This window comes from Prunus dulcis, chromosome 1 (assembly GCF_902201215.1).
Source record: "Prunus dulcis chromosome 1, ALMONDv2, whole genome shotgun sequence".
NCBI classification, from domain to species: Eukaryota; Viridiplantae; Streptophyta; class Magnoliopsida; order Rosales; family Rosaceae; genus Prunus; species Prunus dulcis.
This window is the reverse complement of record NC_047650.1, coordinates 37,471,242-37,577,724: the sequence shown is the minus strand read 5'-3', so window position 1 is coordinate 37,577,724 and position 106,483 is coordinate 37,471,242. Positions and strand designations below refer to the sequence as shown.

At 36.4% G+C, this 106,483-nt stretch overlaps 20 protein-coding genes, 1 long non-coding RNA gene and 1 other non-coding gene across 34 annotated transcripts; 10 read left to right on the top strand and 12 right to left on the bottom strand.

Moving 5' to 3' along the window:
* Window positions 1–5,666: 5,666 nt before the first annotated feature.
* Window positions 5,667–8,775, bottom strand: LOC117613941 (esterase-like). Its single transcript, XM_034342565.1, has 5 exons — window positions 8,441–8,775; window positions 7,669–7,878; window positions 7,406–7,575; window positions 6,541–6,802; window positions 5,667–6,274 (listed from the first exon to the last, which is right to left on the bottom strand). The coding sequence occupies exons 1-5, from the start codon at window positions 8,700–8,702 to the stop codon at window positions 6,012–6,014; spliced, it is 1,167 nt and encodes a 388-aa protein (XP_034198456.1). The 5' UTR covers window positions 8,703–8,775; the 3' UTR covers window positions 5,667–6,011.
* A 2,536-nt stretch (window positions 8,776–11,311) lies between these two features.
* LOC117613940 (esterase-like) lies at window positions 11,312–13,842 on the bottom strand. Its single transcript, XM_034342564.1, has 5 exons — window positions 13,363–13,842; window positions 12,785–12,997; window positions 12,527–12,696; window positions 12,132–12,393; window positions 11,312–11,900 (listed from the first exon to the last, which is right to left on the bottom strand). The coding sequence occupies exons 1-5, from the start codon at window positions 13,625–13,627 to the stop codon at window positions 11,635–11,637; spliced, it is 1,176 nt and encodes a 391-aa protein (XP_034198455.1). The 5' UTR covers window positions 13,628–13,842; the 3' UTR covers window positions 11,312–11,634.
* Window positions 13,843–14,370: 528 nt separating this feature from the next.
* Window positions 14,371–16,211, bottom strand: LOC117612488 (uncharacterized protein At4g08330, chloroplastic). 2 transcript variants are annotated; one of them, XM_034341181.1, is made up of 3 exons: window positions 15,757–16,171; window positions 14,814–15,040; window positions 14,380–14,710 (listed from the first exon to the last, which is right to left on the bottom strand). In XM_034341181.1, exons 1-3 carry the CDS (start codon window positions 15,846–15,848, stop codon window positions 14,619–14,621), a joined length of 411 nt encoding a protein of 136 aa, XP_034197072.1. In that variant the 5' UTR covers window positions 15,849–16,171; the 3' UTR covers window positions 14,380–14,618. The 2 variants fall into 2 exon arrangements, with proteins under 2 accessions (XP_034197067.1, XP_034197072.1); XM_034341176.1 differs by having other exon boundaries at window positions 14,371–15,040; window positions 15,757–16,211.
* Window positions 16,212–18,212: 2,001 nt separating this feature from the next.
* LOC117636943 (photosystem II 22 kDa protein, chloroplastic) lies at window positions 18,213–20,317 on the bottom strand. The gene is made up of 4 exons (XM_034371676.1): window positions 19,930–20,317; window positions 19,695–19,808; window positions 18,765–19,008; window positions 18,213–18,563 (listed from the first exon to the last, which is right to left on the bottom strand). Exons 1-4 carry the CDS (start codon window positions 20,161–20,163, stop codon window positions 18,316–18,318), a joined length of 840 nt encoding a protein of 279 aa, XP_034227567.1. The 5' UTR covers window positions 20,164–20,317; the 3' UTR covers window positions 18,213–18,315.
* A 4,231-nt stretch (window positions 20,318–24,548) lies between these two features.
* Window positions 24,549–27,835, top strand: LOC117619229 (LEAF RUST 10 DISEASE-RESISTANCE LOCUS RECEPTOR-LIKE PROTEIN KINASE-like 2.5). Its single transcript, XM_034349136.1, has 3 exons — window positions 24,549–25,738; window positions 26,266–26,289; window positions 26,392–27,835. The coding sequence occupies exons 1-3, from the start codon at window positions 24,634–24,636 to the stop codon at window positions 27,525–27,527; spliced, it is 2,265 nt and encodes a 754-aa protein (XP_034205027.1). The 5' UTR covers window positions 24,549–24,633; the 3' UTR covers window positions 27,528–27,835.
* Window positions 27,836–28,820: 985 nt separating this feature from the next.
* LOC117619440 (FBD-associated F-box protein At5g38590-like) lies at window positions 28,821–30,652 on the top strand. Its single transcript, XM_034349402.1, has 3 exons — window positions 28,821–29,762; window positions 29,865–30,011; window positions 30,211–30,652. The coding sequence occupies exons 1-3, from the start codon at window positions 28,821–28,823 to the stop codon at window positions 30,517–30,519; spliced, it is 1,398 nt and encodes a 465-aa protein (XP_034205293.1). The 3' UTR covers window positions 30,520–30,652.
* Window positions 30,653–30,881: 229 nt separating this feature from the next.
* On the bottom strand, window positions 30,882–34,439 carry LOC117625024 (PHD finger protein MALE MEIOCYTE DEATH 1-like). Its single transcript, XM_034356590.1, has 2 exons — window positions 33,542–34,439; window positions 30,882–32,184 (listed from the first exon to the last, which is right to left on the bottom strand). Exon 1 carries the CDS (start codon window positions 34,375–34,377, stop codon window positions 33,553–33,555), a length of 825 nt encoding a protein of 274 aa, XP_034212481.1. The 5' UTR covers window positions 34,378–34,439; the 3' UTR covers window positions 30,882–32,184; window positions 33,542–33,552.
* A 7,869-nt stretch (window positions 34,440–42,308) lies between these two features.
* Window positions 42,309–45,093, top strand: LOC117624989 (F-box/FBD/LRR-repeat protein At5g56420-like). The gene is made up of 4 exons (XM_034356545.1): window positions 42,309–42,407; window positions 43,056–44,065; window positions 44,160–44,306; window positions 44,448–45,093. Exons 2-4 carry the CDS (start codon window positions 43,121–43,123, stop codon window positions 44,754–44,756), a joined length of 1,401 nt encoding a protein of 466 aa, XP_034212436.1. The 5' UTR covers window positions 42,309–42,407; window positions 43,056–43,120; the 3' UTR covers window positions 44,757–45,093.
* A 2,556-nt stretch (window positions 45,094–47,649) lies between these two features.
* LOC117625036 lies at window positions 47,650–50,778 on the top strand. The gene is made up of 4 exons (XM_034356602.1): window positions 47,650–47,728; window positions 49,689–49,833; window positions 49,921–50,067; window positions 50,267–50,778. The coding sequence occupies exons 2-4, from the start codon at window positions 49,819–49,821 to the stop codon at window positions 50,573–50,575; spliced, it is 471 nt and encodes a 156-aa protein (XP_034212493.1). The 5' UTR covers window positions 47,650–47,728; window positions 49,689–49,818; the 3' UTR covers window positions 50,576–50,778.
* A 2,774-nt stretch (window positions 50,779–53,552) lies between these two features.
* LOC117625001 (FBD-associated F-box protein At5g38590-like) lies at window positions 53,553–60,032 on the top strand. Of its 6 annotated transcripts, none has more exons than XR_004585400.1 (7): window positions 53,553–54,020; window positions 54,664–55,670; window positions 55,767–55,913; window positions 56,056–56,616; window positions 56,936–56,999; window positions 59,241–59,387; window positions 59,526–60,032. XR_004585400.1 is itself a non-coding variant. In XM_034356569.1 (3 exons), exons 1-3 carry the CDS (start codon window positions 54,729–54,731, stop codon window positions 59,832–59,834), a joined length of 1,398 nt encoding a protein of 465 aa, XP_034212460.1. In that variant the 5' UTR covers window positions 54,664–54,728; the 3' UTR covers window positions 59,835–60,032. The 6 variants fall into 6 exon arrangements, 2 of the variants coding, with proteins under 2 accessions (XP_034212460.1, XP_034212447.1); XR_004585403.1 differs by lacking the exon at window positions 54,664–55,670 and adding an exon at window positions 54,210–54,345; XR_004585402.1 differs by lacking the exon at window positions 54,664–55,670 and having other exon boundaries at window positions 53,557–54,020.
* Window positions 60,033–60,597: 565 nt separating this feature from the next.
* LOC117624948 (filament-like plant protein) lies at window positions 60,598–65,837 on the top strand. 7 transcript variants are annotated; one of them, XM_034356520.1, is made up of 6 exons: window positions 60,598–60,884; window positions 61,442–61,517; window positions 61,870–62,027; window positions 63,178–63,370; window positions 63,714–65,125; window positions 65,253–65,837. In XM_034356520.1, exons 3-6 carry the CDS (start codon window positions 61,920–61,922, stop codon window positions 65,649–65,651), a joined length of 2,112 nt encoding a protein of 703 aa, XP_034212411.1. In that variant the 5' UTR covers window positions 60,598–60,884; window positions 61,442–61,517; window positions 61,870–61,919; the 3' UTR covers window positions 65,652–65,837. The 7 variants fall into 7 exon arrangements, with proteins under 7 accessions (XP_034212411.1, XP_034212377.1, XP_034212401.1 ...); XM_034356486.1 differs by having other exon boundaries at window positions 63,175–63,370; XM_034356494.1 differs by lacking the exon at window positions 60,598–60,884 and adding an exon at window positions 60,910–61,105 and having other exon boundaries at window positions 63,175–63,370.
* A 678-nt stretch (window positions 65,838–66,515) lies between these two features.
* Window positions 66,516–66,587, top strand: TRNAQ-UUG. Its single transcript has one exon. It is a non-coding gene; the product is annotated as a tRNA-Gln (tRNA).
* An 81-nt stretch (window positions 66,588–66,668) lies between these two features.
* LOC117614087 (TLC domain-containing protein 2) lies at window positions 66,669–68,980 on the bottom strand. Its single transcript, XM_034342775.1, has 3 exons — window positions 68,498–68,980; window positions 67,371–67,648; window positions 66,669–67,186 (listed from the first exon to the last, which is right to left on the bottom strand). The coding sequence occupies exons 1-3, from the start codon at window positions 68,742–68,744 to the stop codon at window positions 66,875–66,877; spliced, it is 837 nt and encodes a 278-aa protein (XP_034198666.1). The 5' UTR covers window positions 68,745–68,980; the 3' UTR covers window positions 66,669–66,874.
* A 1,098-nt stretch (window positions 68,981–70,078) lies between these two features.
* LOC117638843 (chlorophyllide a oxygenase, chloroplastic) lies at window positions 70,079–73,934 on the top strand. Its single transcript, XM_034373998.1, has 9 exons — window positions 70,079–70,219; window positions 70,641–70,874; window positions 71,092–71,196; window positions 71,373–71,648; window positions 72,061–72,208; window positions 72,343–72,527; window positions 72,626–72,738; window positions 72,914–73,208; window positions 73,338–73,934. Exons 1-9 carry the CDS (start codon window positions 70,118–70,120, stop codon window positions 73,506–73,508), a joined length of 1,629 nt encoding a protein of 542 aa, XP_034229889.1. The 5' UTR covers window positions 70,079–70,117; the 3' UTR covers window positions 73,509–73,934.
* A 110-nt stretch (window positions 73,935–74,044) lies between these two features.
* On the bottom strand, window positions 74,045–74,716 carry LOC117638850. Its single transcript, XM_034374009.1, has one exon. The coding sequence runs from the start codon at window positions 74,504–74,506 to the stop codon at window positions 74,171–74,173; it is 336 nt and encodes a 111-aa protein (XP_034229900.1). The 5' UTR covers window positions 74,507–74,716; the 3' UTR covers window positions 74,045–74,170.
* Window positions 74,717–75,187: 471 nt separating this feature from the next.
* Window positions 75,188–77,626, bottom strand: LOC117615042. The gene is made up of 4 exons (XR_004583944.1): window positions 76,838–77,626; window positions 76,595–76,742; window positions 76,219–76,301; window positions 75,188–75,644 (listed from the first exon to the last, which is right to left on the bottom strand). It is a non-coding gene; the product is annotated as an uncharacterized LOC117615042 (long non-coding RNA).
* A 1,118-nt stretch (window positions 77,627–78,744) lies between these two features.
* Window positions 78,745–81,816, bottom strand: LOC117616465 (BTB/POZ domain-containing protein At1g21780-like). Its single transcript, XM_034345793.1, has 4 exons — window positions 81,541–81,816; window positions 81,291–81,436; window positions 79,816–79,931; window positions 78,745–79,532 (listed from the first exon to the last, which is right to left on the bottom strand). The coding sequence occupies exons 1-4, from the start codon at window positions 81,651–81,653 to the stop codon at window positions 78,927–78,929; spliced, it is 981 nt and encodes a 326-aa protein (XP_034201684.1). The 5' UTR covers window positions 81,654–81,816; the 3' UTR covers window positions 78,745–78,926.
* A 1,849-nt stretch (window positions 81,817–83,665) lies between these two features.
* On the bottom strand, window positions 83,666–86,133 carry LOC117638144 (BTB/POZ domain-containing protein At1g21780-like). The gene is made up of 4 exons (XM_034373255.1): window positions 85,729–86,133; window positions 85,471–85,616; window positions 84,932–85,047; window positions 83,666–84,597 (listed from the first exon to the last, which is right to left on the bottom strand). The coding sequence occupies exons 1-4, from the start codon at window positions 85,839–85,841 to the stop codon at window positions 83,992–83,994; spliced, it is 981 nt and encodes a 326-aa protein (XP_034229146.1). The 5' UTR covers window positions 85,842–86,133; the 3' UTR covers window positions 83,666–83,991.
* Window positions 86,134–87,760: 1,627 nt separating this feature from the next.
* Window positions 87,761–89,727, top strand: LOC117621361 (V-type proton ATPase 16 kDa proteolipid subunit). The gene is made up of 3 exons (XM_034351796.1): window positions 87,761–88,014; window positions 88,103–88,388; window positions 89,356–89,727. Exons 1-3 carry the CDS (start codon window positions 87,933–87,935, stop codon window positions 89,486–89,488), a joined length of 501 nt encoding a protein of 166 aa, XP_034207687.1. The 5' UTR covers window positions 87,761–87,932; the 3' UTR covers window positions 89,489–89,727.
* A 554-nt stretch (window positions 89,728–90,281) lies between these two features.
* LOC117621371 (acetyltransferase At1g77540) lies at window positions 90,282–91,685 on the top strand. Its single transcript, XM_034351808.1, has 2 exons — window positions 90,282–91,033; window positions 91,462–91,685. Exons 1-2 carry the CDS (start codon window positions 90,773–90,775, stop codon window positions 91,537–91,539), a joined length of 339 nt encoding a protein of 112 aa, XP_034207699.1. The 5' UTR covers window positions 90,282–90,772; the 3' UTR covers window positions 91,540–91,685.
* Window positions 91,686–91,795: 110 nt separating this feature from the next.
* On the bottom strand, window positions 91,796–96,263 carry LOC117621354 (F-box protein 7). The gene is made up of 11 exons (XM_034351783.1): window positions 96,081–96,263; window positions 95,596–95,682; window positions 95,287–95,399; window positions 94,736–94,852; window positions 94,550–94,646; window positions 94,325–94,398; window positions 93,322–93,375; window positions 93,121–93,222; window positions 92,886–92,944; window positions 92,252–92,462; window positions 91,796–92,078 (listed from the first exon to the last, which is right to left on the bottom strand). Exons 1-11 carry the CDS (start codon window positions 96,088–96,090, stop codon window positions 92,019–92,021), a joined length of 984 nt encoding a protein of 327 aa, XP_034207674.1. The 5' UTR covers window positions 96,091–96,263; the 3' UTR covers window positions 91,796–92,018.
* A 441-nt stretch (window positions 96,264–96,704) lies between these two features.
* LOC117615943 (caffeic acid 3-O-methyltransferase-like) lies at window positions 96,705–99,433 on the bottom strand. The gene is made up of 4 exons (XM_034345124.1): window positions 98,907–99,433; window positions 98,073–98,383; window positions 97,861–97,925; window positions 96,705–97,402 (listed from the first exon to the last, which is right to left on the bottom strand). The coding sequence occupies exons 1-4, from the start codon at window positions 99,353–99,355 to the stop codon at window positions 97,094–97,096; spliced, it is 1,134 nt and encodes a 377-aa protein (XP_034201015.1). The 5' UTR covers window positions 99,356–99,433; the 3' UTR covers window positions 96,705–97,093.
* Window positions 99,434–106,483: the final 7,050 nt, after the last annotated feature.

Genomic DNA, 106,483 nt, shown 5'->3' with positions numbered 1-106,483 from the left:
TAAGAGAGAAACAGAGGTTTAATAGTAATTCTAGGAGACTCCATGGTGGAGAAAGCAAGTACCAGAAAAATGTTGCAGAAGAGAGGTGGAATCCAAGAGTATGTTTGTTGTATATATCTAAAAGAAATAAAATATTAATAAAATAATAATAATATCTGAAAGAAATAAAAATAATTAATTCGCTCTCTCTCTCCCTCGCAAAACACAAGGGAAGCAAAACCTAGCACGAAATCAGCTAGGAAGAAAAGCCCTCCACAAATATGGGGGAGATAACTCAGTTTAGTCGAATGGTGGGATGACACTAGGAAGAAAGAAGGAAGAAAGGAGGCAAAGTGGCCTCCCCAACAACCCAACCCCACTAAAAAAAAAATACACCTTTTTTTTCATGTGAAACACTAAATCGAAGTAATGTTCTATGAGAAGTATTGACCTCAAAAATAAGAAGAAGAAAAATCAATGAAATTTTAATTAAAAACCAAATACTGGAACCTTTATTTGTTATGGGATTCGAAATGACTACCTAAATGGCTCATGGGACCTGACCTGCAGTTACAAAGGTATCACACCACACGAAGTAGTTTCCACCTGCATGCTTGTGTTTGCAGTACTTGATGATTGATTAATTTATGGGTTAGTCCAAACTCCTGTGATATGCTTGTTTCAAAGGAAGGGGTGGATCGGAAAAAACTCCAGTTGAAATTTTATCAAAAACAATCTTGGCAGCTGCATCAGAATAATAAATCCTATCCCAGTTCACTTTAACATAAGGACGTATGCATGAGTCAGCAAATATTTGTCTTCCATTAACTGTAACTGTTCTTCCACATTCAACAGTTCTACCGTTATAGTTGTACTTGCCACCAAAGCCACAACAAGCAACAAGTGAAAAATTTATGATTCTGAGGTAGAACGATAGTAGTGGACTCAACGAATGCATAGGTTGGCCACGCCCCATTTCTAGTCGACACTAATAAACACTAATATTGGTACTGGTTGTTCGTCAACTCCAGTCTAAATATCTATTATCTATAAAATAAATTGCTACAATTTTTATACATGTAGACATAGAATTAAAATTGTTTCTGAATTTTGGGCTAAAATAATCAAAATACCCCTACATGTGAAAATTACCAAAATGCCCTTGTAGATATTAAAATAATAATAATAATAAAATAATAATAATAATAAAATAATAATAAAAATAAAGAAGAGAAGAATTTGAAACGTGAAGGGCAACAGCCCACTCTTCCTCCCATTCTTTCCTCCTTGCCTCAAACTTTCAAATCCACCAGTATGAAAAGAAGAAGAAGAAGGTGGAGTTTATTACTATTACATCCATGGGAGAATTAAGAAAACAAAATGTGAGAGGTAGAAAAGAAAATGGTGGAGTGTTGAAGCAATTGGAAGGATGAAAGGTGGGACTCTTGTTTTAAGTTCATTTTCAATTCTTGTGATTTTGTGTAATTAATTGTTTGAGTAGATTTATAGTTGTAACTGAGTTAGAGACTAATTTATGAACCTTTTGAGGCATAATTTATGAAGCTTGCAGGGATGTACTCTAAATGAATCTGTTTCCTACAAAAAGTACAAACTAATCGGTCGGGATCAACACCGCCTTCTACTGACATTGCACCGCTTCAGATACAGTCATATGCAAAGACAACCACCCAACCCGCGAACACCGCGAAGCCAAATATGGCCTCATGGCTGAAGACTCAGACAAATGGAGGAGGTTGCACACATTGTGGCAATCCGAAACATAGTTGAGAAACTTGTTCCAAGTTGAATGATTATCCAAAATGGTGGGATGAACTCAAAGTCCAAAGGAACGATAAGCTACAAGTAGTGGTTCGAGTTGTGCCACCCTTGTAACTGCCGAAACCCAGTTATCTTTTGTTCCTCGGGTAGGATCTTCTAGTGCATCGACACTTGATGATGGTTCTACAATCCTCAGTGACTCATGTAACTGTGATTATGTTTTCCATACTTATGATAAGAATGATTCTACTGGCTTGATAATTATTTCGGGCACAACTGACCGTATAACGTTTGATCCCAATGATTTTCTAAGTATCACCCAACCTGGATGGATGAGTATTGTTAATGCAAATGGAGTTACTTATCCTGGGGCATGAGCGAGCACTCTTCTCCTTTCAGTTTCTTTCTCACTGTCTAATACATGGGTTACAATCAATGTATGAGACAATAAAAGATTGCCTCTCTTGACATTTACAATTGAGGTAAAATGTGTATATATATACACAACAGACTATATAGAAAATCCTAGGACAAGGACCCTTGAGGATGACTCAGCAGATAAGAACAAAGAATATGCTTGTGCTTGTGTTGAATATGCCTTTGTGACCATTCGAGCACAGCAGCTGTTGAGAGTGTTTGTCCCACATTGAAATGTTAAGGGACCTAGCCTAGGTTTATAAGGAGTTGGGCTACTCCCCCCATTGCCTATTGGTTTTGGGGTGGAACCTCAACTTCCTTCATGGTATCAGAGCGGGTTAGCCCACGTGTGAAAGCCCAACGGCCACACGTGCTCCACGTCACCCAATATATGTTGTCCACGTGTTAGGCTTGAAAATTCGCCACACGTGCGGGGGCGTGTGAGAATGTGAAGGTAAAGAGTCCCACATTGGAAAGTTAAGAAACCTAGCAAAGGCTTATAAGGAGTTGGGTCACTCCCCCCATTGCCAATTGGTTTTGGGGTGGAACCTCAACTTCCTTCATGGTATCAGAGCAAGGCTTCACGTGTTTGGCCCAACGGCCACACGTGCTCCCACGTCACCCAATATGTGTTGTCCACGTGTTAGGCTTGAAAGTTCGCCACATGTGCGGGGGCGTGTTGAGAGTGTTTGTCCCACATTGAAATGTTAAGGGACCTAGCCTAGGTTTATAAGGAGTTGGGCTACTCCCCCCATTGCCTATTGGTTTTGGGGTGAAACCTCAACTTCCTTCAGCAGCTGTCATAGCATGGGTGTGTTAACCATTTTCTGGTTTTTGCTGGGTGTGATGATCATTTTGATCAACCATAGAGTTATGGCTAATATATACAACAGCTCCTCACAATGGACCATATGGTGAGAGTTAGTCAAATGCAGCAGTCTCTTATGTGGTTCTTGTTTTTGCACTAAAAAAAAGTCAGCAGTAGTTACTTTCTTTTTTGGTGAGTAAAGCCTATAGTAACGCTGCAATTACGAATTTAGCTTTATTGTCAAATTCAAATCCCTCCACCCACAAGTTGAGTCATAGTTAATATGATCAAGTAATTTCAGATTACCACGGTCCATGTTGGTGTGAGTTGTCCAGATTTCTCATATTGATTGTAATTTGTTTCTTTTTCTAATTTTGATTTTCTACGTACTCAAAATAGAATTACGAGCTACATCTTGATGTAATACTCTGAAATTCAAGGTGGATTTCCATATTTCAGTAAAATTAATATTCTTGTGAAGGATGATTATTAGTATTTTATCAAATGATTTTGTATTGAGACTACTGGATTAAGTGTGTTTGATTTCAAGTTGGACAAAAATTCCCTTATGTAACATTTTGTGAATTTTTCAAAATAAGTATAAGAAATTGGATTGAAAAAATTATGATTCTGAGGTAGGACAATAGTAGTCGACTCAACGAACGTGCAAGAAATCTTTTTTGACGTTTGGGAAAAATGACAAAAATATCCTCCATGTAAAAATTACCAAAATGCCCTTATAGGCTTTTTTATTATTATTTTTAAAGAGAAAGAAGAGAAGAATCTGAAACGCGGAGGGCAACAACCCACTCTTCCACCCAGAAGAAGAAGAAGAAGACGACGACTTGGAAATAAAGGAGGTGGAGTTTATTACTATTACATCGATGAGAGAATTAAGAAAGCAAATGTGATACGTACGTAGAAAAGAAAATTGTGGAAGAAGAAGAAGAGAAGACTTGGAAATAAGGGAGATGGAGTTTATTACTATTACATCAATGAGAAAATTAAGAAAGAAAATGTGAGACGTAGAAAAGAAAATGGTAGAAGAAGAAGAAGAGAAGACTTGGAAATAAGGGAGATGGAATTTATTATTATTACATCAATGAGAGAATTAAGAAAGCAAATGTCAGACGTAGAAAAGAAAATGGTGAAGTGTTGAAGTAATTGGAAGGATGAAAAGTGGGACTCTTGTTCTAAGTTCATTCTATCAAGTGTTGAAGCAATTAGAGAATGATTTATGAACTTTTTGAGGCATAAGAAAATCAAAAGAAGAATTTTGAAATCAAGATTTTCAAATTTTGGTTTAAGGAGTCCATTATAGATGCTCTAAGAGCATCCACAATGGGCTCCCTAAACCACATCCGTATACAAATTTTAGGGAGGAATTGAAAAAATACAACTCCAGCCATGCTGCCTATCCACCTCCTAAAATAAGGAGACCTCTAGGAGCTCCTAAATCTGAAGAGAGAGAAAGGACTCATAGTAGCTCCCTATAATTTAATGCTGCTTTATTTAATGAGTATTTCAAACCTTTAGTTAATGCTAATTATTTTTTATATTATTTTTTAATGAAGATTGACCAATTAGAAAAGAATTATAGCATTTATGACTCCCTAAACTAGAGAGCAAGATTGGAGTTTAAATTTTGTAGAGAGCTCCTAAAATAACTTTTATATGTTTTTAGCTCAAATTTAACTGAAAAATAGAGAGTATGACTGTTGATGCTCTAAGACTTTAAGTTCCCAACGTGAGATTCACACTCTCAACGCATACTTTTTGTTAACCAAATTCTACCCAAAATGTTGAATATATTAATTCATATTAATTATGAGACTCTACCCACGTGGATGAAGGTGGAAAAATTCAACCAATTGAGCTATACTCCACTGACTTTATTAGATATTCCAAATTACTACCTAAAATGGCTCAAGGGACCGGCAGCTACAAGGTGCAACACAATTATTCCAATACAAAATAATTTCCACCCGCATGCCTCTGTCTGTACGTATTTAATTTTTGATTTATTTAATTATTAGGCCAAATTCTTGTGACATGCTTGTTTCAAAGCAAGGGGTGGATGAGAAAATGCTCCAGTTGAAATTTTATCATAAATAAATTTGGCATCGGCCTCAGTATAATGAATGCCATCCCAATTCACTCTCACCGAAGGATCTTTGCATGAGCCAACAAATATTTGGCTTCCATTGATTAAAAGCGATAGTAATTTTATTTATAACACAGAAAAAAGTACAGAGTAGTCGTAATGCCAAATATGAGTATAACATCTCCAGTGACCAAACACAAAAATAAATTGGTTTGATCTGGAGAGATTGGAGTTTAAATTGTATAGAGAGCTCCTAAAATAATAACATTTATGCTTTTAGCTAAAATTTAACCAAAAAAAATAGAGAGTATGATTGTGGATGCTCTAAGACTTTAAGTTCCCGACATAAAATTCACACTTTCAACACATAATGCTTTTTGTTCACCAAATTCTACCCAGAATGTCGAATATATTAAATCATATTAATTATGAGACTTTATCGAATCAGTTTGCATTGTTAGTTGAAATTGGGATTAAACACACTAAACCAAAGTAATATTTGAATTCGAAGAGAAGTATTGAACCTCATAAATAAGAGAAAGAAAAATGACAACTAAAAATTGAATGTTCAACAAAAGATGGTATATAAATGTTGTATAACTAGCATTGCTCTTTTATTAAAAACCAAGTATAGGAGCCTTTATTTTTTATGGTGTACTTTTTTTAGTGCAAGTAATTCGGGAGGGGCGGGAAGGCGGGTTTACATAAATATTCATTGGGTGTTTTGGGGTTTCGAACCTCTACCCACATGAGTGAAAGTAAAAGAGTTCAAGCAACTGAGTTATACCCCAAAGACTTTATTGGGTATTCTAAATTACTACCTAGATGGCTCAAGGGACCTCCAACACAATTATTCTAATACAAAATAATTTCCACCTGCATGCATCTGTCTGTACGTATTTAATTTTTTGGTTTATTTAATTATTAGGGCAAACTCTTGTGACATGCTTGTTTCAAAGCAAGGGGTGGATCAGAAAATGCTCCAGTTGAAATTTTATCAGAAATAAACTTGGCAGCTGCCTCAGTATAATGAATGCCATCCCAATTCACTTTCACCGAAGGATCTTTGCATGAGCCAACAAATATTTGCCTTCCATTAACTCTAGCTGTTCCTCCACATTCAGAACTACTGTTATAGTTGTACTTGCCACCATACCCACAACAAGCAACAAGTGGGAGCTCAAACCCTGAAACATTTGCAACCAATTTAATATAGAGTGAAAATAGATTTCATTCATGGAATTTCTTTGTATATGCTTTCCGTTTTAATAATGCTTAAGAGATCACATTTTTAAATCACATTAGTGAATTACATTATGTGACGGGTGATATACTTATCAGTCCAATGAAATCATTTGAAATTACGTATGTAAGCAAAAACAAAAAAACAAAAAAAAAACTGCAAACTTTATACAGGTATGTTTTGTGAATATCATAAGTTTGAGTGGCTTACCATATTTTTGGGGTTCCTTGAAAAGAGAGTATTTAACTGAATAGACGTCCACATAAGTAATTGCAGCCAAAGGTAGATCTTTCCTAAGTTGAACTGTGGCTTCCTTCAGCTTCTGGTTAAAATGCTGAGCTACTTCATTATATGACTTTGCACAGCCAGCCTCATCCGTTTGAGCTGGGAAATTGGCTAAGATATAAGGGAGACAGCCAATTGGCCCAGTGTTGTGGATCCAAAATGATCTCGCTCCCAAATCATATATTTTCTACATCATCACAATAATCACCACATTAACATCATAATTCACCAAAAGTTAAAAAAAGCAGCGAGCTGAAAAATTAAAATATATTCTCTTATTAGACAGTCTAACATGTTATTTGAAGGGAGATTCACTATTTATACATAATATAGGGATCCAAATTATATTTAAAAAAACTCACATGAAATGGAATTTAGAAACACACCCAAAGCTCATTCAAAACATAACAAAGAGACTTCGAACTTTCTATAAATTACAAAACTGCCATCAATTTCTTAAAACAAGCCGAACTCCAAAACTTCATTAAAAAAACCCAAAACATTCAATAGGATATTAAAGTAATTTAATAATTAAAATTGAAGTTAATAGGGTCAACTGTCAATTTTTTTATTTTTTATAGTGTATTTATAAAAATTAAATGGTGTAAAGTTTATCTATATCACGAATGTTAAGAATTAATATATAACTAAATATTTGAACGTATAATAATAGAGACACGACCAATTGTTGAACATAGGATCTTAAAATATAATTGATACAATGAGTTGGGCCCCCATTGACCAAGACTCTCAGCTGAACCACAACTTTATCACCTGGAAGATTAATTACCTTAATATTTGCCGAGAACCCACTGATTATATCAGGAACCGATGCATTGACCTCTTGAACAGTCAAGTTGCCAAAGAACCCCTCTCCTAGGTCATTCTGTCCAATGTCAAATGTGTATAAAGCTTTGGAGAAATACTCCTCCTTGGGCATCAAACTTGCAAATATTCCCCCTATATACAAATTAAACAAAGCTCCAGTCACAAAGTTTTTTGGCTTGAAAATAATTTGCTGTCCTAATAAGTAATAAATAATTAAATTTTTACCTCGATGCCTAATGAGTTGTGATCTGGATTTTAGTTGCATGAACTGCACGTACTGAATATTGAGGTAGAAGGGACTAAATCCACCAGCTGGAAAAATTTGATCTGGCAATCTGATGGTGGAAGCTGCAGTGGCAAAATTTGCACCATACGAGAAGTTGGTCCCAAGGGAATCCAGATATGCGCTTAGAAAGGGGTGACCAAGATTCTTTGCTGAACCACAAGTTTTATTAGACAAGAATTTTGGAAAAAGAAAAGAAAACCGCATAACAACGAAATGCATGTTGAAAAAGAAAAGAACTTATCATTTAGTACGAAGTACTTATGCAAATAGAGGTATTATGCCAACACATGTCCATATTACGGGAAGGGCTTTATTTTTTTATTTTTTTTTATTTTTTTACAAATTATATTAAGAGAGGGGAATTTTATCACACAGCGTCAAGTATCATGATGTTTGAACCTAAAATACTCTGCAAGTCAAGTCACTATATGTTTCTCTTCATCCAATATTATTTGATATATATAAAACTTACTGCCCAAAATTATCAAGAAAAATGAGTGTCCAGAAAGCTTATTGGGTCTACCATGCACTTTGGGTCTTTGTGTACGGCGTTTGAAAACAATTTGGAAAACAAAAGCAATTTTTCCACCATTTATACATGTTTGAATTGTCAGCCATAAGAATAAGATAAGAATTAATTTAAAAGCATATCCTATTAATACCTTTTCCTAAATAAATATTAACACAAAAGCAAAAACCAAAAATGCATACCAAGAAAATCGATTATGAGCCTGCCATCTGAGAATCTTCCAACCGGCATATGAAAATAGGTCTCCCCATAAGGTGGCGTTGGTGGCGAAAGGGACGCAGCAAATCCACCAGTATCTGAATTTGAATCTCCAAAGTTAAAGATGGCTGGAAACTCACAGTCTTCCAAAGCCAAGGTAGGGCTCAAAGTGGTGATATGCCACAAAAGCATATAAGAGCAAAATAGAGAAACGATAGCTTTGATAGGAATTCTAGGAGACTCCATAGTGGAGAAAGCAAATATATACCACAAAGATGTTGCAGATGAGAAGTAATAAATTATCCAAGAGTATGTTCCTTTTATAGTGCAAGGAAAAGGTGGAATTTTCAACTGCATTTGTAGAAAGCCAGAAATGCTAAGTTGCGTAAGTTTTCAACCATCTAGAAATCTAGCTATGCCTTGGCCTACCTGGAAAAGCTGTGCGTTTTTCAAATGTAATTAATGTCTGTAAGATGCAATTTGTAAGATATGACATCAAGAGATGTCATCTATGTAACTCCCTCCTCTATACAACAGCTCCTCACAATAGACCATATGGTGAGAGTTAGTCAAATGGCCTCTTATAGTCAAAGGTTCTTGTTGTTGCACAAAAAAGAAGTCAGCAAATCCCTCCAACCCCAAGTTGTCATAGTTATCTTCTTTTCTGGTGAGTGATAGTAACCCTGCAATTACGAAGTTAGCTTTATTGTCGAACTCAAATCTCTCCAACCCCAAGTTGTCATAGTTAATATGATCACGTATCCATGTTGACGTGAGTTGACCAGATTTACCAGATTTCCTATATTGATTGTAATTTGTTTCCTTTTTGACAAGTTATAGCTTGATGTAATACCCCGAAAATTCAAGGTGGATTTTCATATTTCAGTGAAAAGTTAATATTATGGTGTAGAATGATTATGGGTATTTTATCAAGCGACTTTGGATTGAGACTAATATCGTGCAGAGCCGATTCCAGGATGTGACAATTTGGTATCAAAGTCACTCTTCCTTGTGGTGCGAGTGTGCCGATAAGAACGTCGGGCCCCTAAGGGAGGTTGATTGTAACATCCCACATCGACCAACGGAAAGGGAGTGATGTGCCTTATATGTACATGTCCGCCTCCATCTAGCACGAGACCTTTTGGGAGCTCACTAGCTTCGAAGTCATGAGAACTCTGAAGTTAAGCGAGTCGGGGCTAGAACAATCACAAGAGTGGTGACCCACTGGGAATTTGCTCGTGAGTTCCGAGAAACAAAATCGTGAGGGCAGAGAGGGGGCCCAAAGCGAACAATATCGTACTACTGCAGAGCCGATCCCGGGATGTGACAATCTTCCTCTTGAATCATATATTTTCTACATCATAAACATTGACATTATAATTCAATAAACTTAAAAAAGAGCGAGCTGAAAAATGTAAAATATTTCAATATTTGCTGAGAACCCACTGATTATATCAGGAACCGATGCATTGACTTCTTGAACAATCAAGTTACCAAAGATCCCTTCTCCAAGGTCATTCTGGCCAATGTCAAATGTGTATAAAGCTTTGGAGAAATACTTCTACACATCAAACTTGCAAATATGCCCCCTATATACAAATTGAACAAAGCTCCAGTCACAAAGTTCTGGCTTGAAAATAATGTGTCATGCTAATAATTAATAGGCTTTTATCACAAATAGTTCATGAGATTTACAAAATAGTCACAAATTGTCCTTAAGATTTTTTTTTTGTGATACTAATAATCCTTAACGTTACCTTTTACACATCAAATTGGTCTATGTTGTTAGAAATTTTTTTAAGTGGTTGATGTGAAAGATAAGTGGAACTCATATGTCCAATGACATCATGACACATGAATAAATGTATTTTTTTTTAAAGTTTAAAATTGAAAATCTATAAATAATATATACATGCGGTAGTTTCTACACAAGAATTACTCCATCTGTGAAGACTTTCTTCCGGTAATAAAACTTTCACCTTCACACTAATGTCCAGAGTTAGAATAACTCCTACATAAAAGAAAAAAATGTTCAGATTGATTTTGAATTTGGTCCATTTGTGTACATTCAATTGATCATTGTTGTTTATATTTTTATAGAGAGAACTCTTAATGACTATAATCGAGTAATCTCAATTGACACGGTGGTTGTTACAAGTGAAATTGTTATTTAAGTGTGAAAGGGGTAAAAACTTTAAACCAACTAGATAGATCAAAGGGAATAACAATCAAACAAACCAAGCTACAACATGACTAGTCAACAATTAGTTATAGAACATGAGGTGGCAATAACGCGTGAACTAAACGATGACTAGTCTAGTCACATGACTAGTCAACAACTAGTTATAGAACATCAGGTGAAAACACCGTGAACTAAACGATGATTAGTCTAGTCATCTACAGTGAAAACACCGATACCATGTTAAATTCAGAGAGATGGGTCAACGGCCCACTACTAACAATACTGATATTGTCTCTAACTTAACCACCTACAAAGCCCAATAAATGTGGGGTTTTATCACAAAAGGCTTTGGTATCATTAGTAATATAACCATTCATTATATTTTGTATTTTATTTAGTCAAGTTGTCAAGGAAAGCTAAAAATATATCTAATCAAAAAACCTAACAATTGTGTTTATGGCTCCAGAATTCTTAACATAATACTTTGACAAATTAAGTAAATATGTAAATCCACCAAGTTTGGCACCTCATCTACATATTTTGCTCATTGTTACATTATTATAAACCCAAAAAGAAGGAGAAAAAAAAAGGAAAAAAAATAGGCTCGTCCTATTTGTGTTTAATGTCCAAAGGCATGAACAAGGTTAGTGGTAATAAGTTCACAAATTAGATAAAATGTAGCAGATTAAGAGCCCGGAAATGCTAATGTTCTGACAAACTTTGCTCAATCATTCAAACCACTCCAAAATTCCACACCATATTCCTTCACTGCTAAACAAACCTTTATATATACAAGTAATTTTCTAAATAAATGGATGAACACAAAACCCCAATTTGTACTTGTTACTCATCCATATTCAATAAAATACTATCGCTTTTCTCTCAAAAAGTAATGTTATCAAGAGAAGTATTGATGACCTCAAAAATAAGAGAAAGAAACATCATGTGGGACCTGCAGTTACAAAGGTACCACACAATTATTGATTAATGTATGAGTTATTCCAAACTCCTATGACATGCTTGCTTCAAAGGAAGGGGTGGATCGGAAAATGCTCCAGTTGAAATTTTATCAAAAATAATCTTGGCAGCTGCATCAGTATAATGAATCCCATCCCAGTTCACTTTAACATAAGGACGTTTGCATGAGTCAGCAAATATTTGTCTTCCATTAACTGTAACTGTTCTTCCACATTCAACAGTTTTACTGTTAAAGTTGTACTTGCCACCAGTGCCACAACAAGAAACAAGTGGTTGCTCAAACCCTGAAACATTTCCAAGCAATTAATACAAAGTGAAAATAAATTTCATTCACCGAATTTCTCCATGTATGCTTTTCTTTTAAATAATACTTAAAAGATCATATTTTTTAAGCCGCATTATGTGACAGGTGTTATGTATACTTGATAAGTCCAACAAAGTCATTTGAAATTATGTGACAGGTTACAACTTTTTGCCGGTGTATTTTGTGAATATCATAAGGTTGAGTGGCTTACCATATTTTTGGGGTTCCTTGTAAAGAGAGTATTTGACTGAATATATGTCTACATAGGTTATAGCAGCCAAAGGTAGATCCTTCCTAAGTTGAACTGTGGCCTCCTTCAGCTTGTGGTTAAAATACTGAGCTACTTCATTGTATAACTTTGCACAGCCAACCTCATCCTTTTGAGCTGGAAAATTAACTAAGATGTAAGGGATACACCCAATTGGCCCAGTGTTGTGGATCCAAAATGATCTCCCTCCCGAATCATATATTTTCTACATCATAAACATTAAGATTATAATTAAGTAAAGTGAAAAACGAGCGAATTGAAAAATAGAAAATATTTCATTATTAAACAGTCTGACATGTTATATTAATTCAATATTTTTTCACCGGAAGATTAATTACCTTAATATTTGCTGAGAACATACTGACTATATTAGGAACAGATGCATTGACTTCTTGAACAGTCAAATTACCAAAAAACCCTTCTGGAAGGTCATTCTGGCCAATGTCAAATGTGTATAAGGCTTTGGCAAAATACTTCTTCTTGGGCATCAAACTTGCAAATATTCCCCCTACATACATATTGAACAAAGCTCCAGTCACAAAGTTTTGTCACCCTAATAATTAAATAATTATAGAGCTTTTTAGTTTTTGTTTTACCTCGATGCCTTATGAGTTGTGATCTGGATTTTAGTTGCAAGAACTGCGAGCATTGAATATTGAGGGTGAAGGGACTAAATCCTCCAGGAGCTGGTATAATGGGATCTGGCAATCTGATGGTGGAAGATGCAGTGGCAAAATTTGCACCATGCGAGAAGTTGGTCCCAATTGAATCCAGATATGCGCTTAGAAAGGGGTGACCAAGACTCTTGGCTAAACCACAAGTTTTATCAGACAACAATTTAAAGAAAAAAAAAAAAAGAAAAAAAAGAAAAGCATGTTGCAAGTTTGCAACCAATGTGGGAAATAATTGGGATGATTTTAAGTCTGATTTTTCCCTTAAAAATTTGGTCATGGATATAGAGAGTTTTTAAGTACTTTGGCCAAAAAATTTGATCGATTTAGGTCGACCATCAAGTCATGACATTTGACAAACATGTGTAAAGATCATATCGCAAATTGTGATTCACAATCGCACGTAAGTGGGAATGGTTGTTTACAGAGAATGAGAGCCAAACATATACAGAAGAACAAAGATGATATACATTTTCCTTAAATAAAAAGAAAAATATACATACCAAGAAAATCGATTATGAGCCTGCCATCTGAGAATCTTCCCGCTGGCGTATGAAAATGGGTTTTCCCAGAGGGTGGTGGTGGTCGATAAATGGCCGCAGCCATTCCACCAGTATCTGAATTTGAGTCTCCAAAGTTAAAGATTGCTGGAAAGTGACAGTCTTCCAAAGCCAAGGCAGGGCTCGAAGTGGTGATATAATGTGACAAAAGCATATAAGAGCAAAATAGAGAAATGATAACTTTGACAGTAATTCTGGGAGACTCCATGGTGGAGAAAAAGAAAATACCAAAAAGATGTGATGTTGCAGATGAGAATTAAGGAAATCCAAGAGTATGTTTGTTTTTATGTAGTGCAAGGAAGGTGGAATTTTCGTTTGTATTTGCAGAAAGGCAAATGCCAAAGGACATATTTCAGCATTTTATGCGTGGGTTGCATTGTCCAACCTAGAAAAGAAGAATTTAATCTGGGTTTCAAATGTTAAATAATGTCTATAAGATGAAACTGTAAAATGTGACATCAAGAGTATATATATGCATGAGAGAAGTTGTGGTGTAGGGACCGCCGCATACAATGGCGACTCAAGGGGAACTCCCTGCATTTGAGCCTCGTGTGAGAGTTTGTTGTATGCGGCAGCCTCTACGCAAGAATCACTCCATCTTTGGTCGGTTTGTATTTTTTTGGTTGATTTGTGCACATTAAATTGTGTAATATTTTTTATTTATTCAGCGAACTCTTATATATGATCGAGTAATTTCAGACTCTCAAAGCGGTTGTTACAAGTGTGTCCATGGCTCCAGATTTCCTAACATAATACTACGACAAATTTAAGCAAATCTGTAAATCCACCAAGTTTGGCACCTCACCAACCTACTTTTCTCATTGGTACATTTTAAACCCGAAACAGAAAAGAAGATCAATTCAGGCTCTTCCCATGTGTGTTTAATTGCCAAAGACATGAACAAGGTTATGGTAATAGTTCAGAAATTAGATAAAATCTGACATATTAAGGGGCCAGCAATGATATCTTCTAACAAACTTCGCTTAATCATTCAAAGCACTTCAAAAATTCCACACCATAATTCCTCCAATGCAGAACAAACTTTTTTATATACAAGTAATTTTCTAAATAAATATAGTAAAACACAAAACTGCAATCCAATCAATACAGAGAACAACCTCATACATAGGAGTGTTGCAGAAGCAAATGTTCGGCGGCTCTTGCTGCAGGTGCTTCTTTAGCATGAAGGAAAATACAAACTAGGCCTGCTCAGATATGTCAACCGAAAATCGGAGTGCCGCATTCTTCAGAATTTGAAGGCTGCAAAGATCGAATTCTAACATCATATTTTCTGCATTTCGAAAGTTCACGGCCTGAGGATGAATCCGATCCATCTAATACTAGTGGGAAAGAAGATGAAGTATAATCATCATAAGCATTTCCTATATGTTTACCACACTTGCGACAAAGCAGTTTAGTTCTCCGGCTGAACAAACCCCAAGACCGCTTAGAGAAATGGGGTTTACATTGAAGTTCATCAACCTGCGTAAATCTGCTGTCATCGATGTGAAAGAATGATATAATCCCTCGCTTTATAGATTTCCCATACTTGTTAGAGCCAATGGTAGAAGTGTTCCGGTTGTTGGAGCTTAGGTTTAGCTCATAGCCACAAGATCCACAGCTGCATGAGAAAAACCATTTATGTAACATGCTCTATAAATCCATCCAAAATGAAGCCAACTAAATTGAAAATGACCCATAGAGCTCGGATAGTAGAAGCTAGTTTAAAACATCTATATTCCTGTAACATTTAAAACAAAATTTTTGCTACTCTCGGCATTTCTGAGTTATTGAATTTGATCATGAACAACGTGGTCTTAGAACTCTGTTTTGGCTTGCAGTAGGCTGAGGCTAGTGGCATAGTGCTCTACCTCTATAACAAAACTTCAAGTACTGAAACTGATGATAAATATTTGCATCCCACTCTTTCCTACAAGATGCAGTCTCAAGGAACTGTAATTTATTTGTCAACCACAGCAAGAAAGAAAGTCAATTTAGATTTACCCTTTTCTTCCAATCAATACCATTTTCGGGAATTTTGATGATGACCCTTTTCGTAGATCTCAAAAGATTTTCTCATTTGTTTAATCAATTAATCCTAAAAAAGGGTCTCTGGGCCCAAACACTCATCAAGCACAAATACATCCTACAGATTCTTTCATTTTTCTCATTCTCTTATTATCAAGTAAAAATTAATGACAATTAAATCCACACCCAGATATCAAAGATTCAATCTTTATCTTCATATAATCAAATTAATTACAAAAACGGAAAAACCCCATTTTTATATAAGCAAGTCTGATTTCAGAGAGAGTCAGAGAGAGAGAGAGATTGAACCTGTAATTGACATCTGCGCGAGAAGAAGAAGATAGGGAAGGATGGTAAGCTCCATTTAGGTAACTGCCTCTCAATACATTCGATTTCTCCATCCTAGACGCTGAAATCAACGGCTACGATGGTGACGGTGACGGTGACTTTTCTGAAAATTGGACCTTTTTGTTTGGAAATTACAGTTGTGGGAACAGAGAGCGACGGAGGTGGATAAGAAGTAGTTGGTGACGAACGTGCCCCGCCTGATTCGGGTGAGTTAATTAACCGCCAATAGTAGCAGTTTGAGCTCGGATTGAATCCAATACGACGCAGTTTTGAAGACTAAAAAGATGTCGCAGAGAAGACGAAGACGAAGAAGAGGTAGAGGAGAGAAGAAAGCTGAGAGGAAGCAATTACAAAGTAAATATATTCCGCTTGCTATTCTCTCTCTCCATGAATAATTTTTATTTGTGCTGACGTGGAGCACAACGGCAACGAGGAGCTTCTTTTTTATTAAGTATTATTTATTTATTTATTTATTTATTTTAAAATCTAGGATAATCTAGTCACAAAAGAATATGAACAGTGGATTTTTGCCAGAAGATCATGAGAAACGACATTAATTAAATTGAAATGTCAAATAGATTTGTGTAATTTACGTTATGCTTGTCCTTATTTTAAGTCTTGGATGTGGAATTTTTGTGTGTGTTTGGCTGTCATCCCTTTTTGTAAAGGCTCGATGACTATGATAACCAAATGCTTTGATAATGAATTTGCCTTTTTCCAACTTTTTTTTAATCCCAAAATTCATTGCCATTGGACTACCTCAATAAAGAGAAAAGAATCAAAGAGTAGATCAAGTTATGAGTTATCATTTCAGTGTAAATATAAACATATAAATAAACTAAAATTAGCTAGAGTAATGATCTCATTTTTTTGTAGACCATGTTTGGTGATCGAGGTTGGATTGAATTATGAGGTAGAATTAGATTGCATTGGATTGTATAGAATTGAATTAAAAATGATAACACTAATCCAATGATACGTTTGGTACTACACATGATTACGAGGTCGAATTAATTGAAATGTGTTATTACAGGGCTTAGTAGGTTATCCTATTCAATTATATAATTCAATTTATCAAATGAAAGACAAAAGAAAAGTCATAAACAATTAAAGGTTACTAGCCTCTTCACATGCACTTTTTATCTTAATCACGATTTTTTAAATTTATTTTATATTGGTATATGATTTTTTCTTGCTCACGCATCATAAAGAGAAACTGTGTGACACTAGACTAAGGCCAAGGCATAACTTTATAACAACAGAGATTATGTGTCCACATAAATGAGAAAGTGATAAGAAACTTCAACTTAATAAATAAAAATAATAATATGGCTCAAATTAAAAAAAGGCAATGATGATCAAGGGTAGATGAATATGCAAAATTCTTATTAATATGTGTTTGTGGGTGTACAGTCACTCAAAGAACGTGACATATCTGAATCAAAATAATAAAAATGAAAATAAAGAAAGAAAGAATAATAATTTTATGAGGGTTTACTATATCTAAAATATACACAACTTAAATCTTGGTATCTGCATTTTTGATGAGGCCCCAAATTGAGTTGGTCTTTGGTGGATGATTTGTTAGGGGTGTCTAGACCCCACTTGATTTGTGTTGGCTAGTTTGTTTTGTGTGTTTGGGGTTCCCCCCCAGTTCAACAAAAAATATATATATATACACAACTATATGATGTGAACAATTGCAATGAACATAAAATTGCCGCCTGTCCTTAACGGTATGTTGAGAGAAAATATATATCTTTTTATCTTGAATTAATTAATTTTTCTAATATTATCAGAGATTATTTATGAATTATTGAGATATTGGTGAGAATTAAATAGTTAAGAGTGTTGGAGTTTGAGTGAGAAAAGCTAGTCCAGATAAAGGGAGTTTGAATGAGAATTAAATAGTTAAGATTGTTAGGTATATTTGGCCAAATATTTCTTTTGTGATTGTCGTTTTTAATGCATCATATGGGAGTTTTTATTTAAGATAAATTAATATGGAATTTTTTACAATATTAATTAAATGATGTTAAAGAATGCATTTCTTTTCACACTTCCAAATTTAGGCCGTTACCACTGTCACAATTTTTTTTTTTTGGGTACATACGATTGAGTTTGCTTCAAATTTCTCTTCCTTTTTTTTTTTTTTTTCTTTTTTTTGGTGTTCTTTTTTCATTTTCTTTTCTTTTGGTAGCCATTGTAAGTTCCATGTGATGGAGAAAAAATGCGTTTCACAAATAGGCTCTTTCTAACATGACATTTTATATAAAAACTCTTAGCGCGACTATTTGGTGAATAAATCATCAACTAGCAGTTGTCATTTTCTAATTAATTCTTAGTATGTTGGACTTGAAGTGTTTTTCATATCATAAAATGTCATGTTAGAATATGTCTATTTGTGAAAAGCTATAAACTAAATTAAAAAAATTCATGACATGAAAATTAGAGAAGGAAGAGAGAGTATTATCTCATACATGATTGAAATAAGTTGTTTTTTGTGAGCTTCACAAGCCTCTATTCTTCCTCACCCTCATCTGTGACAAATTTACCAGTCCCAGGATTCAAAGCAGCAATGAAGAAGAAGACAACATTGAGCAACACAAGCGGTTCAATTTCATTAATGGGGACCCCAGTCTCAATGTTTAACTGTGCTAGAGCTCCCTTCCCTGTGATGATTTCTCCTATTAGAGAGAATGCAAATCCCAATTGTGCCAATCTTCCTACAAATAGCTCATTTGCCTTTGTGAATCCAAATAGAGGACCTATATATATAAGACAACAAAAATTCATTAGTAAGATGTTCTCTTGTCAAACATGTTATGTTCTAAAAATGTCAATATGAGTCATTGATTAGAGTTTTGTATGAACTTGTGTTCGAACTTGACATTTTGACAACATATGTAACACGTCACAAAAGCCATTACTCTAGTTTGAACATTAATGTAGAGTTGCAAAGTGGTTACCTCCTTCCTTGAGACCTAAGGCTGATCTAAATCCTTTGCCTGGAGGGATGACTGCCCTTTCAATTCCAGCGGGCGGGTCATCAACGAAGCTACCACGGTCACCTAGGGCTCCAATGGCTCCAAGCAGGGTAAAAAGGATGAAGAAGAGAAGGAGAGGTTCGGCTTCATAGATCGGAACTCCAGTTTCAAGATTCAGTTGTGCAAGAATTCCTTTCCCTGTAACTGCTTCTCCCAACAATGATGCCTGCAATGTTTGCAAATAAAGGCTCATAACAAAAGATGAAAAAAAGAAGGTAAAATTTCAAGCTTCTTCTAATTCTTATCACATTATTTTGTATGTGTATGTTATTTAAAAAGCTTATTTATGATGTGAAATCACTTTTAGTTTTTTTTTTTTTGGGACCTTGTCTTAAGCTTTCGGCCATTCATGCCAATTATGCCCCTGCCAGGCAAATTGTTGTGAATATGTTTCACTCAAAGAACGTTTGAACAAATTTTTATTTTTTTTTTCATTCAATGAATTTTAGGTTGTCCCGTGTATATATGTACTACTCTGTTTTTTCATAATAATGTAATTAGTGTTTTATGTGTATGTGATAAATTCTTAGCAGAAATATGCAATTTTTGAAAGTAAATTTATTTAAGTACAGCCCACAATCCACATTCCAAAAACAACATTTAGGTATTTTTAGAGCCCACAGCTCACCCAATTTTGAAATTTTAGCTCATTTAAAATTAAAGATTGAACAAGACATCTCAAACCAGTGAGTCGGAGATTTTGAACCTAAACCGGCCTCTAAAAAAAATTGTGCAGAAGTTGTCTCAACTTTATATTAGCAATAAAATTATGAAAAAATAGAAAATTATTTATAAATGACAAAGAAGACTAGAAACAGAACAAAGACAGCAAGAAGAAGAAGATTGTCTCACAGCAAAGCCAATCATGGCAACCCGACCCACAAAGAGCTCATTCTGCTTTGTGAAACCAATGCCTCCAGAGGTTCCAAAGATACCATCTTCAACCTTCGGCTTCGGCGGTGGTGCCTGCTCAATTTAGTAAAAACAAAAAACGAAACCAAATCAAACAAATGTAGATAAGTTATGTCTTGGTTACAAACAAAAACAAAGCACTATGAGAAATATTTATAATTAAAAAAATGAAAACCTTCTTGACAGGGGCTTTGGTTTTTGACTTGAAGAGCGCGACGACGGTAGGAATGGCAGGAGATGATGAGGAGGCAAAGGAAGAGGATGAAGGAAGTGGTCTGAACACAAGTTGAGAGAAAGACTTGGGCCTAAGTCTTTGCACTTGTAATTGAAGTAAAGGGTCTGAGGACTTCAAATCCACCACATGGCTTGAAGACACACTGCTAGACATGAGCAACATTGTTTGAGCCATGGCTTTTTTTCTTGGGTTTAAATTGATTTTGTTGAGAAGCTTATCTTTGCTGCTCACAGTCCTTTTTTAAGGAGGGAGAGTGATGGAGGTGTGTGTGAGAGAGCTTGTAGTTCTAACATTCAATCATAAGAGATGTGGATATGGTGTGCGAGTAATTTGATGGGCAATTAGAGTGCCCACGTCTGTGTACTTTGTGATGCTGATAATGTTGGAGCCTACCTCTGTATGGCTTCAACAAATTGCATAATAACACTCAAATTGACACATGTAACCTTTCAACAGGTTCAATTGAGAGGCTTCAAAACCTTCAACAACACAGCATAACAACAGAATATTCAATGCAACTGTTGCAAGTGTAGGCCTGTTACAACCTTTGTTTTAAGTTATCACAATTCGACACTTATACATAAATAACTTAAAACAAACCAAAAGAAAAGTTATGTCCTAGATTAAACTAGTGTAGAGTTTTTATGGCTCTCCAACATGACTTAAGCTTTGTGTAATAAAATATAGTCCATTCTAGTCAGGACAGGATATGGTAGTCCGTTGTAAGTTTTATGTGACTCGAACATAAATTATAATAATATAAATTTTTTATTTTCTCAATAAATTTTACGTGAAATGCTAGAGTTGGAGGAAGGGGGCACGGCCGACTGGAATTGAGGTCAGCTTAGGGGAGATGATTTGATTAAACCTAAACAAGGTTAATTAATCGGGTTGTCTCCTTTATGCATGAAATGAATCTACAACCAAGATGCATATGGGGATATTTACAAAAACATACATGCCATCACTTGGAACTTTGTGTAGGGTCACATTCAAACCTCAGTGTATGAGTAAGTCCACACAAGTGTTGGAGATGTAAACCTCACGCGCACACTCACTAGAATGCCTGCAAAAAGACAAGTTGGGTACAAAAAGTATCTAAAGCAGACAGATCTTGTTTGAACACATCGATGAACAAGCATCCTTGATATTTCAGGGTTTTTGTTGGCACAATATAAACCGCAGTAATCTTTGCGCAATTTTTATTTTTCTCAAAGAAAAAAAAAAAGACATGTATGTACAAAATCAATAGAAGAGCATCTACCCAAAATTATGCAAGCCCAGTTGAGCACCTTTTTTTTTTTTTTTTCTGGGAAAGTTTTGCATTTGGGCTATCATTTCGTATGGTTGTTCATTTGGGCCTGGTAATGAAAAAAATTTCTTTTTTTTTTTCTTTTTTTGTTGATTATATCGGAATGAATCAAATATAGACTTATCTTAATTCTACTAACCCACCTTAATTTTCTTTTAAAGCTTAGATCTTCTCATTTCCTAATTCACATCACTTCTATTCAATTAACTCCAACAATAGCATACGTGCAAGCCTTTAAAGACCTTCTTTAAGACCTGGAAAAAAGGAAAAAAAAAGACCACCTTTAACATAACCATTAAACCCACTAACTTACTTTAATACTTGCTCATAAATAAATAAAACTCTTCATTCACCCCACAATGCATTTACTTATTTAATACGAGAATGGTAAAATACTATATATAAAAAACCTAATAACTCATGGAAACTTGTGAAAATTTCTTGAATATGTAATAATTATGCAGATTTGGTTTAGATCTAGAATTCAACATACACCCGGTGACTTGGGCATCTTCAACAGCATATTCAATAATTTTGAAAAACTAAAATAGGTGAGCAACATCATCAAAACTCTCTCCAACAAACTTGTCAAACTCAGTACAAAAAATGCAACTATTTATCTCTCTTCAAAACTAACAAGTTGACTTTGGCTCTTCAAAACATTTAATTTTACTTTAGAAGAACAAAACCTACATCGAAAATTCTATCACATCTACACTTTTTTTTCTTCATATAATAAATATATAGACTTTCTTTACATGTTTTCATATTTTTTTCTATATAACTGTGCATTAATTAAATTAAAGAGTTTGTTGAGACACAAATTATTAAAATATCAATTAAATCTTTTCAAATTTTCACATACGTCAACAAACTTTAATACGAAGATTTTAGTTTGCTACTATACTTGGAGATGCTCTAATTAATTTGCTCAATTTTTTGGTTCAATATAGAAATGGGGCTGCAGTCTGCATTAACACATGAAGACCAACATAACATAACATTGAGTTGAGAGTGAGCGCTAATTACTTGGGTCTTATATTTGGTGCCCTAATTACGCTTGGGTCTTCTTTAACATAATCATTAAACCAACCCATTTTCTTTTAATTTAAATATATAAAGTAAAAGGCAGAGAATGGTAAAACATTCAAAAAATCAAAAAATATATACCCTTGATTAACCAAGTGCTAAAGGACTACAAATTAATATAATAAGGGTAAAATGGTAAAACATTAAGTTGACTGACAATCAATACCAAAAAGGCTTGGCATAGTAATAAAACAAATAAACCGGTCTTTTATGAAAGAGCTAGAATTTTTGTGTAGAGTTTGTTGATGAAAAGTTGTGTGCCTTTGGCCATGAAGTATGTCCTCCTCTTATATAAGTGTAAGCCTATATAAAAGAAGTAATCTCTTGATTAGATCATGGTCAGAATCGGATCACAATCAATTAAAACCAAATACCTAATTGATTGTCTTCACCGCCAAACCGAGAATATCCACTTGATTTAGGTAATTATCAATTGAATAATAATTTCTTTATATTAGTCATTTGAGTGACTCAGATATTCAATAATACTAAAGCCGAAGCCCGAAGCCCTGACTTGGCCCAATATGACTCCAATATTAATTATGTAAAAAGGAGGCACACAGTTTCTCCTAACATGACCCGCAAAGGAGTCTTTCAAAATTAATGGAGATTGGGCCATAAATCTGTTAACATAATTTTTAATTGAGTTCTGTCTAATATTAAGGTCATAAATCTGTCACTTAAAAGAAGTCTTTCAAAATCCTAACATGACCCACAAAGGAAATTGGCAGAACTCAATTAAAAATTAAGCTATATTAGAAAAAACACACACACACACAAAAAGAGAAGAAAAAAGTCGATACAATGATAAGGACACTGCTTCCCTCCTTTCCCAGAATGAGGCATTCTTATTTCCTATGAATTACAGTGTTACACATATTCAAAACTAATTTATCAAAAACACTCTGAAAGAAATCTCTACACACATGCCACATTATAATTAGCATGAAAGTAGGAGTTCATGTTTCCACGAAAGGAGTATTTTCCCAATGATAATGGAGATTGGGCTATGCTTTACCTTTGTTAACGGACGAATTTGTACATAATGGATTAAGGCATTATCACACACATAACACAAGTGTTTGAGTGGTTCACCCATAATGGGGCTACATCCACTCTAATCTATAGCTTTGTATTTGTATTTGAATGTGAAGATTACATTAATATGAGAGAGACATAGGGGGAGATGCTTGAGAGCTCTAGTAGAAGAGCAATAGAGAGCTTGGGAGAGCTTTGGATAGCTCTTGGAGAAGTGGAGACTGGCAGTTGATGGTCCTTTTGCTTTGAGGTGGTTAGCTCCTTTTTGTAGTCTAAGAGCATCTACAAACATGCTCCCTATTTTTTAGTTAAAATTTAGCTAAAAACACACAAAAATTATTTTAGGAGCACTATATAAAATTTGAACTCCAATCATACTCCCTAGTTTATAGGGTCATAAATACTATGGTTATTTTATAATTCAATACAATTGGTTCATCTCTATAAAAAAATATTTAGCACTAATTAAGAGTTTAAACTATGCATAAAACATAGCAGCATTAAATTATAGGGAGTCGCTAGGAGTCCTTTCTCTCTCCTTAGATTTAGGAGCTCTAGAGGTCTCCTTATTTTATGAGGTAGATAAGGAACATGGTTGGTGTTGTATTTTTCCAATTCTTCTTTAAAATTTATTTAAAGAGATGATTTAAGGAGCCAATTATAAGTAATGCATGGGTATCCTTGATTTAAGGCTTTTGCATTGCGATATGGAGAAAGCAGGTGAGAGGTATGGCTCCCTACTTCTTGATTGGTGGCATATGATATATGCCTAACATGGGTATGCCTTGATTGGTGGGATTTGCTTAATAAATGGGGAGGTGAAGTCAATGGTGTCAACAACCTTGGAGCTTTTTGTACCTCCTTGGGATGAACCTCAGGTCTTCATCTCCTTCTCAGCTTTGCGGTGGGAAGGGAAGGTCAAAAAAGTAGACCATCCTTCGCTCCCATATAATATAGCCAACCAAATTTGCGTGTAGACTAATTTGCGTGGACTCTGGTGAAGACCAGCCTTTCCTTCTGATACTTTTGGAATTTGGTTGGCCATTGTTGGCTTTTAACATCATCATCACTCGTTTTTTCGACCTCAAATTTATTGCTCATGGCTAATTATTCTAACTCAAACTCAAATAATAAGTAGAAAAATTAAAGTAGCAGCAAAAATTAGCAACTCTGAAACTGGAAGGAAAGCAAAGTAGCTAGCCAACATGGCCGCCTCCTCAAAGCAACAAAGCACTCCCAAAATGGCAAGTTTAGTGTTGATGTTTGTTTATCTTTTGTTCATCTCCCTTCCTCACCCATCAATGGCCCTATCCTCCTGCAACGGCGCATGCGCAACCCACGACGACTGTGCTGGTCAGCTCATATGCATCAACCGTAAGTGCAACGACCACCCTGATCTCAACGATTTCAGCCAAGGCGGGGACGGCAGAGGAGCAGACAAGTGTGACGAGCAATACCATCTAAACATTCATGAGCGGGCCGTGGCACTTTCCATGGATAGGATGAACTGCAGCGAAGCTATTAACTGCGGTGGCATCGGAGGCATCTCGTACCCCTTTTGGGGAGTAAACCGAGCTAATTACTGTGGTCTGCCCGGGTTCGAGGTCCAATGCCACAACAATGTCCCCGTGATCAACATGTCGAATATCAACTATAGAATTCTTAAAACCAACTCCAGTAGGGTTCCTCCGTCTGTTACAGTTGCTAGGCAAGACTATTGGAAAACTATTTGTCCTCCTACTTTTGTTAATACCAGCATCAACTTCTCTCTGTTTAATTACACTTCCTCTGGGTTTACAAACCTGACCTTTTACTACGGGTGCAATACAAGTACAAGTAACACTACTTCTACTTCCCAAGTTTGCAGCAGTGGAAACAAAATTTCATATGTGACACCACTCTTTCTGTCTAATTATACTTCCTCTGCGTTAACAAAGGGGTCCGTTTCCCAGTGCAATAGCACAACAACTAGTTCCCAAATTAGCTGTACAGCCAGCGCTAATGTGACTGTCACACCAAGTCCCCCAGCTGATACAGTTGCTCCCGTCGCCTGTAAAAATCAGGTCATTGTTCCGGTTTCTAGAACAGCTGCTGTGGCTCTAAAGGCCAACCGGACAGCTATCCAAGACGCGGTAGATGGGGGCTTTGAATTGGAATTGAAAGTCGGTACTGATATATGCAACACTTGCGTGGAATCAGGAGGGATGTGCGGCACTACTTCTGGTAGGTTCAATTGCTTTTGCCAGGATCGGGCCTATGCAACCAAATGTAATACAACAACTACTTCAAATCAACCACCCAGACCAAAAGGTAGTATGTCTGTCCTTTGTCATTTTTCTTATAAATTACAGACTATTAGGAAGAAGATGTTATAAGTCTTTTATGTCATTTGTTAGAATTTAGGAGTTGTGTGAGTGATGCTCTGTCTGATACCATAGTTGGAAGACTACGGAGTCCATGTTAAAGTAGGAAGAGTTCATGGTAATTAGAGCCAACTATCTGCAGAAACAGAAAATAGAAACTGCTGAACCTCACAGATATACAAGGTTAAACCCTTATGAGTGTTCATGGTCATTTTGATCCTCGGTACATGCATCAAATTGGAAGTCTTGATGGTGCCAGTCAACATTTTATGGACTTCAACACTCTGCCGTAATATATGCTACAAGTAGCCTAAGAAGAATACACCTACCTTTGTTGACTTTGATAATTCAATGAAACATCACAAAATACTTGAGTTTGTAAACTTTGTAGTCTTGGCGTCATAACTGGATATTGAAGAAGAATATGATATATCATCCGAAGAAATCTTATGATTTAACCTTTTTTCTGTGCAGGTTCAAAGGCTAAATATGAAATAGGTGCGTATATATGATAAATATATATCAAGTACCACAAGTTTCAATCTTTGCTTTCTTTCACATATCAATAAAATGCATAACTTGAAGAATTGTTCAATATAGGCATTCCGGCTGGTGTTTCGGGGATCCTCATAATCATTGCTTGTATTGTATGCATATCAAGGAAAAGAATATTGGGTTTCTTCAAGAAAGATATAGTGGATGAGTTTGATGTTGAGGAATTTATAAGGAACTATGAATGCCTTGCTCCAAAACGGTATAGTTATGCAAATGTCAAGAAAATGACAGACAATTTCAAAGATAAAATAGGTAAAGGTGGATTTGGAACCGTGTACAAAGGCAGGCTGCCGGATGGCCTTGTCGTGGCGGTGAAAGTCCTAAGCGAGACCAAGGGTAATGCAGAAGACTTTATTAATGAAGTTGCTAGCATTGGTAGAACCTCCCATGTCAACATTGTCACTCTTTCTGGATTCTGTTATGAGAGGAGGGACAAAAGAGCTTTGATATATGAATTCATGCATAATGGATCTCTAGATAATTTCATACATAAACAGGGATCTGAAACAGCAAATTGTCGCTTAGAATGGAAAACACTATCTGAAATTGCTGTTGGCATTGCTCGAGGACTAGAATACTTACACCGTGGATGTAACACGAGAATTCTGCATCTTGACATCAAGCCACAGAATATTCTTCTGGACAAAAAATTTTGCCCAAAAATCGCTGATTTCGGCCTTGCCAAACTATGCAAAACGAAGGAGAGTATTGTATCCATGATGGGGACAAGAGGAACTGCAGGGTACATTGCACCAGAAGTATTTAGCCGGAACTTTGGAGGCGTGTCTCACAAATCTGATGTTTACAGCTACGGCATGTTGGTTCTTGAAATGGTTGGAGCAAGAAAGAATTTGGATTCGGGAGTGTCTCATACCAGTGAAATGTTTCCGCATTACATTTATAAAGATCTAGAGCTAGACAATGATGAGAATGTTTTTGGGGCAATCACAGAGGAGGAAAAAGAAATAGCAAGAAAGATGGTATTAATAAGTCTCTGGTGCATTCAGACCAATCCTTCTGATCGGCCATCAATGAGCAAAGTAGTAGAGATGTTGGAAGGACCCCTTCATTCCTTGCAAATTGCACCCAAGCCTTTCTTGTTTTCTCCTACAATTCCTGCAGCGCAAGGCTCTGTGACCGCATCCCAACAATCTGAAATAGAAGATATCTCTGTTAATTAGGAAATTCTAGCTGAATTGTAAGAAAATTACCTTTGTTATCTTAAATGAAACAGCTTTCACCATCGTTCCGAAAACTGGCAATGACTGCCATCCAATCCAAGTATACTATATATTCTATGGCCAAACTTGGTTTTCTTTCATGGCTCAGATCTTTTTCAAGTTTGCTTCCAAACAGTCGTTTTGTCTTTTTCTGGATGAAGTGCTCTGTTTTGCCTAGTGGCTAAAGTTTTGTTTTTGTTTTTTCCTGCGAAAGTTTTGCATTTTGGGCTACCATTTTGTATGGGTGCTCATTTGAGCCTGGTAATGAAAGATTTATTTCCTCGTTATGTTGGTTAGATCGCAATGAATCCAAATATTCATCTATTTTTTAGTACAAGCGATAGTTTCTTACACACGTAGAGCTATGATGTCGTGGAGATTCGAACCCTGAGACCTCTGGTCTGCAAATCAAAACTCTTTTCCATTGGGCTAGACCCCATTGACAAATATAGATTCATCTTAATTCTACTAACCCACTCCCTTTTTTATATATTTTAAGATTAGATTTCCAGTAATTTCTTAATTTACGTCACTTCTTTTCAATTAACTTCAGTTGTTCCTTTCTAATCGACCTTTTTGGGTCTGCGTGCCAGCGGGGTTTCTGTTTGTAATTTCCCTTTTTCTTATTAAAAAATTAAAATTTTAAATTAAAAAAAGTTCAGTTGTTTCAGGACAGGACCTTCTTTATCATAACCATTAAACACCCTAACTCATACTAATAATCTTGTTCAAATCTCCAATTTCCATAGTTAATTTTGTGAAACACGAATCTAATATCCTTGGATTTTAAGAGATCTAAAGGCTTATAAGCAAGTTTCTCCCTTTTGATTTATGTAAGTTCATTTCATGTTAAAAGTTTGGAATTTTGAATTACATGACGATTTCCAATCAAATTTGCGAGCTCTTTTCGTATTAAAAACAAAAAAACAAAAAACATATATCAGTGACAGATTTACTCTTTCGAAGATGCAATTGTGTTCTATGGGTTACGTTGTACGAAAGAAGAGATAGAAGAGAAGGTTTCGCTTCTCCTTCAAAGAGTGGGAAAGAGAAAAATAGTTTCCTGATAGGATTTGAAATTGGCGGATTTTAGTCGGTTTGCAGCATATAAATAATTGAGTATATATAGCTGCTATGGTAATTCTAGATTGCAATTAGCTACTGGTTCCTGTGCCTCTTAATCTGCAGTTTATGTTTATTTGATTACCCTGTAATATTTAAGAAGAGAGCATATGAATAAGAAGGGAACGTTCCATGCCGAAACGAAAGGCTAAGCGTTCCAAATGGACATACGGGAAACGCATAAAACTTCCAATCAATTTGGGTGACAAGGGAGAGACTTATTCGGAGGTAGATCGGATTAGTCAGCTGCCTGACGCCATTCTGATTAGTATTCTTTCCCTACTGAGCATTAGGGAGGCAGCAAGAACTTGTTTCCTCTCTAAGAGATGGATCTATGTGTGGAAACAGGTTACATGTCTCAACTTCTACGACATAGATGCATTATATAAACCATTGAAGAAAAGAGGACAAACAACACCCAGTTACAATTGGGTGAACCAAGTCCTGCAAATGCACCAGTGTCCATCCTTAGATGCATTCAGATTTTGTTCTTCCTCGACCTATATCAGACCTAGTAGTTCTGAAATTGACAATTGGATTGAGTTCGGAATGCAGAAGAGAGTTCAAAGGCTTGAGATAGATTTGGAAGCAGGTAGACTTTCTCCTTTTTCTTATGCCAGTTATATCTTTCCAGATAAGCCATTTAGAAGCCCTTTCGGCGTTTCCTGCATCAAGTCCCTTAAACACCTCTCCTTGTCATTTGTAAACATAACCGGTGAACTTGTTGAGCACTTTCTATCCAATTGTGAACTCCTTGAGCATCTTTGCGTTTCTTGCTCGGATCAATTAGTAACTTTGAAAGTTGCCGGTTCGTCACTCCGGTTGAAGTTCCTACAAATAAGTGACTGTATGTATTTAGAAAAAATTGAGATTTGTGCTCCTAATCTCGTGTCATTTATTTATCACGGAATGCTGGGTTTCTATGACAGTATTCGTTTGAGGCATGCACCCTTGCTTGTAAATGTATCACTTGCAGAAAGTACTAGGTCTATAGTTCCAACTTTTCTTTCGGTTAAAAGTTGTCTTCCTCAGCTGGTGACTCTCAATCTCAACTTGCACATGAATCTGAATATGGTCAGTATATGAAATAATTCAGTATTTATTATTATTATTATTATTATTATATATATATATATATATAGACTTTATTTTCAAAATTTGCTTTTCATCTGTCAGAGTGCAATGGTGAGGCACCCAGAATTTCCAGAATTAACTTGTCTCAAGGACTTAACATTGAATGTTGTCGCAAGTGATCGGCAAAGCCTCCTTAATTTGACTAAATTGATAGAGCGGTCTCCTTTCTTGCATAGATTTACATTGGATGTAAATTTATTTTCAGCATGTCTTACAATTTAAAGTTGGGAAGTTTATTTAATGGTTTCAGAAAGGTTTTTGTTGATTCATGTTTATGCACACAAACTTCTAAAAGTTGTATTGTTTTTCTGTGGTTTTTGAAACTTGTATATGTGAAATTAACTTGTCTAAGGTAGATTGATAAGCTATTGTTTTTGTCCTTGTGCAGCTAAGATGGGCACGAGTGCCATGTCTGAGGAATTTGCAGAAGGTTAATAAATGTCCTCATCAGTGCCTTAAGGTGGTGAAATTTTCTGGGTTCGTTGGGTCTAGTATCGACACTGAGCTTGCCATGTACTTCACTGAGAATGCCGTTGCGCTTGAAACGTTTCTCGTCGATCTCAGAAAGGTTGTCGTTGAAGAATCCACTCTGTTGTCTGAATTTGTTACAACCCAGAAACAATTGAGGGCAGCAAGAAAGCGTGCTTTGCAGATAGGTAAAAAACTACCTCCAGGAACTGAGTTAATTGTTTTGTAATTTCACTTGTTTAATCCTCTTTGCTACAGACGTGATACACTTTTTGCAGCATGTAATTTGCTACTATTTATTTCTGACATTTTCCGAAATTGAAATAATGTTTGTGTGGTGAACAAGGATGGCAGTTTAGGTACTTGATTGATTTCTTCCAATATGTAGATTCTTGAATGAGTTGGAGACAAAATGAAGAAGGACATGTGATTCGCATGGTCTTGTTTTCCATTTTAGAATACAATAATATATTCTGTGTGCAAAAAAATTAATAATGCTAATGACAAAATGAAAAATAAATAACTACAATAAGATTTGGCAAGTGAGTCAAATTTGGTCTGAGAGAGAGAGAGAGAGAGAGAGAGAGAGAGAGAGGTGAACATGATTGACTATAAATGGTAGCAAAACCCAAGTCTCCTTAGCTACAATAATAGTTGTCAAACGTAGCCATGAAGGTATATGCATTACTTTTTCCTAATTATGCCTTGTAATGATAATGAGGTTAAGATTTAAGAGGATGCTGCTGTTTGGAATGCACTAGTGCTCCTCAATTTAGATCTGTTCTTCCTGGTTTCCAGAGAGACGAGAAGTGGCACAGATATCGAGATATGATCTCGCAAAGCAAATTGACAGCTTGATCAGACCCCTAAATCCCTCGAGGCAGAAACTACATATTCATCACTTATCCAAACCAGTGCACCTTGTTTGTGCTTCCGTTGTCTTGTTGCAGTGTATGGCGAAGACTGTTACTTGAATTTCCCTTTTATTTTATTTTCTAGGCTAGCAACGGAGGAAGGCAAGTTCGGCAATATTCAGCTTGCAGCCTTCTCTCTCAATCTCCACAATCTACTACATCAGCCTAACTGTTGTGCTATAGGAAAGACAAACGAAACGAGACCAGGACCCAACTCTTGGGGCTTGCTTGTATTGTGTACCATTTTTGTTTTTTGTTTTGTTTTTATTGAATTATGTTCCCTAAATCTTGAAAGGAACTTGCATATTCAAATACTGTAATGTCAACAACGAAGTGTGACATTATCTCATAAATGAGACAATCTGTCCAGCGGTCTGTGATGCGCAATGGCTCGTTGTTAATGTCCAACGGTTTTCATGCGTCATTGCATCCTTGAGTTTCTTTGCCTCCTCTGTCAATTGTACTTAACAAGTTGAATATAGTAATATTAAGAAGAGTAAGTACACACACAATGCCAACGCTCTGGCTCTACAGAAATTTCCATTAACAAAATGAAAAGTAGAAAAATAACAAAACATTCACTCTCTACAGAGATCGATCTTTCCAGAATTCATTGGCTGCACCATATGCTTTTGATCGTCAACCAACTAATGGCTGCATACTTTGCATTCATGCGTAGACTAGATCAAGAGCCAAAATACGAAGGTTTAACAACTTGTGACTAAGGGGTAGTGCTAATACAATTATAAATGTAGCTTGCAACAAATGAGCCATTGATGCCTCATGTGACAAGGTAACGTAAAAACAAACAACAAACGAGGCAACTACAAGATGCATCCTGGCTCTCTAATCCAACACATTCAAGCGTACAGTATGGACCAATCTTCTAATTAAAAGTACAGAACTAAGTTTAGTCAATTATGCAATGAGAGTCTCCAAACAAGAATCCCTGCACACTCAGCGACTCCACCATGCCGTTCCTGCCATTAATTAAATCAAATCATGTTACGACAAATAAGCAGCCTAGCATATTTATGCTCCAAGGAAACAATTTACAAGTACTTATGCATGCCACACACACATCTGCAAGGCAACAAAGAGGATATGTGACAATTTAGTAACTCGCAACGAAAACAATAAGGAATGCGATGCTACATCCAGTTAGCCAGCTGCATAGCACATACAACGTGTTTTGATCAAGGAACAGGATGCAACATGATAACAAGTCAGCTGATACTAGGTGTTGCAAATTTCTACCCAAGAGTCCAAGCAAGTTCCACTGTATCTACTTTATTCTTCACCAAGAAAACATACATCAACCAAAGTCCTTTGTTGGAATTGAATGAAAGCTTATGTCGTGTTAATCTATATACTCATCAATTTTGAGAATGAAGTGTTCAACATCAGTAACCATGAAACAAGAATGATTAGAGAAAACTTGAACAATTCAAAAAAACAAATGAAGTCATATATTAAAATGAACAGCCAAAAAAACCTATAAACTTAAGTTCATGAAAGCTTTCTCCAAGGCTCATTTAGCATGACTTCTCATGAAGCATTGAATTGGTGGAAGGATGATGTAAAAACCAAATTCCAAATCTCCTAACATTATAAGATTTGGCAAGTGAATCAAATTTGGTCTGTGTGTGTGTGTGTGTGTGTGTGTGTGAGAGAGAGAGAGAGAGAGAGCATGATTGACTATAAATGTAGCAAACTGCACTACAAGAAATACAAAATTTTCAACAAATCTCAAAGTTGATCAAAATAGTTTCTTCACGACAAATAGGATAGCAAACAAAAATGGGCTAATAATGGAATTCACCCCTTGTTGTCAGCATAATCGATTAACCAGGGACAATCCAAACTCACTTAAATCTGTAAAAATAATGGTCATTGCCAAATTCGTGTTGATCAAAATAGTTTCAGGACAAATAGGATAGCAAACAAAAATGGGCTAATAATGGAATTCACCCCTTGTCAGCATAATTGATCAACCAGTGACAATCCAAACTCACTTAAATCTGTAAAAATAACGGTCATTGCCAAATTCTTAAAGGCTTGCAGCAAGGCTCACTTAATGCTACAAAGTTGGTTAAAGGCCACAACAATAATAAAGCATGTTACAGAAAACATTAACCTCCGTATAAGTAAAACTGTGCTGCCCAACCAAATGCCCCCAGACTGAAACATAAAACAATTAGAAGATGCTAAAGCAATATCACAAATCTTAATTTCTTGTAGGCATCATCAAATGCATAAAAGCACCTTTTCTTTCAAAACAAACAACCAAACATTGTGAGACAGATAAAGTGTGAAATAATTTCAGAAACCTCTTACCAATTTTCTCCTCAATGCCTTGGGGTCGTACATTCCAAACAAATAAAACCAGCATTATCTTCAAGTTTAAAACCATCATTAATGAGGCACTCGATGTGCTTCCATTTCTTGCAGGTATCACACTCAACCATATCCTCTCCATCATCATCCTCTGCTCCACAGATACAAGTCACTAGCCATCCCCGTCCACCTTCAGCTACATAGTTGCAATCCATGTCTGCCCCATCACCCTTCACCCACATATTCTCTTTCAATTCATCCGTTCCCTCTCCTTCCATTTCGGTGATGGTGAAATTGGAGAGTGCATGATATGTATCTTGAATTAAACGAGTAACTCGACCCTTTAAATCAGCCACATCATTTACGGGGAGTGTGGTACACTCGCAGCCAACCATTCCCGGCAACTCATTGTCATCTGCATCTCTCACCACAAAGGTAACTGTTAAACATTCAGCTGACATTTGCCTCAACGGGATTTCCTTGCAAAAGACTTTGCAATTCAAGATGGTCTGGACGTGATTTTTCCTCCTCATTAAAACCTTATCATACACCGTCCACAAATCTTTATTTAGATCCATTTTCTTTCGGCCTCTCGTGCCACACCTCATCTGCAGCATGAAAGATAATAAATCTTTCATGCACTCTAGGGGAGTAAGGGACTTCTTGTATTTTTCTACAATTTCTTCAACCTCAGTCAATGGATGAGACCCAAGGGACTCAATAGCAGTCGTGTAGGTATCTCTCGATACTCCATAGCTTCCACGTAGAAACGTGTATCCCCACCTCCCAAACCAAGTACTACCAAAAGCCACACTGAACAGCAACCTAGTCACCATGGCCCCCTCACACGTCTCACGGTCTCACAAACAACAGCTGTTCAGTGTGGCTTTTGGTAGTACTTGGTTTGGGAGGTGGGGATACACGTTTCTACGTGGAAGCTATGGAGTATCGAGAGATACCTACACGACTGCTATTGAGTCCCTTGGGTCTCATCCATTGACTGAGGTTGAAGAAATTGTAGAAAAATACAAGAAGTCCCTTACTCCCCTAGAGTGCATGAAAGATTTATTATCTTTCATGCTGCAGATGAGGTGTGGCACGAGAGGCCGAAAGAAAATGGATCTAAATAAAGATTTGTGGACGGTGTATGATAAGGTTTTAATGAGGAGGAAAAATCACGTCCAGACCATCTTGAATTGCAAAGTCTTTTGCAAGGAAATCCCGTTGAGGCAAATGTCAGCTGAATGTTTAACAGTTACCTTTGTGGTGAGAGATGCAGATGACAATGAGTTGCCGGGAATGGTTGGCTGCGAGTGTACCACACTCCCCGTAAATGATGTGGCTGATTTAAAGGGTCGAGTTACTCGTTTAATTCAAGATACATATCATGCACTCTCCAATTTCACCATCACCGAAATGGAAGGAGAGGGAACGGATGAATTGAAAGAGAATATGTGGGTGAAGGGTGATGGGGCAGACATGGATTGCAACTATGTAGCTGAAGGTGGACGGGGATGGCTAGTGACTTGTATCTGTGGAGCAGAGGATGATGATGGAGAGGATATGGTTGAGTGTGATACCTGCAAGAAATGGAAGCACATCGAGTGCCTCATTAATGATGGTTTTAAACTTGAAGATAATGCTGGTTTTATTTGTTTGGAATGTTCGACCCCAAGGCATTGAGGAGAAAATTGGTAAGAGGTTTCTGAAATTTCATTTCACACTTTATCTGTCTCACAATGTTTGGTTGTTTGTTTTGAAAGAAAAGGTGCTTTTATGCATTTGATGATGCCTACAAGAAATTAAGATTTGTGATCCAATAAGGGTTTTTGGATGACACTTTTTGACTTGAAATTGCAATTGTCGAAGTTGATATGTGAAATTTGGGTAGTCATTCTCCTGTACAAAACCACATCAGAAAAAACACAAAACTAAATCAAATAGTTAATTATAAATGAGATAATTCATAATACATGAGCAATATATACTGACTCACCCAATAAACCATATAAATTTGTTATAGAAAAAACTGGAGAAAGACAAATGAGCAGTGTAAACCAATAAATCAACTAGCTAAATAAATACTTTAACAAGTAACAGTATCAAAGAAAATGTTTACACAAGGAACAAAGGTAGGGAGGCCAGCAATAAATACCAATAAATTCACACAAAAATACTCCCAAATATATATGCTTTGCTCCAAAGTAATGACAGAGAAAGTAAAAGAACATAGTTAATTTAAATCCGTGCACGTTGTGAGACTAGTGAGAAAAAAAACTCAGAAATGCAAAATATTGAGCTAGAAGGGAACTGTCAGTGAAACATTAGCTAAATAAATACAAAACCACATGAAAAAAACCACAAAACTAAATCAAATAGCTAATTATAAATGAGATAAGTCATAATACATGAGCAATATAAACTGACTAGCAAAACAAACCGTATAAAAATGTGATAGAAAAAAGTGGAGGAACACAAACGAGCAATGTAAACCAATAAATCAACTAGCTAAATAAATACTTTAACAAGTAACAGTTATCAAAGAAAACGTTTACGCAAGCAACACAAGTAGGGAGGCCAGCAATAAATACCAACAAATTCACACAAAATATACTCCCAGATATGTATGCTTTGCTCAAAAGTAATGACAGAGACAGTAAAAGAACTTAGTTTATTTAAATCCGTGCATTTTGTGAGACCAGTGAGAAAAAAAACTCAGAAAAGCAAAAAATTGAACTAGAGCTTAAACCGAAAGAAGGAAACAACCAAAAGAAGAAGGGAACTACTATCAGTGAAACATTAGCTAAATAAATACAAAACCACACGAAAAAAATAACAAAACTAAAGCAAATAGCTAATTATAAATGAGATAAGTCACACTACATGATTAATATTATAAACTGACTAGCTAAATAAACCATAAAAAATTGGGAAATGAGCAATGTAAACCAATAAATCAACTAGCTAAATAAATACTTTAACAAGTAACAGTTATCAAAGAAAACGTTTACGCAAGCAACACAAGTAGGGAGGCCAGCAATAAATATCAACAAATTCACACAAAATATACTCCCAAATTTGTATGCTTTGCTCGAAAGTAATCACAGAGAAAGTAAAAGAACATAGTTTATTTAAATCCGTGCATTTTGTGAGACTAGTGAGAAAAAAAAACTCAGAAATGCAAAAAATTGAACTAGAGCTTAAACCAAAAGAAAGGAACAACCAAAAGGAGGAGGAGGGAACTACGGCCAGTGAAACATTAGCTAGATAAATACAAAACCACAAAACTAAATCAAATAGCTAATTATAAATGAGATAAGTCATAATACATGAGCAATATAAACAGACTAGCTAAATAAACCGTATAAATTTGTGATAGAAACAAATGGAGAAAGACAAATGAGCAATGTAAACCAATATATCAACTAGCTAAATAAATACTTTAACAAGTAACAGTTATCAAAGAAAACGTTTACGCAAGCAACACAAGTAGGGAGGCCAGCAATAAATACCAACAAATTCACACTACTCCCAGATATGTATGCTTTGCTTGAAAGTAATGACAGAGAAAGTAAAAGAACATAGTTTATATTAAATCCGTGCATTTTGTGAGACTAGTGAGAAAAAAACTCAGAAATGCAAAAAATTGAACTAGTGTCAGTGAAACATTAGCTAAATAAATACAAAACCACATGAAAAAAACCACAAAACTAAATCAAATAGCTAATTATAAATGAGATGAGTCATAATACATGAGCAATATTATAAACTGACTAGCTAAATAACCTGTATAAAATTGTGATAGAAAAAAGCGGAGAAAGACAAATGAGCAATGTAAACCAATAAATCAACTAGCTAAGTAAACACTTTAACAAGTAACAGTTATCAAAGAAAACGTTTACGCAAGCCACACAAGTATGGAGGCCAGGCCAGCAATAAATACCAACAAATTCACACAAAAATACTCCCAAATATGTATCCCTTGCTCAAAAGTAATGACAGAGAAAGTAAAAGAACATAGTTTATTTTAATCCGTGCATTTTGTGAGACTAGTGAGAAAAAAAACTCAGAAATGCAAAAAATTGAACTAGAGCTTAAACCAAAAGAAAGAAACAACCAAAAGGAGGAGAAGGGTAGTACGGTCAGTGAAACATTAGCTAAATAAATACAAAACCACAAAACTAAATCAAATAGCTAATTATAAATACGATAAGTCATAATACATGAGCAATATAAACTGACTAGCTAAATAAACCGTATAAATTTGTGATAGAAAAAAGTGGAAAAAGACAAATGAGCAATGTAAACCAATAAATCAACTAGCTAAATAAATACTTTAACAAGTAACAGTTATCAAAGAAAACGTTTATGCAAGCAACACAAGTAGGGAGGCCAGCAATAAATACCAACAAATTCACACAAAATATACTCCCAGATATGTATGCTTTGCTCGAAAGTAATGACAGAGAAAGTAAAAGAATATAGTCCATTTAAATCCGTGCATTTTGCAAGACTAGTGAGAAAAAAAACTCAGAAATACAAAAAATTGAACTAGTGTCAGCAAAACATTAGCTAAATAAATAAAAAACCACATGAAAAAAACCACAAAACTAAATCAAATAGCTAATTATAAATGAGATGAGTCATAATACATGAGCAATATTATAAACTGACTAGCTAAATGACCTGTATAAAATTGTGATAGAAAAAAGCGGAGAAAGACAAATGAGCAATGTAAACCAATAAATCAACTAGCTAAGTAAACACTTTAACAAGTATCAGTTATCAAAGAAAACGTTTACACAAGCAACACAAGTTGGGAGGCCAGGCCAGCAATAAATACCAACAAATTCACACAAAAATACTCCCAGAAATGTATCCCTTACTCAAAAGTAATGACAGAGAAAGTAAAAGAACATAGTTTATTTAAATCCGTGCATTTTGTGAGACTAGTGAGAAAAAAAACTCAGAAAAGCATTGAACTAGAGCTTAAACCAAAAGAAAGAAGCAACCAAAAGAAGAAGGGAACTACTATCAGTGAAACATTAGCTAAATAAATACAAAACCACATGAAAAAAACAACAAAACTAAATCAAATAGCTAATTATAAATGAGATAAGTCACACTACATGATCAATATTATAAACTGACTAACTAAATAAACCATATAAAATTGTGATAGAAAAAAGTGGAGAAAGACAAATGAGCAATGTAAACCAATAAATCAATTAGCTAAATAAATACTTTATCAAGTAACAGTTACCAAAGAAAACGAAAGTATATTTAAATCCGTGCATTTTGTGAGACTAGTGAGAAAAAAAAATCTCAGAAAAGCAAAAAATTGAACTAGAGCTTAAACCAAAAGAAAGAAACATCCAAAAGAAGAAGGTAACTACATTAGCTAAATAAATACAAAACCACATGAAAAAAACCACAAAACTAAATCAAATAGCTAATTATAAATGAGATAAGTCATAATACATGAGCAATATTATAAACTGACTAGCTAAATAAACCGTATAAAATTGTGATAGAAAAAAGTGGAGAAAGACAAATGAGCAATGTAAACCAATAAATCAACTAGCTAAATAAATATTTTAACAACTAACAGTTACCAAAGAAAACGTTTACACAAGGAACACAGGTAGGGAGGTCAGCAAAAATACCAACAAATTCACACAAAAATACTCCCAAATATGTATGCTTTGCTCAAAATGCAATGACAGAGAAAGTAAAAGAACATACTTTATTTAAATCCGGGCATTTTGTGAGACTAGTGAGAAAAAAAAAACTCAGAAATGCAAAAAACTGAACCAAAAGAAAGAAACAACCAAAAGAAGAAGGGAACTAGGGTTTAGGAGCCCAAATCTGAAAATCAATAAATATACTAGCTAAATAAATACTTCACAACATGAAACATTAGCTAGAAGGCAAGTTGAAATGTTTAGAATCAAATGTAAAAATTGATCAAATAGGAACGTACCTAGAGAAAGAAGCTCCAGTTTCTCCAAAGAGAGTGTGAGACCTGAGGAGGTTAGGGTTTCCCCAAAGAGGTGTGAGACCAAAGCAGGTTAGGTTTCTCCAAAGAAAGTGTGGTCAGGGTTTCTCCAAAGTGGTGCGAGACCAGTTAGCCAGCTGCATAGCACATACAAATGTGTTTTGATCAAGGACAGGATGCAACATGATAACAAGTCAGCTGATACTAGGTGCTGTAAATTTCTATCCAAGAGTCCAAGCAAGTTCCACAGTATCTACTTTATTCTTCACCAAGAAAAAATACATCAACCAAAGTCCTTTCTTGGAATTGAATGTAAGCATATGTTGTGTTAATCTATATACTTATCAATTTTGAGAATGAAGTGTTCAACAACATCAGCAACCATGAAACAAGAATGATTAGAGAAAACTTGAACAATTCAAAAATACAAATGAAGTAATCTGCTAAAATGAATAGCCAAAAAAACCTATAAACTTAAGTTCATGAAGGCTTTCTCCAAGGCTCATTTAACATGACTTCTCATAGAGCATTGAATTGGTGGAAGGATGATGCTAAAAACCAAATTCCAAATCTCCCAACATTATAAGATTTGGCAAGTGAATCAAATTTGGTCTGTGTGTATGTGTGAGAGTGTGAGAGAGAGAGAGAGAGAGAGAGAGAGAGAGAGAGAGAGAGAGCATGATTGACTATAAATGTGGCAAACTGCACTACAAGAAATACAAAATTTTCAACAAATCTCAAAGTTGATCAAAATAGTTTCTTCACAGACACATAGCAATGATAGCATAGCAAACAAAAGTGGGCTAACAATGGAATTCACCCCTTGTTGTGAGCATAATCGATCAACCAGGGACAATCCAAACTCGCTTAAATCTGTAAAAATAATGGTCATTGCCAAATTCATGGTTGATCAAAATAGTTTCAGGACAAATAGGATAGCAAACAAAAATGGGCTAATAATGGAATTCACCCCTTGTCAGCATAATTGATCAACCGGTGACAATCCAAACTCACTTAAATCTGTAAAAATAATGGTCATTGCCAAATTCTTAAAGGCTTGCAGCAAGGCCCACTTAATGCTCCAAAGTTGGTTAAAGGCCACAACAATAATAAAGCATGTTACAGAAAACATTAACCTCCGCATAAGTAAAATTGTGCTGCCGAAAAGAAGAAAAAGGGAACTAGGGTTTAGGAGCCCAAATCTGAAAATCAATAAATATACTAGCTAAATAAATACTTCACAACATGATACATTAGCTATAAGGCAAGTTGAAATGTTCAGAATCAGATGTAAAAATTGATCAAATAGGAAGGTACCTGGAGAAAGAAGCTCCAGCTTCTCCGAAGAGAGTGTGAGACTAGAGGAGGTTAGGGTTTCCCCAAAGAGGTGTGAGACCAGAGCAGGTTAGGTTTCTCCAAAGAAAGTGTGGTCAGGGTTTCTCCAAAGAAGTGCGAGACCAGAGCTGGTTAGGTTTCTCCGAAGAAAGTGTGGTTAGGGTTTCTCAAAGCTGCGGAGCTAATATTATCGCGCGCGTTCATTAACAGACTGGATTAGTTAGTTATCAACTTGGTATGTTAATATGATCATTAAGAAAATGATACGGTCGTTGTTAAATTACATATACATTATGAGAAAACAAAAACATTACAAAATGATTTTTGTATATTCTTGTGTGTTGATGTTTTGAATAATAAAAATTAATAAAAAATGATACAATAGGGACATAAAACGGAGGGAGAAAACGTTTATTGTTTTTCAGAAATTTATAAAACTCTTGGTCCGGAAAAGAGAAAGAAAAAACCCATTACAGGTCCATGAAGACAATCTGACCAGAATCAGCCCAGATTAAACAGAAAACAAAAGGCCCAAAATGGAACAAAAAATGGAAACGCTCTAGCCCAAGCTCACTGAAAATAAATAAATATTATATACTTTAAGTATTTGCCAAAAATACCAGCAAAAAAAAAAGACAAAAAATTAAAGACAAAACAAAAATGTATTATTCTAGAAAAAATCGAAAAAAAAGAATGGATGATTGCGCACCCCTTGATGATGCCGATCATCACCACCTAACTCATCCTTGGCCCTTGAATCTAAGCTATCAAGACAAGACACTGCGTTTCATGACCCCCGTCACCAAAGGTGGTGCTGGCTGGCTTCTCAAGCCATTCACAGGCCATGGTTCTTCTGCTCTTTGGATTTATCGCAAGTCTTCTTCTGGGGTGACTGGAACTCATAGCAAGTCTTCTTCCCTGATGCCTGTGATCAGATCTCATGGTCTCCAGAGCCTTCCGTAATTCACAGAGGGCTACAGAGAACATGAGATCTTGTCACAGAGGGCGACAGCATGGTCGATCGAGGAGCTGAAAGTTGAGAGATCTGTTTGTTTCTCTACTTGGATTTCGAGTTTGAGATAGATTGAGTTTGGCTGACAAATGAGAATGACTGGTATCTATATACCCAAACATCATGATTAGGTTAGGTTAGGTTAGGTTAGGTTATGAGTGTGGCTGACATAGTCTTTCATTGTGATAGGCCTTTTTTTAACTTTCTTTTTTTAGTATTCATGTGTTTCTGGCTGACCCACTAGGCCTTTGTTTCTTTTTATCCTTCTTGGGCGGGCCTCTACTTTTTGTGTTTCATAAACGGACCGGACCGATCTCGTGTGTAAGAGTTGGGTCTATTTAATTTTAGACCCAACACGTTTGAAATTCCCCCTTTTATCCCTCCAAACAGCCACATAAGTTGGTCTTCGGAGCCGTTGATGTCTTTCCCATTTCCCCATTTCCCATTTCCCATTTCCCATTTCCCTTCGCGGCTAGAGGTTGGCGTTGCAGATATGCCGCGGCTGTCCACCCCTCAAATAAGTAAGTTTTTCCCTTTCGATTTGCGTAACTTCATTTCCTGTTGTAAGTTTGGAATTTTGAGTTACATGACGATTTTCAATCAAATTCGCCAGCTTTTTTGTATTTGAAATCAAAATACCTATCAGTGTCAGATTTACTCTTTCAAAGGCGCAATTATGTTTCATGGCTTACATCCAAAATTTTCTTTAGATGTTGTAGTTGTACCAAATAAGTAGAAAAGGTTCCGCTTCTCCTTCAAAAAGAGGGAAATAGAAATATAGTTTCCCAGTTGGACTTGGATTTGGATTTGGTGGATTTTAGTCGGTTTGCTGCCTATAAATAATAGGGTAGCTGCTTTAGTAATTCTAGATTGCAAAATTTTGAATGAAAAGCAGGGGCTTTTAATCAGCTATTGGCTCCCTCCCTGCTTTTTTATTTACGCAGAATCAAATACAAGTGTGATTTTATAAACGTTGTTGTGAATGAAAAACACCAGCACCAGCTTTTAATCTGCAGTCTTGTCTTCTTTTCTTTGTTTTTAAGGTTGCTTAGATTACTTGTATTCACGAACCCAACTTTTTCGCCTTCTTCGTTTATTATAGATGATCGCTTCTTTTCATCTGTTTGATAGTTGGTTTTAGTAATAATCGGTTTGCTCCACTTCTGCAGCTTATTTCATTACATTGTAATATTTAAGAAGAAAGTAAATTAATAACAAGGGTGTTCCAACTTCCATGCCGAAAAGAAAGGCTAAGCATTCTGGATGGACATATGGGAAACGACAAAAGATTCCAATCAATTTGGTTGATAAGGAAGAGAATTATTCGGAGGAGGATCAGATCAGTCAGCTACCGGATGTCATTCTAATCAGCATTCTTTCCCTATTGGGTATTAGGGATGCAGCAAGAACTTGTGTCCTCTCTAAGAGGTGGATCTATGTGTGGAAACAGATTACATGTCTCAACTTCGATGATATAGATGCATTATCCAAACCACAGAAGAAAAGAAGGCAACGAGTGAAAACAACATCTAGTTACAATTGGGTGAATCAAGTCTTGCAATTGCACCATGGTCCATCCTTAGATGAATTCAAAATTCGTTCTTCCTCACTCAATTGCAGTCCTAGTAGTTCTGAAATCGACAATTGGATTGAATTTGCAATGTGGAGGAGAGTTCAAGGCCTTGAGATAGATTTGGAAGCAGGCAGACGGTCTCGTTTTTCTTCTCCCAGTTATATCTTTCCAGATAAGCCATTTAGAAGCCCTTTTGGTATTTCCTGCATCAAGTCCCTTAAACACCTCTCTTTGTCCTTTGTAAATATAACCGGCGAACTTGTTGAGCACTTTCTATCCTACTGTGAACTCCTTGAGCATCTCTGCATTTCTTGCTCAGATCAATTAGTAAAATTGAAAGTTGCTGGTTCATCACTCCGGTTGAAGTTCCTACAAATAAGTGAGTGTACGTCTTTAGGATTAGTTGAGATATGGGCTCCTAATCTCGTGTCATTTATTTATAAGGGAATGTTGGGTTATTGGGACAGTATTCGATTGAGGCATGCACCCTTGCTTGTTAATGTATCTCTTGCAGAAAGTACTAGGTCTATAATTGGACCTTTTCTTTCGGTTAAAAGTTGTATTCCTCAGCTGGTGACTCTCAACATGCACATGAATCTGAATTCGGTCGGTATATGAAATAATTCAATGTTTATTTATGTACATATATATATATATATATATATATTCCAAATTTTGACTTTAACTTTTCATCTTTCAGAGAGGAGGGGTGTGGCTCCCAGAATTTCCAGAATTTACTTGTCTCAAGGACTTATCGTTGAGTGTTATCGCAACTGATCGGCTAAGCCTCCTTGCTTTGACTAAACTGATAGAGCGGTCACCTTTCTTGCATAGATTTACATTGAAGGTAAATTTATTTTCAGTATATCTTAAAATTTTAATAGTTGGGAAGTTTATATAATGGTTTGAGAACTGTGAATTGTAATTGATTTATGTGGAATCAACTTTCCAAGGTAGATTCGTAAGCTTTTGTTATGTCCTCGTGCAGTTAAGATGGGTACGTGACTCGTGTCAGAGGAATATGCAGAAGGTTAATAAATGTCCTCATCAGTGCCTTAAGGTGGTGAAATTTTCTGGGTTCGTTGGGTCTATTATCGACACTGAGCTTGCCACGTACTTCACTGAGAATGCCGTTGCGCTTGAGACGTTTATCATCGATCTCAAAAAGGTTGTCGTTGAAGAATCCACTCCATTGTCTGAATTTGTTACAACCCAGAAAAAAATGAGGGCAACAAGAAAGCGGGCCTTGCAGATTGGAGAAAAACTACCTCCAGGAGCTGAGTTAATTGTTGTGTGATTTCACTTGTTTAGTCCTCTTTGCTACAGACTTTCTTGCAGCATGTAATTTGCTACTATTTATTTCTGACATATTCGGAAATTGAAATAATGTATGGTCGTGATGACCAACGATTGTTGGAGAAGACGTGGAAATCTTCACTGTTATAAGTTCTTAAATCTAGCTGCCTAGCTACTCTTTGGCCTATGACTTTTTGTATGGATCTTGTTTTGGTTCATTACGTTCATGGGACATTGTGTGTTTCTGTTGTAGTTCTAGGCAGCTAGATTTAAGAACAGCAGTACTTAGATGTACACGGGATATGTACTTGATGATAGTGACGACCGTGACTTTGATACGGAGCTAGAGCTTCTAACTATGATGAATGCGCTAACTATGGGTATGATGCCGGAAATAGACCGATTTTATATCACCCTTCAATTCGAATTAGCAAAAGCAACATTGTTAAGTATAGTTATGATTTTTTCAGCCCATTTTTCTATTCAGGAAATAAATAACAATTCCGTATATCAATATGTATAGAAGCCCTGTATGCAAAGCTGACATCGTATTGGTGTTGATTCCAGTTTAGAGGAAGCTGTTAATCTAGACACCACTTTGTCGTAGAAGAAACAAGGGGAGGAATCTTCACTGTATATTTAATCCAGTCAATCACCACTTTGTCGGGCCATGAGACGGGTGAGGGGGAAAAGATCTAAATAGTATGGAAGAGGAAAATAAAGTTTAAAAAGGCCCTGAATGAAGCTAGGCGGAAAAAAAAGGGGTGGTGAATCCCAAGTTGTTTGTTACTGTTAGAAAAATAAGGAGATTGCTAGGGAGAACATCTCTCTTGTTATAAAATGAACTGGAATATGTGCGAATATTGAGCTGCACGTAAAGTAGATGAGACACAACATTTAACGAGGTTCGGCTATGCCTACGTCCTCGGAGCAGCAGCAGTAACTTTTCCACTATATAAAATAATAGGGTTACAACTTTAGTGTTTACAATATGTGTGGCTCACTGAATTTTCTCTTTTTGAGAATTTCTCTCTGCTCTCTTTCCTCTCCACTCACTCACGTTCTTTCTTCCTTCTCTTCCTCTTCTCTAAGCGCCCTCTTCTCCTGATTGAGGTATCTATTTATAAGCCAAAGACATTGGCTGTTCACTTCACAGGTATTTGGCTTCGCTCGAATAATTGGCAGACAAACATCATTAATATTCTTCAATCAATTGGGTAGTGGGGCTTGCCATTTTGGGATCCACATTGTTGACTTTACAACATCTCTATGTTATTTGATCTTAAAATATACAATAGGATGTAATTCTTATACAATTAATAGCTAAGCCATTCTAGGTAAGTCTTGTACAGAAAGTAAATTACAATCTCCAATTTATAAGATCCTATAATTAAGGAATTCATATTTCTTCTAGTTAATACTCCCCCTCCAGCTGGAGAAATTATAGAATAGTACGATATCATCAAGTCAGCTGGTGATACTTCTACTCAAAATTTGCCATGTGTATTATTTTTATAAGAAATTAAACTTTTTGTTCTAGCTAGATTTGACACTCCAATTTCACCCTTTGAAATTTTTTTTAAAAAAAAATTAGCAGAGAAATTGTATTTGGTTAATTCAAACATTAAGAATTGAAAGTATTAATTAAATGAGGATAATATGGTAAATTCATTTTTTTCATATTAAAACAAAATTAGATAATATGTCCTATTTTTATGGAACACAACTACCTATTATTATTTTTAATTCTTTTAAATAAATATAATAAAATAAAATAAAAGCCTCTCTCAGACGCAGAAGCGCATGCGAAGAAGCTAGTTTTTTAGTATTCGAGCTCGTTTGGGAGTGCTTTTGGAGCAGCGAAAAGTGCTTCTAAATGAGTAAAAGCGCTTCTGTCTTTTAAAAATGGTGTTTGGCAAAAATTGCAAAAGCGCTTTGGGTGAGATCCAAAAGCACGTGGAGTGGTTTTAGAAGAAGCACTTGAGATGTGCTTCTTCTTAAAAGCGTTGCAGGACAAAAACAAGGGAAGCACTTGGCTCCCTTTAATGAAACTTTTAAAATGCCGAAAATACCTATATTTAAATGCCAAGATACCCTTCCTTTCTTCTTTTTTTCTCACTTTTTCTCTCCTATTAAAACCAAAACACTACCCGTGAAAAGGCCAACAGACGCCAAAACACCCATGGAAACCTTTAAGCTTCTATTAATCCATCACTATCTTTACATTTCACAACTTTTAAAAGCTGTGTTTTTATTTTGGAATCCTGTTAATTTTTATTTCCTACATTTATTATAATATTTTGGGAAAGCACTTTTAAATGTAACATCCAAACAACAAACTTCTTCTTTGTAGAAGGCCTTATGTCATAAGTTCTACTGGCATAAGCGTTACTTACATTAGCGCTTCATAAAGAAGCATTCCCAAACGAGCCCTTCGTGTGTTTCTCGCCGACCGGCTAGGCCTTTGTTTTTTTTAAGTTTTTTTGGGCGGGCCTCTACTTGTAAGTTTTGTGTAGGAATTACTAAATGGACCGGACCGAGTTCGGTCCATTTAATTTTAGACCCAACTTACGTTTGAAATTCCCATTTTACCCCTCCAAACAAAAATCAAGGTGAAACCCGCCAGAGAGTTGGTCTTTTTTATTTTATTTTTTAGTTCTGAAAGAGGTGGTTGTATTTAAAACAGCCCAGAAGGGAAACAAATACAACACAGCTGGCAGAGCCGGCAAGAACACAGACAGAAACCAATTACACTAAGGGCTAGAGTCTAGACAAATCTAAGGCTCCGTCGGAGTTTAGTAAACTGGCTCGACCCCAACCAAATAACAGTAAAGAAAGCCAGCTCAAAACAGAGATCCCATCTGGGGGACAGGGTAAACCATGTTGATGACTTTCCCATTTCCCCATTTCCCATTTCCCTTCGCGGCTAGAGGCGTTGCAGATATATGCCGAGGCTGTCCACCCCTCAAATAAGTAAGTTCTTCCCTTTCGATTTGCGTAACTTCATTTCCTGTTATAAGTTTGGAGTTTTGAGTTACATGACGATTTTCAATCAAATTCGCCAGCTTTTGAAATCAAAATACCTATCAGTGTCAGATTTACTCTTTCAAAGGCGCAATTATGTTTCATGGCTTACATCCAAAATTGTCTATAGATGTTGTAGTTGTACCAAATACGTAGAAAAGGTTCCGCTTCTCCTTTAAAAAGAGGGAAATAGAAATGTAGTTTCCATTTGGACTTGGATTTGGATTTGGATTTGGATTTGGATTTGGATTTTAGTCGGTTTGCTGCCTATAAATAATAGGGTAGCTGCTTTGGTAATTCTAGATTGCAAAGTTTTGAATGAAAAGCAGGGCCTTTTAATCAGCTATTGGCTTCCTCCCTGCTTTTTATTTACGCAGAATCAAATACAAGTGTGATTTCATAAACGTTGTTGTGAATGAAAAACACCAGCACCAGCTTTTAATCTGCAGCCTTGTCTTCTTTTCTTTGTTTTAAGGTTTCACTGCTAGAGTCACTAGCTTAGATTATTTGTATTCACGAACCCAACTTTTTCGCCGCCTTCGTTTATTATAGATGATCGCTTCTTTTCATGTGTTTGATAGTTGGTTTTAGTAACAATCGGTTTGCTCCACTTCTGCAGCTTATTTCATTACATTGTAATATTTAAGAAGAGAGTAAATTAATAACAAGGGTGTTCTAACTTCCATGCCGAAAAGAAAGGCTAAGCATTCTGGATGGACATATGGGAAACGACAAAAGATTCCAATCAATTTGGGTGATAAGGAAGATAATTATTCGGAGGAGGATCAGATCAGTCAGCTACCAGATGTCATTCTAATTAGCATTCTTTCCTTATTGGGTATTAGGGAAGCAGCAAGAACTTGTGTCCTCTCTAAGAGGTGGATCTGTGTGTGGAAACAGATTACTTGTCTCAACTTCGATGATATAGATGCATTATCCAAACCACAGAAGAAAAGAAGGCAACGAGTGAAAACAACATCTAGTTACAATTGGGTGAATCAAGTCTTGCAATTGCACCAGGGTCCATCCTTAGATGAATTCAAAATTCGTTCTTCCTCACTCGATTACAGTCCTAGTAGTTCTGAAATCGACAATTGGATTGAATTTGCAATGTGGAGGAGAGTTCAAGGCCTTGAGATAGATTTGGAAGCAGGCAGACGGTCTCGTTTTTCTTCTCCCAGTTATATCTTTCCAGATAAGCCATTTAGAAGCCCTTTTGGTATTTCCTGCATCAAGTCCCTTAAACACCTCTCTTCGTCCTTTGTAAATATAACCGGCGAACTTGTTTAGCACTTTCTATCCTACTGTGAACTCCTTGAGCATCTCTGCATTTCTTGCTCAGATCAATTAGTAAATTTGAAAGTTGCTGGTTCATCACTCCGGTTGAATTTCCTACAAATAAGTGAGTGTACGTCTTTAGGATTAGTTGAGATTTGGGCTCCTAATCTCGTATCATTTATTTATAAGGGAATGTTGGGTTTTTGTGACAGTATTCGTTTGAGGCATGCACCCTTGCTTGTTAATGTATCTCTTGCAGAAAGTACTAGGTCTATAATTGCACCTTTTCTTTCGGTTAAAAGTTGTATTCCTCAGCTGCCAGTTATATCTTTCCAGATAAGCCATTTAGAAGACCTTTCGGCGTTTCCTGCATCAAGTCCCTTAAACACCTCTCCTTGTCATTTGTAAACATAACCGGTGAACTTGTTGAGCACTTTCTATCCAATTGTGAACTCCTTGAGCATCTTTGCGTTTCTTGCTCGGATCAATTAGTAACTTTGAAAGTTGCCGGTTTGTCACTCCGGTTGAAGTTCCTACAAATAAGTGACTGTATATATTTAGAAAAAATTGAGATTTGTGCTCCTAATCTCGTGTCATTTATTTATCACGGAATGCTGGGTTTCTATGACAGTATTCGTTTGAGGCATGCACCCTTGCTTGTAAATGTATCACTTGCAGAAAGTACTAGGTCTATAGTTCCAACTTTTCTTCCGGTTAAAAGTTGTCTTCCTCAGCTGGTGACTCTCAATCTCAACTTGCACATGAATCTGAATATGGTCAGTATATGAAATAATTCAGTATTTATTATTATTATTATATATATATATAGACTTTATTTTCAAAATTTGCTTTTCATCTGTCAGAGTGCAATGGTGAGGCACCCAGAATTTCCAGAATTAACTTGTCTCAAGGACTTAACATTGAATGTTGTCGCAAGTGATCGGCAAAGCCTCCTTAATTTGACTAAATTGATAGAGCGGTCTCCTTTCTTGCATAGATTTACATTGGATGTAAATTTATTTTCAGCATGTCTTACAATTTAAAGTTGGGAAGTTTATTTAATGGTTTCAGAAAGGTTTTTGTTGATTCATGTTTATGCACACAAACTTCTAAAAGTTGTATTGTTTTTCTGTGGTTTTTGAAACTTGTATATGTGAAATTAACTTGTCTAAGGTAGATTGATAAGCTATTGTTTTTGTCCTTGTGCAGCTAAGATGGGCACGAGTGCCATGTCTGAGGAATTTGCAGAAGGTTAATAAATGTCCTCATCAGTGCCTTAAGGTGGTGAAATTTTCTGGGTTCGTTGGGTCTAGTATCGACACTGAGCTTGCCATGTACTTCACTGAGAATGCCGTTGCGCTTGAAACGTTTCTCGTCGATCTCAGAAAGGTTGTCGTTGAAGAATCCACTCTGTTGTCTGAATTTGTTACAACCCAGAAACAATTGAGGGCAGCAAGAAAGCGTGCTTTGCAGATAGGTAAAAAACTACCTCCAGGAACTGAGTTAATTGTTTTGTAATTTCACTTGTTTAATCCTCTTTGCTACAGACGTGATACACTTTTTGCAGCATGTAATTTGCTACTATTTATTTCTGACATTTTCCGAAATTGAAATAATGTTTGTGTGGTGAACAAGGATGGCAGTTTAGGTACTTGATTGATTTCTTCCAATATGTAGATTCTTGAATGAGTTGGAGACAAAATGAAGAAGGACATGTGATTCGCATGGTCTTGTTTTCCATTTTAGAATACAATAATATATTCTGTGTGCAAAAAAATTAATAATGCTAATGACAAAATGAAAAATAAATAACTACAATAAGATTTGGCAAGTGAGCCAAAATACGAAGGTTTAACAACTTGTGACTAAGGGGTAGTGCTAATACAATTATAAATGTAGCTTGCAACAAATGAGCCATTGATGCCTCATGCGACAAGGTAACGTAAAAACAAACAACAAACTAGACAACTACAAGATGCATCCTGGCTTGCTAATCCAACATATTCAAGCGTACAGTATGGACCAATCTTCTAATTAAAAGTACAGAACTAAGTTTTATTTTTTAAAACAATAACACAAAAGAATATACAAAAATCATTTCTCGTATCACTCCACGGCTTCCTCCTAACCTAACCCGCTCTAGTCTCACAGTCACACCTCTTTGGAGAAACCCTAACCATACTTTCTTTAGAGAAACCCTAACCCTAACCACAAAGAATTGATCATATATAACATTACCATTTATCTTATTACAAGACAGCTATCTTACTCTCGTAAAAAACACACAAAGATATGCAAGGCATAATAGACTGCTACCTTTTTCAGCACTATCTGTCAAACTTTTCAATGCCCAAAAGTGAAAAGGCCAAAAACTCTCAAAATTTTCAATTTTGCATATTCAGCAACCGAAACAGAGATTTACAAACTAGGAATTCCAATCCATCGCCAATTAGAAAAACCAAAATTTCTCATCAAATCTGGCCTAATCAGAAAACCACCAGAAACCACAAAGTACACATACAATTTCTTGCCTATTTAGATTCTTTGTCAATCTAGTTTCTGCTTGAACATAAATAAATAACTACACCATTTCCTTTCTTCAACATAATAAGTTTGTTTCTCTTTACCTTGTCGTTCATTAGTGTTGATGGAGTCGGAGTCGGAGTCGTCGTTCATCGGTGTTGCTGAAGTCTCAGGCGAAGGCATCGATCAACCCATTAACCAAAATTAACAACAGAAAATAAATAAATAAAATTGAAGCCAAAAGGAGATAGAGAGGTGGAGAAAATCAGAGACAAAGATGAAGAAGAAAAGAAGACGATGAAAAGAAGAGGTGCTCTAAGCAACGAAAGGCGGAGGCGAGGCTTCGAAACCCACGGTTTCACTTAGGTTTACAAAACCCTCCCTCGCTGGATTGGTATTCTATCGAAATATGAGGCCTAACCAGTCCCACAATGTATTTAGGCCCACCAAACAACAGCTAGGATTGGATTATAGTCCATTTTAATTGAAAAAGTCTGATCCAGTTCAGTCCACCAAGGCCTTTAAGTATTTGGCAAAAATATCAGCAAAAAAACAAAACAAAATCTTGACAAAAAATAAAAACAACACAAAATCTTGACAAAAAATAAAAACAAAACAAAAATGTATTATTCTAGAAAAATAAATCGAAAAAAAGAATGGATGATTATACCCCTTGATGGTGCCGATCATCACCACCTAACTCATCCTTAGCTTTTGAATCTAAGGGTGTATTCAATTCAAACTTTTAATAATTTTTATAAAATTTAAAAGTATGGAGGTATTCAATTTAGACTTTTGAATAGTATATAAAAGTCTAGTAATATTCAATTGTGACTTTTAAAAAGCATTTTTAAAAGTTTGGTAGTATTTAGTTATGACTTTTAAAAAGTATTTAAAAGTTTGGTAGTATTCAAAAAGTTAATAACTTTTAAAAAGCTTATTAAATGAAGACTTAAATGTTAAAATAGTCCATGTGTTTTATCATGTTGACCAATTTAATCACTATGTTTTTAATTTGGCCAATTTGATCTTCGTGTTTAGGACCGTTAGCCAATGTGATCCAATCCGTTAAATTTATGTTTAAAAAATATAAAAACTGTTTAAATATGAATGAAAAAAATAGATATATTTGAATTCAATTTAAAAATGGATAATTAAATAAGATCTAAAATTTTAGTCTGGGCTTTTAGTCCCCTTGTTACAAAATAATAATAAAATCTAAAACTAAAAGAAATTAAAATCAAAGGATGATACCACCATCCAATCTAGCCCCCACCCCCACCACCCTTCTTTCTTCTCTTTTTCTCCTAACAACAACCCACCGAGCTACTTTCCGCAGCCAGACCCAAAGGCCCCAACTCCCCTACACACACACCTACCTCCTGAACACAAATTAATCCCACCCCTGAGCTCTCTCTCTCTCTCTCTCTCTCTCTCTCTCTCTCTGTGAAACAACCCCTACCACCCGACCATGTCCCAACAAGATCTTCCCCAACCCCACTATTCCCTGGCCATTTGTCCCATCTCCAGCCGTGCCGCTCGGATCCTCTAGCCCACTCTGGTCGTCGCCCCACTCCCCCCTCCTTGATTATACCCATCTTGTTTTTTTTTTCTTTCCTAACGTTATGTTTTGGTTTTAATGAAGTTTCAATATATTTTTTAATTAATTAAAATGTTAAAATTAATTTCAAATAAGTTTATAGGTTTTCTACCTACCAAAAAAAAAACAATTTATGTTTATTTAATGGCAATTTTAACGGAATGGACTACATTGGCTAATGGTCCTAAACACAAGAATTAAATTGGCTAAATTAAAAACACAGGGATTAAATTGACCAACATGGTAAAACACAAAGACTATTTTAGCATTTAAGTCTTAAATAAATGACTTTTTAATATTTTTAAGATTGATTATTAAGAGCAAAAGTCTTGCTAAATATTTAAATAAATGACTTTTTATCAACGCTATAAAAATATTTAAGAATTTGTTATGAAAGTTCCTCACTCAAAAAAAGTACGAATTTGGATACACCTGACCCAAGTCTTCTTCTGGGGTGACTGGAACTCAGAAGATGCCTCTTATCAGATCTCATGGTCTCCAGAGCCTTCCGTAATTCACAGAGGGCTACAGAGAACATGAGATCTTGTCACAGAGGGCGACGGCATGGTCGATCGAGGAGCTGAAAGTGGAGAGATCTGTTTGTTTCTCTACTTGGATTTCAAGTTTGAGATAGATTGAGTTTGGCTGACAAATGAGCATGTGACGGTATCTATCCATACCCAAACACGTATGAAATTCCCCTTTTACCCCTCCAAACAAAAACCACAGAAGTTGATCTTATGAGCCGTTGATGACTTTCCCCATTTCCCATTTCCCATTTCCCTTCGCGGCTAGAGGTTGGCGTTGCAGATATGCCGCATCTGTCCACCCCTCAAATAAGTAAGTTTTTCCCTTTCGATTTTCGTAACTTCATTTCCTGTTATAAGTTTGGAATTTTGAGTTACATGGCGATTTTCAATCAAATTCGCCGGCTTTTTCGTATTTGAAATCAAAATACCTATCAGTGTCAGATTTACTCTTTCAGAGGCGCAATTATGTTCCATGGCTTACATCCAAAATTGTCTTTAGATGTTGTAGTTGTACCAAATAAGTCGAAAAGGTTCCGCTTCTCCTTCAAAAAGAGGGAAATAGAAATGTAGTTTCCAAGTTGGACTTGGATTTGGATTTGGTGCATTTTAGTCGGTTTGCTGCCTATAAATAACAGGTTAGCTGCTTTGGTAATTCTAGATTGCAAAGTTTTGAATGAAAAGCAGGGGCTTTTAATCAGCTATTGGCTCCCTGCTTTTTTATTTACACAGAATCAAATACAAGTGTGATTTTATGAACGTTGGTGTGAATGAAAAACACACAGTCTTGTCTTCTTCTTTTTGTTTTAAGGTTTCACTGCTAGAGTCACTAGCTTAGATTACTTGTATTCACGAACCCAACTTTTTCGCCGCCTTCATTTATTATAGATGATCGCTTCTTTTCATCAGTTTGATAGTTGGTTTTAGTAATAATCGGTTTGCTCCACTTCCTGTAGCTTATTTGATTACATTGTAACATTTAAGAAGAGAGTAAATTAATAACAAGGGTGTTCCAACTTCGATGCCGAAAAGAAAGGCTGAGCATTCTGGATGGACATACAGGAAACGACAAAAGATTCCAATCAATTTGGGTGATAAGGAAGAGAATTATTCAGAGGACGATCAGATCAGTCAGCTACCAGATGCCATTCTAATTAGCATTCTTTCCCTATTGGGTATTGGGGAAGCAGCAAGGACTTGTGTCCTCTCTAAGAGGTGGGTCTCTCTGTGGAAACAGATTACGTGTCTCAACTTCGATGATATAGATGCATTATCCAAACCACAGAAGAAAAGAAAACGAGTGAAAACAACATCTAGTTACAATTGGGTGAATCAAGTCTTGCAATTGCACCAGGGTCTATCCTTAGATGAATTCCAAATTCATTCTTCGTCACCCGATTCCAGTCCTAGTAGTTCTGAAATCGACAATTGGATTGAATTTGCAATGTGGAGGAGAATTCAAGGCCTTGAGATAGATTTGGAAGCAGGCAGACGGTCTCGTTTTTCTTCTCCCAGTTATACCTTTCCAGATAAGCCATTTAGAAGCCCTTTTGGTATTTCCTGCATCAAGTCCCTTAAACACCTCTCTTTGTCCTTTGTAAATATAACTGGCGAACTTGTTGAACATTTTCTATCCTATTGTGAACTCCTTGAGCATCTCTGCGTTTCTTGCTCAGATCAATTAGTAAATTTGAAAGTTGCTGGTTCATCACTCCGGTTGAAGTTCCTACAAATAAGTGAGTGTACGTCTTTAGGATTAGTTGAGATTTGGGCTCCTAATCTCGTGTCATTTATTTATAAGGGAATGTTGGGTTTTTGTGACAGTATTCGTTTGAGGCATGCACCCTTGCTTGTTAATGTATCTCTTGCAGAAAGTACTAGGTCTATAATTGCACCTTTTCTTTCGGTTAAAAGTTGTATTCCTCAGCTGGTGACTCTCAACTTGCACATGAATCTGAATTCGGTCGGTATATGAAATAATTCAATATTTATTTATTTACATATATATATATATATATATATATATTCCAAATTTTAACTTTAACTTTTCATCTTTCAGAGAGGAGGGGTGTGGCTCCCAGAATTTCCAGAATTTACTTGTCTCAAGGACTTGTCATTGAGTGTTATCGCAACTGATCGGCTAAGCCTCCTTGCTTTGACTAAATTGATAGAGCGGTCTCCTTTCTTGCATGGATTTACATTGAAGGTAAATTTATTTTCAGTATATCTTAAAATTTTAATAGTTGGGAAGTTTATATAATGGTTTGAGAACTGTGAAAGTGTAATTCATTTATGTGGAATCAACTTTCCAAGGTAGATTCGTAAGCTTTTGTTATGTCCTTGTGCAGTTAAGATGGGTACGCAACTCGTGTCAGAGGAATATGCAGAAGGTTAATAAATGTCCTCATCAGTGCCTTAAGGTGGTGAAATTTTCTGGGTTCGTTGGGTCTATTATCGACACTGAGCTTGCCACGTACTTCACTGAGAATGCCGTTGCGCTTGAGACGTTTATCATCGATCTCAAAAAGGTTGTCGTTGAAGAATCCACTCCATTGTCTGAATTTGTTACAACCCAGAAAAAAATGAGGGCAACAAGAAAGCGGGCCTTGCAGATTGGAGAAAAACTACCGCCAGGAGCTGAGTTAATTGTTGTGTGATTTCACTTGTTTAGTCCTCTTTGCTACAGACTTTTTGCAGCATGTAATTTGCTATTATTTATTTCTGACATATTCAGAAATTGAAATAATATATGGTCGTGATGACCAATTATTGTTGGAGAAGACGTGGAAATCTTCACTATTACGGTCTGTAATCTTAAGTCTCAAGTTTGAAACCTACTTTTCATTTACTTCTTGTTATTACTGGCTTCCATCTACTCTTTAAGTTGTTGGGGTCTCCTCCAATCAAAGGTATTTGATTTGAGTTCTGCTCTTTTTAATCTTTCTTAGCTGAATTTTATATGCATCTGAATTCTGAGGGTTTCTGGGTAAGTGAGGAGGGTGCTGTGTCTTTTTGCATTGATTGGTTGCTGGTAAATGGGAGCTTTTGTGTTGGGTAATTTGGTTTATTCCATTTCTTTTTGGGTATGTTCTGGTACAAGCACTGTTGTATTCATGCGAATTTTGTCTTTTGAAAGTGGATATTCTGCAACATTTGATCAATTTATCAATTGGGTAGTTTTGTTTTTGCGATTTAAAAGATGGGTCTTTGCTCTTTATGGCATTTCAGAAGCACTTGATTGCGTTGGATGTGATGCTGGAGCTACAAATCCTTCCATCTTCAGAGCGAGCAAGTAAGTCTGTGTTTCGGTGTGTTACATATATTCTTATTCGTGCGTTTGAGCTATTCAAGATCCATTTTGATTCTTATAATGTCGTAATATATGTTGTTGGGGTGGACTCAGCTTTGCTTCAAACCCTAAACCCTAAATCTATATACCCCAACATCATGATTAGGTTAGGTTTAGGTTATGTGTGTGGCTGCCGTGGTCTTTCATTATGATAGGCCTGTTTTATTTATTTCTTTTTTTAGTATTCATGTGTTTCTGGCCGACCAGCTAGGCCTTTGTTTCTTTTTATCCTTCTTGGGCAGGCCTCTACTTGTAAGTTTTGTGTTTAATAAACGGACCGGACCGATCTCGTCCATCTGTGTAAGAGTTGGGTCTATTTAATTTTAAACCCAACACGTTTGAAATTCCCCTTTTACCCCTCCAAACAAAAACCACAGAAGTTGGTCTTCCCATTTCCCATTTCCCTTCGCGGCTAGAGGTTGGCGTTGCAGTTATGCCGCGGCTGTCTCAAATAAGTAAGTTTTTCCCTTTCGATTTGCGTAACTTCTTTTCCTGTAATAAGTTTTGAGTTTTGAGTTACATGACGATTTTCAATCAAATTCGCCAGCTTTTTCGTATTTGAAATCAAAATATCTGTCAGTGTCAGATTTACTCTTTCAAAGGCGCAATTATGTTCCATGGCTTACATCCAAAATTGTCTTTAGATGTTGTAGTTGTACCAAATAAGTAGAAAAGGTTCCGCTTCTCCTTTAAAAAGAGGGGAAATAGAAATGTGGTTTCCCAGTTGGACTTGGATTTGGATTTGGGTTTAGTGGATTTTAGTCGGTTTGCTGCCTATAAATAATAGGGTAGCTGCTTTGGTTAGTCTAGATTTCAAAGTTTTGAATGAAAAGCAGGGCTTTTAATCAACTAGTGGCTCCCTGCTTTTTTATTTACACAGAATCAAATACAAGTGTGATTTTATAAACGTTGGTGTGAATGAAAAACACCAGCTTTTAATCTGCAGTCTTGTCTTCTTCTCTTTGTTTTAAGTTTTCACTGCTAGAGTCACTAGCTTAGATTACTTCTATTCACGAACCCAACCTTTTCGCCTTCTTCGTTTATTATAGATGATCGCTTCTTTTCATCTGTTTGATAGTTGGTTTTAGTAATAATTGGTTTGCTCCACTTCCTTGTAGCTTATTTGATTACATTGTAACATTTAAGAAGAGAGTAAATTAATAACAAGGGTGTTCCAACTTCGATGCCGAAAAGAAAGGCTGAGCATTCTGGATGGACATACAGGAAACGACAAAAGATTCCAATCAATTTGGGTGATAAGGAAGAGAATTATTCAGAGGAGGATCAGATCAGTCAGCTACCAGATGCCATTCTAATTAGCATTCTTTCCCTATTGGGTATTAGGGAAGCAGCAAGGACTTGTGTCCTCTCTAAGAGGTGGGTCTTTCTGTGGAAACAGATTACGACTCTCAACTTCGATGATATAGATGCATTATCCAAACCACAGAAGAAAAGAAAACGAGTGAAAACAACATCTAGTTACAATTGGGTGAAAGTCTTGCAATTGCACCAGGGTCCATCCTTAGATGAATTCCAAATTCATTCTTCCTCACCCAACTCCAGTCCTAGTAGTTCTGAAATCGACAATTGGATTGAATTTGCAATGTGGAGGAGAGTTCAAGGCCTTGAGATAGATTTGTAAGCAGGCAGATGGTCTCGTTATTCTTCTCCCAGTTATGTCTTTCCAGATAAGCTATTTAGAAGCCCTTTCAGTATTTCATGCATCAAGTCCCTTAAACACCTCTCTTTGTCCTTTGTAAATATAACGGGCGAACTTGTTGAGCACTTTCTGTCCTACTGTGAACTCCTTGAGCATCTCTGCGTTTCTTGCTCAGATCAATTAGTAAATTTGAAAGTTGCTGGTTCATCACTCTGGTTGAAGTTCCTACAAATGAGTGTACGTCTTTAGGATTAGTTGAGATTTGGGCTCCTAATCTCGTGTCGTTTATTTATCGAGGGTTGCTGGGTTTTAGTAAAGGTATTCGTTTGAGGCATGCACCCTTGCTTGTTAATGTATCTCTTGCAGAAAGTACTAGGTCTATAATTACACCTTTTCTTTCGGTTAAAAGTTGTATTCCTCAACTGGTGACTCTCAACTTGCACATGAATCTGAGTGCGGTAGGTATATGAAATAATTCAATATATATTATTTTCCAAATTTTAACTTAACTTTTCATCTTTCAGAATGGAGGGGAGTGGCTCCCAGAATTTCCAGAATTAACTAGTCTCAAGGACTTATCATTGAGTGTTATTGCAACTGATCGGCTAAGCCTCCTCTTTTTGACTAAATTGATAGAGCGGTCTCCTTTCTTGCATGGATTTACATTGAAGGTAAATTTATTTTCAGTATATCATAAAATGTTAATAGTTGGATTATATAATGGTTTGAGAACTGTGAAAGTTTAATTGATTTATGTGGAATGAACTTTCCAAGGTAGATTGGTAAGCTTTTGTTATGTCCTTGTGCAGTTAGGATGGGCACGCGACTCGTGTAAGAGCAATATGCAGAAGGTTAATAAATGTCCTCATCAGTGCCTTAAGGTGGTGAAATTTTCTGGGTTCGTTGGGTCTATTATCGACACTGATCTTGCCATGTACTTCACTGAGAATGCCGTTGCACTTGAAACGTTTATCGTCAATCTCAAAAAGGTTGTCGTTGAAGAATCCGCTCTATTGTCTGAATTTGTTACAACCCAGAAAAAATTGAGGGCAACAAGAAAGCGGGCCTTGCAGATTGGAGGAAAACTACCTCCAGGAGCTGAGTTAGTTATTGTGTGATTTCACTTGTTTAGTCCTCTTTGCTACAGACTTTTTGCGGCATGTAATTTGCTACTATTTATTTCTGACATTTTCCGAAATAATGTTTGTGTGGTGAACAAGGATGACAGTTTTGGTACTTGATTGATTTCTTGCAATATGTAGATTCTTGAATGAGTTGGAGTTGGAGACAAAATGAGAAAGGACATGTCATTTGCATGGTGTTGTTTTCCTTTTTCTATATGTATTTTGAAACCTCGACACTTACCTGTGTATTGTACATTGTACAGAATACAATAATTAATATCTTTTGTATGCAAAAAAATAATAATACTAATGACAAAATGAAAAATAAATAACTACAATAATATATATTGTATGCAAAAAATAATAATACTAATAAAAACTACAAGCTCACGCCTATGTATTGTCCAGAAAGGGACGAAAATTGTAATGCTTAGTTAAAAAATTGAAACATCACCATGATATACAAGTTTTTCTCAAATATTATATTTAATATTTTGAAAAACAATGTAATGGTTGCCCTTCGCCAAATTTTTCAACCAAAACAAAAAATTTGAGCCTCGAATTTCCTCCATGGGATCATGAAATCAGCCAAGAAGATTATGTCCACGTCAAGCTCGGCTTCATGCTAAAGATTCCTTCCCTATGGCTGTGGCCCAGTGACCAATACAAACAATAAAGAACAGTGTTGAAAAGCCGGTTGGCGACAAGAAAATAGGACCCAGCTTCTCTGCAATATGGAATATTGCAACAAATTAACTTAATTGCCATTAAAATATTATTTTCAAAAATAAAAAAACTGCTGCTGCTACATTTTCTACAAATAATCAATCGCGATTATGGGCGGGGAATAAGGGTAGCTGGATTTCAAAATCCAGCCACACAATAAACAAATGAGAGAAAACCATTTTCAATTTTGAATAAAAGAAAAGCTGAAAAAGTGGATTTTGAGGTTTCTGCTCACTCTCTCCATCTTCACAGCTTGATATCCACAAACAAGCACATGCTCGTCTCTTTTTTCTTTTATATTTCCGAGTACCCAAAAAGGTAAAGTAGAAAACAAGAAATAGAAACCCACATTATCTGCTACTTTTAGTTGTTATCTGACATTCTACAGATTTTTGCAGTCTTATTTTATTGCTCCTCATTATTATGGTCTGTAATCTTAAGTCTCAAGTTTGAAGTTTGAAACCTACTTTTCATTTACTTCTTGTTATTACTGGGCTTCCATCTACTCTTTAGGTTGTTGGGGTCTCCTCTAGTCAAAGGTATTTGATCTGGGTTCTGCTCTTTTTAATCTTTCTTAGCTGAATTTTATATGCATCTGAATTCTGAGGGTTTCTGGGTAAGTGAGGAGGGTTCTGTGTCTTTTTGCATTGATGGGTTGCTGGTAAATGGGAGCTTTTGTGTTGGGTAATTTGGTTTCTTCCATTTCTTTTTGGGTATGTTCTGGTACAAGCACTGTTGTATTCATGCGAATTTTGTCTTTTGAAAGTGGATATTCTGCAACATTTCATCAATTTATCAATTGGGTAGTTCTGTTTTTGTGATTTAAAAAATGGGTCTTTGCTTTTTAGTGATTACACAACTTTATGGCATTTCAGAAGCACTTGATTGCGTTCGATGTGATGCTGGAGCTACAAATCCTTCCATCTTCAAAGCGAGCAAGTCTGTGTTTGGGTGTGTTATATATACTCTTATTCGTGCTATTGAGCTATTCAGAGATCCATTTTGATTCTTATAATGTCGTAATATTTGTTGTTGGGGTAGATGGTTTTGGAGTGGATTTGAAGCAAAGCTGAGAGAATGATAAGCGAAGTCTTCTTTCTCTTTAAATGCTTTCGATTTGCTGGAAAGAACAATGCTTTCTGTTATTAAAAGGCTCGGCTAAATTGGTTGGAGTTCCACTTTCCAGCAACAACCAATAAATTAGATATCTATTTAGGCTTACTTCTTTTGTTTCCTGCAACTTTGAAGAGGATTTGTGGTGGGTTTTTGATGACTTGTCTGTAAAATTGTAATGTGTGTACAGATAAACATTCTGTGAAGTGCTAGTTGGGAAGTTGGACAATAGAACATTAGATGGATCGCAAGTGGTTGTGGAAGAAGAAGTCTTCTGAGAAGAGCTCTGGAGAAACTGACAGTTCAGGTTCAGTATCTTCACACTCTGAGAGGTACTCTGATGAACAGGTAGGTAGCTGAACCCTGACTACCACAAAATTTGAGTTAAATCTTACTTCTGCAAAGCTTGCACGAATTGTTCTCTGGGCAGTTAACTAGGTAATTCACCTAGAATGCTCTGCATTCACTTGAACTGATTTCCTCCCTATCTTTTTTTTTTTTTTGGTGTGGATTCCTTCCTTTCCGGTAAATTTTCATCTTCTGCATGGTCTTAATGGAATTTTGGAAATTTGAAATTATACTTCCGTTTGCTATTACCACATATTTAGCCATCAAGGCATCAATCTTCCACATAAAGCCGTGCTTTACTGATGAATCTTTATGCCCTTCAAAAGTTGAAAATTGTTTTTCAGTGGATGGATACTCTTCTGTACATTACTTTGTTGTCTGGAATAGACTGTCTATGACATGAGGACACAGATCAAGTACCCTCCCCTCATGCACATGTTGATTGATTTCCCGTCCTACATCTGTATCTCATTTTGTAACATAACTTAATTTCCTAAAACATGCGTGAGATGCGTCTATTTTGATTAATTGCCTAGAATGAGTAAGTGTTTTAAATAACTATAAGATTGGATTTGGCTATTTTGATTTGAAATTTGTGTTTGGCATTCCTTATAGCTTTGCATTAGAAATTTATGTCTGCTTATGCAACCAAACAATTAAGTTGCATTTCCTGTTTGGGATACCCCTTATCTGTTATCTTCTCTCCTGCTTATTTAGTGTCTTCCTTGTCTTGATATGGTATCGACGCCATGTCTTAGCTCAAGTGGCAGAGACTTGATGTCAAATGAGTTTTATTGGTACTCAGAGGACACCTTACAGACACAGTCCCCTCAAAACTAAATAATTACTGGTATTTGAGAACATCTTACACACTCAAAAGAGAAACAAAGGGTATCTTGTAGTGTGGCTGTGTGCATGCATACATAACAGCAGCCATTTTGATTTAACCATTTATAAGATTTTAAGTTTTCATAATGTTTCATATCACTCTAGATATTAAACAAATGCTATTTCCTTTCCTTTTCTTAAGATACCTTTGGGTGATTTGCAAGCGCTTCTATTAGGTGTTGTTTTGTTGTCCGTGTAATCTGAACTATGATTTTTTGCGTGTTTAACTTGAGTATTATTTCTTATGTTATCATTGTAGCAGGAGGCACTTAAGGCATCTCCTAATCATGACACTCAATCACCCGAAGTCACATCAAAAGCTGCATCCAATGCTGAAGATGTTAATGATAGTGTGAAGAGTCTAACAGAGAGATTATCAGCTGCTCTTGTGAATGTTAGTGCCAAAGAAGACTTGGTGAAGCAGCATGCCAAAGTTGCTGAAGAAGCTGTTGCAGGTAATAGTGTGTAGCAATAATTTGACATATAACATACCAACTCTGCTAATTTGTTTTCAAATTTTTAAACATGAAGAACAGCTCTCTGAAACCCTTGTGTCTTGTCTCCTGTACAAGGAATGGTTTTGTCCACATAATGATGAGGATGAAATTTTAAAGATTTGTGAAATTTCTGAGTGCAATGGTTTTGTACACATAATGTTTCCAAATTTAAGAGATCGTGTAAGTGGGACGTCTAGGATAATTTTAGCCAAATCTCAACAACAAATTCTATATTTCTAATGATTTATAATGTTGTCACCTTTTTATATATAAAAGCGATCTAGTTTTGATGTCAATATAGGCTGGGAAAAGGCTGAAAATGAGGCGACCGTTTTTAAGCTAGAACTTGAAGCTACGATGCAGCAAAACTCGGCCCTGGAAGATCGGGTAAGCCATCTTGATGGGGCCCTCAAGGAATGTGTAAGGCAGCTTAGACAAGCAAGAGAGGAGCAGGAACAAGCCATACAGGAAGCTGTGGTTAAGAAAACCCGTGACTGGGAGTCTACCAAATTAGAGCTTGAAAGTCAAATTATTGAGCTCCAGAGAAAAGCAGAAGCTAATAGATCTGAAGTTTCTGCTTTTGTGGATCCTCATCTTTCTCATAAGCTTCAATCTTTGGAAAAAGAAAACTCAGCCCTCAAGCTTGAGCTACTGTCTCAAGCAGAGGAGTTGGAAATCAGGACAATTGAGAGGGACTTGAGTACTCAAGCAGCTGAAACAGCCAGTAAGCAACACTTGGAGAGTATAAGGAAGCTTGCGAAGCTTGAAGCTGAGTGCCGGAGGCTAAAAGCTTTGGGTTGCAAAATACCTTTAGTTCATGATCATAAATCCAGTGCTGCTTCCTCAATTTATGTGGAGTCTTGCATGGATAGTCAATCGGACAGTGGAGAACGGCTAAACATGATGGAGATAGATTCTCAAAAGATGAATGTCTCAGAGCCAAACAAGCGTGACCTGAATTTCTCTGACTCGTGGGCGTCGGCCCTGGTTGCTGAGCTTGATCAATTCAAGAATGAAAAGGCTGTTAACAGAAATTTGCCAGCCTCCTCTGTTGATATTGATCTTATGGATGATTTTCTTGAGATGGAACGACTTGCTTCATTGCCACAGACTGAGATTGGAACTAGTTGCCTGGAATCAGAAGCCATAATTAATCAGTCCAATAATGAAGAAAGTGCCTTGAGAGCTGAACTTGAAGCCATGAGTCATCGGACAGCTGAATTAGAGGATAAGTTAGAAAATTTGGAAGTAGAGAAAGAAAAGTTGGAGGTAGAGAAAGCTGAACTTGAAGCTATGAGTCATCGAACAGCCGAACTAGAGCACTTGTTAGAAAAGTTGGAAGTAGAGAAAGAAAAGCTGGAAGTAGAGAAAGGTGAACTACAAACTGCTTTAGCCAAAAGTCAAGAATGTTTTGAGGCAGCAGAGTTTCAGCTAAAAGAAGCAGAAATGAAGTTGGAGGAGTTACAAAAGGAGCTAAATAGTGCAAGAGAATCAAAACAGACAATTGAGTCTCAGCTGATTAGCATGGAAGCAGAGGCGCTGACCATGTCTGCTAAGGTTAATTTCTTAGAAGCAGAGCTTCAAAGGGAGAGGGCTTTATCAGCAGAAATTGCTGTCAAATGTCAAAGTTTAGAGGAAGAGCTATCAAGAAAAAATGAAGAAGTCAATGTTCAGAAAAATGCTTGCTCGAATGGTGAATTGAAGATAAAGCAGGTTGGTGATCAAAGACTGAAACTATCTACATTACATGTCTAAATTTTGATTATTCAAATCATTCATCAAGTTAAAACAAAAATAATATGCCGTAAAATTTAATGTGGTGTTGCTACTAATTTTCCAGGAAGACCTAGCTGTAGCTGCTGGAAAGCTTGCCGAGTGTCAGAAGACAATAGCATCTCTTGGGAATCAACTGAAATCTCTAGCAACACTAGAAGATTTCCTGATTGACACTGCAAACATACCAGGGTTCTCTGCTGTTGCACCACAGATTCCTAAAGCTGATGACCAGTGGAAGTTTCATTCTAATGTGACATTTTCACCTAAAAGAGATTCTGGGTCAAAACCAGCTGATGAGAGTTGTGGTCCTTCAGTAAATAGAAATGAGGATACTTCACCACCATCTTCATCTTCATCAACCTCGTCTACTGTATTGTCAACTCATGTCAGTTCTGAGAAGAATCGAAACGGGTTCGCAAAGTTCTTCTCTCGAACTAAGAGTGGGATACGACTAGAAATTTAGCCAAGATTCATTTTTTAGAAGAGAAAAACAATAGATATAATTGATTTTCTGGGTTTGTATTACAGAGAATTTAGTGCTTCAATGTATTTTAAAGGTTGCTAATTAAATGCTGATTAATTGGCACATTTTGATTTCAAATGAACAGTAATGGATCAAGCTCTGAATGTCCACAGATTTGCCCTAAAATGTTCTTCTTCCTGTTTCGGTACCACACACTTTCTAAAATTGTTGGTGAAGTATATTTCTAAGGGAATTCCAATTTGGAATATCAGCTCTTTCCTTTTTAGGGGGGCATATAAGTTTTGGAATATGCAGGAAGAATTGATGAGTGAAGATTGTCATAACTCGTCTGCTCCTTAACTAATAAACACAGGAAGAACTGCAAACTATGTTGATTTCGAATGGCCTAAAAAGCTTATTTTGGCAACCAAAAAAATAAAACAAAGCGTTGGAGTTGGGGGTTTTGGGTCTGAAATGAAGAGAAGAATGCTATTTTATTTTGTAAGAGGTGGAGAAAACTTCACACAGAAAATAGGTGAAAAAATATGTATATTGGGGTGAGAGAGGCTCGAACTCTCGACCTCAGGATAACTCAGAAGCTATGAGACCTACGCGCTAGCCAACTGCGCCACCACCCCTTGTTGATTACTGAATGGACAACTGAAGTATATAAAACATTTATAATTAATTTCTAGACCCGTAACGGCTAGACCGTCGTCGACATTTGTCGGAGTGAATTTTGAACTACACTGATAGCATTGGAAAACGACAAATAATTGGCGCACACGTGTCAATATACCATTGTTCTCGTGCTTATTAGTGATTCTGAATATATAAGATATGGTGCAGCTTAATTAACAAATGGGTTCTATGGTGTAGTGGTTAGCACTCTGGACTTTGAATCCAGCGACCTGGGTTCGACTCCCGGTAGGACCTCTTTTTATAATTCCTATATTTTTTTTTATACCCATGAAACACAAATGGGCACCTAAAAGCATGTACAATTTTCTTAAGAAATATCAAGGGAAACAAACCATGCCTTCATATACTCTCGCTCGCATAATTTACACTGCGGATTCCTCACATGAATAACTCACTCTTTTCGTCAACAACCATTTATGTGCAAAATCAATGAAATAAACAACACAAACAAAATTCCGACCAAAAAAAAAAAAACCAACACAACGAAAAAGATCTGTAACTATTTTTTGGCCTTTACTTTGTCACTCATGATGACTATTAGTACTCTGAGGATTCCTCTCTCTCTTGAATGCACGGAAGAGATCGATGCCAAGAAAGGCATTCAGAAAGTTCATTCCGAACATCCCAAACAATGCAAGAGGCAGCTCAATGCCCTTTCCGAATTTGGGAGCATCCCAGATGAGCTTGGCGGTGATGAGAAGGTGAGCTCCAGCCCTTGCTACAATGTAGGTGACCAGATTAAGAACCCATTCTGCCATTACAATTTTGCTCTTGGCATCGCGAACACCTGCCATCCGCCGCACTTTCCTCACATGCAGAAAGATAGAATGCAGCTGTCAACAGAAATAGAAATATAAGAATCAGTTTCATGTAGAATTCACATTAAACAATTTAATGAAAAACTGAACCGATCAGACTGACTGATCCAATTTTCTCAGCACTAGGAAATATTATCAGAAGAAGAAAAAGCAATTCACCAAGAGATAGGAAAGCTTTTAGGAAGATAGTACAACATACCTCACAAATGAGAGTGAGAATAAGGTAATTGATGGTCACATTCCGATACAAAGCAAGAGTAAAGCAAATGAGGAGTATCAGATGATGCATCAGGATGGAAGGGATCCAACCACTATATAATCCATAATGCAGCATATCCCACTGATCATATGCAAAGTAACCGCACGAAAAACACAAAGCTGGGTATGCCCATGGCCAAGTACCTCCAAACAACTGAGAGTGCTCAAATATGCCAATCGAACCATTTTTTAACCACTGATTAGCCAAAATAAATATCACTGCAGAGACAAACAAGATTGAAGTTGCATCCCTTAACTTTACATTGGAATCAACAATGAAAGATGTGCTCAAGAAAGTTATAAAAACAATTAAGAAAAAACCAGCAAGTTAAAATATACTTGGATATGTATGCCCAAGGGTAAGCACCTTGATCTTTGATCTTACATTTAAAGGTTTCACAAGTTACCTATCGAAAGTTATGATCTTTTTAAGTTTTGCTTATTCTATACATATGCTTCGTTTTGTCCATTTCCCAAGATTCTACTCTTGTAGGTTAGACTTTATATCACCCTTTCATCATAGCCAATCCCATCAAGGAAATAAACCCGAACCACCCTGAATGCCAAGATGAGAGAAATCTAGGCGCATAGGCAACCTTAATCCCACCACCCTAAACTCACCAACACACCTGGCTCTGCAATTTAGCATAAGATATCTTCATATCCTCCACTTCTACAAAGTACCAGTACCCATTTTAGCCCGGACAGTCTATGTTGCATTGCATAAAGACCATGTTTCAGAATGAGAGAACCAGGAAGGAAAAAAAAAAAAAAAACACACACACACACACACACACACAATGGGAAGGCTGGAACCAACAAATGGGAGCATGAGCTTTCCCACCTGGTAATCTATATAGCAAATGTAGTGATTATCATTTCAACAATGAACTTGGTACTTGGAGAAAACAGTCCCCAACAAAGTTAAAGTGTTAATTTCAGTACAAAGATTCCATTTTTGTTAAACCTATCACTAAATTCTATGCATAGAAAAAGACCATGAAACATACTCAAAAAACCCCAAAAAAAATTCCCAAGAAAAAAGAACAGCTTGAAAAGAAAACAAACCTGAAGAGGAGGTTATGGTGGAGTGGAGTAGAGAAACAGAGGTGTTGACAAAGAGAGGGTCGCGGGAGACGAAAGAGCGAACAACCCAGTTGGCCAATTGGTAAAAGAAACAGCCAGCGACTATCGAGAGCAGCTGCGAGCGCCTGTGGAACAGAATTTCGAACAAAACGGAGACGAACCAGAGCACAAGTGTGGCTAAGAAGAAAGGCCCTGCCTTGTCCTCCTTTTGAGCTCTCGTTCTACTCATTTTACTTTGTTTCTCTTTCTTTCTTACTTTCTGTTTCTCTCTACAATAAATCCATAATAAAGGGGCACCGAGGATGATGAGAGCGGTGGAGATATTTTCAGAGGGTTGTTCATCATGGTTAAAGCTGCTTCCTTGTTCATGCTGGATTTGATTTAATTCGTTAATTTGAAGTTATTTCTTGGTGGAAATTGAGTAAACTTTGACTGACTGTCTATCTGTGTGATTAGAGATTGCTTCCGTTACCCGCAATCATATCTTTGGGCCACTATAATAAAATAAAATAAACTTTGGGCAATGCGATGTCGGTTCAGATTTTTTGTTTTGTTTTTGTCCGTGTTAAATAAAAACCAGATATACAGGAAACAAGACCCCATAGGCAGATTGGTTTCCAGCCCAATAACAGAAAAACAATAGAATTGGTTGGAATTGGGCCGGCACGAAAAGCCCAAAATCCCTACGGATGATGAAGACGAGTCATTCTATAGTGAGGGTCATATATATGGCCCTTATGTTGGGTCCTATCTCTTAATTGTTGAATTAGACTAACCAATTTGATCTAACGATTAAAAAATAAGGCCTTACCTAAAGGCTATCTATAAGACCCTCACTATAGAATTCTTACAATGAAGACCCGTTGCTAGTGCACCACCACACCAACGGTCGCACAACAATCACTGTCATTTGGCTTATCGATGGTCATTGAATACCCAAAATGGCAAATGGGGTTTGAGACTCATCTTGATCGCACTCATTCTCATATTAACACTATCGTCGGTCCTTTACACAAGATATAACGATGAAGTGAGGCTATAATGAGAGGGAAAAGCCGAATGTGAAAATGAGCCCAACCCATTAAGCATGTCAAGTTCACTTTTCTCTTTTTCAATTTTTTTTTCATGCATTAATAATAAGATGCTACACTAAGCCATCAATCACAATTCACAACTATCAATGTCTTTGATCAAAATAATCACCATTGCCAATCAAATTTATCATAATGGATGAACGGATTATATTACAAAATGACCACATAGAAGAAAAAGAGGCCTATCACTCACCTCACACGGCAAAACCCAACCCATTTCAAAAATCCAAATACAAGGAGAAAAAACACAAAACGGGGATAGATAAAGATATCTTGGTCATCCGAGCTGGCAAGATATAAGGGCCCCACTCATGCCAGATACTCACAGACACAAGCAAAGAGCATGTGGAAGCAGAGCTTGCCACGTGGGAGCCAAGCGTATCCACGTGGCATACAATGGGAGGCCAACTGAGATCGCGGGCTAGAGCAGCCACCCACTTATCGACAGAAATTTCCAACAATAAATTAGTGACACCGATATCACTTACGTTTCTCTCTCTCCCTAGCCATGAGTCTGTCAGCTTCAAACGCCATGACCATTGTTGCCACAGCTGCAGCTCTATCTTTGCCCATATCATTTTGTAGATCAACCAAGCTTAGCACCAAGAAGGTACGGATATATACACCACTTGCTAATTTTTCAATAAATTTTGTCTGGGTTTTCTTAGATTTTTGGAACTTGTATATTAACACTTAACATGGTTGACTAGTTAGTTGAAATGTGGCTTACTCTAGTGGTACATCCTTAATCTAGTGTGTAATAGGTACTTGGTGAAATATAAACTTGGATAGGTTTCGCCTTTAATTTTAGTGGGTACATGCTAAATTTGAAGTAGAATTTCAGTTGGGTTGGTTAAATTGTGGATTGAAACTAGCACTTAATACCAAATTAAAGATATATGATTTTTATGCTAATTATAAATACTTGTGGGCTCCTGCTAGTTCTTGGTGTACCATCTTCTGTTATAGATGTAATAAAGTGTGAGCTGTTATATATAGTAGCTTAGATTGTTGGACTTGTTAAATTTCAGGGTGTGAAAGGAGGGTTTCGGGTGTTTGCTGTATTCGGAGAGCAATCAGAGATAGAAAAGAAGAATGCTTGGAGTACACTCTTTGATGTGGAGGATCCTAGGTCCAAATTTCCACAAACTAAAGGGAAGTTCTTGGATGCAAATCTGGCCTTGGAAGTTGCTAGATACGATATACAATACTGTGATTGGCGGGCCCGCCAAGATGTGCTCGCAATCATGCTCCTCCATGAAAAGGTCACAGTGCTAATCTGAGCAACTTCTTATATCTAGATGATGAGTTAAATTTCCTTTTTGATAGCATATTGACTGATTGAAAATTGACTCTAATTTCATTTTTATTTGGAACAATTCTAGTGCTGAGCATTGAATTATAATTTTGTTGAAAAAATCTTTATTGTTTAAGTTTTTAAATGTTTCATTGGGATTCTTACACTCAAATATGGCTGTGCAGGTTGTGGACGTTCTAAATCCTCTAGCCCGAGATTATAAGTCTATAGGTACCATCAAGAAGGAGCTTGCAGAGTTGCAAGAAGAGCTAGGACAGGCTCATAGACAGGTGTGTAAATTTAACACTTGAGGAGATAAAAGTCTTGTAACTTGCATAACTTGAAATCACCTTCAATTTATCCTCCTTGAAAATTGAATAGTACTAGTAACAAAGACTGATTAATTATAGAGCATCCAACTGACCAGATGCTTACTTCTGAAATTTTAATCCATGAATTACTACAGGTTCATATATCTGAAGCAAGGGTTTCCACTGCTTTAGATAAATTGGCTTACATGGAAGAATTGGTGAATGACAAACTGTTACAAGATAGAGCAACTACATATTCTGAGGAAGCATCCCCTTCTCCAAGCACTTCTACGCAATCTCTGGATACTGTAAAAAGGAGGCTGCCTCGAAAAGGGTTGAACATTTCAGGTCCAGTTCAACCCTACCATCCCCGATTGAAGAATTTTTGGTACCCGGTTGCCTTCTCCACTGACCTGAAAGATGATACCATGGTAGGCTAGTTCTTCAAGTTTTTGATTCATTTCTTGTGCATCAGCTACTAAAAGCATTAGTGTGGAAACAAGAAAAAGAATAAAAGTATAAAAGAGAGGAAGAAAATATTATCACTCTACTAACAGAGGGAAGGTCCCTCTTCAATTTTGTGTTGGGAAGGCATGATCCTCTTCATTTTTCTTTTGGAAAGGCATGGTCCTCTTCATATTAACAGCAAAGAAAAATTAGTTATGTTAGTTCCATAGGTTTTTGTTGACTATATCATTAATTTGATCATTATGGCAGTGTGGCATTATCTATTGGATTACACTTCTTCTGAGGAGTAGCTCTTTTATAGCACTTGTTGTCCAGTATTATTTAGTCTATTTGTGGATGTCTTCTAACAAGAGCCTTATCACTTTTGCTTTTCAGGTTCCACTTGATTGTTTTGAGGAACCATGGGTTCTTTTTCGCGGAAAAGATGGTAAACCCGGATGCGTCCAGAATACCTGCGCGCATAGAGCTTGCCCTCTTGACCTCGGTTCAGTAAATGAGGGCCGTATCCAGTGTCCCTATCATGGTTAGTGACATCTTAGAAAGGCATAGCATCTAGGTCATGTAGTACAACAATAGACATTTTATGAGTAATATTCCAGTGCTTTCTAACTATTATAGGAATCGCAGTTTGACACCTCTGTGATGGATGAATTTCAGGGTGGGAATACTCAACCGATGGCACATGTGAGAAAATGCCATCTACACGATTACACAAAGTAAAGATTAAATCATTGCCATGTTTCGAGAAAGATGGAATGTTATGGATTTGGCCTGGTGACGGCCCTCCATCGGCCACGCTTCCTTCTTTACAACCTCCTTCAGGGTTTCAAATCCACGCTGAGGTATGTTGTGGATAAATTCTGATCCCTTGAGCTCTTCCTGAAGAATTATAATTATGTGGAAAGAGTTGTAACATTTTTGTAATGTTTTCATTTGACAGCTGGTCATAGAACTCCCAGTGGAACATGGGCTGCTTCTTGATAACCTTTTAGATCTTGCGCATGCTCCTTTCACTCATACATCCACCTTCGCCAAGGGATGGAGTGTTCCTAGGTTTGTTTCTGTTTGCTTAACGTACAATCTATCTATCATGTGATATTGTTTCCTGTTGCCATATTTTTGTATCCAACTAGAGCATATATAGAGCATTGTTACTCTAAACTTGATTTCATATTTCAACAGATGAGATAATAACTTACTTAATGTTGAGAATAATCTGAATTTTCAGCTTTGTGAAATTTTTGACGCCTGCATCTGGCCTCCAAGGATATTGGGACCCATATCCTATAGATATGGAATTTCGGCCGCCTTGTATGGTACTCTCAACAATCGGGATCTCAAAACCGGGAAAACTGGAAGGGCAGAGTACTAAACAGTGTACCACACATCTTCATCAACTTCATGTGTGTTTACCTTCTTCTAGAAATAAAACAAGGTTATTATACAGAATGTCACTAGATTTTGCACCTGTGTTGAAGCACATTCCCTTCATGAACTTCCTATGGAGGCATTTTGCAGAACAGGTAATTAAATCTTTTGTGACATGATTTTTCGCAATGTCTTCAGAGGTGGAACCAAATAAAACCCTCTTGATTAAGAAGATATTCTCACTCAGACTCACTTAAAAATTTGTTGCATTCAAATTGACACAGGTTTTGAATGAGGATCTAAGGCTTGTCCTTGGCCAACAAGAGCGCATGAACAAGGGGGCAAACGTCTGGAACTGGCCGGTAACATACGACAAGCTAGGAGTGAGGTACAGGCAATGGAGAGATGCCTTGGAACGAGGAGAGAAACAGCTTCCCTTTAGCAAGTCAAGTTAAATTCAAACCCAAAACAAGAAAGCCTTCTTTTTTGATGAAAACTCTGGAACCAACCTGCATTCTTGAATGGATGATCAACCATGACAAGGCCCTGCGGTTTGGCGATTCTTGGCTTAAACAACGAAATCCTAGAGTCACTTGGCGGGAACTGTTAATTGATCTTGAGGCAAAGAAGAAAATGGTATCTGCATAGAAAACACCCTTGTAAAATTGAAAGAGAAGAAACTGTACACTACCGACCTTTTTTTTTTTTAAAATAACCTTTTTGTGTACAGTGTTCAAATTTTTTCTTCTCTTTTCTTTTCTTTTCTTTTTTCTTTTCTCCTTACATGCCTATGTCTTTGATTTGTTTCCCAATAACATATTTATGTGTGTTACTACTTGTATGATAACACCAATCTCTTCAATGAAAATCTAATTACCCAATTCTTGCAACAAAGAATCTGCTTTGTTGCTTTGTGTAAATGCAAATTCATGGCTAAAGATTTAGCATTTATTTTTCAGAAAACCCAAATTTCCAAAGAACAAGCTCAAACTTTTGCCAATTGAGTGTTTCATTTCTCAACAATTACGTTAACACAAATGGGAAGAACAAAACCCAATTTTATTCCAATTTACAAAGATAAACAAAACAGAGCAGTCATGAAGGGACAAATTGATGTTCATATAGCGGAGCCACAGAAGGGGCAGAAGCAGAACTCCGGCTCCACAACCCGATCGCAGAAACGACACCGCAGAGCCTCCGAGACCGCCGCAGAGTCATCGGCGGTCTTCGGAGGCGGCAGAGAGTACGACTGAGGGAAGAAGAGGTTGCAATTGTTACAGTGCATGACGGGCTCCTTTCCGGGCCACCGCCATACGGGGACGAAGAAGACCTTCAGTACCTTCTCGTAGTCCACCAGATCCACCGGCGACCTGCACACTATGCACCTGCCCGCACTGGATGTCAGCACCTGCCGGACCTGCTGCTCCACTCCTCCAGCGAAGAAGAAGAACATTTTCTCTTTTCTAATTTTTCAAAATCTCTCTCTGAATTTTATTGTTCTTTTGTTTGTGGACGGTTTGTCGCTTTGGGTTTAAATTGATAGAGAGGAGGTGGAGGCGGTTAGTAGTTGAAGCTTTTTTCTGGAGGGTTCGGTGGAATTCTGGAGGGTGTTTTACAGGAGCTCCATGTGTTGTGTAGCCTTAATTAATTAAAGTAATTATTAAGTACGGTTAATTCTCATTAAATGAAAATTACTTCCATTTTTTTATGTAAGTGATAGAGGAATACTCGAACCTAAGTGTAAGGGAACGAACTCACCGTTCTGACTGGCCGTTGCAATTCTCATCAATGTTTATTTTCTATTTGAATTTCTAAATCTCTTTTTGATGAAGCTTGGATAGAAAATCTCTCATTGGGTTTGGAAAACAATTCAAAACGAACAATACAAGTCTAATTGAAAGAAGCTTGGTGAAGATGAAGCTCATACCTCCCTTCCAAAACATCTATGGCAGTGGTTTTTTCCTCTACTTGGAGGACATTAGAAAAAAGCCATTATTTTGCTGGATAAGGAGAGAGTGGGATGGCAGAGTTGATCTGATGTATCTCACTATTTTGCTTCAACCAAAGGATTGCGGCTTTGGTATATAGCAGAACTGGCTAAAATATTTTGAGGCACTGCAACACGAACTTTTTTCTACTAGAGGATTAGGCGAGATTAGCTCCTCAGTGAAGGTCACAAGACGCAAGCGTCCACCCTCAATCCCGAAGGAGAGGGGACCTACACTTTTGGGAGCCCCCCGCCCATCCCTCCATTTTATTAATAAACCATTTTTAAAAAAAGAATACAATGAGGGGGACTAGAACCAAAACCCCGCAAATAACACAAGAACTGGGAAGCCAACTGCAGACTAAAGCAGTGCTAAATAGAGCATGGCTGATCTTGTTGTAACCAGCAGATCAAACAAGGCTCAAAGAGCCACCTGTTTCGAAAAAATAGAAACTGTTTGTGTTCACTGGACAAGGATCATCACAGGAGCCGAACTTTGTCCATGTTTTTTGCATTTAAAAGGCGAATGCACGAGTGCTTTCAGCTTCATCAGCACTTCATGATCTGTGCTGAACGTACCCCTTCGCATCTGATGTGCAATTTTCTGTACCAAAATACAATAATTTCTTTTAGCTTTTTGATAAGGAATACGATGAAATTCATTATTGCCCAGGAAAACAGTAGAAAAGTGGAGACACATAAATCAAAATGCAAATCTGAAATATGATCTATCCAGACATCCCATTACATCAATTTCATTCCAACATAACATACTCTCATAATAACTTAACACCTTATAAGTCCACAGCACCAATCAGTGCAAGAAACTCTTACAGAAACCCACATCAGATATCAACTTCCTCTGCAATTTGATCTACACTCGATCTACCAATGCCACACTAATTAGTACCCTCGATGAAATTTTTCTATTTTTCCTTTGTACGCTTAGCACATATCTTCATTTTCTATCTGATCTTGTAAATCTATTTGCCCTTCAAATCCTACTTTTGAAATCATGCATCAATAATTAGGGAGGCATAATGTTAAAATATGAAGAAGGAATGGCATCCTAACTCAAAATGGTTGAGCAATGAAGAAATCAAGCTACCATGAGGTTAAGGTAAACTGGACTATTGTGAACAAAATATGCAGAAAGTAAAATGAGATAACTTCCTTACCAGAACATGTTGCTTCTTCCTCTCAATCAGATATTCAAAGTAACTAGCCTGTGCATTGCCATACAAGTTCCCTTCTTAATCTTCTGTAACCAAGAAAAACCGTCAAAACATTGCCGTATAACTCCCTTGATTTTTTCAGCAAAAAAGCAGAAACGCTGAATTACACAATGCAATCAATTAATCATTAGTTGCTTTATATAAATCAGAAACAAGGAATAATCAGTAGTTAAAACTGATAGTATAAAGCAATAATTCTTATGCAAGATTTCAAAACCTTGACAATAATATTACATATACAGAATGAGATTTATATGACCAAGAATGGCCACAGATGACAAAATGGAAACACATAAAAGGCATAGAGAAGCGGCCATACCAGTACAAGAAGCTCATCTTGATCTAGGAAACACCCCAATTTCCATTATAGTCTTGATAAGCGTGTAATCCTTGAATGTGATCAACCCATCAAACTTGTTCTTGAATGTACACAGCCAATATGCTGTATGCACCACGAGATGTGGCAACTGGTTTAAGATCAAGAAAGGCCAAAACGTCAATTCAATCAACGTCAATCACTTCAAAGAAATAAATCCCAATTGTTGAAAAACAATAAATTTACCTTTGGCAATCCAATTCAACACACACTGAGATAATTCAATGCAATCAAGTTGGCAATTTGAAGCGGCAATAGGGGCACAGATGACTTCTTTTCAGCCATTCAACAATGCAATCTTTATGGTAAAGATGAGAGCAGGGCATGAGCACAACCTCCAACCCAGCAGAGAACTCTTCCAAACAGATGCTACATTCCTTTGTCACGCTCAAATTGTCAATCTTGACCTTCTTGAGCCCCGCAATGGAGGATTTGGCAGCCGGAACTGGATTAAAGACTTGCCCAGATTCCATTATAGCCCTCTCAATTTGGTCACGGTCATCAAAAGGTGTCACAGCAAGAACAGCCAAAATCAATGGGACTATTCTGGGTCCAGCATTTGCAGGCTCCTGGGCAACGTCCATAGCAAAAGAATGAACTTCAGGCAGCAGGACATGAACAAAGTCCATTGAAACACCAGAGCCAGATAGTACCGTTTGGATGGTTTCTTGGGTGTGTGAGAAAAACACATCAAAGGGTACAAAGAAGGATTCTTGAATTGAGTTCAAGGGTATGTTCAAATCCTGAGGGAAGCACAATTTGAGTTGATGGGTGAAGTCTAAGTGGAAGATGAAACAGTCGCAAGCGAGGAGATGGGTTGTGGGCAAAACTTGGTTTTGTTGTTCAACTTGAGAGATGGAGTATTGGTAGATGGTCTCCATGTTCAGCAACACAGAGAGCTCAAAAACTGTGAAGAAAAGTGAAAGGGGTCTTTCTAAAAAGTTTTGGGAAAATTTTTTTCTCTGTTTTTCGATCGAGGTTGTGAAACGAATGAGCGAAGCGAATCATGTAAATTTATTTACTTACTTAGGCCAGTCGGTTTGCTGGGCTACACAGGTTCTAAGTAACATTACCAAATTTACAAGTGGGCACAATATGGCAAAAGACAGAAAACAAAAATAAAATAAGTAGGTATCAAAAAGACATGAATTCTTGTACCCAAAATAAATAAATAAATAAATTGGCACCGGATTAGCAGTGTTCGTTTTTATGTTGGAGACATATTAATTATTGCTTCTAACTGTGTGCTTATAATATATTTATCACTTTTTTTTTTTAGGGTAGCATTCTTTTTTTGACGAAGACAAAAGAGAAAGGAAATTATGCATTGCTCGCTAATAATTAAGTCGGATCATCTGCTAATCTTTTTAGACTTCATTTAATTATATGCAATTAAAACATAAACACAATATCGACACCAAAAAATAAATAGTAGAATATCTTTTTTCCTAATAATTACACTCATTTTTGTTAATGTGGTATTTTACATTTTCGGCTTTGCATAGTATAATCTCATTTAATTTGTTTCTTTTTTTATTATCAATTAATGTACAATTTCCTTGTCAAAAAATATTGTAACAGTTTCCTTATATGATAATATTGTTTAGTTCCCTTGGTGACAAAAAAGAGGATAACATCGTCAAACTAGCACAAGACTAAATTAAGCATTTAATAAATTATATGGTAAAAAGCATTCTTTACCCTAAAGAAATTAAAGGGATGTGCATTATAAAAAGAGAAGAAGTCCCTTTTTTTCTCCATTTATTCATTTTTTATTATTCTTATTATTCTTATTATTCTTATTTTGTTGGAATAGGGTGGTTTTACGACAATCATATTAGGCTTTCAAACCCTGTTGCTCGACTTTTAGCTTTTGCCACTTAAAAGATAACTATGCAGATCCATTTCAAGATTGGCTTCATAAAACAGGTTAGTTTTTTTGCTCTAGGGGTTCTTGCAATGCATTATTTATTCACAACCCTCATCTTCCTTTCATTGATTTATTTCCCACGTATGTGCAAAGAATTAGGGTTCGGAACTTAAACCAGCACAAGCAATTTATAATGCTCATGAGATATGGGCATGACACTATATGAACTCAAAACCGAATGCCAAGCAGGTCACCTGGGATCGTAATTTTTTTTATCATACATAGGAGAACAACATCACCATTAAACCACACAGATAATCTCAGAGGATACTTGAACCAAAGACTATATATACAATTATCAATCAGCAGACTGCATATGACAGTAAGAACTCCATAAAAAGAAAGTTATACAGGCTTCCAAACAGTAAGCACCTCTTGAAACATTTCCATCATCAAGTCTCTGTCTGCATGCCTGAAAAAGTCGTTTACTTCGTCTCTAACATCGTATATTTTGCCAAAATCAAACAAGTACATCAAGCATCCTTTCTTCAGCATATTCAGCTGGTACAACCAGGCCTCATGCAGTCTCGCAAGGACATTTGTGGAGTTAATATCTTCCAGAAGGCTTTCCTCACAGGCATCTTTTAGGTCTGCAATGTCATATTTGCTCGCCGCACCTAGAAGTGCTAACCGGTGCTTCCAGAAATTCTCTTGTTTAATGGTTCCATACAGGTAACTGAGAAGAGCCATACAAGATTCCAGGGACATGTCTTTTATGTGGATTGTGGAGGACTCTTTTTCCTTAAGGTCGTGATTGAACATGCTTTGGAACACAGGAGAAGTTGCAGAAAGAATTGCTTTGTGAGCTCTTAAAGTGCCATCAGCAGTGTTGATAGTGACATCAGCATGGATGCCCTCATCAAGCATGCGAGAGAGGCATCGGAGAGTGCTTTGGGTTGATACCGATTGCATCAATCCATCAGCAGGCCATACAGGACTAGCTTCCCCACCCTGATTTAATCAGAGAATTGTAAGAAATCAAGTCCTCCAGATATCACTACTTGTTACTTAATTGATGATAAAGCAAGCTGAAGAGTTGTAAATTATAACTTTTCATCATTTAATGAAGCTTTTGTGGCCCACGGTCCACCAGTGAGAGAGATAATCAACAATAATTTAAATCCATCTGTAATACCAAAAATTCATAAACCACATATACCCACACGTATCAAACTACCACAAAAATAACTACGTAATGAAACTAACACAAAGATAACTATGTAATGGAACTCACATTTAAAGGGCATATCTTCAAGTCGAGAAACTCAACATCAATGATGAAGCGACCCAGGAAGGTGGAATCAACAGGCCAGACAAAGTCTTCACTTGTGCGAAGCAATCTTTCATGAACTGTAACAAGAAGCAAAGCAGCATTACAGGAACATAATTATTGCTTAGTGCATTCTATTTAAAAAGAAAAAGAAATGGCTATCATATTATAGATTTCCAAAATAAATATATGTAAGTTCAATATTTCTGATGGAGGTGGGATATTCCAAAGTGCCCATGGGCAAGGAAACACATAAGTTTGTTGCCTTAATTTTGAATCCCTATTTCCACAGAACAGATCCATGAGTTGGATGTATTACATCAAAGCACATTAACCAATTGTAGCATAAGTCATACACAGAAGCATATTCTTTTTAATTGTAGCTGATGATCAGAAAAGGGGTGAAATGTCCAGGTTATTAATGGTCCTCTCTACATTGCATCACAGCCTTTTTATTTCAAAATATTAGTTACATATTAATTTAGTGTTTTAAATAAGTATCAAGACGGTATCATATTTTGATAAACATACTGAAACACAGCTATATGCTATGTTTGAGATATGTCAAGATCACTTACCAGTTCTGCCTCAAAATATCATCCAAGAATCCATACACGTGAATTTAGTAGAGAAGCGGAAGATGAATTGAGAGCCCAGTAAATGAGATAAAACCAGATTTCAGATAACCTCTAGGATGGCAAATCCATGTGAAAGTTTTCACGATGAGTGTTTAAGGACATAAATAAACAGCACAAGAGACATTTGGATGTGTTTTTTAATAAAAGAAAAAAGGGCATGGCACCAAGCTTCTGTCTTTTTGGCTAAACAACCTGACAGAACAGCTGTCGTATATCAAAGCAGAGGTAGAAATTAAATTAACAGATACAGAGGAAGAAGGTAATGAAAATCCCAAACTTCACTATCCGATGCCTGGAATCATATGATGTAAGGACAGATTCCTTCAAACAAAATCTTATACATTGTAGGACTCGTACCAAACCAGGACACAAATTAAACAAAACAACTCAACTGCCTTCAGATATAGTACCCTGACTTATGTACTACTTCCAATCACTATCTTCAGTTATTACCGACTTATGAACATTTTCTATCATTCATATACTAACTTCCAAACATCACGGAAACTACATCAAACCCATATGAACAAAAATCACTAAACTTTCAAGAGCAAAATTAACAATGGAAGACATTGATATATAAGATTCAGCCTACCAGTTAGCCCCTCAATCTAAAGAGAAACAGACTTTTAGCATTCCAAGTTGCATGTTATACAACTTTGAGCTGATAGGCACCAGACCAACTATGCATATCCAATTCTAACCACATTTCTAAAAGTGATGCATTCAAACAATCATCCCCAACAATCATAATCATAGCAAAAAATTTGAACTTGAAGTAAAAATAAGAGAGAGACATACCAGGAGAGATGTAGGGTCTGCGGCCAGGGCCGGAACTAGAGACTCTAAGAACAAAGCGAGCAAGAGGAGGCTGTTCTTTGGACACCCGTGATGGCTCAGGAAACAAACGAATGTAGAGGTACCGATTCTTCTCTATAGAAAAATGCCTGATAACCCAATTAAAAACACTCAATTTCAGAACCCATATCAACAAAGAAAACAAAGAAAAAGGACAGTTGGGTAAAAATGGGTGTTGTGGGAAGGGAAGTACCAATTCCAAATTCCGAGCTTGAAAGGATCAGACTTTTTGTAAGAGCAAGGCCCGAAATTCTCGATTCTCCATTGGGCCAGTCTTGAGATCGTCTCTACTTTTGAATCGGCCATTGTTGTGAGCTTTCTCACTCTCTGTGACTTATTCTGGCTGACTTGGTCTTTGCTTTCCTGACAAACTTTTTTAAGGCAATGCCAAGTACGTGGCTTGATCAAATTTCAAGTCAAACTTTACCAACTTCCACTGGTACCCAGCAATATTGTTTCTTTAATTCTTCGAAGAAAAAAACACCATTTGTTTTGCAAATGTTTTCCTTTTCTGGCAGATTTTTTTCTTTTATCTGATTTCTCAGAAGATTTTTACAGGATTATTTGTGATATGCAAAGAATTGGAGCATTTTTGCTCACTATTTTAATTCAGTGTGTATTATTACCACTATTTTTATGACTTAACACATGTTCATATTTGTAATCATAGTTAACTCTTTGATTTTAAATTTTTAAGTGTTTAAGAAAACAATGGAGCTACGTAGGACACAGAATTAAAGCAACGAGGGCATATTGACCCAGTTGTAAAGTCATGAGGTAAGCTGAGATTTTCCGTAAAATCCAGAAGACAAATTAATAAATAAGTCTTTTAAGAATGATGTTTGGGTTTTATACAAGGGAGCCGGTCTTCCCACTCCCCTAACACTCCTTTTTGTTTTTTAATACTTTTTAAACAATTTTGTTCTTTTTGTTCTCTCTTTCCTATTATACCCTACTCTACATGAATTTCATTTTTACTTCACTTTTTATTATTATTTTTTTATATACTTAATTTTTCAACTTACAATTCATTTTCAATTTTATTTTTTTTTATAAATAATATAAAAGTGAAGAAAATTCAAAGTCAAAGTTTCAACAAACCCATAATAAACAGTTTCGCTGTTACAGTTTTTTGAGCAAGAGACAATTTTATTGTACGAAAACATTAAAATCCACCTTAGCGTCCTTCTTAAAACCTTTTTTTTACTGGGCCATTACAAAATACACCACAGGAAACTACGCTGAGATGATTTATTATCATTAAAAGCATATCAGAAGGGTAATTTTGAATGTGTTTTTATTTTTTTTATTTTAATGTAATATTGGATATGGCATGAGTACTTTATGCTTGATTGCTTGATTTTTTACACCAATTTTTTTTTTCCCAATAAACCAGTCATCATATCTTCTTCACTGATCATAGACAAAATATCAATTTTCGGTTATTATCAATACCATTACCTTGACATTACAAATTTTGAATTTTCAGCAATCTCATCCATATCAAAGATAATTTTCAGTAAAAAGAAATAATATAAAAGTGAAGTAAAAAGAAATTAATAGGGCAAGGGTAAAATAGGAAAGAGAAAAAAAATATTTATTAAAAAGTAATAAAAAAATAAAAGAGAGTGTAAATGAAGAAAAGATGAATAGGAAAATCAACTCCTTTATATAAACCCAACAGTTTCCTCCTTGCAGAGGAGTACTTACCCGTGGAAAAACAGAGTATTCCCCAGTGCTCTAGTTTTACTCTTTTGATCAATTCTAAGTCTAGTCTTGAGAGTACAAATATATAATTGACTCGCCAAAGTCTTAAATTGAAGTGCTTCAATTTAGAATTATCGATTTTTAAATCCTAGGAGATGGATACATGTACAAAACTGCATGCACAAGAGCATGGGTCAAATTTGTCTTTAGAACATTGCAATTCTTGCAAGCCTCTATCGTTAAAGTGGTCAATATTTCTATTTGTGTTTATTGATTTACCTTAATTTCAAATAAATTTGTTATTGTATTTTGATTATTACAATTTTGTTGAGAGTTATTATTGTCTTTAAATTCATATTTTCTATTGTTATTCCAACATCCGAAAGTTTCACAATATACACTTCATGGACTCAATGTGGCTCCTGTCAAGGCTTCAGGGTAGTCTAATCAGACAAACATTTCCCCCAATACACCTGAATCAAGATTAAATCAAATAAACATGATGACTTTCAAAAGAGTGCTCAATAAAAACTTACTCCCTCTCTATCAAAGCAAGTCCACTACCAAACGTTAGTGTTTAATGAGTACGACCGAAAAAAAAGAAAAGCATCTAGTAAGACATATTAATTCCTTCATCAATGTAACAGCAAAATTATAAGTACAATAGATTCTTATGTGCAAAGAAGTAGGGTTTGGAACTTAAACCAACACAAGCAATTTATAATGCTCATGAGATATGGGGCATGACATACTATATGAACTCGAAACCGAATGCCAAACAGGTCACCTGGGATCGTAATTTTTTTATCATACATAGGAGAACAACATCACCATTAAACCACACAGATGATCTCAGAGGATACTTGAACCAAAGACTATATATACAATTATCAATCAGCAGACTGCAAATGACAGTAAGAACTCCATAAAAAGAAAGTTATAAAGGCTTCCAAACAGTAAGCACCTCTTGAAACATTTCCATCATCAAGTCTCTGTCTGCATGCCTGAAAAAGTCGTTTACTTCGTCTCTAACATCGTATATTTTGCCAAAATCAAACAAGTACGTCAAGCATCCTTTCTTCAGCATATTCAGCTGGTACAACCAGGCCTCTTGCAATCTCGCAAGGACATTTGTGGAGTTAATATCTTCCAGAAGGCTTTCCTCACAGGCATCTTTTAGGTCTGCAATGTCATATTTGTTCGCCGCACCTAGAAGTGCCAACCGGTGCTTCCAGAAATTCTCTTGTTTAATGGTTCCATACAGGTAACTGAGAAGAGCCATACAAGATTCCAGGGACATGTCTTTTATGTGGATTGTGGAGGACTCTTTTTCCTTAAGGTCGTGATTGAACATGCTTTGGAACACAGGAGAAGTTGCAGAAAGAATTGCTTTGTGAGCTCTTAAAGTGCCTTCAGCAGTGTTGATAGTGACATCAGCATGGATGCCCTCATCAAGCATGCGAGAGAGGCATCGGAGAGTGCTTTGGGTTGATACGGATTGCATCAATCCATCGGCAGGCCATACAGGACTCGCCTCCCCACCCTGAGACCACTCTTAGAGGATGTAAGGACACATGGTTGCACTAAAATATAATTGTAAGAAATCAAGTCCTCAAGATATCACTACTTGTTACTTAATTCAAGATAAAGCAAAAAGAAAATAAAATCATTGAGTTGTAAATTATAACTTTTCACCATTTAATGAAGTTTTTGTGGCCCACAGTCCACTAGTGAGAGAGATAATCAGCAATAATTAAAATCCTTCTGTTCTAATACCAAAAATTCATAAAACACGCATACCCATACCCATATGTAAGTACCAGAAAGAATACTATGCAATGAAACTAACACAAAAAACACTATGTAATGGAACTCACATTTAAAGGGCATATCTTCAAGTCAAGAAACTCAACATCAATGATGAAGCGACCAAGGAAGGTGGAATCAACAGGCCAGACAAAGTCGTCACTTGTGCGAAGCAGTCTTTCATGAACTGTAACAAGAAGCAGAGAAGCATTACAGGAACAGAATTACTGCTCAGTGCATTCTCCTTAAAAAGAAAAAGAAATGGCTATCATATTGGAGACTTCCAAAACAAATATATGTAAGTTCAATATTTCCCATATGAACAAAAATCACCAAACTTTCAAGAGCAAAATGAACAATGGAAGACATTGATGATATATATTCAGCCTACCAGTTAGCCCATCAATCGGAAAAGAAACAAACTTTAGCATTTCAAGTTGCATGTTATACAACTTTGAGCTGATGGGCACCAGACCAACTACGCATATTATACAACTTTGAACAATTTTAACCACATTTCTAAAAGTGATGCATTCAAACAACCATTGCCAACAATTATAAACCATAGCAAAAAGTTTGAACTTGAAGTAAAAATCAAAGAAAGACATACCAGGAGAGATGTAGGGTCTGCGGCCAGGGCCGGAACTGGAGACTCTAAGAACAAAGCGAGCAAGAGGAGGCTGTTCTTTGGACACACGAGATGGCTCTGGAAACAAACGAATGTAGAGGTACCGATTCTTCTCTATAGAAAAATGCCTGATAACCCAACAAAAAACACTCAATTTCAGAACCCGTATCAGCAAAGAAAACAAAGAAATCAAAGAAAAAGGAGAGTTGGGCAAAAATGGTTTTTGTGGGAAGGAAGTACCAATTCCAAATTCCGAGCTTGAAAGGATCGGACCTTTTGTAAGAGCAAGGCCCGAAATTCTCGATTCTCCATTGGGCAAGTCTTGAGATCGTCTCTACTTTTGAATCGGCCATTGTTTTGAGCTTTCTTTCTGACCAGCCTTTGAAGTTTTTGATGAAGCTCTTCTCTTACTCTCTGTGACTCCTGGCTGACTTGGTCTTTTGCTTTGTTGAGTGGTGGGTTGATTTGTTTACCTTAGACCTTCCTCACAAAGTTTTGTAGACAAAACTTTTTTTACGGCAATGCCAAGTGCGTGGCGTGATCAATTTCAAGTCAAACTACACCATTTGTTTTATAAATTCCTTTTCTGGCATTTTTTTTTTCTTTTATCTGATTCCTCAGAAGATTTTTACAGGATTATTTGCGGACATGATCATGGTGGCAAAGGTAGTAGTATGTTACTTCTTTGGGGACTCTTTTGTTGAAAGTAACCTTTTCTTTTCTTTTCTTTTCTTTTTTGGATTTGTTGTGTACTTTGCATTATCAACCTTGTTGTGTAAGTAAAGGTGTTCACCAACCAAACAGGGAGCCCATAATGAAGAGTTTAAAGTGAGGAGGCTATTTGAAGAGGTCAATCTCACCCAGTGGCGGAGCCAGGATTTCATATTATAGGGGGTCCTTCACAAAAAATTTAAAAATAATTCGAATAGGAGTCCTCAAGCGCTAAATAGGTTAATAAGTTAATAATATCATTTCATACTAATTAATAATTTATCCATCTATTACAATCATAATTGTCCTGAATTTCATATTTTAACATGGTTGAATATTAATCTCATCATCTACACTATTAAAGACTCAAAATTTAACAATTTATACTTCAACAGAGAGAAGAAATACAAAAAATGTTCATAAATCCCAATATTAAGATACCCTACTTAGACATGTAAAAATATGAGAAAATAAAAAAATTGAGAGAGAGCCTGGGCCCACCCTGGTCCTTAGTTGGCTCTGCCACTGATCTTACCATCAACAAATGTAAAGAAATTATGGGACTTAAATATTTTAATGGTAGAATTGGCCTTATAAAATAGTCTTTTTCACTTTAAACTTCTCATTATGGCCTCCGTCTACCCCAACTAAAATAAAACTGGAGAAAAGAGTGGGACATGACTAATAAAGAAGAAAGCAACAAAAGAAAGGCCCAAAAAACTTTATAAACAAAGCCTCATTTTAATCATAAAGAAAAAGTTTAATCAGGGATGGTGCTTGGTGATATAGTTTTGAACGGGAGATGGTGAGAGATAATTTGTGTATAAAGTTGTGGTGGTGGGGAGAGAGCTTTTAACACAAGGAAACCAACGTGGCCAGTTTTATTTTCTTCCATTCGCAGTCAATTGGGTTTAAGCTGGGATTGGACTGGACTAAAATTGTCCAATTCTACCTCTTTATCCACGGCCCTATCCACAAACCATAGGCCCACGAACTTCTACTAGACCTGAGTGAGAGGCGGGTAAGTGCAAATAATTTTATTTTCACTTTTTTTTTTTACAAACAACTATTTACAAATTACTTTTACAACGAGTCAATACATAACATAACATCAATAACAAAATTACACTACTATAATAAGAGTTAGCCACGATTAAGTATAGAACTCATTTCAAATATATATTATGATCGTCAACCATAACAGTTGAACATAAAACTTCATTCAATAAAATCGAGATAAATACAACTAGATTTTTTAAATCAAGAAATATCATTAGATTAAAAGTTAATTGGTTCCCTTTTTTTTTTTTTTTTTGGTTGCTCCTTTTCCAACTAATTGGTTCCACTTTAGTTGTTAAAAAAAGTTTTTTTTTTTAAAAGGAAATTGTAGAGAATTTAAATAAATCAGCTGTGATTTATTTTCTCCCAATAAAGTTAAATAAATCAACTAACGTTTAAATCTTTTTTTTTTTTTTTTTCCGGATCGTGCGATTAAAATGTTAGTTGAAAACGTGCCCAAAAAAAAAAAAAAAAATTTGACCGCAAGCCGTGAGCCACTCTAAATCAAAATCAACCGTCCTCTTCCGATTCAACTATCTCTCTCCTCGCTCTCTCTCATAAAAATCCAGAAGCCACAGAATTTCATACATTAAACAACAATAGAGCTTTATCTTCTTCATCCAAACCCCAGATTCGCGCACACAACCAATCCCCGCAACCAAACCCACACAGACATGGCTTCTTCTACCTTCAGCGGCGACGAAACCGCTCCTTTCTTCGGCTTCCTCGGAGCCGCCGCAGCTCTCGTCTTCTCCTGTAACTCCAATTTCTCAAACCCTTTCAATTTCAATTTTATTTTCGCAAAGATTCGATCTTTCTGATTCAAATGATTGCGATTGCACAGGCATGGGTGCGGCTTACGGCACAGCAAAGAGTGGGGTGGGTGTGGCCTCCATGGGAGTGATGCGGCCTGAGCTGGTGATGAAATCGATCGTGCCGGTGGTTATGGCTGGAGTGCTTGGGATCTATGGGCTCATCATAGCGGTTATTATTAGCACCGGGATTAACCCAAAGGCCAAATCTTATTACCTCTTTGATGGGTACGCGCACTTGTCCTCTGGCCTTGCTTGTGGTCTAGCCGGACTCTCCGCCGGAATGGCCATTGGGATCGTCGGTGACGCCGGTGTCCGGTAACCCTTTTACTCTTAGCTCTTGATTGCTTGTGGTTTCGTAGTTTTAACTGAGTTTGCTTTGTTGATCTTTTAGTCGTGATCATATATGCTTGTGTAATAAGATGTCGTTTTTATTGGACCAGTGAATTAGTTCCCTATTGATTAGCATTGAATGGAAGAAATTAATGTTCGAAAGTGCCAACAGCAGTTTCAAATTACAAAACCGTTTTTTTTTTCCAGCATTTGGATGATGAAATAAACAAAATATTTGGACTGCTAGATGAATACCCAGGAAGCACTTGGGTTTACAATAAAAGTTTTCTACGAAAAGCACTATTAACAGAGATGCATTACCTTACAAGAAGGGGTGGATCTCTTATATGCCAATAGTTTGTCAAAGTTGGTGGTTCTTTGTATGTCTAATGTGGAATTCCGAGATGCTTTACTTATGTAGAAATGCATTTCCTATTGGGTATTGGGTTTATGCTTCAATACAACTTGGCTTTTATGTTCGGTTCCAAGGAAATAGGTGAAGCTAGTTTGGGCTAAATATGAGTATTACCTTTGCGTTTTAATTTTGTGTGCATAAGTGTAAGACTGTCTGGTTAAAGGGTGTTCATCTTTTAAAAACTAGATGTGTTTTCTATATGATTCCAAACTTTGAGTTATAATCGTAATGCATCAAAAGACTCAAAACAATAACAAGGACAGCAGCACATGCCGAAACTACAATAGGTTGAGCAGCTTTAGCCTGTTTGTTTTCTTGACAATTTTCTTGTTTTCAATAAAATGCTTGTTTAGATCTGTGTTTTCATAAGCCGGTTCCTTTCTAGTTAAGTTGATTTTACAGTTAGATCGTAGCTTCTTCTTTTTTTCCCTCTTCTCATGACATTTATTGTAGCTTTATTACTACTGTCTTTTTGCTCTGTAACACATGTCAAGCAGGATGATATTTTCTCCATATTTTGTTTTGGATTATTTTCAGGGCTAATGCACAGCAGCCAAAGCTCTTCGTTGGTATGATTCTTATCCTTATCTTCGCCGAAGCTCTTGCCTTGTATGGCCTCATTGTGGGGATCATCCTCTCATCCCGATCAGGGCAATCTCGCGCAGATTAAGGAAGTCAAGTTTGTTGCTCCTCTAGATTATTTGAAGAGGATATTTTTATTATGCCTTTACAATGGTGTTGTCTCTATATAGCTTGGTTAATTTTAGTTAGAGTTATATTATTTGAGCTGCACGATGCCTGTAGTTATGAAGAAACAATTGTTTTGAATGTCAGTTTTCTCATGCTCCAAAATAAGGACAGATTAGTTAATGAAAACTTCACCTTGTTGAAGAGGATTGGTGTTTTTAAGATTTGTTGTGTTGTGAGTGGCTAATTGAGGTGAGAAGCTGTGCCTGTGTGTTTCTAAACGTTAGTTATTTGCGTAAAGATCTGAGTAGCAATGCTCTGATGAAGTTGAATGCTGTTTTGTAATTTAAGCAATACCCGCCAAGACCAACCGTCATTTTATCAAAAAAGCTTATGAGACTCAATAACATGAAGTTGGATCTCACTTTGTCTTATTACTGTCGGATGTTGTGATGTTCTTGGTCGTGATCAATCCTGCTCTACGACCGCACTAGTTTTGTGTACATCAGATGCATTGGACCCGGCACCCGGCACCCGGCACCCGGCACCTGACACCCTATATGAATACTTGGTAGACTCACCAGAATAAATTCGGGTCACACATATAGTCTATAGATATAGATCGATCTTCTGAGTGTCGAATGCAGTGTATTCCCTCTCCCAGTGTCTAAAAAATTCATCTTGATATCTCATCTCACTCCACCAAACAAATATGAACCCTTCTAGAAAGGCTTAAGCTCAGTAATGATTTTTTTAAAATAATTATAAAAAAAACTATTATAGTTTTCCTTGTAAAAGGGCCTTTCATTCACAGTTTGGTGTGTATTCTTTAATAATTATATTAATGGTATATTTACTTATTTAGAATGAGGAAAGAAGTTAAAGATGGGGAAATCATAAATGGGAAGGGAAGGAATTGTATGGAATCAATCAACTACTCACCCTAATTGATCTAAATTTAAATTGATCTAATTTCTGAGTTTTTCGATATTAAATTACAAATGTGGAACTTACATATATGAAGCAAGAAGTTTGTAGCTTAGATCATTTACTTTGCACCCGAAGTCCTTGTTTTGATTCCATCATCTCTAATATCCGCTTGTATAAATAAAAGGAAAAAAAAAATATATATATATATATATATATATATTGATTTATCATGTTCAAACTGCGTGCCCACCATATGGAGAGTTGAGGCTTTGGGGTATTTGGTAAGACCAGAGAACAGAGATATAGAGACGACACGCAGAAAGGGGGATTTGAAAAGATGGCAACACCAGCAGCTTCGTCCGCGGCAGAAGCTCCAAAGATTGTGTGGAACGAAGCCAAGCGAAGGTTCGAATCGGAGGACCAGAAGGCGTACATAGAGTATGTGCTCAGGGAAAATGGAAAAGTGATGGACTTGGTGCACACCTTCGTCCCATCTTCCAAGAGAGGCTTGGGCTTGGCTTCCCATCTCTGCGTCGCGGCCTTCAACCACGCCAAGTCCAATTCCATCTCTGTCATCCCCACCTGCTCTTACGTCTCTGTCAGTAAACTACCTTCTCTCTCTCTCTCTCTCTCTCTCTCTCTCTCTCTCTCTCTCGGTTTCTCTCAAAATTTGATCTTTATGGATTAACTTTGATTTTTATTTTTTTTGGGTTTTCTAATCTGATTCATTTCTGGGTCCTAGTGGTGATTTTTGGCCCTGTTTGTTTCTATTCACTAAGACTTTTTTCTCCAGAACTGGAAATGGTTTGTTTCTGCCTTTTGTGTGTGCGTGCATGTTGTAATTTGCCTCATTGGCCTATGAGACTGTTTTTATCTATTGTTCATTTTGATGATTAATTCATAGGGAAAACAAATGTTTTTGTGGAGACTGTTGAAAAAGTACTCTCTGGTTTTGGGTCTTCCTCTCTTTTGTTTTCTATTCTGGGTTGACATAATTTCTTTGTTTTCTTTTTTCTGTGTTGGCAGGACACTTTTCTCCCGCGGAACCCTTCCTGGAATTCTGTTTTGTACTCAGGACCAGGAGAGATGAAGTCTAGTATATGATTTACTGCAGTTATAGTTTAATGGGATTTAGTAAAATGCTTGTAAGCCTGTAGCTGGGTGTTCTATTTCAACTGGAAAAAAGTTTATTTGCTTTACTAATACGATATCATTTACAAATAAATATGCACCGTTGATGTTATGGTTAACGCTGATGTGAATACATAGCAACCGTTGAAACTAAATTGGAAAATATTACAGCATGATTGGAAAGTGATAAAAGTTCCAATGGGGTGGTCGTATGAGAAATCAAGTAAAATGTAGCATTGGGAAATAATACACTTTATTCCTCAAATCCAACATGCCAACAGATTACAACTCATATTGAACATAACTTTATGTTTTGATACATAAAATTCCGGCAAACGAGAGGATACCAGAAGCAAAAACAAAGGCGCAGACCAATAATAACATTGTGAAAAGAATTCAAGTGTTTCTTCTGACTATACAATGTATTTACAATGAAGATCATCTTTGAGGTATCAGCCAGGTACGAAATAATCCATCTTCTCCACCGGCAGATTCAGAAACGATGTCTCTACCTACATCACAACAAAAGCAAACACCAAACATTTCACAACAAAAGTAAGAAAACACGACAACATATGATGGGTGAACATTTCTTTGCTTTCAGCAGGGGATTAATGAAAACTCGTCCTGGCCACAAAGGGATTTGGTTGCAGAAAGTAGAGTGAAAAAGAAGAAACACACATACCTCCTCAAATGGAACAAAGACAAAGGGTGTTAGACCCCTCTTGTGTGAGACAGCCGGCACATCTGGGTTGTGAGTCTCGTCATCCTGCCACCCTTCAACCACCCCAAGGATGTCCTCATCAGGCCCACAAACCTCATTATCGTTCACACCACTTGTAACAAGTGAGAGTAAATCCATCCTATTGTTTGCCCCTGCTGTTGTTCCTCTTAACCTATATGAGAAACAGAAAAGCAGAAGATGAAAAAAAACTTACGAATTAGAAACTAAGCAAAAAAACACATGACAGTCTCTCCACACCATTTGAACGCATTATCCAGGGCGCAAACATATCCCATTTTAAGAAACAGAATCTAATGGAAGTTTTCTAATATGACAAACATGCCTCTGTTAGCTCAATTTCTTCAAAACTCATATTTTAGCAGTGTGACTATCACATTCTAACATGAGGAACCAATGGTTGCATGTGCCCATAGTCAATCTTTAATCACAGCACTTAACTACACAGTGTAACTATTACACCTTAAAAAAAACCCATTAAAAATACCACCTTCAGCCTATTACATAAAATGTAAGAGAGATGATAAACATGATAATAGCTTAAAGTCAATGAAGGATCTACAAGCTATTGAAATACCTTAGGCGGATTCTCAACACAGTAGGGCGCATGCCTGGATACAAAACTGCAGCTTCAACCTACAAGGGAAGAGTAAAGAAAAATACTTGAGATGCAAACTAAACAATGTAGAATAGTAGTAGAATATGTGTGCTTATAAGTAGAAAATCAATAACTGGTGAAACTAAATTTTAGGTAAGACAATCAACCAAAACTTGCAGGGTAGTTAAACGGATGCAAAGAAACATAGCCTGACCTTATCATCTGAGAATGTGTAATGGCCACTGAAAACAGAGTCTGCCTTGGCTGAACGGAAATTCATGAATTTTGCTACATCCTTGAGTTTTTGAGATGAATTCTGACAGTGCAAAAAACGAGAGAAAATAGTAACAATCAAATACAGAAAATTATCGTTAATATACTTAAATTTATTATGAAAAACTACAGAAATTCCAACCTTGTACAGAAATCGGCCAGAAGGAAAAAATCTCATGTACCGGTAATAGCACACCTGCAAAAGCAGGAAAAAAAAGAAGGGATGATTGCCAACTGCTGAGAATAATTACATAAAAGACTAGCTTTGCAACTACTTTTTGTTTGACTATACAATTTCCCAGTTTCAGCTAATGCTAAAACTCGTTGAGGCAGCTAAAATCACAAGTCACAACTAGGTTGCAAGTACCAGGATGGCAAATATGCATCCACAATGAGAATCGTTTTCAAGGACCTAGGATCAAGTCATGCATTTACCAGGGAGTGGCGGTTTGGGGTATTTGGGATGGGAAAGGGAAAATACCCCATTTAACTCTGTAGCTTGGTAGGTCACTTGGCCTCCAATAGACCTAAACAAGAGAAATAAAGTAGTAATGTCCAAAACTTAATTGACTCCATGTAAAACAAGACATTGAGCAAGCATCTGGGGTGTTGAGTCCACTTAGCTGGATTTACAGATTTGCCAAGTGTAACTGAGATCTAAAACAAGGAGTACATGCAAATTGTAAAATACTAATCTCAGACCTGCGAAGGTAAATCATTACCATTCACCTCTTGATTTCTATTTCAAGAAATGTAAAGAATAACTTGTTCAAATTATGTACATGCACAAGGAAGTAACTTTGTCCACTTCACTGGCAGAACAATATGCACGCCAGATTGCACATACATCACAAGTACAGTGTACTAGTTCCTCAAGTCACATACAGCTATATCTGAGTTTTGGTACTCCTAAAGCTCACATTTTAGGGGAAATTCAGAATTGGCTTCTTCACAATCTATTTTCTTAAATCTGACAAGATCTTTTTGCCTTGCTAATGCTTAAAAAATTGTATGCCTAGTGAAGCTTAGACTCGGACAATACTTCTAATGACTGACAGTGACACCACCTAGAAGCTCCTCTACCCCGACAAAACCAAAAAAATATCCCAAAATCCCAGAGGTATTAGTTATATACCAAAACATACCAAGTGAACTGGGTTAGTGATCTTCCATTCTGCAATTCCAGTACGAATATAGGTATTCCTGCTCACATACAGACCTGAGATGTGAAAAACAAATAAATCTTATTGAGAGTATTTTCACATTGGAAAAATATCATCAATGTGTATAGGGTCTACAATCTAGATATAGACTGCTGAGATTTTAACGAAAGGAAAAAGGGAGGGGAAACAAATCCATCTTATTCTTACCATCAGTGCGAATCCTTGGTCTTAGAAGCCACATTTTTCTCCATGAAGTGTCGTACTTTGCTTGTAGAATCTTATAGTTTTCAACCACTCCAGAGAGCTTAAGAAGAGATGCCCCAGTTTTAAATCCAATACTTACATACAGTAACATTTAAACTGGATCAAACTTTAAAGCCAACACCATTATACCTGCCAAGCCTTTAAGCATGCAATGCGCCAAAAAACAGGGTTACGAATAGTGTATCTCCATTTGCGACAAACACAAGCTGCCCTTCCCAAGTCATATGGACTCATTCGTGCAAAAACCTGCATATGAATATTCTAATCTTTAACCAAAGACCTGCACTTCCCAAAAGTATTTGTATATTCTAATTTATTTGCATATAACCAAAATATGGAATGCAACATGGTTCTCAATCTCCTATTCCAGTTGTCTGTCCCAAAATGATCCAGAATCCATGAACCATCAATTCTTAAGCACTCTTAATATTTCATGCTCTGGTACCAGGAATGAATACTTCCAAAGTAGAAGAAAGTAATTATAAAACCTATAGTTTGAGAAAAAAATAACTTGAAACATTTATTAGTCATATCCCTTGTTCTACATTTTTCTCAAAAACCAAACAGAAGGTAATGGATGAAGAATGCAAAGGAATATTGTAATCTCATCATCGCTAACAATGTCTTTGTGTTAAAGACTTGACCAAAGTTTTAACTAGCTATTTCAACACAGTTATTACCTCATAGAGCAGCTCATCCGGCAACGTACGGTGCAACAGGGCTGGATCAACATGTACTTTTCTACTCGTACTTCCAACTGGTGCAACAGGTCTCACATTGATTCCATAAAGATCTGGAACAGAAAACCAGGGAACAATAAGATATCATAGACAATCTACCTGACACACACGCATACACAACACAAGTACATCAATAACTAAATTTATAACTGACACGCACACATGTACAACACAAGTACATGTATGTGTGTGCTCAGGGCAGCATAATTTGGAAGTGGCATGAAAGAAACATGAAATAAACAAACATACCAAGCCACGGCCTCTTAGTTATATAGTACTGAACGGTGTTCAACCGCAAAGCCGATTCAAGTTCAGCTGGAACTTTGAAAGCAAAATCTGCAAGACATTACTTGGTCGGTCAAAGCAAATTTTTAAACTTATCTGTCGAATTCAATTTTCTGAAAAACTAACCAAAATTGAACTCCAAAAACTCGCAATTCCATTTGTTTTCCAAATTCACAACAACCAAATTAGTGGTGAATGAATTCCAACTCCAATTCGTTTTAAACATTTCTAAGAACGCAGACCACAATGCATATTCGACTAATAAACACTACCCAGAACTTGAAACCTCATAATTTATGCAATAAGTCCCAAAATTCAATATCGAATCGTAATTTTCCGCACAATTATACAAAAAGTATATCATTTGCAAAAAACGGCGCGAAAATTCGACCGTTGACGAGTCCAATAGAAGATCACAAAATTGAAGCTTTAAGAAGTGAATTAGATACCTGAAGCCATGAGAATGAAGGTTGGTTCTTTCCTCCGGGCAAAAATGAAGCCTTTGCTGCCGATTTTCTCGGGAAAATGGGGGAAAAAGAGGAACGACAGAGGACGAAAATGGAGCCAGAGACTTAGGTGATATACGACCGTTTTTTTTTAACCGACTTTAAAAAAATTTGACCCATCAACCACTGGGCCCAGCTTCGGCCCAATTTTCATTTGCGGATATGAACCTTTCCCAAGTTCTGGGTGATGTTCATTCCAACTTCTAAAACCCGTAGGAATTGTACTAAAACCTGTGGTAATAATTCATTTGTTTTGAATTTTAATACACAAAAGAATGGATGTTTCATTCTCATCTATACTTTCAATTCATGGAGACAGAAAAATGAAGAGCGCATTATTGGCACTCTGAAATAGTCCGTCAGTTATTGGCACTCCAAAATAGTCCGTCAGTAATTATTTAGTCTCTAGCTAGGGGCACCTTTCCCTTGTTGAAAGAGATTAAAAGTCCAAATAGCATCGACGAGAGTTGTTGAAGAAAAATATAGCATTTTTTTGCAAGAGACTTATAACTCAAGTGGTTAAGACTGATTATCCATGCACCTGAACATAAATAAAAAATAAAAAAATTGGAAAGTAATAGCTCAAATAGTTGAAAGCATTTACCTGCTCAAAGAAAACAATCATAGCATTCGCAAACCAAACAATGAAAAGAGATGAAAACAAGAGATACAACCAACTGTCCACAATTAAGTTCCACTCCATTCACAAAATAGAAAGCCTAACAGCTGTTTAGGCTTGACGTTCAGTGAACTCAGCCTGCATCTAACCACTACATTGGCAATGGCACAAGAGGAGGGCTCTTTATGCTTCTCAAACCCCTGCCATTTCTTGCACTACCGATGCAGCTAGACACAAGTTGATCAGATCATTGTGATGGCCACCTATTATTAGAAAACATACAGCTTCTTCGACGTAAAACCAAGGACAAAGAGCATCAGGTGACTACAAATTTCTTTTAGGGATTTGCGTTTTTGTGGAACTCCATAATCCAGCTGTTGTAAGCATTGCAAATGACTTCACATCCAGAGAATCCAGATTTTACTGCTAAGTCCTCGTATTCATGTTTGGTCCTCTCTTTCCCTCCAGGGTTTACTGTTAGCATGAGTAAGTCCTGCTCGCAGACAATGTTAGATGTAACGCTACTGTCAGGAATGTCGGGAAGAATTGATTCCACAATGATAACTTTTCCAGAGCTGGGGAGAGCTTTGCAGCAGTTCTTGAGAAGTGTCAAGCAATGCTCATCACTCCAATCATGAAGTATCCACTGCAAGTTTCATCAACAAAGTCAACACAACAATCGAGATAAAAAAACTTGAAGTTTTATGAGGCCAAATTATATCCATTTGGGGCTAAATGAGACTAAAACAACAGCCTACAGCCTACACCAGAGAAAAAAGGAATTTCATCTACAGCTTCTTCCTAAGTATATATCATTGGGGAGAATATTAGTGGTCACATTCATGGCCATAGACTCTAGTTCTTGTTGGGTTTCTCAATGTGTAATCTAAATCAGCACATAATTATCATTTTGATGATGATCACTCAGGACTTCACTCAAAAGTAGCGAGTTCAAACACAACAGAAAATTGAAGTGCAATGTAAAGACAACATGAAGAAGATCGTTATATGCCCAGTGCACTTAAATATGCAAATGAATACAGTGATTTTGGAAATTTTCTGTCAACTAAGTGACGGATAATAGCAAGAACACAGAGGCCTTACCTTCATGAATATAGCATCTCCTTGTGGAACACTTACAAACATATCTCCCCCAACATGCTCCACACCTGGACAATGACAAACCTCTCATTAAGTTTTTATACGAGCAGCACGAAATTAATAAGAAACATAGGTTGCAGTTAAGCATCGATGCGTAATCAAATGATGTAGAACACTGCCAACACACGTTCCAATACCAAGAAATAATTCAGTACCTGGATAAGAAGGAGCATCAGCTAAAACGTGTGGCAAATCAAAATTAATGCCCTTAATGTGGGGGTACTTGGTGGTGATCAAATTGAGAGTGACACCAATTCCACCCCCCACATCGACCAACACATTGAGGCCTTCAAACCCTTTATAAACATCAAATATCTTCTTCAAGATTAAGGTAGTGTGGTTTGACATGGCCTGGTTGAATACCCGATTGAACCTCTCATCTGTTTCTGGATACTCAAAGGCTGTCATTCCATAAGCCCTGTTAAATGGAATTCCGCCTTCTAATACAGCATCATTGAAGTGGCACCTGGAAGTCACAAATAATCGGTATGCCAAAGTACCCACATAAAAACACAAATTTTATCAAACACACATCTAACTTTAAGTGTTAGCATTACTTGATTCTAAACAACAAATTCATGGTCGAAAACAGTGAATCTAGTTACATTCCAGACCATAGAACATACCCAGCACAACAGCAACATCAAACACAAAACATTCTAGTAAAATACGAAGCCAGTAGCTACCCAACAAAAAAATTAATCAACCCACTAAGCAAAATTCACAGCACTCCCAAATCCCAACCAACCCAAAAGCCAAATTGAAAACATAACCACCTCTCGATGAAGACCTTATCATGGTGCAGCAGAAACAAAGGAACATAAAACATTCCCAACACAACAGCAACATCAAACACAAAACATTCAAGTTTATATTGAAAATTAGTAGCTACCCAAAAACCCCAACAACAAAATTAATCAACACACTAAGAAAAACTAATAACAAGACCCCAAAATCCCAACAAACCCAAAAGCCTACTTGAAACATACCAGCTCTCCATGAAGACCTTATCATGATGCAGCAGAAGCAAAGGCCCAACAGACCCAACTCCATCATGCTGATCCTTGACAAGAAACTTGCATAGAGCTCCAGCACCATACAGCCTCTCCACCTTCCCATCTTGGCCGGTTCGAACCGAGCATTTGAGAATAGAATGGCTTGTCAAAAGCCTCAGCATCCGGTCCAGCAGAACCGGGGCGTCTGGGTTCTTTGTGGGAAGGCTAGCCGCAATCTCAGAAGGTGAGAGGAACTTGCCATTCCCTGCAGCGGAGATGATGTCTATGATGTTGAGTTCAATGGCTGACTTTAGAACCATTGGTAGGATCACCACATTGGCTAATCTTATAGCCAACTTGCCCACTTCTTCCTCTTCCTTTTCTTCTTCTTGTTGCTGAGACATTGGGTTTGCGTTGGTTTTCTCAGAGATTCTGCTGCTCATTTTTGGAAGCTGATGATTGATATCTCACTGACTCGCTCTGTTTCAAGTCCTGGAGACTAGTACTCTGACCAAAACAAGTGCTATATACTATCTGGTTGTTTGCAACACGTGTTATTCTTTCTAAGATTTTTTTTTATTTTTAATATGATTTTTTTTTCCAAACAATTAACCAAAGTGTGAGCCAAAAAAGAAAAAAAAACAAATTCACCAAATTGTTAACCAAACCATCATCTCATTCTTTTGCTAAATTTTTTCTCCTCATTAACACAACTCTTTTTTAGGAGCTTCTCCGCTAAAGATTTTAAATTAATGAGACTTTTAATCTCAGGTATCCATTAGATATGTTAGTGAATTTAATATGCATTATACAGGAAATTAAATGACTAAAATTAGAAATCTTTAACTAATTTTAACATAAAATCCTTAATAGAGCATTTTTCCTTTTTTTTAATCCAACAATTATAAATTATGAGATAAAAATCTTATAAATTTTTTAGGGAGATTCACTATTATACCTAATATGGGGGCCCAAATTATAAAAATACCCTATATAAAAGGGACTTTAGAAACACACCCAAAGCCCATTTACAACATAACAAAAAAGCTTTTAACTTCTTATAAATTACAAAACTGCCATCAATTTCTTAAAACAAGCCCAACCCCAAAATCTCATAAAAATACCCAAAGCACTCAATAGGGCATCAAAGTAATTTAATAATCAATATGAAATTTAATAAGGCTAGCTATCATTTTTTGGGTTTTTTTTGGGTTTGTTTATAGGAATTCAATTGTGTATGGTTTATTTATAATATTAGTGCTAGAAATGGGTATATCACTAAATATCTCAATTTTTTATGATGAACTAAAGACGGAGTGTCACTATATACTGAATGATTATTAGCAAGAATGACACGTGTACTCTTATTTTTCTTTGCGTTAATGAAGTTGAATTTTCTAGTTAAAAAAGGATCTTGAATTGCTCATATATTGATTGATGATTAAATAAAAACTCAGACATACTTTTAACAAAATAGAACTAAATGCAGGCTAAGAAACAATAAGTGGTTCATGCCATTCTTTTTCTCTTTAAACAACTATGCAACTATGCCTTTCTTTCTAACAACTCCCTCGTTCTTTTGCTAACCAAATACCACGTTCTCTATAAACAATGAACCAAAGTCCCATTTCTTGCCAACCAAATACATAAGCACCCACTTTCTCTATGCACAATTATGAATAGATATAGGCTGACAAAAAGGATATTTTTTTCGTGTTCATAAAACTTGCACTCAATCTTGCTAACCAAACCTCATACACACACGTTTTTCACTCACCAACCATTCAACTCCCTCCCCTCCCCAAATGCAAGAAGTTGCATTGAACACATGATTCTTCTTGGAAGTCACAAACACCGTTCCACTTGCTTCCCCAATTTCTGGGTCGCCTTTTTCTTCTCTCTTCTCAGAATGCCTCTCTCAGGTCAGGCCTTAAAGAGAAGCAAATTTAAAAAAAAATTAAACATCCCATTTTGGGTTGATACAAAGCCCAATTAAAACCCATACGAACTTGACAAGCTACGTAAGTCAAAGTTTTCTTTAGGCCTTAAGAATTTTGTGCCAACTGACCCAATGCGTTGCTGTGATGCACGGTAACTTCCAAGACTCTTATTATCACACGCACCTAGTACACAACTTCTTCATCGGAACCACTATTTATCCTTTTTTTAATCTCACTTGCATAAATATTTTCCGAGCATTAGACATTAAACAGTGGACCTTTTTTTATGGTCACTAGGTTCGAGTCTTGTATTTTGCCCTTAAGTAGTAATGAACTCGAGCTTTAAGCTTTGAGGCCCAATAATGGTTGTCTTATTAGTGCCTAAGGGTCCATTTGATAACTATTTTATTTTCATTTTTTGTTTTCATGTTTTGTGCTAGAATATAAAGGAAAATGAGAGTGAGGATGGGAGGGAGAAGTAACAAAAGTAAAAACAAAAACTTGAAAGTGAAAACAATTTCAAATAGATTTCAGTTTTTAATTTTAGTTTTCACTTTTATTACTCATCCCCTCTCAATTTCATCTTTACTCTTGTTCTCACTTCAATTCTTCATCTTTTCACTATACACTCTAACACAAAAATTAGCACTAAAAACTAAAATTGAAATAGTTATCAAACGAACTTAAGTTTCTTCAAATAATTTTTCATGTAAAACTCCTTTAAACGTAGTGTCTTGCCATTGAGAAAAAAAAAAAGAAGTGGTTTACCTTTGTGTTCAGACTCGAAAAATAAAAATATTCTTTATGCGTGAGTAGAGTACATAGACCTCATTTTCTATTTTTGCTCAAGACTTCGAGCGAAGAATTTTGTATGTAACGGAATGTAGACTTCCTTTTTTGGTCTTTCGTTCTTCACACGTAGGAGTGAGGAGAGATAAAAGAGGAGAGAGAGAGATATACAACCTAATTTTTCTCCCTAAAATGGACCGATAACTAATGTGTCGTTTATAAAGAGGGTAGAGATATGCATCCGTTGTATTCGGCTTTATCTTTGTACGGTTGTCTCCCAATGTGAGAGAGGTGCTTTTGCATGACGTGACCTTAGCAGAAGAAAATTTATCAAACGTTTTTGAAATGTGCTAGCTTGCTAGGGCCACTAGCCATTAATTAGGTCTTTCACCTCCAGATTCGTTTGAATATTTATTGCGTGGAAGAAGGGATTATGAACAGTATTAACCATATGTTAGAAAATGAACACGAAAACGAAATCTCAAAGTCGGTGGCAAATAAGGTAGTGACAGCATGAACTGTGTGAGAGGGATCCTCGTCACACCGTTTCCAGAATTGAAAAATGTCTGCAACACACAATTTCCACACGTAGTTGAAGCTCTTATACATATAATTCCATGCGAAGCATCTATGAAAAGAGAGTTTTTACATAGTCACCTAATTTTATTAAATTGGGTCTTAAAAAGACTGATATATCATATATTTAAAAGTAATATTCTGTGTCATGGACTTACGAGTAATATTCCGTGTCGATTGATATATCAACAATTGGGTTGTTATTAGAGGTTTGTTTTTTTCTCCTTAACTTCGTTAACATAATTATTGTTCTCTTTAAAAATTGTTCTTAATTACATATGGATGCTTTTACACGGCACCTCTTTTTTGTTGCATGTTGAAAATTCAAATATTTCTTGTATGAGGAACTCTATTTGTATGCGTGTTTTAGTCATTTTGTAACTTCGAAAGCCACTTTTGTTTATTCTTTATCAACCACGCTATAGATGTTTATATGAAAACAACTTCCGACAATGACTCTTGTTGTAACATAAATCTTGTGCTAGAATGTCTAATCAGTTGAAAGGAGCTCTTGGCCTTACCCTCCTGCAGGCTGCAGCAATGGAAATTCGTCACATTTGTGTTCTTAAAGATGTTAGGCTGGTAGCATCCATGGAGTAATTGCTTCCTCATGCAAAGTTTTGAGTTTGAGTCCTCCTAATATTCGTGTAGTGTATGTGAGTTTAGTATATTATCACCCGTCTCAATAGTAAAGGTTTTCCACACAAAAAATGTAGGTAGGGCTCTTTCATATAACTAGTTTTGATGTGTTCAAAAGGGTAGCTTTTAAGTTCTAGTGTAAATGTACTACCGTCATGTAGTATTATTAATTCACGTATAAGAACACAGATGAATAATTTTACACTTTAAAATATAATACTAATAAAATATACGTATATTAACATATAAGTAAATTAATAACACTACATAACAATGTTACAATCAACCTAAAAAAATTAAATATATATATTAGACCACGACGTGTGTGTATATATATTTTCCATGCCAAAACAAATGGCGGGAAAGAGGGCTTCAATCACTTTCAAGCCAACCATGCAAAGTTGTGAAAGTAGATGGAACAGAGAAGAGAGGAGGAAGCAAAATCAAATTGCAACTTGGTATCAAGTCTTTGTAATTAGTCGATCGTGTTTTAAAACCCTATTCTCGTATGCAATATTTTATTTTGTGGTCTTCAATTTGATTTGTGTGGCGTGTGCCATGAAATGTGCTGCTATTGTTGGTTAGCTTTCTCAAGTCCTATCAAGTAACTGTCACGACAAGTTCTTTTCCCATGCCTTTATCAAAACACTGCCACCACCACTTTATATAATCATACAATAATTTAGAGAGGAACAGCCGCCGTCCTTATTCATGTGTTGACTACATGCTATACAACTATATATGTACATGGTCTATCAATTTCAATAGTTTCTTTTCATTTCTTTTCTTTTTGGTTTGAAGATTTCAATTCATTTTAGGAACCACCCAATCCCTTAATTCAAGGATATGAGCGCAACATGTGAGGTCTCTTAAGTTTTCGTTGTGAGACAACTCTTTATGATGTGGGACAACCAATTCACATCCTCTCTTAATTTTATGAGGTTAGACAACATTTCGTTTCGTATCTTATCTTGACTTTTTAATGTGATAATAAGATATTCATGTTACAACTTTTTTTAAATTCAATAGTCGTGACGAGAATGATGAGCGCAATATTCAAGTGTGGAATGAAAAAATCAGATAATAAACTCATTTTCCTTTTTTCAAAATGAAGCAAGATATAACCCCTCGCGCACAATATTAGAACGTACCAATGCTTTGTGATACTTGGGTGACTCAATGAGTACTCTTCAATAGTGGGCGGCTAAAGCTTTTTTCTAAACATGTTCATGTCCAAAGCTATTCATCATGATTTTACAAAACAAACAATAATACTAAATGTGGAGCCCCGAAATATGTCACACAAAAAAAGTAAATAAAAAAATCATAAGAACAATAAAAGATAGAGATAAGTCAAACTCCGCAATATCTCGGGAATATAAAAAATAACATAATTATACACAGTGTTAGAGCAAAATTAATTATCTTCAAACACATCATCCATCATGGTTATCTTATTAACTTAACTTTTATTCATTACAAGGCATTTGTCTCTTCTGGAAGGAGGGCCGCATTCTTCTGGCGTGTTATGCGTAATTGATTCTTTATTTAACTTGAATGAGTAGTTAAATGATATAAAGGTGGGCAGTTAAACTGTAAAGTTAATGCACAATTAAGAAAATGCTCAAGTTTAGCTGATACGTGTGATTTGTGAATGAATATAAGTGTATGAAATTTACTTGAAGATTTTATAAATTAAAAGTTGCACTTATCTAAAGCTTACCCTAAATCTTTCGTTCAATACTAAAAATGGTGAAAATTTATCTGATATAAAATAAAAATAAAAGTATTACGTGCACGACTGATTCTAACACAACTTTCATGTGAATCGACTCATTCTAGCACAATTTTTATTTTATGGTAAATTTCACTTTACTACCCACATGTTTTCCAAAATTTTAACTTTGATACCCGAAGTTTTTTTCCTCTAACTCACATTCCCAACGTTTACTTTTACTATCAATTTCTTACCTCTGTCCATGTTGCCGTTTGGATCTCCGTTAAACGTTGACGTGTCCTTGCTATGGCCCACCACTCATCACCAAAGTGTCTTAAATGGGTCCCAGACTTTATAAACTCCCACACCCACATGTTTTCCAAAATTTTAACTTTGATACCCGAAGTTTTTTTCCTCTAACTCACATTCCCAACGTTTACTTTTACTATCAATTTCTTACCTCTGTCCATGTTGCCGTTTGGATCTCCGTTAAACGTTGACGTGTCCTTGCTATGGCCCACCACTCATCACCAAAGTGTCTTAAATGGGTCCCAGACTTTATAAACTCCCACACCAAAAAAAAAAAAAAAAAAAAACTGACAAGGTAAATTGTCAATCTAAAAGTAATCAATAAACAAAAGGGCTTTTTGTAGAAATATCACCTGAACTTATACCTCAATTTCAATTTGTCACCTTAATGAAAAATTTAAGAGAAATGTCACATTGATTTTTCAAAATCCATGATTTTTCATATGACTTTAACACTATCCAAATTTTCATCCATTTTAAGGGTATTTTAGTCTTTCCATTTTCAAAGAAAAAAAGAGAGAAAAAAGAGATCTCTCTCTTCCTTTCTCCCCCACCCGCCCCCAAAACACATCGCATAGGACCATCCTCCCCCAACTTCTCTCTCTCTCTCTCTCTCTGTCCATCCACAAATTTTCAATATGAAACTGGAAAAATACTAAAAAGGAAAAAAAAAAAAGAAAAAGGTGGACTTCGTTTTGGAGGGCTGAGAGAATTTGTTGAAGGGTAGTTGTTCCATGGTAGAGAGAGAAGGATGAAGGGGCTGTGAAGAGGGAAGGGGGAATGGATTTCAAGGTGGACATGGTTAGTCGGAGCCGTCGGTGCGGAACGTGGGATAGGGGAAGGTGAGATTTTTTTGAAATACAATTTTTTATATAATTTTCATTTTAAAAATACTCTTGAAAATGGAAAGATTGAAATACCCTTTAAAATAGATGAAAAATTGGATGATATTAAAGTCAAATAACAAATCATGGATTTTGAAAAATTAAGGTGACATTTCTCTTAAATTTTTCTTTAATGTGACAAATTGAAACTGATGTATTCATGTGACATTTCCACAGAAATCTCATTATTTTTTTTAAAATATCTCCATTTTCTCTCTCTCTTTGAATTACCCAAACAAAAATTTACCTTCTTTGTTTTTATTTTTATTTTTTCTCAAGCTCGGTTTCTCTCTTCTATTTCTCTCTTTCCATCCATTGATTTTTGTTCCTTCTACTTTTGATTTTGATTTTTAAAATTTTATGGATAATTCTAAGAGAGAGATTGACAAAGAAAGGGAAAGATGGGTAGAGTTTTTTATTTATTTTTATTTACTTTTAGTTGTTTTTAAGATTTATAATTTTTTTTAAAATAACTAATGTGTCAGATATATCACAACAAGGACACATTGATGATGAGCGGTGGGCCACAACAAAGACACGTCAATGTTTAACGGAGATTTTGACGATAACATAGATGGAGGTATGAAATTAATAATAAAAATAAATGTTGGGAATCATAATAAGAAGGAATTAAAAAAAAAAAATTAGATATCAAAGTTATAATTTTGAGAAACTTCCTAATAGTAAAATAAAATTTACCCTTTTTTTAATATATTT

Coding starts and splice junctions, on each gene's coding strand:
- LOC117619229 (XM_034349136.1), top strand. CDS start 24,634: ATGGCCGCCTCCTCAAAGCAACAAAGCACTCCCAAAATGGCAAGTTTA. Junction 25,739..26,265: donor TCAACCACCCAGACCAAAAG/GTAGTATGTCTG, acceptor TTTTCTGTGCAG/GTTCAAAGGCTAAATATGAA. Junction 26,290..26,391: donor AAAGGCTAAATATGAAATAG/GTGCGTATATAT, acceptor TGTTCAATATAG/GCATTCCGGCTGGTGTTTCG.
- LOC117638843 (XM_034373998.1), top strand. CDS start 70,118: ATGAGTCTGTCAGCTTCAAACGCCATGACCATTGTTGCCACAGCTGCA. Junction 71,197..71,372: donor TAGGACAGGCTCATAGACAG/GTGTGTAAATTT, acceptor GAATTACTACAG/GTTCATATATCTGAAGCAAG. Junction 72,528..72,625: donor GGTTTCAAATCCACGCTGAG/GTATGTTGTGGA, acceptor TTCATTTGACAG/CTGGTCATAGAACTCCCAGT.
- LOC117619440 (XM_034349402.1), top strand. CDS start 28,821: ATGCCGAAACGAAAGGCTAAGCGTTCCAAATGGACATACGGGAAACGC. Junction 29,763..29,864: donor TGCACATGAATCTGAATATG/GTCAGTATATGA, acceptor TTCATCTGTCAG/AGTGCAATGGTGAGGCACCC. Junction 30,012..30,210: donor TGCATAGATTTACATTGGAT/GTAAATTTATTT, acceptor GTCCTTGTGCAG/CTAAGATGGGCACGAGTGCC.
- LOC117624989 (XM_034356545.1), top strand. CDS start 43,121: ATGCCGAAAAGAAAGGCTAAGCATTCTGGATGGACATATGGGAAACGA. Junction 44,066..44,159: donor TGCACATGAATCTGAATTCG/GTCGGTATATGA, acceptor TTCATCTTTCAG/AGAGGAGGGGTGTGGCTCCC. Junction 44,307..44,447: donor TGCATAGATTTACATTGAAG/GTAAATTTATTT, acceptor GTCCTCGTGCAG/TTAAGATGGGTACGTGACTC.
- LOC117621354 (XM_034351783.1), bottom strand. Junction 94,399..94,549: donor ACCAAGGATTCGCACTGATG/GTAAGAATAAGA, acceptor TTCACATCTCAG/GTCTGTATGTGAGCAGGAAT. Junction 92,079..92,251: donor TCTTTGTTCCATTTGAGGAG/GTATGTGTGTTT, acceptor GTTGTGATGTAG/GTAGAGACATCGTTTCTGAA.
- LOC117614087 (XM_034342775.1), bottom strand. CDS start 68,744: ATGAGTAGAACGAGAGCTCAAAAGGAGGACAAGGCAGGGCCTTTCTTC. Junction 67,649..68,497: donor CACCATAACCTCCTCTTCAG/GTTTGTTTTCTT, acceptor TTGTCTCTGCAG/TGATATTTATTTTGGCTAAT. Junction 67,187..67,370: donor TTCTCACTCTCATTTGTGAG/GTATGTTGTACT, acceptor TTCTGTTGACAG/CTGCATTCTATCTTTCTGCA.
- LOC117615943 (XM_034345124.1), bottom strand. CDS start 99,355: ATGAGCAGCAGAATCTCTGAGAAAACCAACGCAAACCCAATGTCTCAG. Junction 97,926..98,072: donor TGATGCTCCTTCTTATCCAG/GTACTGAATTAT, acceptor GTCATTGTCCAG/GTGTGGAGCATGTTGGGGGA. Junction 97,403..97,860: donor GAGATGCTATATTCATGAAG/GTAAGGCCTCTG, acceptor TGAAACTTGCAG/TGGATACTTCATGATTGGAG.
- LOC117612488 (XM_034341176.1), bottom strand. CDS start 15,848: ATGGAGAAATCGAATGTATTGAGAGGCAGTTACCTAAATGGAGCTTAC. Junction 15,041..15,756: donor CGCGCAGATGTCAATTACAG/GTTCAATCTCTC, acceptor TTTCTCATGCAG/CTGTGGATCTTGTGGCTATG.
- LOC117621371 (XM_034351808.1), top strand. CDS start 90,773: ATGGCAACACCAGCAGCTTCGTCCGCGGCAGAAGCTCCAAAGATTGTG. Junction 91,034..91,461: donor CCACCTGCTCTTACGTCTCT/GTCAGTAAACTA, acceptor CTGTGTTGGCAG/GACACTTTTCTCCCGCGGAA.
- LOC117625024 (XM_034356590.1), bottom strand. CDS start 34,377: ATGGTGACTAGGTTGCTGTTCAGTGTGGCTTTTGGTAGTACTTGGTTT.
- LOC117624948 (XM_034356510.1), top strand. CDS start 61,920: ATGGATCGCAAGTGGTTGTGGAAGAAGAAGTCTTCTGAGAAGAGCTCT. Junction 62,028..63,174: donor AGAGGTACTCTGATGAACAG/GTAGGTAGCTGA, acceptor TTATCATTGTAG/CAGGAGGCACTTAAGGCATC. Junction 65,126..65,252: donor GTGAATTGAAGATAAAGCAG/GTTGGTGATCAA, acceptor CTAATTTTCCAG/GAAGACCTAGCTGTAGCTGC.
- LOC117621361 (XM_034351796.1), top strand. CDS start 87,933: ATGGCTTCTTCTACCTTCAGCGGCGACGAAACCGCTCCTTTCTTCGGC. Junction 88,015..88,102: donor CGCAGCTCTCGTCTTCTCCT/GTAACTCCAATT, acceptor GCGATTGCACAG/GCATGGGTGCGGCTTACGGC. Junction 88,389..89,355: donor GTCGGTGACGCCGGTGTCCG/GTAACCCTTTTA, acceptor GATTATTTTCAG/GGCTAATGCACAGCAGCCAA.
- LOC117625001 (XM_034356569.1), top strand. CDS start 54,729: ATGCCGAAAAGAAAGGCTGAGCATTCTGGATGGACATACAGGAAACGA. Junction 55,671..55,766: donor TGCACATGAATCTGAATTCG/GTCGGTATATGA, acceptor TTCATCTTTCAG/AGAGGAGGGGTGTGGCTCCC. Junction 55,914..59,525: donor TGCATGGATTTACATTGAAG/GTAAATTTATTT, acceptor GTCCTTGTGCAG/TTAGGATGGGCACGCGACTC.
- LOC117625036 (XM_034356602.1), top strand. Junction 50,068..50,266: donor TGCATAGATTTACATTGGAT/GTAAATTTATTT, acceptor GTCCTTGTGCAG/CTAAGATGGGCACGAGTGCC.
- LOC117616465 (XM_034345793.1), bottom strand. CDS start 81,653: ATGGCCGATTCAAAAGTAGAGACGATCTCAAGACTGGCCCAATGGAGA. Junction 81,437..81,540: donor AAGCTCGGAATTTGGAATTG/GTACTTCCCTTC, acceptor TTGGGTTATCAG/GCATTTTTCTATAGAGAAGA. Junction 79,932..81,290: donor CAGACCCTACATCTCTCCTG/GTATGTCTCTCT, acceptor TTCTTGTTACAG/TTCATGAAAGATTGCTTCGC.
- LOC117613940 (XM_034342564.1), bottom strand. CDS start 13,627: ATGGAGTCTCCCAGAATTACTGTCAAAGTTATCATTTCTCTATTTTGC. Junction 12,394..12,526: donor TGTTCTCAGCAAATATTAAG/GTAATTAATCTT, acceptor TTTATGATGTAG/AAAATATATGATTCGGGAGG. Junction 11,901..12,131: donor CAAGGAACCCCAAAAATATG/GTAAGCCACTCA, acceptor GAAATGTTTCAG/GGTTTGAGCAACCACTTGTT.
- LOC117636943 (XM_034371676.1), bottom strand. CDS start 20,163: ATGGCTCAAACAATGTTGCTCATGTCTAGCAGTGTGTCTTCAAGCCAT. Junction 19,809..19,929: donor CCAAAGCCCCTGTCAAGAAG/GTTTTCATTTTT, acceptor TAAATTGAGCAG/GCACCACCGCCGAAGCCGAA. Junction 18,564..18,764: donor CTTAGGTCTCAAGGAAGGAG/GTAACCACTTTG, acceptor TTATATATATAG/GTCCTCTATTTGGATTCACA.
- LOC117613941 (XM_034342565.1), bottom strand. CDS start 8,702: ATGGAGTCTCCTAGAATTCCTATCAAAGCTATCGTTTCTCTATTTTGC. Junction 7,879..8,440: donor GCTCATAATCGATTTTCTTG/GTATGCATTTTT, acceptor CTTGTGGTTCAG/CAAAGAATCTTGGTCACCCC. Junction 6,803..7,405: donor GGTTCTCGGCAAATATTAAG/GTAATTAATCTT, acceptor GTGATGATGTAG/AAAATATATGATTTGGGAGC.
- LOC117638144 (XM_034373255.1), bottom strand. CDS start 85,841: ATGGCCGATTCAAAAGTAGAGACGATCTCAAGACTTGCCCAATGGAGA. Junction 85,617..85,728: donor AAGCTCGGAATTTGGAATTG/GTACTTCCTTCC, acceptor TTGGGTTATCAG/GCATTTTTCTATAGAGAAGA. Junction 84,598..84,931: donor TGAAGATATGCCCTTTAAAT/GTGAGTTCCATT, acceptor GAGTGGTCTCAG/GGTGGGGAGGCGAGTCCTGT.
- LOC117638850 (XM_034374009.1), bottom strand. CDS start 74,506: ATGTTCTTCTTCTTCGCTGGAGGAGTGGAGCAGCAGGTCCGGCAGGTG.